This window comes from Anolis sagrei, chromosome 1 (assembly GCF_037176765.1).
Source record: "Anolis sagrei isolate rAnoSag1 chromosome 1, rAnoSag1.mat, whole genome shotgun sequence".
NCBI lineage: Eukaryota > Metazoa > Chordata > Lepidosauria > Squamata > Dactyloidae > Anolis > Anolis sagrei.
The window spans coordinates 205969073-206086849 of NC_090021.1; the positions used below are offsets into that span (position 1 = coordinate 205969073).

The 117777-nt window shown below is 40.2% G+C and overlaps 1 protein-coding gene across 6 annotated transcripts; it reads right to left on the minus strand.

Annotated features, from left to right (window-relative positions):
- Positions 1–26187: 26187 nt before the first annotated feature.
- On the minus strand, positions 26188–115865 carry LYPD6B (LY6/PLAUR domain containing 6B). 6 transcript variants are annotated; one of them, XM_060776487.2, is made up of 5 exons: positions 115685–115865; positions 43589–43735; positions 40339–40437; positions 33984–34114; positions 26188–29950 (listed from the first exon to the last, which is right to left on the minus strand). In XM_060776487.2, the coding sequence occupies exons 2-5, from the start codon at positions 43701–43703 to the stop codon at positions 29786–29788; spliced, it is 510 nt and encodes a 169-aa protein (XP_060632470.2). In that variant the 5' UTR covers positions 43704–43735; positions 115685–115865; the 3' UTR covers positions 26188–29785. The 6 variants fall into 6 exon arrangements, with proteins under 6 accessions (XP_060632470.2, XP_060632460.2, XP_060632511.2 ...); XM_060776477.2 differs by lacking the exon at positions 115685–115865 and adding an exon at positions 114075–114168; XM_060776528.2 differs by lacking the exon at positions 115685–115865 and adding an exon at positions 98488–98509.
- Between the last annotated feature and the right edge of the window lie 1912 nt (positions 115866–117777).

Genomic DNA, 117777 nt, shown 5'->3' on the forward strand with positions numbered 1-117777 from the left:
CCAAAACAGAAAAAGCTAAAACAGCTGAACATTGACCCTGCCTTTTGGAAAAACTGTGGCTCAATAATAATGACTTTTCTGTGGCAAACTACTAGGGTGGGGGGGGGGGGAGAGAGAAGTAGTACAGTTGAATGACTTGCAGGCCTATCTTTGAATCCGTAGACATATTTTATCAGAGGCTCTACAAGTGTGTTTTGAGGGAGGGATGTGGATTAACTGAAATATCCAGGGGTTCCCTGTGTTGTTCTCTAGAAGCGAGGAGCCTTTTCCATCTAGTGTGGTGCAATATAGCTTCAAGTTCTGCCCTTTCTAAATCTATCTTTCTTTCTTCAATCAATAATTCCTACAGGGGGGGAAATATTAATGTATTCCACAGACCTTTAGCTTTACTGGTATTTAGTTCTTGCTTCTCTCTCTCTCTCTCTCTCTTTGAAGAATTTATTATGCAGTGACTCCATCTTGCCATTTCCAGAAACTGTGATATTGATTTGAATTCAAATGAGTGTGTGTTCTATGCAACAGAATTGTGATGGTGCTTTTACCTTACTGACACTAGTGTGCATTGTTTTAAAAAGCTTTAAAGAGGATTTCAAGTATTATACTTCCCTAGTCCCTGCATTAGTTATGACCTGCACATGTAAACTCAGAGATACACAACAAAAGAAAACATTTTTTTTGTGCTGTGTGTTGTGCCTTGCCACTAAATGACCATGCCTGAGGTATAAGCCATAAGATTGACATGGTTTAAGACAACACACAGTTACATTGTATGCTGGTCGAAATACATTTGCATTGGTGCATCTAGCATCAGAAGAGTGCAATTATGTCTCATGCCACTTTTTCTTGTCACCAGCACAAACAAGGGGACTAGGTAATCTTCTGTGGTGAGAACAATCATGGTGCCCTACGATCTTATCAGACACAGTCTTCTCTGAGTCTTCTCCCCATTTTTCTATGCTGCCAAACTGGAGTCCCAAGAATCCATCACATGACACAAGTCAACTTCCTGTTCCTTTACACTTCCACAACAATAAATAAAACAGGGCATTAAAATTGTGCTAGTTTGTATGTGTGTGCATGCAAGCTATGAACTGATTATAATTTTCATTATGGGGAAGAGGCTAACCTATTTGCATGCTGACTGTCTTCTGTTTACTTGCCAATTTTTGGCAGACAATGTCAAGGTTCTAGTTCTTCAGTAAAGGATTGCTTCTTGTTTTGCTTTAAACTGGACTTGGACAATGCAACACTTTACAGGCTACCTTATCAGATGCTGCCTTCTCTGCATCGTCTCCCCGTTTCTCCATGTTGCCGCAACAGAGTCCCACAGAGTGCATCACATGACACAGCCCAATTTTGGCAGTGTAGGGAAATGGAACTCAGAGTGCCTTTTCAGGAGTTGGGTGTAATTCGGCTCCAAATGGCACAAAGCATGGAAATGCGAGGGAAAGGCTGATGAAAAGGGGGGGAAATGTGGGATGGCAGAAGATGGACCTTGATGGGAGGGAACAGAGTAAGAAGAGTATAATTATGTCTCATGTCACTTTTTTCTTGTCCCTGGCAAAAGCAAGGTTCCTTTCACTGTCCCTTGTTTTCCCTTCACTTATGTGTTGAGGTCCATCTGACCTAAGAGACTACCCACCAATCTGACCTCTTCCTTCCCCTCCTGCCCACCCACCAGTCAACCATGTTCGGGGTGGGGGGGTGGGGGTTAAGCCACACCAAAAAAAGTTATTTGAAAACAACAACAGAGGTAGTTACCTTAAAGCCATCAGATATCAAGAAAAAATGTTTCCACACCAGAATGAGAGGAACGTTGTATTTTCCAACAGGACTAGGATGCATTATTTAGCTTGTGTAGATTCAAACTATGCAATCAGAAAAGCCCAGAGCAAATCATATAGGAATGAGCATACTAAGAAGGCATGGAGAGAAGAGGATCAGCTGGAAAAAAATATATGGAGAAATAGAATGGATACTTTATTTGAATGGAATACTCTGGAAGAAAGCTCATATGAATGGCATGTAGAATAGGAACACTCCTGCTAGAAAGTGGAGACATCTGGCAACATAAAGTTTCCACTTGAAATACACAGGCCTTGAACCTGAACTCTTTGCATTTACTGGTGGAACATTTATGTTGGCTAATTCCTTGTGGATAAAATATGGGGAATTTTAGTCTCCAGAGCTGTCTAGACAAAACAATTCATTGGCAATAATTTCCTGAAGAAGGGTTTAGTTCAGATCAGAATATAATTAGTGTGTTCTTGATTTGGCACCTCTTTTGCTATTTCTATGGCAGCATTGCATCATTTTGCCTTTACATTGCCCTAATGTGGTTGTGTCAGATAGCCGAAGACAGAAAGCTGGCTCCTGTTCTGTGCTGGATGAAATCATTTCTCCTGTAAAAGACCTGATTACCTTTCTGAAGTCAAGAAGACCCGGGCCTCTTAGAGATAGAATGTGTTGAAAGGTGTTTAGTGTCTTGTCAAGAGATGAGGCGAGAGGTGAGGGGCCGCATCTGGGAATGGAAAAAGGTGGCTAGACCTAGTAGTGCTCAGAGATGCATCACAAATTAGGAACAATACCTTTAGATCATGGAGCATTTTTACTCTTCTCACAGTCAAATCAACAACCCAGGTAAGACTTCCTCCTGATGCCTTGGAGGTTTTATTGGTTGCAGCCACACAGAACAGTTTGGGAGAAGACAATTCTTAAGTAACATTTTTTTGTAAAGATGATGGTTGGCATAATTTGCTATCCTTGTTAGATGACTGAATTACAGCTAGGATGCTGCATGGTGGGCCATAAATCTTTATATTGGAGCTGTATAAATTTACATCTGAATGCTTCATTTTTAAAAATGAGTCATGAATGGAGCCCTGATCTCTCATCATCTTTAAGATCAGTGAATGGAACAGCATAATATCGTCTTTCAACAGCCAGAGGCAAAACTTCATGCAGTGCGCATCAAGTAAAGATTGATTTCAGAATTTCAAAGAAGGAAACTACTGGCTGAGATCTTGCATCACAGGTTGCAATGTGGGGAAATTTTTCTGGCCAGGAGCAGGACACCCATTGACTTTCCACTACCCTCCAGTGCCCCATGGCCAGAAAAATTCCCCCACATTGCACTCTGTAAGACAAGCTATCAGCCAGGAATTTCCTTCATCCTTTCTTGGTTAAGGGTCATAGACCCCTTCTCCTTGAATTCGTTATGCAAGAGCAGTCTGACCCACAAAATGCCATAGGTATGTGCATCATAACCATTGTACAACAGCTACATTCTTTGCTCATTGCACAAGAGCAGTCTGTTTCACAAAATGCAAAAGGCCACACTTATGTGCAACGATTGTACATCAATCACACACCTTGTTCCATCTCTACAATGGTATACCTGAGAATACAATACTTGGGCAACACTGTAATTCTCAGCTGCAAAATTTCTAGGTTGGTTTACTAGACTCGTGCATTTTGGCAGAACTTTGATTTGTTTCTGCTGGCCAGATACTGGTAGACCCCCATATCTGTTTTTGCGCGACTCCCAAAAATGGGTGGGTAGACGGATATCTGTTTTCTGTCTGTAGCTGAAAAATGCGGCTAGATCCTAGCAATTGGCAGCAGACGGGAACTTGTGAGATTCCTCTTTCATTCCTGGGAGCCTTTCCTTTTTTAATTCAAGACCTAGATGACAGCAACAGGGTTAAGACATCACCCTTCCTGGGAGCTTTTCCTTTTTTCCTTCAAAGGAGCCTGGGTGTCAGCAACTAGGTTAAGAAAGCACCCTATCTGGCCTATTATGGTGGGGGGGGGGGGCACTTCCCACAGGCTCCCCTTCCATATCCTTCATTAAGACCTGAATTAAAAGCATCTGAGTTAAGATACCACTCTCTCTGTGAGCCTTTCCCTTCTGTAGAAGCGCCTGGGTTTAATGCTACTTTAAAGCTGTTTCTACTCTAGAGGAGAGGAGCTACAGCCAGGCACACACTTTCTCTCCCTGCAGCACGTCACACAGCTTTCTAAGGCATTTTAAGGAGGCCCAGGGAAGTAAGAGTGATGACCTGGAGCTGTCCTTCCTGGGCTTCCTTTTAAAAACCCTCTTTTTTCTCTACTTCAGGCCCTACCTTGAGTGGGAACATTTCAGTCTTCTTTCTACTTTTTGCTTCAGATTCCTTAAAGCTGTTTCTATTTTCTACTCTAGAGGAGAAGTAACTAGGTTGTAGTTTTCTGAGAACGAGGCTTTTCTTTTTGTTTGCTGGGATTAATTATTAGAAGTATTTGAAGGAGAGGAAGGGAAGAAGAAAAAAGCTAAAAGGGTGATTCTCCCAAGCCACTCATCTACCCATTTCTGCACATCCCCAACTCCCAGTCATTCCCACTAAATAAAAAGAATCAAGAAAATAAAGAAAAATTAAGGAAAATCAAAAAGATTAAACTGTGATGCCTAATAGGGGAGGAGGAGCCAAGATCGCCTGCCACGTGGTCCTGTTTCAGATGGGAATCCATGACAGCTAGGCCTGAACAAATCAAAGAAGCTGGATTGGCCAAAGGAAATGGCTAAAAACAGATCTGCACCCAAGCCTATGGTTTACCATGCAGTGCATTCTGACAGCAGCCCCAAAGTCTAAAATCACTTCTTCAATATTGACTTTTGAATATATTCTCCTTCATATTTTTCTTTCTTTCTTTCTTTCTTTCTTTTTTTTGCAAAAGGCTTTGTAGCATAAAGTGTTTTCCTGTGGTTTTGAAACAATTAGAGAGTAAAAATCTCAAAACAACTGTGGGTATACACAAATGTCCCCCATTTGTGTATACCCACAATCTAAGGAGCAATGACATTTTCCCCGCTGCAGAACAAACTCTCTTTTTTTTCCACGCCTTTAATTACAATTATCCTTGGACCTTAATCCAGAATGTATTTCATCCTGTCCACAGTTCAGACAGGCTTTTGATTTTAAACATTGCAAATACTTGACCTGTTGGTCCTGAAGTGTTTATCTAGAGATGTTTAGTTTAAAAACATTTTAGTTTGATTTAAAAAAAAATGAGAGAGGCTGTGTGATTGCTGCAGTGACCAACCACTCAGATATCAGCACAGACAGCTAACAGGAATGGAGCAGGAAGACTGCTTCATGGTTGCTCATAGAGAACAGCCAGACAGAAGTGTCCACAGCAAATTTCTACAGTATATAAGAACCCAATCTCATTTCTTTGAGCCAATTGTGCATACATTTTAAAAGAGTTATTTTGATTCAGACTAATCTTTGTGTGCTCTATATTCATTGCCCAGCCCTATTCCATTGACTTTTTGATTTTAGTGACAAGTGAGCAGAAAACAAACAAAATTCCCTATAACCTATGGATTTCATTTATTTTAGCTCTCCACACCCTTAAACTTCCATTAACATGGTGGTGAGATGATGTGGGGGAGACTGGACTAGGGTCAGACATAAGGTGTTGGCATAAAATCAAGAAAACGTTTGACTAAGAGAGGGAAAGTCGACCCTCACTGCTACTACTTCAATTTGTAGATTCCCCTTATATATATTTTTAATATCCTCACCAGAGTCTTCCCTTTAATATAGGATATTTTCATAAGAATTACACATAGTAGTGAGAAATATGGTTGCTAAATTGGAAACTAGTAAACACAGTCCTTGTTTCTGGGACACAGATTCAACAGAGATTGAGTGGGGAAAGAGAAATGTTTGCACCAAAACCAAAATTATCCTAATATTTTACTAGTGTGATGTTACTAAAGCACTTTAGCACCTTGACTATAACTCCTGAATAATAATAAATAATAGAGAAGGATAGTGGCAATGAGTGAAAAATGGTTTCTTAAAACATACCACTGGCCCTCCTTTATCTACAGATTCTGTATTCATGGATTCAAACATCTACTACTGGAAAATACTTCAAAAATTCCCCAAATTTCCAAAAGCAAACCTTGATTTTGACATTTTATATAAGGGGTGCCATTTTATTAGGTAAAGGTAAAGGCTTCCCCTGACATTAAGTCTAGTTGTGTCCAACTCTAGGGGATGGTGCTCATCTCCATTTCTAAGCCGACGAACCAGCATTGTCCGTTCACACCTCCAAGGTCACGTGGCCAGCATGACTGCACAGAGTGCCGTTACCATCCCGCAGAAGTGGTATCTATTGATCTACTCACATTTCCATGTTTTCTAAGTGCTAGGTTGGCAGAAGCTGGGGCTTACAGCAGGAGCTCACCCCGCTTCCCGGATTTGAACTGGCAACCTTTTGGTCAGCAAGTTCAGCAGTTCAGCAGTTTAACCCGCTGCACTACCGGGTGAGGGAGGCATTTTATTATGCCATTGTAAATCTATGGATTTTGGTACCCACAGATGTGTGTGTGTGTGTGTGTCATGGATCCAAAACCCAGTGATTATTAAGGACCTACTGTACTTCCGAACACCTTTCCCCTTTTGGATAAACCCACCATTTCTTCTTTCCTATGAAAGGGAAAGATCCAGCCCCAAATCAAATTAGTTGGCCCCTAAATTGGTCTAACTCACATAAGCTGTTTCCAAAATGCTGAATTAGGATCTGAGACTGGCGATTCCAATCTAATGTGGAAGGTTATCTTGTTTTATTTGTCATAAATACCAGCTATTTCAAATCTATGTAGCAAGTCGTCAGCAAGAGAGGTTCTTCCACATTTTGAATGTGCTTTATCCTTCTTATGCTGACTGGGATCATGGCAATCTCAGCTTGTATCTTTGATTAGATTACATATGTGCTTCTGTCAGGTTATTTGTGGGTTATGAATATTTATTTCCCACCCTGCAGTGTTTTGCTTCACACTTCAAATTCTTTAATATGTGATGCAATGTCTAAGCAGAATTCTCCCGAGGATTCAGCACGGTTCCCATCACACTTCATTATCTAGAAGTCTTTGCTGGTTTTTCTTCAGGTGCATCAAGTGCAACAACATCCAGGCTGTACGTAAAGGCTAACTATGAATAAGTAATAAATAAGAAAAGTGAATGCAAGTTTAATGGTGTTCAACATGAGGGTTTAAATGCTTCTCAGAATTGCAAATGTGTTTCCTTTTTTTCCTTCCAGTGTTTCCCTACTCATAAAAGCAGGCAACTTGATCTTATGAGACCCAGAGTTCCTGGATGATCCCTAGTCTTAACTTATGCTGATGTAACACAGTCCCCTTATCTTTAAGAGGCTTTTTTTCAGTCCAGGAAACATGATTGAAATATGGACATTAATTGAGCTCGTATGATGATAAACTAAGTACTTACAAAAAATAGTATCAGATTTCTGTAAATCAAGACAAGAAGCCAATTTGACTGTCTTTTACTCAAATACGTGGAGTACTCCCAAAGAAAGACAAAGATGACAGAAAAACCACTTATTATTTATATATTATGAGGAGCCACAGACCTCTCAAGATAGGTGTGTGATTTTGAACAATTTTTCAATTTTCCTTCTTTTATTGTCTTTTTAAAATTTTTGGCTTTTAGTATTCTGCCAGGCTTGCTTTTACCAGAGATATCCAATATACAGGCAGTCCCCAAGTTATGAACAAGATAGGTTCTGTAGGTTTGTTCTTAAGTGTCTGTAAGTTGGAACAGGTACATTTTAAAGTATAACTCCAGCTTTGTGTGTGTGCAAAGCGCACGCACTTTGGATAGCCACAGGGAAGGGTGAACACCTCTGTGGTATTTGTTTTGCTGTCTGTGTCCCTGTTCAGAAGATTTCCTCTCACTTTCTGTCCGTGCGGTAATTGGATTTTGAAAAATTTGGCTTGTTGTAGAAACAAGGATTGGTGATGAAGCTTCAGCGGAGACACCTTTTCCCCATGATGCCTCTTCCAGGCGTGAATTTCCTTTCTGAGGGGTAGATTTCTCTTACTTCCTGTTTTCTCACCCCTGTTCTTAGCTATGAGTCATTTGCAAGTCAGATGTTTGTACTCAAAGACTGCCTACACTCGTTGGCCCTGTGTACAAGTTGAGGCCTCATGTACAAGTCTAGGACAGCTTTAGGGAAGGCAAAAGTGTGGATTTTAGTATGAACCATAGATAAAATATGGGTCCTTCCACTGAGAGGGAAAAGTACCAATGCCGACTCAGGGGACCAGTTGCCCCTGACCACCAATGCTGCCATTTCTCCACCCAGGCATTCAAAAGGACAGGAAGCAGCATTGTAGTCGGATTAATAAAGCAATTTGGTGCTTCTGTTAAGTTCTCCAAGGGTGGACTAAATTCTTGCCTTTTGCCACTCTGCTCAGAAAAGTGGATGGTTCCTATTTAGATTTAGAGTTAAGGTACTCTACTCACATTGACCTGTAGATAAGTTGATCAAGGGGTTTGGCGGGGGGGGGGGGGGGGGGGAGGGGTTGATTTTTCAAAACTAAAATTTCTAGACTTATAATGAGTTGATGATTCTCTAAATAACAAACTTAACCAGTTCATCCCAAATTACCCCCCCAAAAAAAGCCTATCTGTAGCCCATTTTCATTTTGTAATCTGGATCTAGGTCTGATCACAATGAACTAGTCAATTTAAGCAAGTCTAGCTCCAGATTCAGCCTTGTAGGCTTCTTACAGAAGCAACAAGGTGGTTAGTCCGACTGTGGAAAACGAATGGGGGCATTACTGCAACAAAGCAAAAGCAGAGGAATGTCATTCAATGGGTGAGAAGGTTTTGCAGAAAGCTCAATAGGATGTTGTTCAATATACCTGAAATTAAAACTGCAAATGAATCTTTACACTGTGGCTGGGGATGACCAATTTAAATCCTACCAACACTAGTGGACTCAGAGCATATCATCTGTATGTATTTTAACAACAGTATTGATTCTTTCAATATACCATTACCATTGTGATTTTTTTTTTAATGAATAGGTTTAATTCTCAGATCCCTTTGCAAATGCTCGATAACATACTGTGATTTTTAACATGTGTAAACAAAACAGATACTCTTGAGATAACATGCTTTTAGTAATTGAACAATGAATATATCTAAGAACATAGGTCCTCTCATTCAATACTCACCAATTTGCCACTGATTCAGTGGATCTTCTCTAGTTAGACTTAACGTTACAATAATATACACTGAGAGGAGAAAATCCCAGTGCTTATGATAAGGTTTACATTTGAGTAGACATTGGGTCATAGAATTGGAAGACTTCCCAAGGTTCATGTCCAACCCCTTGCTTCTTTGGGTCCAGTGCCAGGAGAAAGGGAGGATCTAAGTCAAATACATGCATGCGTATTTACGTATGTACACATATACACACAGGAACCCACAGCTTAACCCTGCTGAGAGATGACAACCTAAGCTCTCATATATGTAAATAGCAGTGCTAGATGTCACCCTTCAGACATCATATCCTCTAACTGTCTCAAATTGGCAGAGATAGTACTGATTCTCTGTTGCCCATTTTTTTCAGCTGCTTATAAATTTGTCCCAGTTTTTCTCTCTTCCTTCTGTTTTTCCCCTCTGTCCTTGGCTTACTTCCATTGCCACTAACAGAATCCAAATTGCAAAAGTACACAGCTCAGCAGGGAGCAGAGGACAGGAGCATAGAAATCCTTCCTTTCTTGGTAAGTTCAGGCAAAAACAAGATGCTGCACCCTCTCCTAGTTTGTACATTTTCCCCCTCATCCACAACTTATACCACCTTGACCACACTCTGATGTTGCTTGGCCACAAATGGTCCAGTTTTCAACTGTGAAATATTGGAGGATATGAAATGTGTCATTAAAATTTTTATTCAATACAACTTAATAACAATTAAGATAATTCTGAATGATCAAAAGAAATGTTGAAAACCAAGCATTCCCAAATTTGTTACAACATGTCCTTTTTTTCTTTTCTTTTCACAATCCACAAATTAAGGTTGTTTGTTATGCTTTATTATGAGTACAATGAGATGTTCAGTTGATGCACACTGTTGACAGTTTCATGAACATTTTTCTCCAGCACAATAGAAGCCATCCCAGGGGGGAAATACTCATTAGTAAAATATGTTTTTGATGAGAAATATTTTTATGAACTTGAGTTTTTGCCAGCATGAACTCATTAACCAAGTACACAAACTTTCCTCCTTGTGCCAAAATGATGGTAGCTGAATAAGGTACAGCCAAAATTTAATTATTACAGTTAATTTTCTGCTTCCAAGAATCAAGGAATAACCTTTTGTCCTGCTTACTTAGTATGGTTACCCTTGGATAACTGCTCAGGTTCTACCATTAGCTGACTTATCATGGAGCTAGACTGAATGAAACTTCTGTTTAAGAAACATCTTGTGGTATTCTTGAACTTTTAAATAATAGAAAGCTACAGATTAATTTCCTTAATGCTGTGACTAGCTATACACACACACACACACACACACATTTTAAAATAAGTAAATACAATGCATAAATGTGATTGTTTATCCATTGTGTCCCTAAAGCAAGGGTGTCAAACTCGAGACTCACAGGCCACATCCAACCCACCGTGTCATCCAGATGCTTGACTTCAACTCCTGTATTCCTCATCATTGGACATCATGGCTACAACTGATGGGAGTTGAGATACAATAACATCTGGAAGTCTGCAGTTTGTTCTGCTTAGTCAGGAGAGTGGGGTTTGAATTTAGATACAAGGCTTGTGAATATGCTGTCTGACTTTAAAATGTCCTTTAACCTTTCCCCAGCCTCAGAACCCCAGGTGCTGTTGGGCTCCAATTCCCATTATCCCCAGTCTGCTTGGTGGATAATCAAAAGTGATGGGAGTTGTAGTCTAATAACATGTGGAGACCCAGTCTGTGTAACAATACAAGAGCACTGAGCACTATGGAAAAAAAGAATAGTTGACCCTTTGTATCCACAGATTCTACATCCATGGATTCAATGGTCCTTTGAAGGTAGTTGTAAGGCTGATGAAAATGAGTCTGGAATCCCCACCTTAAAGGATATCAAGATTCAACAATTAAAACAAGTATTTCAATTATCACCACAAGTAATGAAGAGAGAAATTATAAATTGGCTCTAGTTCTAGGTTTTGAGGATTTTAATTTCAGGATTCAGAATTCTAGACATTCTCGAGCCAATATTCTTAGGTGCTTCCTTCACAGAGTAAATCACTAAAAATAGTTCACACCCAGAACATCTATTTGCTGTGCTTGCATATGCTACTTAACTGTGCCATGTCTTTTCCTTGGATGTTATTGTTGTGTGCCTTTAAGTCATTTGCAAGTTATGGTAATACTTTGATATGGTTTTCTAGGCAGCATTAGACTTTGCCATGAGTGTGACTTTGCCCAGTTGGGTTTCCATAGCCAACTGGGGATTCAAACCCTGGTCTCCACACCTATAGTCCAATGCTTAAACCAACATGTGGCACACTTTCACCAGCGTATGTTGGACTAAAGATGGTGGCCAATCCCAATGGTTCCAAAGGGCTGCTCTTGGGATTACCCTATCCAGATGTCTAAACTCTATTTCTACATGCTGAACAGATGCTTTAAATCATTATGATGTTAGATGTTTGAATACTAAAGGATTTTGTGGAGATGGGAAACAATTTTTGAGGGTTGCAGTGTTCTCATTTTACTCCCCTATATCTACATCTTGAAATAATCCCTTTATACTCCCCCCCAAACCTGTTGTTGAGATGCATCTTCTTTGAAAAGTATGCTTAATGACAGTCTGCAACTGGAAAACCAGTAGATCCATTCTTTCTTCTGCACCATTGCATACACGCACAAATGCATTTTTTGCAATTTGAAAACTGAATCTGCCTGCTCTGTAAAAGTTCCTAAAATTTTTTGGCATGAACAGAAAAAACCTTGTTGTAATGGATGGAAAGTCCTATTTCCAGAAAGATTCCTCCCTTTCATAAAGATCTCACAAATTCCGCTCACAGCTTTCAAATTTTTTTCTTGGAAGCAATCTTGAAAAAATGGCAATGCATTCATGAACTGCACTGGTTTTTTGGTTTTTTTAAATGTTGCAGCTTTGAAATCAATTTTGGAAATGGAAACCTTTTGGAATGCATCCAGAAGTTTGTACCACCTTGTCCTGCAAAAAACCAATATAGTACACCTTAAGAATAACACAAACTCATTTTGTCTCCTCTGAGAGAGATTAGTACTGTATATAGATTCCAGGCCTGCCTTGTTGCAGATGGATGAATGAGAACTTTTCTTTTCATTGATTATATCCAGAAATATATTTCCCTTGTTATGTTTTGCCCCAGTGTTTGTTAGTTTTTCACTAGTATTCACAGAGAGTAATAATACAAAAAACAAACAAACAAACAAACAAACCACCATATATAATCCAGTGTCCAATCATGACATCTTTAATAGTGCCCACTACATAGAATTATAGAATCATAGAGTTAGAAGAGACCTCATGGGGCATCCAGTCCAACCCCCTGTCAAGAAGCAGGAAAATTGCATTCAAAGCACTCCTGACAGATGGCCATCCAGCCTCTGTTTAAAAGCCTCCAAAGAAGGATCCTCCACCACACTCCGGGGCAGAGAGTTCCACTGCTGAACAGCTCTCACAGTCAGGAAGTTCTTCCTCATGTTCAGGTGGAAGCTTCTTTCTTGTAGTTTGAAGCCATTGTTCCACGTCCTAGTCTCCAGGGCAGCAGAAAACAAGCTTGCTCCCTCCTCCTTTAACAATAAGCCTTTTCATGGGCTTTATAACAGGACTGGACCATAAGGAAGGCTAAGCGAAGGAAGATAGACACTTTTGAACTGTGGTGCTGGAGGAAAATTCTGGGAGTGCCTTGGACCGCAAGAAGATCAAACCAGAAAATAAAGCCAGACTGCTCACTGAAGGGAAGGATATTAGAGGCAAGGATGAAGTACTTTGGCCACATCATGAGAAGACAGGAAAGCTTGGAGAAGACATTGATGCTGAGGGAAATGGAAGGAAAAAGGAAGAGGGGCCAACCAAGGGCAAGATGGATGGATGGTATCCTTGAAGTGACTGGCTTGACTTTGAAGGAGCTGGGGTGGCCACGGCCAACACGGAGCTCTGGTGTGGGCAGGTCCATGAGGTTACAAAGAGTTGGAAGCAACTGAATGAATAAACAACAACAATAACTGGACTTTTTTAAAAATTCAAAATATCTCTCAAATAAACACACCCAGCCATGTCTATATGCAACTGCTCATTTTATGAATCAAATGCATTGGGAAAATTTATATGAAAATACAATTACATTCCATGACACTTAATTTAACTCAATGTAAACATAATCTGAATTAACTCTTTTAGTAGAAGAGAATGTAGATCGTAACTGTGAACTCGTAGAGAACTACACAGATAATTGACTGGCTGCCACTGAGATCACCTCATGCATAATTCTTTTTTATTTTTTGGAAATTTTATAGTTTGGGAAACAGCATTTCACATGTCGACATGGACATAATTTCCATTGAGGTTAATAAGAATAACGCATACAGATGCCTGGGGGAAGGAAAGAGGCTGCTAAAGAATTAATACACCCTTTATGCAAAACAGTGTTACTTCTGTCTTCTCTTTTATATGCAAGCATGGTTTTCATTGCAGTAACACAGACAAGCCCTGCTGAAAAAAATCCTGAATTTCTATACTATATTCAGTCAACAGGGTTTTTTCTTTCTTTTAAAAAGGTGATACATGGAATAGAAAAAAGTTTTAAAAATAGAAATAGGAAAATACCTACTGGGATCACTTCATTGTATAAATCAGGGTGGGAGAAGAATATGTTCTCCTTTCAGAAGTTATTGCAGTTACATCCTGTAGGCACAAAGGTGGAAGAATACTCTTCTAGCTACTCAACCTTGGAGGCTTCTATAGCAGGCATGGGAAAACTTCGGCCCTCCATGTGTTTTGGACTTCAACTCCCACAATTCCTAACTGCCTATCAGCTATTGTATAGCGTTGGATAAGCAAAGACTACCTAAGGAAAGAAAACAACGGTGCGTGGACAAATGTATTTACAACTAATTCTTATAGAAGGAACCTAAAGAATGGGGTGTTTTATTAATCATGTTAGCCAGAGGATACCTTGTACTAGTATTAATATTTCAATAGTAACTCAACTTTTATATATCCACATAAAGGACATTCTTCAGTAGTAGGAAGGAGATGTGGCAAAGTGTGAGCTGGTGGGGAGGGTTCATCTTCACCCTCATTCTATTCCTCCAAAAGCTGCCATGGTCAGCTTTTCCCATCAGATCTCTTGATGCAAAGGAAAGGCTACTCATGAATGGACTGTGATAGGTAGGAGATGACCATGACTGGCAGAGTCACAAAGTAATGTAGAAGGAAAGAGCTTTGTGTCTCTTCTATACCAGTGAGAGGGAAGAGAGAGTGGGTTAGGTACATAGTACTTGTGGATGGCACCCAAAAGCAGATAGATATTCTAAATGTGTGATAAAATATTTGAAGATGTCAAAGAAGACCAATCACTGGGAATTTCTGAAAAAGGAATAAGGTTTCCTGCCCACAGAGAGAGGTGAAGTTACTATTATTCTCAACTATTTTTTTCTTTAAACATTGAATAGCACCTTGCATGAGGGCTTTGGAGGAGATGGCAGGAAGTAGCATTTTCACTGGGGATTTGGAATAGATGGCACGGACTGGTATTTCCATATGGGATTTGTAGTAGATGGAAAGGGAAAAAATGCTAGAAATGGGTATTCACATGTGGACTTGTGGAAAATAGTAGGGAATGGTATTTCCACCTGGACTTTGGAGAACATGTTAAGTACTGGTATTTGCATCTGGTTCTTGAAGAAGGTGGTAAGGACTAGTATTTATATCAGGGCCTTGAAGGAGATGTTAAGGACCAGTATTTTTATCTGAGCTTTGCGGAAAGTGGTAGGGATTAGTATTTCTACCAGGGCTTTGAAAGAAATAGCAGGGATTAGTATGTGCATCTGGAACTTGTAGAAGATGGTAGGGACTAGTATTTGTACCAGGGCCTTGAAGGAGGCATTGGAGATTCGTATTTGCATCTGAGTCTTGGAGGAAGATGATAAAATGAATTATAGGTGGTGATATTAGACTGAATCATGACCACCTTCGTTTTCTCAGGAGATAATATACTGTAGAGGAATGTGCAGTATGTTGAATTCCAGGTGGCCATTTAGGGGAATATATTCTACAAACAATTGAAAGGGAAGTTACTGGGTTTCTTGAATGAAACAAGGTTGGAGAACTTGTCACCTTCCAGATATTTTTGAAGATCAACCTCCATTTGGTGAGGCAGCAGGCCTAAAAGTCAGGAATGATGGGAACTGTTGCTCAACAACACCTGGAGGGTCCCCAATTTCCCGCACTGTAGCCTAGGTTGAATGTTCAATAAGAAGGAAATGGTTAAGCATTCCTAGGAGAAGAGGACATACATAAAGCATTTAGTGCAATACAAACTAATTTGCACCAAAGGAGAAAGCTTAATTAAAGTTCCATTGCCTTGAGGTCAATAGCAACTGTAGATATGTGTCACAGAATGCAAAATAGTGGACAACAGCTGTGCATTTCATCAACAAACAATTTGTTTAATGAAAAACAAAAAAAATTAACTATAGATTTATAAACTTTAGCTGTTAAGAGTCAGAAGAAAACTTTAAAGCCAGCCTTTTAGGAGATCGCTTTTTCATCCTCTCAATTTGAACAGGAAACAGAACGTGTTTATTATATTAAGGTCACATAGCTCTGGCTTAATTTTAACCATGAAATAACACTTCTATCCTCAAGAAGCTGGAGACCACTTAAACGCAATGTGATAATCCCATTCTATAAAGCATAATGCAAACATCATGCTAAAAAAAAGCTCAGATCCAATTCAAGCAGGTCCCCCACTACATCTTCTTCACCTTCAAATTTAGATGTCGAAAAGAACTAAGAACGTGTTACTGTCCCCATAAATCATGTTCATGTTTAGTCTCCGGTGTGCATTAACACTTAATGCCATAGCTCATAAATTTCCACTCGGAGAACTCCCACACTGCATGATGTCATCTCCAATGACCTTTTGTAGCAACCTTTTGCTGATAGCAGACTTGAAGATCAAACTGCAGCAAAAATGTTTGTAAAACCCAAACTCTTGTAAAAGCTCATCACTTATTCTTTGTCATGGAGACACTACTTTTCCATGTCTTTCAACTAGGCAGCTTTGTTTACATGGAGCTAACCCATCTTCCTCACCTTTGCAGACATGTTTTCAGCTCCTGGGCATGTTCCAACAGCTGCAGATGATACTACAAAATAAACCATAAAGCAAAATACATCCACACACCATAGCTGATCTTGTGCAGTGCCTAAACATTTGAGTGACAAATTAGGAGTCTCTGTTTCAAATTTTCCCGGAGCTATCAATTTTCTAAGTCACCTTAGACAAGTTTAGGCTTAGTTTAATTTCTTTGACCCTTCAAAATAACCTGAGAAATAATAATAATACTGATTTATCTAACAGGGTAGTTGTAGAGTCCCCTTGGGGAAATTGGGCAGCCTATAAATAAAGTATTATTATTTGAAACACAACAAGATAAGTCCACAGCAAACAAGATCACTTGGCTGGCTGTTGTATTGGATCATATGTCGGACACGTCCCAAGTGTCTAGGACTATGTGATGTATCAGCGAATAATGCATGCAGATCCCAGTAGGGTGGCCTTTTGCAGCTGGCAGATGGTAATTTTGTCAGTGCCGATTGTGTTTAAGTGCAGGTCAAGGTCTTCAGGCACTGCACTCAGTGTGCCAATCACCACTAGGACTACCTTTACTGGCTTGTGCCAGAATCTTTTCAGTTCGATCTTTAAATCCTCATATTATGTCAGCTTTTCCAGTTGTTTTTCTTCAATCCTGCTGTTGCCTGGGATTGCAACATTGACAGTCCATACTTGGTTTTTGAACGCAATCGTGAGGTTAGGAGTATTGTGCTCCAAAACCTTGTTAGTCTGAATTTGGAAGTCTGACGTGTTCATTTTCTGTAACTTTTTCATTTATTATTATTATTATTATTATTATTATTATTATTATTATTTATAATAATAAAAATATTATTATTATTTTACTGACACAAAAACACAGTATGTCACAGCAAATGAGATATATATACTGGATCTCGTATCACAAAATCACAATTTGAACACTTCCCAAGTGTCTAGGACTGCGTGATGTAATAATAATAATAATAATAATAATAACAATGTGTAAAGATTAGAAGTACACAACACATGGGAGGAATTTTGAACACTTTTGTAGTTTAATATAATGAATTAAGATTGAAAACTGTTTGTGGGTTATTTAAAACTCATTCAGAAAGAAGAAGAAGAGAAAGAGAGATAGTACTATTTGTGTATCAGAAATGTGAATTATGTATGTTAATCCAATAATACTACTCCCTCTGAATAAATAAAAGACTCAATTTGAACCCAATCCTTTAGCATTCTAGAAAACTTGGATAACGTGAGTAGAGAAAAATATGGATATTAAATTTCTTCCTCATCTGGTAACATTTTGAAAAACCATCATGGGCTTATTAAATACACCATCAATATTAGATACAATATTCAATATCTAGTATCTCTGATACTTGAGGGAAGGATTCAACAACTGTCCCACATAATCTCATCTACATTTTTCTCATTGCCATCTCTACCAGATGAGATCAGTACAGGTTCACCATCCCTTATCTGTTCCATTATCCAGGTGACTAGGGCTGATAGAGAGAGAAGAATAGTCCATTTTATGGGGGTGGAGGATGGGATGAAGGAGGAAAACGTTTTCCTCCTGTTTTCCTGTTATTCCCTCCACCCACATCCCCATTGTGGAAACAGCCCTCATTTATGATATGAGAAGTGGGGAGGAGGAATAACTAGCAAAAATGGGGGAAATTGTTTTCCTATTTCAGCTCCTCCCCCATAAAATGGGCTATCCTTTTCTCTCTAGTGCCCCCAATGGCCTCTGCCCGTGTAATGGAACATTACCAAAAGTAAAATATAATGTAAAGCAAACTAATCAAAATATACAAGTGTGTAAAGCAATATAAAACTAAAACTCCAAAGGTTTTGGAAAACAAGGGAGTTTTTAATTGAGATATAAAACACAATAAGGGAAGGAACAGTTTGCAAATGTCTGGGAGGCAATTCCAAGAATGTGAAGCAGCAAGTAAGGATCAGCAAAACTGAGTCACAGAAGAGGAAACCTTTGGTTGGATGAAAAGTCTAAAGTTACTGAAAGCAGATCTAGAGCACCCTTTTCAAAAGGTTGTGTTGGGCGCTGAACATCCAAACAAGAAGCTTGTACTCAATCCTGGAAGAAATGGGTAACCAATAGAGAGATACCAAGAGTGCCGTAACATGATCAAAATGATGGGTCTTGCATTAAGGCCACTGAGAAATACAGTTGGGTGGTTGCTTTAAAGTTGCATTCCTGTCTTCCTTCTCTTCTGTTTATGGTGGAACAAAAATAAAGGGCGGTGTTCTGAAATATCAGCGATAAGCACAAAAAAGAGTGAGGCAGTGAGACACAAAGGAACGCTGTGATGCGACCTTTTAAACTGCATCCTGTAATAACAGAGATTATATCCTTTACACAAATATGGCCCAATGTTCACAACACTGGCAGGCATCAGTAAGTTGCTCTCTTGCTGGTAACCAGGAGGTGGTGTTTTTTAAAAATGAAAGAAATACTTCCTGCTGACACTTAAGTTTCAGCCAGTTTGATGTGAAAATGTAGGATACATGGATAGTACACCCATAGGCCGATGGCCAGGAGACCACCGCCTTTTCTGCTAATAAACAGAAAGGAAAAGACACAGTTGCCTTTCAAAAGTACAACATCATTCTAATGACTTTCAGTGTGCATATGTCACAAGCCTTGAGTATGGAGGATTCTGGTTTATCTTCTGAGACATTTCTTAAGTTTTTAAGAAAAAGTGCTTACTCTTACACAGGGCATAGTCTAATGTCTGCTTGCTTTACCTATAGGTAAAGGTAAAGGTTTTCCCCTGACATTAAGTCTAGTCGTGACTGACTCTGGGGGGTGGTGCTCATCTCCATTTCTAAGCCAAAGAGATTGCGTTGTCTCTAGACACCTCCAAGGTCATGTGGCCGGCATGACTGCATGGAGCACAGTTACCTTCCTGCCGGAGTGGTACCTATTGATCTACTCACATTTGCATATTTTCGAACTGCTAGGTTGGCAGAAGCTGGGGCTAACAGCGGGAGCTCATGCTACTCCCTGGATTCGAACCTGCGACCTGTCAATCAGCAAGTTCAGCAGGTCAGTGGGTTAACCCACTGTGCCACTGGGGGCTCCACTGCTTTACCTATTAGGTTTTGAATATGTCTCCTGGAAAAATATTAGGTCCACAAGGATTCTGAATTGTTAGCATTGTTATAAATATCCTATTTATGGTCTTGACAAATAAAATCATACTTATCTTGTAACTGCTGCAATCCAAACACACAATATTCTTAATTAGTTGTTGGAATGTGTGAGTGTGTGTGTATTTTACACCCAAGGGCTTTAATCAAATGCAAAAAACCCTTGCCTTTTACGCCACAGTTTCCTGGAAAATGTAAGGTTTTGTTTTTTGTTGGGTTTTTTTTGCCATGGAGTGCAGGGAGCAAGCTGATTTTTATCCTATAGGAATGCATGTGCATGGGACAAGAAGAGTGTCTGCTCACACTTAAAACAGAAATATGTTTAGTTGCCTGCATGACGGGGGACAAATGGAGTTACTACGTTCATGTTACCAAAAATGATACAAATGAAAGAGTGGCGATGTAACACTGCCTGCATATACAGAAGTGAATCTGCCAGAGGAAAATCTGTAACTAGTTATGCCAATCTCACCATGATATATGTGATGTTTATGGGGTCATTGCAGACCTTGAAAAATGTGATGCAAAATATGTATTTTTTTCATTAGTACTGTAAACAAACCCTATATTAACCTACTACATTGTGAGCTACAAGTATATTGAATATTTACAGATTATTAAACATGATGAACAAATCATTTTATTTTGGTCACAGATCAAAAATAAAAATTAGATTCAAATAACAAAATTGACACCTTATTTGCTACACACTCACAGCATGTTTAAAACATGGTATAATGGTTTAAATGTTGGACTAGGACCTGAAGATAAGAGAGTTCAAATCCCCACTCAGCCATGAGTGACTTGGACAAGTTGTATACAAAGAGGTTCAGAGGAAGGAAAAAACAATCTTCCTCTGAAAAAACATCTATCGATATAAAAGTCAAAGTATGTATGTATGTATGGTTGGTTGGTTGGTTGGTTTGTATTACAAACTATTCTACATGGCTTGATGGATCTGGACCAAACCTGGCACACATACCCTTCATTATCTGGCTTAAAAACACTGAGGGGGTTTTCAGGCCAGAACAGAGAGAAAGAAAGGGTACAAAGAAGATTGGCTATGGTAAGGTGAAGGATTGGCTGTTGCTAGGTGAAGTGGTCCTCTGTGATGTCAGTGGAAAAGAAGGGAAATGAAACGACTTGGCTGCTACTAAGTTACATGTGTGTAAAGAGAAGGGAGGGAGGGAAAGGAGGAATGAGACAGAGGGAGGAAAGGAAAGAAAGAGATAAAGAAAGGAAATAAAGAAGGGAAGAGGAAAGAAGGAAGGAAAGGAGAGAAGGGAGGGAGGAGATGTATGACGGAAAGGAGGAAAGAAAGAGACATAAACAGAACCTGCCCAGCATTGGCAGTTCTGCCATGAAGACATTGTGAAGTAGGTCTTCTCGGAGCTGGAGAAGGGAGAAAGTAGGCAGGTAGCCAACCCAGTAACACCCACACAACACCGGGTATTTACACTAGTTGCCAATAAATCCCTGTGATGGGGCTGTTGGAGTAGGACTTTGGGAAACTATTGTTGAATGCCCCTCAACCAGTAAACGACCTTGGTTAAGTCATGCTCTCAACCTCAAAGAAAGTCAATATGAACCCCCCCCCCCCCCGATAAATTTGTCCTAAGCTCACCATATGCCACAAAAGACTTAAAGGCACACAAGAAGCTCATCATCAATGTGTATAATCCAAATCTTTGACTTTTTAATCTCCTTAAGGGTTCACTTATGCTGCTCATCAAAACATGGGGTGACAAGGAAAAGAGAGGGCACCAGAGGGAACATGAACAATTTAGTGGCCATGTATCTTTCCAAAGTCTAATCCTTTTAAATGAGCTAGAGACACATAATATGAGCCCTGTGAATCCAACTTAGAGGTCATGTACCTGGAGCACAGAGGTGCTCCTCTGTTTCATACTGCCCTCTGGGCCCATGACATAGGAGGTCAAAGTCCAGAATTGCATGAAGGTGCTTCTCTATATTCCAATGTTTGTGGAACCCCAAGGGGAAATAACATATTGCATATCCAAAAGAAACACGTGGTCCTCAGGCACCTTCAAGGTGAGTCTAGCAAATTAATAATGACATAAGCAAAGCAAAGTTCATAGAAGCCGATCTCTTAGTCTTGAAAGTGGATGTTACTCTGTTGTTTTGGCTGCAAGGGACTGACATGGATGACATGATGCAGGTGGGTTTTCCTTGTTGACCCCCCCCCCCAATCTCCATATGAGAAAATTTGCATGGGAAAATCATTGGTCCATCATTGAATCTGAATGCTTTTCCAGCATGAGCATAGGTCTTATTGCATTCTGCATTAAATTATGTGCCCAATGCATGTATTACTTCAATTTCCATGTAAATCCAGACTAACCAATCTCTCTTATTCTAAAACTTTCCCTTCAGAATACGCAAAGCAGAAGATCAAAGTTGATCTCAGGACATAGTCATGCCTTCTCACATACTCCTCAGCCAATGCTTTTTTCCTCTATACGTCTTCAGGTTTTAGTCCTGCTAGAGCAACTATACAAAATATTTCCAATTTCCCCCAAACAATACCATGGAAATAAATTGGTACTTTCACCAGGCATCATCCATCACTATTAAAGAAGCACAAGGAGCAATTAGGATCATTGTGCGGTGTAAGAAAATTTGTTTGGTGTCAATGCATCATTCACTGTGGGTGAAAGCACTCTGGTTTAAACATGCCTCGGATGTCGTTACAAAGAATACTAAACTATCTTGGGCTGCATTGTCTCCCTGCAATTCAGATTTATTAGGCCCTGCCTGGAGGTTGCTGATGCAGAATAAAGTGGTCTCATTTTGCACTCAAGGTGAGATGGCTGACTTTGGCTGATGGAAGTTTCTTCTGAAATGTGTGAACCTAAAATCAGGGTGTTTTCAAAAATCTTTATCCTGAACAGCTGGATGGTTAATAGACTTCACTTTCTTTTCTGTTCTGATGTGAAAACAGTTTGAACATTGCACTCTAGGGAAAATTAAAACATATTTCTGGGACCATTACAGTTGTAAAGTTAAATTGTGAAAGGATGCAGCTACACAGTAGAATGAATGCGGCTTGCTACCAGTTTCACTGCCGTGGTTCAATGGCACAGGATTGTGAGAGTTGTCACCAGACTACAAATCCCATGATTCCACAGCATTGAGCCATGGCAGTTGAAATGGTATCAAACTGCATTAATTCTAAAGTGTAAAGGCATCTGAAATCATGGACGGAGAAAATCAATTCTATTCAATGAGGCAAATTGGTGGCAAGAGTGATTTCAGTCGCCTTCCATCTATCAATCTTCAAAGATTTGTCAGTTTTGGAATAACACTGAAGTAGTGATGTGAGTTTGCTGAATCTTTGATGAATTAGGAGAAATGGCAGTATTCACTTGGAAAAAGTTATCAGCCTAGAGTAGCAGAAATAAAACTATTAGTAGTTAGTCTTCAAAATGATGACTCACATCCTGTTCAGTAGTTATGAGATTGTAAATTGGATGTACAATCTTATAACAGCTGTGGATTCACATTTACAGTTGTTAATGACTGAGAGTTACTCTACTCCGAACTCAAGAATGGGAAACGTAATGTTGGTGGTCAGGAAAAGAGATTTAAAGATGGGCTTAAAGCCAACCTCAAAAACTGTGGCATAGACACCAAGAACTGGGAAGCCCTGGCCCGTGAGCGCTCTAACTGGAGGTCAGCTGTGACCAGCAGTGCTGCAGATTTTGAATAAGCATGAATGAATCTAAATAGAAATGAGGACATTTTATTTACATACATCACCACAGCAGCATGCATAACTTATGCTAAACATTAGAAAGTGGAGCAGATCCCACAAACAGAACAATGGCTTGACAAACTTTCAGAGATAAAAGATATGGATAAATTAACCTTCTTTCTGCGACAATGTACGGGAAGACCAATGAAATGTACAGATTGGACAGTGTTGGAAGAATATAGCGGAAAATAAATAAGCAACTTAAGACAATTAAGAAAAGAAGTAAGAGAGATAATAAATATCTGAAAGAGAGCGGGATAAAGATACATGGAATAACTGTAACAAATAATGGGAGAAAAATAGTTATAGTATAAGAGCTACCTGAAGTAAGAATGGAAGTCAACAATTTTTGTTTTATTTATTTATTTATTTAACTACTATTTTTTCCTTTTTCTTTTTTTTTCTTTTTTCTTTCTTTTTCCCCTCCACGGCCACACCATACCTCAGTTGTCCAAGTTCTGGGTTTTGAACTACATCCTCATCCCCTCCCCCTTTCTCCCTTCTTTTTCCCATTTCCCTCTTTATACTTCCTCAAACCTTTCGTTTAAAACATTGTATTTGAAAATGTCAATAAATATTTTTTTTAAAAAAGAATAGGGCTCTACAGCTACCTCTGGACCCACCGCCAAGACACGACATCTGGAAGACAATCATCCTCGAGCTATGAGGGATCACCTAAGTAAGTAAAGTATCACCACAAAATGCTACCTTTTCAGCATGGTAGTCCCTTACTTAACCAAAGCATTTTCAGGATACTGCACACCAAGATGAACCATAAACAGAGGAGACCTTATTTCTCAGCACTCCAGTCTAAATGGGATGATGCTAGGCTGAAAAGGTAGGGTTTTTTTATTGTAAAGGGGGGAGAGATAGCATCTCAGGATCTGAGCTGATGTATTTTTAAAATCAAATTCAAGTCATGACTTTAAAAAAAATCAGGTCATTCCATGAAAGTTACCTTGGTGGAAGAGTTGCTCTCTTCTTACCTGAGTGAATCAATGAAATTCCTCATAGAGAAAGAAAGATAATGTGGTCATCTGAATGAGCTTATGAACAAGTGTTTCAGTCTGTCACCTTCACAAGGTCTTGATCCTTCTCTACCAAAGAGTGCTGATGCCTCACCAAACTACAAATCCCAGAATTCTATAGCATCCAGACATGGCAAGTAAAGTGGTATCAAACTGTGTGTAAATGCATCCTCAAAACATGTACCACCACACTTTTCACCTTAAGAACAGACAAGCATCCCGAGCTCTGAGGATTACCTGGGAAGGAATACCACTGGAGCATTGCAGCACACCCAAATACCTGGGAGTTATTCTGGACCGTGCCCTGACCTACAAGAAGCACTGCCTGAATATCAAGCAAAAAGTGGGCGCTAGAAACAATATCATACGAAAGCTGACTGGCACAACCTGGGGATCAACCAGACTCAGTGAAGACATCCGCTCTTGCGCTTTGCTACTCTGCTGCTGAGTACGCATGTCCAGTGTGGAACACATCTCACCACACTAAAACAGTAGATGTGGCTCTTAATGAGACATGCTGGATTATCACGGGAGCCTTACACCACTGGAGAAATTACACTGTTTAGCCGGCATTGCACCACCTGACATCCGTTGGGAAGTAGCAGCCAATAGTTAAAGGACCAAGGCAGTGACATCTCCAGCTCATCCCCTGTTTGGGTATCAGCCAGCACGTCAACGACTTAAATCAAGAAATAGTTTTCTAAGATCTACAGAGACACTCGCTGGAACACCTCAGCAAGCGAGAGTCCAAAAGTGGAAGGCTCAAACCCAGAACCTCAATCAATGGTTGATACCAAATGAGAGACTCCCCCCTGGGCACACAGAAAACTGGGTGACTTGGAAGGCGCTGAACAGACTGCGCTCTGGCACCACGAGATGCAGAGCCAACCTTAAGAAATGGGGCTACAAAGTGGAATCCACGACATGCAAGTGTGGAGAAGAGCAATGCTGCGATGCAACCTGAGCCCTGCTACATGCACAATGGAGGATCTTCTTATAGTAACACCAGAGGCACTCCAAGTGGCCAGCTACTGGTCAAAGGAAATTTAATCAACTACCAAACTTGCAAACTTTGTGTTTTGTTTGTTTGTTTGTTAAAAATGCAATACAACTGTTTGGCTTGCTCCTGACACAATAAATAAATAAACCACCATGCTATCACTTTTCTGGAGGGGTCCATGGCATTAATTTAAAATTCCATGTGTGCATTCAAGCCCCTAAAGGTTGGGGGCATTTGGACAATTTCCAATTTACTTATAGTACAAGCAAATCCAAGCCAAAATGTCTGCTTGTATTTACAGCTTATCTCTGGCATCTTTAAAATCAGGAGCTAACACCATTAATTGCAAACAAGGCACCGAGTAATTCGAAAGTACTCATGAAAGAACCCAGGCTTAACCGTCTCATAAAATTGAGCAGAGACAGATCTTCTGGCTTCCGTGTAATTCAAATTACAGTTAACTAAGACTGCAGAGCCCAAGAATGGAAAATCTTGACTCAAAAGTGGAGAGGTTTAAGACACCCACGAGCGAGACAGAACAACAGAGCAACAATTAAAATGAGATCTGCAATTTTAACCACAGATGTTGCTCTTCACAGAAGAAACATAACAATAAAAATTTTATTATGTTGCCTAAGCAGCCATTTTACCTAGACAAGATCTGTTCTGTCTGAAATGTTTTGTCACAATGCATTTGATCCCCTGGAGCAAGGGAGGAGTACCTGTGAATCTCCAGATGTTGTTGGATTATGAGTCCCACCTTATCTGGCAACTGGAGAAGCTGCCTGAAGTTGTTAGGGGTCGAATACCCTACAGAAGGCCATTACTTCCTACTCTTGTCTTAAAGAAGTGATCCTATGGGAACACAATGCCACATGAATACATACTATGAGGTGATATGCTACTCGCAGACATACTCCACTGTGGCTTGTGGAACTAGAGGTGCTTCACCCTTCTATTTTGTTGTGATTCCACCATCCAGACAACAGGACACCCTACTGAACATAAATGGATTCATCCAACTAAGGTACTTCTTAGGTATTTTATTTTTTTCCATCCTCACAACAGCCCTGTGAGGTAAGTCCCATTGAGTAAAGAAAGAAGGATAATGCATACACACTGACCTGCCTGCAGGTCAATAAGCCAGGCTTACCTGAAGCTAGGGGTGCAACTACGTAAGTGGTTCTAAATCTTCCTAATGCCATGAACCCTTAATACAGTTCCTCATGTTGTGGTGACCCCCAACCATAATTTTTTTTGTTGCTACTTCATAACTGTAATTTTGCTACTGTCATGAATTGTAATGTACCGTAAATATCTGATATGCAGAATGTATTTTCATACACTGGGCCAAATTTGGCACAAATACTCAATATGCCCAAATATGAATACTGGTGGGGTTGGGGAGGATTGATTTTATCATTTGGGAGTTGTAGTTGCTGAGATTTATAATTAACCTACAATCAGGGAGCACTGTGAACGCCACCAACAATAGCACTGGGGCAAACTCCCAGAAATATGTGTTTTCTGATGGTCTCTGGTGACCCCTCTGAAATCCCCTCATGACTCCCCTCAGGGGTCCTGACCCCCAGGTTGAGAAACACTTATCTACATGGTAGAATGAATGCCATTTGCCACCACTTGAACTGCAATGGATCACTTCAATGGAAGTATGGTATTTGTAGTTTGGTGAAGCACCAGTACTGTTTAGCTGAGAAGGCTCAAGACCTTGTCAAGCTACCAATCTCAGGATTCCATAGCATTGAGTTACATGTCAGCTAAAGTGGTGGGAAATGGCATTCACTGCACAAATGCATCCCAGATTTCCCAATATTAACACTTGGAACTATGGATATTGAACATCCTTTTTAAAAAAAACCTTCAACATGCACAAGGTGATTAAATAAAACCACTCTCGTGAAGGGTTGCCTGCAATGTTTACAACAGGAAACAATTTTGCACTGATGAGGAATGACCTTCTTGACCTGCTTCATTTCCTTTGTTTCCACATTATAATCTTGCTAATGTTTTATTCTTACACATACTGCAAAACAATTTAAAAAGAACAGCATAAGATACTCTGTATACACTTCAAAATCTCAAGTGGACCAAAGTCTTTTTCAGCAACTTTATGGCTTTCAACAACTCCTTAGTTCACAGATGCTGTTCTCAATATCCAGTGGTTTCCTTGGACACGTGCAAATGGTAGCACAACAGTGTTTTATGTACAAGAACTTTCCATATTTCCCTTTCTCTCTCTTTTGTGCCTAGAGTTTCATGTAGCTAAGAAAATGCTGCTTCCAAAGGCTTTGAGTTAAGGGTTCTAGATGGCCATGCTTTTGCTCCAAGCACTATTTGAATTGCCAAAGACAAAGAGACTGGCCTGAAGTCCGCTTATGGGTTGAAAAATAGACATGTTTTGTGTTGAACAGTGTTGAGGTATGTGGTAAGTATACTGTGACTTCTTTCAAAGATGGATGGCTGTTGCTAGAGGCCTCTGGGAGTGGAAATTCACCTTGTCTTGGCCAGAAAACCCCTAGAGAAATCTAGAGGCATCTTGGCAGGCCAGGAACCACAACAACAGGCTTAGATCTTTCTCTTCAAGAGAGGACATCTCTTACCATGCTAGTTTACTTCAAACAGGACTGGAAACTATGGCTTTAAAAGCTGTTCTACAATAGTAAAATAAAAACTTCATGGTATAGGTCTGCTAGTGTATTATGGCTTAAATATAACTGCATATCAAGGTTTTCTTAAACCAAAATGCATTAGCAAGTATATCTAAGTGATATCTAAATTGACTGAATATAATTGTGTAGGGAAACGGGAAGGTGCCTTATACTGCAGTAGGCCATTGCTCCGTCTGATTTTGTATAATGATGGGCAGGGAAACCCCAGTAGTTTCAGACAGGAGACTTTACCAGTTTTCCTGGCAATAAACACAAAACCTGTAAATTAGATGGTCTATCACTGAGGTGCAGCCCTTTCCCGCATGCTTCTCTGGAACAGGGGCAGAAAGCATTGGGCTTCTCAGATAATTTGGACCAGCGCCCATAATCTCTTAAAATTAGCCAAAGGTCAGAGAGCCAATGGGAAAGGACATCCAAAACATCTGAAAAGTCAAAAACTGAAGTTCAGCAAAGAACACATTCCCTGCAGATATGGACATCTGATTATACTGTGTGTACTGTGCTTTTTATGTACATGTGTTCTCCAACTAATTTGCCTTTACACCATTTACAACTAGTTTAGGAAAAGAAATACAGTGCAATTCCTGTCTGTATTGCTTGAAACTGAAAATTTCATCAACAGGACATTTTATACCATGCCATCCTATTTTGCGTGTTTTGAAGACAAATCATAATGCAGGGTACTTAGGGCCTTCGTACACTTAAAACCCAGGATGAAACAAGTTTAAAAACCTGCTTCGTCCCAAGTTTCAGTCCCCACTCCCTCCCATCCCACAACCACAGACTTTGATTCAGGATAGGATCCAGCCACCCCTCCCGCCAGTCCCTCATTTCCCCCAAAAAACTTACTGGAGGGACCTGCCAGCAGCACAGACCCCTCTGCAGAGTCTTCCTGATGTGAGAAAATGATGTGTCAGAAGGGGAAAGGAGGGAAATCCCTCCTCCCCCTCCCCACCTCCTCATGCACCATTTTGTCATGGTGCACTGCCAGCAGGTGGTGCCCCTGGTAAGTTTTGGGAGGGAAATGAAATGTGGGGGGAGGGGCGGATGGACTCCAGGAGCCCGAAGAACCAGGAAGGCAGTGAGGATTAACTTCTAGGAATGCAGAAGCAGTCCCAGGAGTCAATCCCCACAGGCCTGGAACCTGCAAATATCTGGACCTTAGCTTAAGGCCCAGATATTTGCAGGTGTCAAATTAATGTTAAGTAAGCTGGGAAAACCGTTTACTTTTCATTAAACCAGGTTTACCTGAGGCGTCATTTGGATGCCTCAGGTAAACCCGTTACCTATCATGGGCTTTAGGGTCTGTGTAGAAGGTCTTCACATATAAGGCTGACACTGGAGAAGGCTGTGATTCAGCCATTCTCTCCTTTAGTCCTGGGTCTCATGTGATCATTATCAAACCTACTGGGACTCCTGCTGTCTCCCACTCAAACCTTGTTCTGTGGGGGGTGGCTATCATGGCAGCAGTAGCACCATCATTTGAGAAATGAAGATGATGGAAGCTGTAGTGTGGCAGCCCACCAAAGAGAGGCACCACACTGAGGGACTGCTGATGTTTGCTTGGACCCCAAGCATAAGAACAATGTTGGCACACAAAAATCGGTTATATCAGAAGACAATGGAACTATGATACATAGCGAGGAAAAATGCAACAATATTTTCCAATTGTCTAGTAAGCTCCAACAGCATAGATTCTTCCATCACTCAAATTGAGATTTCATTTATATAATCAAATTGACAAAATTGTCTATTCCATTTGATTTTCTGAAGAATCTGCAGGTCCAGAATTGTAGATCCAGCACCATAATCCATGTTGTTCTTCTGCATGCAACAGGTTTCTAAGGACTCTCTCTTCTTTGTTGCCATCCAAGATAGTCTTCATATAGCTCCAGCTGACAAATGACTCCCAACTGATAAGAAGAGTCATGTCATGTTATAAAAATGACAGTGACCGAGGCTAGCAACAGGGTACTAATGGTCTGCCTGCTGCCGCCTGATGTCCTCCGCGTATGCACAACTGCAAACACAGCATTGGTCTGGTTTGTTGGAATGTCGACATTACAGATCATCCCTTCACAGCAGGAGATGCATTCCTGTTGGTTTTCATAAGACAGTATTATTGTTGGGAAGAGGGCTGCCACCCAATGGGAAAAATAAAATATTAGCAGAATAATCACCAGTTTTAATCCACCATGGAATGAGTTATATCTCCACATTTGCATGTGAAGAACATAACCATTCTGGAAACAACTGTTCTGCCAAAAAGATAGCATGCATACAGAGAGAGTCACAAGTAACAGAACAAAGATTTCCTCTTCTTCGATACAATTGCTCACCTGTCATCATTCAAATATACCTGTGTTAGAAATAGAGCTGAGAGGCATTGTGTTTTTTGGATTACAAATCCCAAATATGCCCAGTGGACAGATTGGAGGGAAGATTCTGGAAAATATTGTCCAGAAAAGTAATTTTCCCAGGTGTTGATTAAAAATAACCAAGAACATATTCAATATGTGCTACTTAATTCCCCGGAAAACCCCTGTTTTAAAATAAATCAGTCGAAGAGGTTTTAATCTATGAATCTAGGAGTAATCAATTACATCTACTTTAGGGATCATTATTACTGCTGAGGCATCATTTTTTCATCTTTAGACAGAAGTGGGATTAAAACAGTTCTACACCACACCAAATATAGCAGTAGCTTATCTAGCTATGCCTTAATCTTCATGGGCCAAAAAGGAAGTCTGTGTTTCAAGCACTTCTTCCTCCTCGTTCTACTAAAAGAAACTGATTGACAAAATGGTCATCCATCACCACCCCTCAGCCTCATTGAATGGAAAGAAACAAAAGGGCCAGGAGTTACAGTGAGGAAGTGTGTACTAAAATGCAAAGTAAAACTGAAGGTCATCAATAACACTATGTAACAATATTTGAAAAAATGTTCCTGGTTTGAAAGTGTAAAGGTTTCCCTTTGACATTAAGTCCAGTCATATCATCTCCATTTCTATGCTGAAAAGCTGGTATTGTCCATAGACATCTCCAAGGTCATGTGGTTGGCATGACTGCATGGAGTGCTATTACCTTCCCGCCAGAGTGGCACCTATTGATCTACTCACATTCCCATGTTTGCAAACTGCTAGGTTGGCAGAAGCTGGGGCTAACAGAGGGAGCTCACCCCACTCCCCAAATTCGAACCGTCAACCTTTCGATCAGCAAGTTCAGCAATTTTACCCGCTGTGCCTCCAGGGTCTCCAATTCTGTGGTACTTACTTTTAAAGTAAATGTTATATTCCAGAAACTTCATTTTTGTGACTGCCACAAACTATGTTGAATTGACTCGAAATATTCATGGAAAAACTATAGCAAAATGTGCTATAGGATTTTCCGCAAAAAAAGTTTTTGCAGTTGAATAAACTTTTTCCATGTTTTTATGATAGAATCGATTAGGAAATGATATTTATAACCCAGGAAAAAAATTGTGCTACATAGTGTAATCTTTTGCTTGGCCATACAGCACGTGACGCAACTGTAGTTTTATTTGAGTGGAGGGGTAAGATTGTTACAAAGTGAGGCCGGAGGAAAACTTGGGAAGATAACACAGAAGCTACTGAAATATGAAAAATTCGCAAGGACACTGCCTGGATATTCTCTTCTGGTTGCTTTCGGCTCCATAGCTCCCTACTTCCTATGGTATGTATGTCAGCACTATAAGAGAAATACTCAACATTCTCATGATGTGATTAGGAATGGTCCTATTCCTCTATTTTATCCCCACCAACAAGGATAAATAATTTCCAAATTAATATTTCTGCACAGTTCTTACCCAATATTCACACTTTTAGTAATGCTTCATTTGGATTAAATGGCCTTGGCTTGAGTTAACCCAGCTCCAAAATGTCCCCCCTTTGGGGGGGGGGATGGGTCAATATAGGCATGCCCTGAGCTAATGTTTAGATCACACTGTGATTCCTAATACTGTCTGAAAATGCCTGGTGGTCTCCCAGTAAATATATATATCCCAGTAAATATATATATATATATATATATATATATATATATATATAAATAAAAAATATGTTAATTTAAATATAACTTACTCGCTTCATCTGGATCAAAACAAATTAATCCCATATCTTGGAATTAATTCATTAAAGGGCAATTTGCTATACTATCATTAGTTGTCATTTACTATAATTACAACTAATTGTAATTTGCTATAATTAGTTATAATTTCAAAGAAAAAATCTAAAGTCATTATTTTAATTACTATGGTATCGACTATTTAAGTAACATTGAACACTCTATACTACTTTAAGAGGTAATCAGGACAATTTGGGGTAAGCTGGGCATTTTTAGTAATTTTAATTTTGGTTTTGAATTCAGAAGCAACATATTCTAAGTGATTAGCATATGAAATTGATCTTTTAAAACATCGTGAAAACTATTAAAATTAAGAAATGAATGTTCACATTAGTTAACTTTTACATTGCATTAAGACACCTATGAACTGACCAGAACATTAAGATCGTCTGGGGAGGCCCTGCTCTCGATCCCGCCTGCGTCACAGGCGCGCTTGGCGGGGACGAGAGACAGGGCCTTCTCAGTGGTGGCCCCTCAGCTATGGAATGCCCTACCGGCAGACATCAGACAGGCACCTTCGCTGCTGACGTTTCGGAGAATGGTTAAGACCTGGCTTTATGAACAAGTGTTTGGTTAAGCAGTGCAACCAATCATAGGAAGACGGTAAATGGAACATAGGAATGGCACAAGGATTATGAGAACGGATCTGATTTCAACTGAGGCGTTATGTTATGTTTGTTTTGTTGATCTGTCTTGTTGATTGTTAATTGTTGTGGATTGATGCTGTTGATCCTGTTGTTGCATTGTTATGTTTTAATTGCACTAACACTGTTTGATAATTGTACCATGTAAACCGCATTGAGTCGCCTGTTAAGGGCTGAAAAATGCGGTATAGAAATAAAGCAAATAATAATAATAATAATAATAATAATAATAATAATAATAATAACTGCTAGTTAAACCACATGCAAATATTCTCTAAGCAGCCTAATGAGATGTGTGGCATCATAGGCCTGGACTACCAAATACAAAAGATCAAGAACCTTTATAGCCTAGACTATGTAAACTTTCTTCTTTAAAATATGTGTACAATCATGTCTCCATATTTACGGTTTTGATTTTTACATATATGATTATTCAATGATCTGATGAAAATCTTATCTCTAGGAATCTCTAGGTCTTCCAGTGAAATCCTGTAATCAGCTTCCAGTGAAAGATGACCATAAGGTCATGCCAGAACCTAGACATTCCTGGAGGAGTTAAAAAAAACAATTTATTTATTTGCTTTTCACTTTCACGGGGGTCCTGTGCCCCCACTAAATTCTCATCCACTACAAACTACAGCAAGTGTACTTTCTGCCATTACTCACACACAAATCCATGGACAAAGGCCTAAGAAAATGGTATTTCAAGGGAGTGAGGACTAACTAAAAGTGCTAATATGTTAATCCAATTTTCACATCAGCATTGAGTTTGCATGAACATACACAATCTTGCTTTTTTGTTCTGGTGGAACAGTAAGAAGCTCTTGTTTGCAACCCAGGAGCAGATTTTGTCAGGTTAAAGATTTGCCCAGTGACACGGGTTTATGGCCATAGCAGATCATCCTTGCGTACTGTATTTGATATTATGAATGTATAAGGGAATTTTAAGAAGATGACCGCTGTTCTAATTTAATGTATTAGAAGGTAATCCACAGCTCCTAGCCTGGAGCTGTATTCTGGCCTATAAAAACTGGCAGGATTGCTGTTAGTTAAGCAGTAAGAGAATCCGACTTTGGTTACAACTTGTACAGGGATTCAGTGTTGCTTTATATTGTTCCATGATGTTGTTTTATAAATTTTACTATGTTATATTTTAAACTATTTTTTTCAGGCTTGTCCCCATGTAAGCCACCCTGAGTCCCTTTGGGGAGATGGTGGTGGGATACAAAAGTAAACTTGTTGTTGTTCCAAGCTTCCTTTGGAAAGCTGGGTATAAAGGGGGTACTGAAGAAATACAAACACACCCTTGAAAGAGTGCTTTCTTTGGCATATGACTGCTTACCGTATGACTGGTTTCCTTGCGATGACGACAGCCAACAAAATGGCATTCTTCTCTGGTAGCACATTTTTTTGTGACGGAGGTGCTCCTTCCATGGCTGGTGAAGTGATGGACTGTTAAACAGTACTGTGTGTCTAAAGAATAAAAAATTACACCAAGAAGAGGACTGCATTAGTACCTTTGCATCATTCAAAAACACAAGCACAACCTCCTGATCAAAAATCAAGTTCTTATTCATGGCCAAGGACCTAAAATGGAATTATTGATATATAATACATAATTCTTCTTCCACTGTCCAACCCAGCACAGGCTTCCCACCCAGTTGTGGAACAATCTTTGGTTTCCTGCTTGGGAACATTTTAAATTGTTCTTCGTTCCTTGTTATCTCCTCTAAAATTAAGGCATTCAGTTTCTGGTCCTGTTACTCCTATCTGCATATTCACAAGCACAGAGTATGACATTTCAAAAAAGAACTACGTATTTTACACATCGCTCCATGATTACTCAAGAGGTCATTACTGTCCGGCCAGATTCTTCCCTCACTGCTCTTTTTATGTTAAAATAGACTAACACTATCACTTTGAAAAGGGTTACTGTTACTGTTAATGCAGTCAGAAAATAAGTTCTGCATTAGTTGTTACTAATGAGTTATTTGTGCAAGTGAGAAATATGAGAAATAAAGAAAATGCTGCCTGGTTCTGCCAGGTATCCAATTCATATTTTGAAATATTTGAGACAAATGCAAAAGTGATTACAAAGCAATTCTTTCATACCACACTCTTCTCTGCAGGTTACAATCCTTGCAAATATAACACTTGGAGCAGAGGTTTTCATCTTTCTAAAATATGCAACTGCTGCCGCACATTTTCAGAGTTCCTATCATTTTGAACAGTCTGGTATTTTGTGTAGCCAACCTGGCAAACCACTCTCTTCCACCCTCTTCCTCCCAACACTCACACTTAATCTTTGTCTTCCTGGCAACAGTATCAGTTTCTCCCATTTGGGCATAAGGGAGAATGCACCCCCCCCCCCCGCCCTCCAAAAACCCAAAACAGGCTGATATTGTTTTTGAGATGGAAACATTCTGAATAACCTGAGTCTCAAGTTCTGGCAGAAAACTATGTTCCCTGGAAACATAGTGAATTATAGCCTTGGCTATTTCAGGCAAACTTTTGCTTGCTGTTTCAGAAAGAAACTACTTGCCAAAATATTAAAATGTAGAAATTACTTACTTCTTAGTCCCATTTCTTAGGGCCCTTCCACACAGCCATACAACCCAGAATCTCAAGGCAGAATAAACCACAATATCTGCTTTGAACTGGTGGCAAATCCACAGCGTGGAAAGCGTGCAAGCTCCTGCGTTTTTGCAAGGGGCGTTCAAATGATGCCCCATGCAAAAACGAATTAATTCAGGAAAACTCTGCTTTGTCCCAAATTAATTTGATAATGGGTTCGATGCATGCCTTCTTGAAAGGTGTGGGTTGAACCCAATATTTCTGCTGTCTGGACTGCTCCCTCAAAATTTCTGGACTTCTGAGGGAGCAGTCCAGACAGAAGTTCTGCTTTTTCCTAGGGTAAATTTGCTGAGAAAACGGTGAGGGCACCTCCCCAAACCCCAAACCAAAACTGGGAAGAGGAAAATTGCTCCTGCTCCCCCTTCTCCTGGTGCGTCATTCCTCCTGCCCCCCTCCCTTGCATGTCATTCCTACGCATGAGGAGAGCTCCTGCACCATGCTAATGGCGGCCAGGTAAGTTCTTTTATTTTTAAAAGAGTTTTAGGTGGAGGGGGGTTGAGGAGAAGGGGTTGTTTCCCTGTTCTCCTGGTGGGTACCAGGAAGACATGTAGACAATGCCCGTGGAAAGCGTGGGCTTTTTAGGCAGTGTGCAGACTACAGTCTGCCCCATCCTGGGCATTTTAAACCTGGGTCAAAGCAGACTTTACCCCTGTCTGGAACCACCCTAGGTTATCTGAGTTCACACTACCATATATCCAGGTTCAAAGCAGATATTGTAGGATTTCATTCAGATGTGTGGAAGGGTCCTAAGATAGTGGGAAAGGTGCTGTGATCACCGGTGTAAGCCATTCCTTTTCTACATAGAAGAGTCAGTTGGATAATCTGATATATTTGCTGCAATATTGTGGTCTGGCCTGGTGCATGGGGGTGATATCATGAGTTACCATACAGGTGGCACCAAAGCTAGCGGAGCCACTATTGTTGCTAATGTTGTGCATACAGTCTCTACAAGGTGGGCTCCAATCATGTGATTCATTAAAGAGCATCACATAGTTGGAGCCCATCTTGGAGATCCTTCCTGCATAATCATTGAGAAGCTGAGACAATCAGTAACTAGGTGGGAATTACATTTTATATCTGAGAAGGGAATCTTTGGCTCTCCAGATATATTGAACTATTGCTCCCATGTTTCCTTGACATTGTCCAAGCTGGATGAGACTTTGGGGAGTTGAAATCTGAAGCACCTGGAGGATCAAGGTTTCCCTACCTTTTTAGCAAGGACATAAACTGAAGCTACTGATCAGCAACACCTTTAGCATTCATATCACATATGAAGGACACATAAACTATAAATGTCAGTTTTGATCAGCATGGCAACATGAAGAAAGAGATGCACTCAGAGGAGGAGCAGGCTGAGGGCACTGCCTGCTCACTGCTCTTCCTATGAAATACTCTTCCAGTCCCCAAATTTCTAGAAATGTGCAGAGGTACTGAAAATTGTTCACAACCAGATCTCCTGCATTTGCTGTGTTCACATACAGGGGCGGCCCGTCCATTACGCCAAGTAAGCTGTTGCGGAACACTTTTTTTCCCAGGGGCGCAGAGGCACCTCTGTAAATGCCCCTCCAGACATTCCGGAAAACCTACAACTCCCCGGTTGTTGTTCTTATGGCTGAACACCAGCTGGGCCCACACGGGGAGGAGGGAGCCTACAAGGGTTCGGAGGACTCTGGGGGGGGGGGGGGGAGAGAGAGGCCTCACCGCTGTTGCCTGCTTCTGGGCCTGAGGGGAAGGGCAAGGAGGAGGACAACAAAGCCGCTTCCCCTTTAAACATGCAAATGAGCTCCACGGGGCGCCTGGGTGCTAATCCCGCCCCCGCGTGCCAGCCAGCCAGTCAGAGTCCCCGCAGCTTCCCAGGGAGGGAGGAAGAGGGGGTGATGCCACGCGGTCCCTGCCCCCTTTGCAGCCGCTGCCATTTTGAGTGGAAGAGACGGGAGCAGCGGTGGAGGCTCCCTTCGTGGCCTTACGGGGAGAACGAGCACTTGTCCGCCTAAGAGGAGGACGAGGAGGAGGAGGAACCCCGGCTCGGCCTGAGGAGAAAGAAGGGGAGGGGGAGGGTCAACAGACACGGACAGCCCCCTCCCTTCCCCCCTCCAAAGGGCAGGTCACCCTGGGATGCCTGTCGCTAGGTTCCGGGTGCCATGGCCTCCCCGCGGGGTCTGTCAGGATCTCATGGAAATGCAGGATGGAACCGCTTTTCACGCCACAGCCAAGTTCCCTTCGTTTCTTCCTAAAACTCGGGAGGGAGGGGGCAGATCTCATTCTGCAAATGATTCTGAGGCATAGAGGCCAATATTCTGGGGGGGGGGGGGGGTCCAGGTTAGAAATGACCCTTGTTTATTATTATCGTATGCAAATTATCATGGTGCACAAACGTAAGTGTTCTCAGGAAAAATAAATCCAGGTTCCAAAGCCAATAAACACTATATTTAAAAAAAGAAAGAAAGAAATGATTGGAACTCTATTGAAGAGAAGAATAAATAGAAATAAAAGGCAGGATGGAAAGAAGGAGCTGCTTGGAATTTTAGAGGAAGGAAATAATAATAAATAATAAAACTTTATTTATACCCTACTACCATCTCCCCAAGGGACTCACTACCTCTGAGTGTTTGCCATAGATGCAGGCAAAACGTCAGGAGAGAATGCCTCTACAACATGGCCATGTTGCCCAAAAAAACCTACAACAACCCAAGGAAGGGATAGATCAATTGAGTGGGAAGGAAGGAAGGAAGTAGGAGGAAAGATGAGTATAAGGAAGAGATAAAAAAGGTAGGACAAAAGGAAGGGAAGGGACAGATTAAAATAGATTAATGTTGAAAAAACACTGGTTCTGGTTATTGAGCTTTGCTCTGAATCCTTTTAATGAGGTTTTGGTATTCTACTGTTTTTAATTGTTGATTAATTAGATTGTTGATTGTTATGTTTTGAATGTGTTTTTACCTGTTTTACTCTGTAGTTACTGGCTTGGTCCCACTACTGGCTTGGTCCCACTTGCCAGCTGCCCCGAGTCCCTTCGGGGAGATTTTTATTTATTTATCGTGTCAGGAGAAACCAAACAATCGTATTGCAGTTTTAACAAATAAACAAAACACAAAGTTTGCGAGATTGGTAGTTGATTAAATTTCCTTTGACCAGTAGCTGGCCACTTGGGAGTGCCTCTGGTGTTACTACAAGAAGGTCCTCCATTGTGCATGTGGCAGGGCTTAGGTTGCATTGCAGCAGGTGATCTGTGGTTTGCTCTTCTCCACCCTCGCATGTCGTGGATTCCATTTTGTGGCTCCATTTCTGAAGGTTGGCTCTGAATCTCATGGTGCCAGAGTGCAGTCTGTTCAGCGTCTTCCAAGTCGCCCTGTTTTTTGTGTGTCCAGGAGGGAGTCTCTCATTTGGTATCAGCCATTGATTGAGGTTCTGGGTTTGAGCCTGCCACTTTTGGACTCTGGCTTGATGGGATATTCCAGCAAGTGTCTCTGTAGATCTTAGAAAACTATTTTTTGATTTAAGTCGTTGGCATGCTGGTTGATACCGAAACAGGGGATGAGCTGGAGATGGTCCTATTGGCTGCTACTTCTCGGCGGATGTCAGGTGGTGCAATACCAGCTAAACAGTGTAATTTCTCCAGTGGTGTAGGGTGCAGGCACCCTGTGATGATGCGGCATGTCTCATTAAGAGCCACATCCACTGTTTTAGTGTGGTGAGATGTGTTCCACACTGGGCATGCGTACTCAGCAGCAGAGTAGCATAGCGCAAGGGCAGATGTCTTCGCTGTATCTGGTTGTGATCACCAGGTTGTGAGAGAAGGACATGAGAGAAGCCTCCTCACAGGATTGCAAGACATCTGGGCATCCCCTGGGCAACGTCTTCGTAGACAGCTGATTCTCTCACTCCAGAAGCAACCAGAAACTCCACCAATGATGGAATTGAACCAAATATGGCACACAGAACTCCCACGGTGAACAGAAAATACTGGAAGGGTTTGGTGGGCATTGACCTTGAGTTTTGGAGTTGTAGTTCACCTACACCCAGAGTGCACTGTGGACTCAAACAATTAAGGATTTAGTCCAAACTTGACACAAATACTCCATGTGCCCAAATATGAACACAGATGGAGTTTGGGAAAATAGACCTTGACATTTGGGAGTTGTAGTTACTGGGATTTATAGTTCACTTACAATCAAAGAAGATTGGCCCAACAATAGAATTGGGCCAAACTTCCCACAAAGAATCCTTTTTTTCACACATGCATCAAGAAATTACATATATTAGAAACCAACTTTCTCATTACTTTCTTTTCAAGATCACCAGACTGGATCACAGCTACGCATGGCAGGGGACAGCTTGTGTGTGTGTGTGTGTTTGTATGTATGTGTGTGTGTGTGTGTGTGTGTGTGTGTGTGTGTGTGTATATATATATATATATATATATACACACACATACATATATATATATGGCATAGTCCAACTTCGGCCCTCCATGTGTTTTGGACTTCAACTCCCACAATTCCAAACAGCCAATAGGAAGTCCAAAATACCTGGAGGGCCAAAATTTGTCCATGCCCATATATATATATATATATGAATGAGATTGGTTGGGGGGGGGGGGCGCCAAAATACTGTTTGCTTACCATTGAAAATTACCTAGGGCCGCCTCTGTTCATATATTATAGGTAATTTACTTTCCCCCTTTCCTTTAGACACCTAAACTGCATTGCTAAAGGTTCCGGTTAAGTTTGAAATTGTAATGCTAGAAATGTGGGGACTGAAGGAAAATTTCATGGAAGGGGAGGGCTTATTATTCCTATTTAGGAAGACAACCTTCTTATGTTTCCTCCCAGTAGCTACCCTACTATGGAGAATTAAAGTTAGGCTGCTTCTTTTTGAGTTGATTTCCTGGACTAGTTCATGTGAATTCCTAAAAAGGAATTCAGGCAAACAGCTGCATGTATCCTGAAAGCATCTGACTAAACGTTAAATTCTACTTAACCACTTGATGCTGAGATGATGGGGTTGGTTGGAAAAGCCCAAGCAAATGCATTTTACTATCTTACTGTTCTCCACACACTTACTCTGAGGACACCATTTATCTTCAGCCCATCTGTTGCAGTTGTAATTATCTACAACATTGTCACACGTGAAACACTTGAAGCTGCTTGGATACGGAGTAGCTTTAAAATCAAAAGGAGACAAAGAAAACAGTTAATAGTTTACCATCTTGAATCCAAATTCCCCTCCCTCCCAATTAAGTCATAGAATGAAGGAAAACGGATAGGAATAAATGTTAAATTCCAAATTTATCTCCTTTTACTATGCTCCTAAGCATATTTATTCAAATGTAAGCCCTTCTGAGTTCAATGGGCCTTAGTTCCCTGGTAAGCAGGTTTACTAATTCAGTCTTATTTGTTGTGTTTTATTATTCACAACCTGCCTTCTTTAATCAACTGGAGGTGAAGCTACACTGTTGAATTTATGCAGTTTGACGCTACTTTAATTGCCATGGTTCAATGCTATGCAATCCTGGGAATTGTAGTTTGGTGAGATTTTAGCATTTTTTTTCAGTGAAAACTGAAGACCTTGTAAAACTACAGCTTCCAAGATTCATTAGCATTGCCCCGTGGCAGTTTAAGTGGGGTCAAACTACATTAATTGTACAGTGTTTGGGAAGCTGAAAACAGTTCACAGACACCAAGGGGTGGTGGTGATAAAACAATTCAAAGATCTACAAGATAAGATACCATATTTACTCGAGTCTTAACGTACCATCGAATCTAGTGCACACCTCAATTTGCAAAACCCTGAAACCTAAAAAAGTATTTATGATATTATGTGAATCTAATGCGCACCCTAATTTTGGGAAAGTAATTTAGTCAAAAAAGATGAGCAGTAGATTCAGATAAATACGATACTTCCCTAAATGAAATATATAAACAGCATATATTTGAATAGACAAATTGAAACATATTGGGCCTTGAGACAATCTTCCAAGCAATATCACCTTCCTGGTAAGAAACATAGGCATTGAAGGTTGACCAGAGGATTTCCTTTCACTACATTCAAACCATATACTGTTTGCCAAGCTCTTGGTGATCAGGATAGGTTCAGCATTCTAGAATTCCTAAATTTGAAATATTTCAAAATCTAAAATAGTTCATATGGGTGGCTGAGGTAATGGCACAGACTTTGTTTCATGTACAACATTATTTGAAATATTGTATAAAATTACCTTCAGGCTATGTGTATATCACAAATCTCATGTGCAAGGTAATTTAGCCAAAAAAGGCTAGTATTAGACTCAAGTAAATACAGTATTTGTGACATGTTGTAATTAATGTTATACTTGAGTATATATACGTCAATCACATATTTAAGCCAACAGCAGCTTTATAGGCCAAAATGATAAATTTTGATATGGCCTGCGAATAAGTCGAGGGTCATTCTGCACAGAGAAGAAAGCACCAATGTTGACACAAGGAGCCAGTCACCACTAGCTACTACTGCCACCATTTCCCCATCCAGCCATTCAAAAAAGCCAGAAGTAGTACCACAGTGGAAAAGGTAAGGGGAGTGGGGGTCAGTGCTTCTTTAGGTTGTCCCTAGGTGGGTGAAACCCTTGCCTTTCACCAATTTACTCAGAGAAGGAGAGGGTTCCTGTTTGAGAAGAGTTTAGGAAGAGTATTTACATTGATGTGCACATAAATTAACCCAGGTTTTTTGGGTTGATTTTTAATTAAATTTTCTAGACTTATACATGAGTGTATAGGGTATTAAAATTATGTATTATGGTTAAATTCAGGCAATATAAATATAAAACAGTATTTTGTATTTGATTAACATGTTTGGAAGCTCAATTATGGGAGGATTCAAGATACATTTGAATTTAAAATAGGAGATATTTTGGATGCCCAAATGGCATCAAAGATTATAGTTTGGAACAGGAAAGGGCAATAACTACATAGCACCGTGGGAGATAATCAGCCACACTGCGCACTATGTTATAAGCAAGGTGATATCATGTTATCCTATTACAGCAGAGGTGTCAAACACATTTTCATCGAGGGCCACATGACCTTTACTGCGTCCATTTGTAATTGTAACACTGTATAAATGTAACTAAGTTGCCCTGGCATTGACAGCCTTGTGGACCACAACAAATGATGTTGTGGGCTGGATTTGGCCTGCTGGCCTTACGTTTCATACTTGTGCATTAGAGAAACTAAGGTGGCTCCTTGAGACTGAAAATATGGGTTGTCAAAAATGCATAATGAATGGGTCATTATTTATTTTGTCCTTTTTCTGCCAGGGTTGGGGAAAGAGGGTTATAAATTTTTTAGTTCACTTCCACAAACATCTTTGTTGGTCTTGGTTAAGGTAAAGGTAAAGGTTTCCCTTGACATTAAGTCTAGTCGTAACCAACTCTTGAGGGTGGTGATCATCTCCATTTCTAAGCTGAAGAGCTGGCATTGTCCGTCAATGCCTCCAAGGTCATGTGGCTGGCATGACTGCATGGAGTGCCGTAACGTTCCTGTCAGAGAGGTACCTATTGATCTACTCACATTTGCATGTTTTCGAACTGCTAGGTTAGCAGAAGCCGGGGCTAACAGCAGGAGCTCACTCCACTCCCCGGATTCAAACCGCCGACCTTTCGGTCAGCAAGTTCAGTAGCTCAGTGGTTTAACCTGCTGTGACACCAGGAGGCCCTTGGGTACTATGCAACTTAACTTGGGGATGTGTTAGATGCCATTTGTTCTTCTACTGAGGGCACCACTATGCCTTAAACTTGCTTGGAAAGAAAGGTGGCACAATGTTTCGTATGCCAAAATACAACTTTACACTTCTACTAGTGTTATCAAAAAAAACCCTAAACAGACCTATGGTCTATTACAGTTGCCTTGAATCATGAGAAACCACAGTAAGGTCATGTGGATGTGACATATCTATCCTCCAGCTTCTTCTACGGCTGCATCTAAACAACAAAGCAACTAATGAAGATCTCCAGTGCACACTTAATGATACACAGAACCTCTAATGTTGTGTACACAGCAAGACCATGTGGGAAGCATAGCAAAGTCAATTAAAAGGTGCGACAACTTAATCAGATGAACATGCAGGTGTGCATGCCAAGCCCTTCATCAAGGACTCCACCTAATAATTAACAACCACTGAAGACAGACAAATTAATGTTTTGCTTTCAGACGTATACAGAGCTGTATTACACATTCATTAAAAAATAATCATCCTAGGGATTTAAAATAGAAAATGCTGACTGAGCTCAAACAGTATTTACTGGCATTCCCTAAAGCACTGTAGCCGGCTACTTACGGTCAACTGGAAGTCTCACATTGTGGAAGTTGATGTTCTTGGCTAGGATCCAGTTGCCCGAGACAATGAAGATCTCAATGAAAGCGACAGCCAACATATGACAAAGTAGTGTCATGCTCTTACCAAACACAGAACAGCTTCTTACATCTGAATAAAAGGTGGGAGGAGAACACAGGCCATTTAAAATACATGAAAAGTGAGAAAATGGTTCTGTTTGGCATTCTCTCTACAATATCTTATTCGCAAATGTACTATCACCACTGCCAACACTCTTGATGCCAGCAATGACCGCACATAAAGATGACTTTTGTGATACAAATCTAAGCTGCTACTGCCTTCTACTGGCCTGCGTTTGATGCACATTACAGCACTATTTTGCTGTGCTCTAAAGCAAAAGTCCTAAAATGTGGTGGTTGTAGCCAGCCAGAAAAGCATAAGAAATAATTCCATAAGATGAAATGCTTTAGAAGTAAGGAGTTGTGCAGACTTCAATGATTAACTCCCATAAACTGTCCATGTCATATTATGATATTATATAAATATTAGTGTCACCTCAAAATATAGGCACAACATGCTATCTTTATCCCAGTTTTTACTTATTCCAAAGCAAATACAATAGTGTAGCTTCAGTAAAAGAAGCCGAGTCAATTCCCACATGCAAACATACATATCCATGATTTTTTTTCAAAAGCAAAGATACTTAAATATTAGCAAAAAAATACTGTATTAGCACCAAGTAATAATGGCCTAATTTCAAACTTAAAATCACAAGATACAGTATTTTAAGACAGGAAAAGAGATCCTCAAGCTATGAGGGAGCTCTTAAGTAAGTACAGATGGGCTTAAAGCCAACCTTAAAAACTGTGGCATAGACACTGAGAACTGGGAAGCCCTGGCCTTCAAGTGCTCTAACTGGAGGTCAGCTGTGACCAGCAGTGCTGCAGAAGTTGAAGGGGCACAAATGGAGGGCAAAAGGGAGAAATGTGCCAAGAGGAAGGCACATCAAGCCAACCCTGACCAGGACCACCTCCCACCTGGAAACCGATGTCCTCACTGCAGGAGAACATGCGGATCAAGAATAGGACTCTACAGGCACCTAAGAACCCACCATCAAAACACTACACTTGGAGGGCCATCATCCTCAAGCTATGAGGGATCTCTTAAGTAAGTATAGTATTTTAATATCCTGCATTGTTGTAAGAATATATCAAACAATTTAGTCAACCCATTAATTCTTCATTTTCAATAAATACAGGTGTCCATAAACAGTATGAAAGAAACCTAGAATCCACAGGTACTAATGGGCAGAAAACTCTCCTAGGAGGGCCATTAAAGACCTTTCTCCAAGAATCACAAGTTCTTACTTATAAAATGGCTAGTGGGATTTAATGGCAACAGTACCATGTATTGTGAGAGAGGATCTTTTGCAAAAACTGCATTCATTTCTTCAGAGAGTAATTTGAACCAAATATCAATCAAAGGTTTTGCAAAATAAAATAAATATAGAGCACAGGAAGACAAGGAAGGCATCAAAAGTCAAACCATTGATCTGTTTCACTTATTACTGCATTGCTTGCCAATATATTTTCATACTTTTAGACAACAATCTTTCTAAACATAGCAGGAGTTTCTGAGAAACATACAGGTAATTCTGAGCTACAACCTTTGCCAGAAATGACACAAATGTATATTGTTCAGGAATGTCAACAGATAATACAATTTAAAAAATTGTTTCGGTTTAGTTTTAAAGCCCCCAGTGGCGCAATGGCTTGAACTCTTCTACCAGCAGTACTGCTGCCTGAAAGGTCAGTGGTTTGAATCTAGGGAGCAGGGTGAGCTCCCATCTGTCAGCTCCAGCTTCTCATGTGGGGACATAAGAGAAGCCTCCCACAGGAGTTATTTATTTATTCATTTATTATTCCATTTATATACTGCTTTTCTCACCCCCGGTGGAACTCAATGCAGTTCACAGCAAAATAAATGGCAAAATTCAATGCCTCACAAAATATAAATACATCACATAACTAAAATAGTATATAACAATAGATTAAAATCAGTAAACTATAAAACATAAAACACTGGGCATAGACAAACATAAAACATTAGCACCAATCCCAATGTTATCTTGACTACTTGATCTCACTCCCCCATGCTTGCTCACACCTGGTATCACCTGAGCAACATTATTATTATTATTATTATTATTAACTTTATTTGTACCCCGCTAACATCTCCCGAAGGACTCAATGAGGCTTACAAAGGCCAAGGCCTCAATAAAACAACAATACAACAATAAACATAAACCATAAAGCAAATCAAAACATTAAAGCAATAACAGTAACAGTTAAAACAGTACACCATAGCACAATAAAACTAAGGCCGGGCCAAGTGTAAATGGGTACAGATTAAAAGTGCTGAGTATGACAGTTGAAATATAAGGATTTTGGGTAAGTACAATTTTGGGTAAGTACAACATCCTTGCAATCGGCCAATTCTCTCACACCAGAAGCAACTTGCAGATTCTTAAGTAGCTCCTGACTTGAAAAAAAGTTTTAAAGCATAGAACGGTTACCATATCTGCATTGGATAATGTAGATAATAGCAAACCTTATATTTTGATTATACAATGGCCAGAAGTATACCATCCAATGGCACTGGAGGACTTAAAAGGGGCCCACAAACACTTTCAGGAGATAATATATTTGGAGTGTGGTTAAGTGAAACTGTGAATATCGAGTGCACACACTACATAATGATACTTTGACACTACACTATACAATATTGTTTATGGTCAAAAGCAATGTTACAAGCATAGAAATAATACAACTTAAAAAAAAACCTGTCATAGCCTAGGATCTAAAAGTAGAATCGATCTTGTAATAAAGTAAGTTGTCAGTGATGATTCAATCTTGGTTGATCTGTCTTTTTCTCTCCTTACGGGAATGTCTCAAGCTTACTGATTTATTGCTTTCCACTACAGTGTTCATTTTTCTAAACATCATGTTGATAATGGTGTCACTAGACATTACTGGGCCCCATTTTTCTAAAATCTTTTGTGGCCCTACATTTTAAGGATTATCATTTTGAGGATATATGCAAAAAAAAAACAACAACCATGTTTCTACAAACGGAGTATTTTTGTCATGTTCATGTAGAGTTTTTCATAGTGTGTGATAGTCCAAGTACATTTAAATTATGTTTGTACATTTAAATATAATGGTGTACCCTAATCTATTAATGGTTTTGTCATGCTACTATTGTATCAAGAGCACTACACTGTTCACATTGTGTGCATTGAGTCACCTTGGTTCTCACTCTGGGGAAAAATTGCATACAAAGAAATAAATACTATTTGTTATTGTTGTGTGCCTTCATACTATTTACAGTTTTTGGCAATCCTAAAGTGAACCTATGGTGGGAGATTTATTTATTTTTTTTGCAAGAATTGTTCACAGGAGTTTTGCCACTGCCTTCCTCTGAGGTTGAGAGTGTGTGGCTTGCCCAGTTTCCCACTGGGATCATGGATTCAAACCCTAATCTTCAGAGTCATATGCCAACACACATACCATCACACCACACTGGCTTTCACTGTATGTATACAAGAATATTGTTAGCACAGTTAAATACAGGTATTTCACCAACAAAATTTGACATATAGCAACTGGAACTTTTAGGGACACAGTTTGGTATCACCACTAGATGGCACAGGCTAAGGTCAGAGCTACAGTTCCTAAACTATTTTTGTACCTGATGATCTGAAATTTATCCATTTGTGATGCTGAGAACCAGCCTGTGCGCCATCTCTCACTCAATAAGCCAATAAAAGAATCAAGTTAAGTCAAGTTTTATTAGGTAACAATCATTAGCCATTACAAATACAGGATGGTGATGGGATGCAGCATTAAAGCTAGTATTATATGTATTACAGATTATCTCCATGCACAACACATTTGAGAAGAGAAGTCTTGATTCTTTATAGTAAATCCATGACAATCTTGAACATCAAATGCTTATTCCCATCTATATTTCAAACAAATTACAAAGGACTCTAGTAACATGCAACATTCACATTTTAGACTCATCTATACCAACATGATAGCATGGGGCCTGAAAAGGTTACATATTTGGAATAAAAATCCACACATGGCGCATGGAATTGGCATGAAAATGTGACTTTTAAGCTGTGATTCAACAGGACACATGAGCACAGAAACATTATTTGCTGCTGATCTCAGTAAACAGGGCTGAACTTGTTAAGGCAATTACTGTATTGCCACCCCACCCAGAACAAATCCAGATACATACAAGCATCTTGCAACAATATTTTTAGGGATAAAAATAAACAAAAGGAAAGAAAAGGAAGATGTGTGCCTAACATCTGCCTGCCCCACACAGGAAAATCAGATTGTTTCTTCCTCCTGAGTAGAGGTTTGGGGGATTACTGAGGTCTTTCACACTGACCCCTGAGAGTGTGGGTCAACATCTCATTTTCATTAGCTGGTAGCTTCCATGTCAATTGGGTGATGAATGCATTCCAGATTTTAGGCTGAATTTCAAAGGATCTAGCTAAGGTACTGAAACTATTTTAGGAACAGAGCTTTTCCTCCAGGATAAGGTAAATGTAAAGGTTTCCCCTGTCATTTAGTCTAGTTATGTCCGACTCTGGGGATTGGTGCTCATCTCCATTTCTAAGCTGAAGAGCCAGCACTGTCCATAGATGCCACCAAAGTCATGTGGCTGGCATGACTGGCATGGAGCATTGTTACCTTCCCACAGAAGCAGTACCTATTGATCTACTCACATTTGCATGTTTTGAACTGCTAAACTGGCAGAAGCTGGGGCTAACAGCGGCAGCTCACTCCACTCCCCGGATTCAAACTGCCAATCTTTTGGTCAACAAGTTCAGCGGCTCAGCGGTTTAACCCGTTGTGCCACCAGGGGGCCCTTATCATCTAGGATAGTCTCTTTAAAATTTGAATTAAAATTCACATTCACTACATCTCTCTACCATGGGTTCACCAGCAGCCACTGCCTCTCATTGTTGGAAAAGGACAGAACTTAGTGAGTAGAGCAGTGGTTCTCAACCTGTGGGTCCCCAGGTGTTTTGGCCTAAAACTCCCAGAAATCCCAGCTAGTTTACCAGCTGTTAGGATTTCTGGGAGTTGAAGGCCAAAACATCTGGGGACCCACAGCTTGTGAACCACTGAAGAAGAGGAAGGAAACAAAAGCTTTAAAATAAACTGTTTTCTCAGGAATAGGGAACCCTCTGCCTTCCAGATATTTGACCTATGATTTTATGGCAAGGAGAAATGTAAGGTACTATACTTAAGCAGAAAGAAATGAAATGCACAATATGGAATAGGTGACACTTGGTTCAAGGACAAGAGTCTTAGTAGACCACAAGTCGAACATGAGTCAACAATGTGATGCAACAGCTGATAAAGCCAATGTGATTCTAGGCTGCATCAATAGTGTCAAGATCGAAGGAAGTCACTCTATTCTGTTTTCGTCAGGCCTCACCTGAAATAACACTGTGTCCAGTTCTGGGCACCACAAAAGGATATTGACAAGCTGAAAGGTGTCCAGAGAAGTGCAATCAAAATGGAAACCAAGCCTTAGGTGGAGCAGGGAGCTGGGCATGTTTGGCTTGGGGAAAAGAAGGCTGAGATGACCACGTTTAAATATTTGAAAGGATTTTACATTGCAGGAGGATGTTTTCTACTGCTCTGGAGACTATGACACGGAGTAGTTACAGAAAAAGATTCCATCTCAAACATTAGGAAGAACTTCCTGTTGATAAGGCCTATTCAACAGTGGAATGTGCTGGACTATGGAGAAGTCTCATTCTCTGGACGCTTACAAGCAGAGGCTGGATTGCCATCTGACAGGAAGGCTTTGATTGTGTATAGCTGCATGGAAGAATGGGGTGGGACTGGGTGGTCCAGAGGTATCTCTTCCAACTCCATCCACCATGACCACTGGTTAAAGAATTGTGGAACTTATAGCCCAACAACCACAACAAGGGGATACTCCAGTATTATGTGCTAGAAATGACTGTGGGGCTTAAGATTTCCCTTAGGCACTCAGCTGGTCAAATAGTGCACAGAAGACTATTTGTATAACATCAGAAGATTCACAGCGCTGCAAGTGGAAGTCTCTGTATATAGCATTCTAAACATGTTTGCCTAGTTGCTTTTGCATCCTATTCCACATGTGAGCCTATGTAAGGGATTTTCTCACTGGAGTTCTGGTTTTATTATGATGGTTAAAACTAATTTGTTCCCTGCTGCAGATGATTGATTTGAGAATAAAAGCATCCACATAGTAATTTTTCCCCCTACAAGGACCTGTATGCTTCCCTTCCATTTGAATTCACAACTGTTTTGGCCTTATGCTCCTGTGAAGCAACACAGGAAGGGTAAACTTACCTCTCAAATATTTTAAAGCTCTGTAGAGCTTTAACTGTACAATGTTGCAGCACAGAGACTTTTATTTTACCTAACTCATGAAGCTGTGTTTCATGTTCGAACGTCAAATGACTTCTTCTGTACTCTTCAAGCACCATTCAAGTTGAAGAATCGGGGATCTGGAGATATTTACAAATGCCAGGCCAGCAGCTCCTTTTATGTTTGCTCTCTGCAGGTTGAGCACCAGTAACTGTTCAACAGGGCTAATCTTCCACAGGAAAGAAATTGCCTTTTCTACAAATAACGTGTGCAGTAGTGCCCTTGACAGCCAACATGCACAGTTGGAACAAAACTCAAATCTGCACCTGCATCATTCAGCAAATGTTTTACTCTCAGTCTTGTTGCTTTAGCAGGAAGTGCTTCAGGCAAAGCAAATGAGATACGGAGAAGGAATACCAAGTGGAACTCCAGCCTTGGGAACTAGCAGTTATACAAAAATGGGGCTGTATAGTCAACCTAGTCATCATGTGATCCCTTTCTTTATTTCGTGTCAAAAGCATTGCATAAATAAGTATAAAACTGATAAAATAGAGGGAGCACAAGCAACTAAATAATTTTTGGCCAAAAACAGGCAACAGCAACTGCATTGTCTGTGGCTTTAAACAATTTTTCTTCTGTGCGTGAGGCAGGGCATTGTGGGCAAGCATACAGAGTTGTTTGTTCTGTTCCACAGTCACTCAAGATGGAGGAAGTGCCATTTTGCCAGGTTGTCAGTTGCCCATTCTTGATTTGCCCCTGGAAAAAGACCCTTGTGGGGGGTCATCCAGTTGGAATTTCCTGGTTTGCTGCCCAAAGAGATCCCTGACAGGCTGGGATTCCCCCTGAAAAGTGTCAAACCTTTTCATGGGCCAGAGTAACAGAAGACACTCCAGGTCATGTGCAAAGATTACACGTTAGGGCTGCTCTTTGAGGGCAGAATTACACTCATTTCTGGAGGGATGAGTAAAGGCTTTTCATCTTCATTTTAACAACAGGAGAAGGAACAGCACTGCTGCAATTCCAGAGGTTGTCAGGACTGAAGGGGCAGACACCTGGAAGCAAATTTCTGCTGTAAAGTGAACTTGGCTTTCCCCAACACGTTCCTTCAACATCATATGTAGCCTGTGGGTGGATCCTGGCCATTTCTTCCTGCTTGGCCTCTCACAGAATCATACAGTTCAAAAGACACCCCAAGGTTCATTCAGTCCAATCCCATTCTGCCACAGAGAAATACACAATTAAATTACCCAAAACAGATGGCCATCCAGCCCCTATGAAAAACATCCAGAGAAAGAGATTCCATCACTCTCCGAAGCAGCACATTCCATTGTTGAATTGCTTCAAAAACTTCTTCCTAATGTTTAGGTGGAATCTATTTCTCAGTTTTGGGCTTAACGTTTTCTTGTTACTTCTTCTCCCCTTTCTTTCACTGCCATGCATATATATATATATATATAATTACATTTATACTTGCTATTGTAAACACCAAGTGATAAACCCATCATGTTCAAATTTGTTCCTGCTCACAAGCTGACTGCCTCTCGATTTACCAGGATGATCCAAACAACCAACAGCGCAATACTAAACATCTTTACTATGGAGATGTAGAAGTAAGGCTCTCCATTCCACCATTAGAAAGAACAGGGTACCTCTAATGGCAAAAGCTGGAATGGTGGCAGTGGGTTCCCCCAATATCTTTCTGATTTTGAGGACTGAGCTATGGGGAACACACAACCTCTCCTGACCCCCTTCCAAAAGCTTTCCTGCTGTCCAAGATGTGGTTTGTTAGTTTATATTGAAATTACACAGCAGTCTTCCCAGCTCCAGATCCCAAATTGAATTACACAGAGTATAATAGGAAAAAATGTCTTTACTCTGGAGTAATTGACACATGCAGCTTTATAAAGAAAAATACAGCAGCATTGAAAACAAATTGTCCATCATTGTCCATCGCAGAAGGAAAAACAAACTTACAAAACAATGCATTAATCTGCTTCTTTCCAGCAAACCTTGTAGTGTAGTTCCATCTCTGATTACTTCATTTCACCCACTACTTGCATCAAGAAAACCTTCACCTGATATACATTCACCTTAACTTGATTGCTACATTGTCCATGTGTTCTTCCTCAACACACATATAAGCAAGAGATGATTCTTGTCAAGACTTACAAAATCATATACTGTAACACTCCTCCTTGTGTGTAGAGGAAAACACAATACATAATACAATTACATGGTACACTCAAAAATTCCCAAATCATTCAAAACATTCTGATGTTTCTGTACACTCAGTGGCTTAGTTAGTACATCAGCTAGATTTAGATTTGTATTACAATATACTATATCAATTTCACCATTTTTCGCTGCATCCCTTACACAACTGTACTTAATATCTACATGCTTGCTTCTTTGTTTTACTCTGGCCTGTGTTGCCATTGTGATGCATGTCTGATTATCCTCATATATTGTTGTTGGATCTTCAACAGGTATTTGCAAGTCTTTAAGCAGTTGTTTGATTACACAAATCTCTGTATATGCTAAGCTAAGTGCACCAAACTCAGCCTCACTGGAACTTAAAGCTACATAACTCTGCTTCTTCGACTTCCAGTCAATTACAGCATTAGAAAACTTAACTAAAACTCCTGTTGTCGATTTTCTATCAGTACAGTTGCCGAAATCACTGTCTGTATATACCTGCAAAGATAGTGAATCATCTGGACTTAATGCCAAACAAAAATCTTGTGTTTGCTTTAAATATCTTGCCACCCTCTTAAGTCCATTCCATGCAGCAATGGTTGGGTTGCTTGCATACCTGCTTAGAAAATTCACAGCAAATGCAATGTCTGCTCTGGTGTAATTACATATGTACAATAACTGACCAATAATGCTCTTGTATAAAGCTTTCTCTTTAAATATTTCAGCATTTTCCACTTCGTTTTGAAAACCTAAAATCATGGGTGATTTAACTCCTTTACACTCTTTCATGTTTAGTTTTTCCAAAATCTGCATTATCTTCCCTTTTTGGCTTAACACAAAACCTTGTTCAGTTTTCATAATTTGTACACCAAGAAAATATTGAATTGGACCAAGGTTTCTTAACTTAAAATGTTTTCCTAACTCTTCTGCAAATTTGTCAATTTCTGCTTGAGTTTCAGCCAAAAATGATACATCATCAACATACACAAACAATACTTGATAATCATGTTGTACATTTCTTACATACACGCATGGATCTGCTCTGCTTCTCTGGAAACCCATTTTGGTCAAAGCATCATTTAAACAATCATTCCAGACAAGTCCGGCCTGTTTCAAACCGTATAAGGCGCGGTTCAACTTAAAATACGTATTGGTATCTCTGTACTTTGAACCTGGTGGAGGTACAATATATATATTCTCCTTCAGAGTAGCATTCAGATATGCTGTACTTATGTCAAAATGATATACCTTTAAATTCAAACATGCTGCAAGAGTTAAAATCAATCTTACAGAATTAGGACTAACAGTGGGCGAATACACCTCTGTGTAATCTATGTCCTTAATCTGTGTAAACCCTCTAGCAACAAGACGCGCTTTGTACCTAACTTGACCATTAGCATCAATCTTTTGCTTAAAAATCCATTTTGTGTCAATAGGATTACTCCCTCTTGGTAAATCTGCAGGTTCATACACATTTAACCTTTCCATGCTTTTCATCTCTTCATCTATAGCCTCTAACCATTTTTCTTTCTCTTCTTGTGGCAAACTTTCTATTTCCTCAAAACTTTGAGGCTCATAATTAACTAAACATACTCTTACATTTTGTATTGTGAACCTGTCAGGTTTCTTTCTGGTTCTCTCACTTCTTCTGAGTAAAATTTCCTGACTAGTTCCCTCTCCAGGATCTTCATTCACCTCATCATCCTCATCTGAGGGCCTAGGCCTCTTAAATCTTCTAATTATAGGCTTACTTATGAGTTGAGGTGTAGCAGCACTTTCTTGCTTTGTGTTTTGTCTACCTTGCTAATGAGTTTCCTCTTTTGAAATAGGAAAGAAAACTTCCTGATTAGCATGAATCTTATCCCAATTCTGGCTACAGGCAAAGTTAGCAGATCTTGATATAACAATGTTTCCTTCATTATCTAAAAATCTCCAAGCTTTGGCTCCCTGTGCATAGCCAACCATTGTTAATCTCCTGGCTTTATCTTGGCCTTTCCTTCTCAATGGTTTGGGTATGAACACCCATGCCTGTGTCCCAAAATTCCTTAAATGCCCTAATGGAGGCTTCTTGCCATATAACATAAAATAAGGAGTGTTCTGAATAGGCTCACACCAGAGTCTATTAATTAAATAACATGCAGTCATTACTGCTTCTCCCCATAGATTTTGGGATAATCCAGAATCTTCTAACAAAGAATCTTTCACTGTTTGAACTTTTCTTACTAGTCTTTCTATCTTTCCATTTTCTGCACTTTGATAAGCACATGTGAGTCTGTGCTTTATCCCCTTTTTTCAGAAAATTTTCTAAACTATGTGAGGTAAATTCTCCTCCTCTGTCAGTTTGGAGAGCCTTTACTCCTACTCCAAATTGTCTCTTCACATATGCCACCCAATTCTTAATAATCTCAAAAACTTCACTCTTTTGTTTCAACAAAAAACACCAAGAAAAACAAGAATAGTCATCTAATATACACAGTATATAACAGGCTCCACCCTTACTCGGTTGAAACGGTCCGATTAAATCAGCATGTACTAACTGAAACTTTTCCTCTGAGTTTCTTAAACTTTTCTTACTAATTGGGGCTGACTGTGCTTTAGTTTTCTTACATACATTGCAATCTAGAAACTTCGTGCAATGTTTTAATTTTATGCCTTCACTAAACTCTGGAATTTTATACAACATTTTGAAACTTGGGTGACCTAATGTTCTATGTAAATCATGAATGCATCCCTGGTGTAATGGAGCATTCTTACTTACTACATTTACATCACTTGTGTTACCTCCTGAAGTTAACACATACAAATCCCCTTGTAATACACCAGTTCCACATAACTTATTCCCTTTCAAAATCCTGACTTTTCCTCCAGAAAAATTAACTTCATAACCTTCTTTATCCAGTTTTCCGGCTGATAATAAATTATAATCAATCTCTGGAACTAAAAATACATTCCTTAATGTTTTACCCAAACGCTTAACATAAACTTCCCCTTGTCCCTGTACTTTATACTGTTTTCCATCTGCAAGGGTAACATTTGAACATTTAGGATTTACAGGATTACAAATCAAACTTTTGTTCTTCACTATATGCTGTGAACATCCAGAGTCCACGTAAAATATGTCTTCATCTGTTGGACTCCCTTGGGACTTCACAATGCTGACATGCGAGGAACTCCTCCTCTGGTTCACCCTCTTCCATCCTTGCTTCTTCTGCTGCTGCTTAGGACAATTCCTCTTTAAATGTTTTGGAGACCCACAATTAAAGCACCTTCTCACCACACAAACTTTCTCTGTCTCCTCCTCGAGTGCAACTCCGGCTGACTGCTTTCCTTGAGAACGCCCTGCTGTATTTGCAGTCTCCAGACAACGATCTCTTCGCCTTTCGCAATCAGCAAGAATTCTAGCACAAATATATTGGAGGTTTAATTGTGCTTGTGGGAGTGATTCCAAGGAATTTACTATCCCGTCAAACGAATCATCCAAGGATGACAGGACAATGAAACATTTGTTTGGCTCTGTGAGATGAAAGTCTCTCTCCTCCAATTGCAAAAACAAACTCTGCAATATCTGCAAATGGTCTTTCAGACTTTCATTCTTCTCCAATCTCTTCCTGTAAAGTCGTCTTGCCAGTACAGCCACTGTTGCTGCCGAACTGGAAGCATGTACTTCTCTGAGTCTCACCCAAATTGCGTTGGGAGTTGGCAGGCTGCTTATATGAACCAATTGTTCATCGTCAACTCCTAACATCAGAGTAGACCTTGCTCTTTCCAGAGCTCTCAGCTGCTCTGCTGTAGCTGGCTGCTGCACTGGGTTCTCTGTGCATTCCCACAGGATTCTCTCCTCAAATAACTTTCCATTCTGACTTTCCAAATGGAATAGTTATTGCCATTTAACCTGGCCATAGGGAAAGCAAAATTCATTCCAGTATCCATCTTCTTGTTTTGCCAATAAAACACACAATGCAAAACCAAAAATGTCTTCAAAACTGGAACTGGAGAAAAAAAATATCCAACTGGGCAATCTGGTCAGACTGGGCAAGTTGGGCAGACTGGGCCCATAACCTGTTGCGGTTTGTTAGTTTATATTGAAATTACACAGCAGTCTTCCCAGCTCCAGATCCCAAATTGAATTACACAGAGTATAATAGGAAAAAATGTCTTTACTCTGGAGTAATTGACACATGCAGCTTTATAAAGAAAAATACAGCAGCATTGAAAACAAATTGTCCATCATTGTCCATCGCAGAAGGAAAAACAAACTTACAAAACAATGCATTAATCTGCTTCTTTCCAGCAAACCTTGTAGTGTAGTTCCATCTCTGATTACTTCATTTCACCCACTACTTGCATCAAGAAAACCTTCACCTGATATACATTCACCTTAACTTGATTGCTACATTGTCCATGTGTTCTTCCTCAACACACATATAAGCAAGAGATGATTCTTGTCAAGACTTACAAAATCATATACTGTAACAGGGAGGTGCTGTTATATCTGCCTTTCCACACATAGTAGCAGGTAGCACCTTTTTATTCCTTGCTTCCAAAATATCTCTCATTATATTACAGCTGCAATGCAAAATGAGGTTATAAATCATTGGAAATAATTGCCGCTTGCAACCTGCTGCTTCTTAGTTCTGATGAGCACTTATTCAACTTGCCAATTCAAGTTCTTGGTTCCGTTTCAATCCACCTTTGCTGACTTTTTAATCAATCAGCTCATGCCAAGCCAATTGTATGCTATCACTGCTACGTATTGACTTCTAACTGCATTGGTCTTTGAAAATACTAAAAATCTACCTTGTTGGCAGAAGTTACCAAAAGCTGGTCTGACAACAGCTTGTGATGAAGGCTTCTCAAAATCTCCGCCTTTACAGGGAAAACTGACAACTGTCACTGTTACAAGCCCTGAAGACACAAAACTAGTAATATTGGAGCCTTAATTCAGGTAAGTCAGAGTTGCCACATACTCCCAGACCTAAAAGATGAGTGTGCCAATCCAGGACTTCATCCAGCCTCAAATAGGCCCGTTACATTACTATGCAGACCTTGTGTGGGAGATGAGAAGAGTTTTGGAAAATCAGGGAGAAGGGGGGAAAGAGAAAAAATACAGAATGTAACCCATTACAAAATCTTTCTGCACAATTTTTAAATTGCCCAAAGCATGGCAAAATAAAAAGGCAATGGTTGAATATCCCTGACCCAAAATGCCTAGTACCGAAGTATTCTAAATTTTGGATTTTTTAAAAAATTGGAATATCTATATTTATAAATACTAACATAATGAGGTCTTGGAGAAGGGACTCAAGTATAAACAAAAAATGAATGTCTGTTTCATATACACATTATACACATGGCTTGAAGGTAATTTTATATAACATTTTATCACCCATTTCATTACCCAATGGTAATATCAGTCACAGTGGTGCAATGGGTTAAACCCTTGTGCTGGCTGAACCGCTGACCTGAAGGTCGGTGGTTTGAATCTGTAAGATGGGGTGAGATCCTGTCTGTCAGCCCCAGCTTCCCATGCAGGGACATGAGAGAAGCCTCCCACAGGATGGTAACACATCCAAGTGTGCCCTGGGCAACGTCTCTGCAGATGGCCAATTCTCTCACACCAGAAACAATTTGCAGTTCCTCAAGTTGCTTCTGGCACTGTGTGTGTATATATGTGTGTGTGTACGCGCACGTCCACTATTATGCTTTGTGGCTGTGCTCATGTCTCTCTCCAGCCTCCATGTCTCGCTCACTCAGTACTTTCGTATGAGGTGTGAGTCTGGAGAGAAACCGAGAATCTCCGAAATGGTAGAAATCTAAACATAGTGCTCAGCCTGAATCCATGTTTTTTATCATCTCACAGATCCTTACATTTTTTTTCCCCCTGAGTACAGTAAAGCCATGACCACACTTTTTAGTTGACTCTGCAGAGCTTTCAGACTCACATTTGAGCACTTGAGTTAGCTGCTTCTTAAAATAAATTTTAAATTAAATTAAAAATTATGCACAGAAAGCTGTTATGTATTTCAGGCTTCAGCTGGATATGTTTCTGTGTGTGGGGATATGAATACACATGTACACACCAAGCCAGGTAGTATTGTAACTGTGAACCAGAACAACTTTTAGAAGTTGGAAAGCTTTTCTTCCGCAGCCTATATATGTAAATACACACAGCTACTTACCCAATACACACACAGTTCTTAATCTAAAACCTCCCAAAAACAGGTTACATATTAAAAACCAGCTGAGTTAATAAATCCTCTGATCAAATAGTCTCTGCATCTCAAACATTTACCCTTCCAATACCCTAAAGGGAACCAGTCTGGACGGTTCCAGGGGCTTTTACTCACCATCCATGGCTTCATTAATCAAACTGTTTTTGCAAGACAAATGGTGTGCAGCAGCCTGTGAAAGTATCTGCAACTACAGTGACAACTGAACAAATGCACGATTAAATTTTTGCCAGTTGTTCCTGGAAGCTATCATTTTGCGCAACTGAATTTTTTTAACAATTCTCACCGTTTCAGCTGCTACTTGTAATTAAAAAGCTAAATCGAGTCACTGACTGTGAAAGGAGCAGTCTTGTTTAAGTCTAATAAAAGACTGGCCGTGCACCTCTACACAAAGGACATACAATGGAAAGAAGAATAATTAATCTGCTGCAATACAGTCTTTCAAAGTGTCATAGAGCAAATTTTCTTTTCAGTTTGTTGCACATGAGCCTTATTTTTATTATGTAATCTAAAATACTGAATATATCAGTGTGTAAGTTGACTTCATACTCCAAGTCGATTCTGGATGTGGCTCTTAATGAGACATGCTGCATGATCACAGGATGTCACCCAACACTGCTGGAGTAATTATACTGTTTAGCTGGTTTTGCACCACCTGACATCCGCCTGGAAGTAGCAACCAGCAATGAAAGGACCAAAGCATAGACATCTCCGGTCCATCCTCTGTTCGGATATCGGCCAGCATGCCAACAACTTAAATCAAGAAACAGTTTCCTAAGATCTACAGAGATACTCGCAGGAGCACCCCAGCAAGCAAGAGTCCAAAAGTGGCAAGTTAAAACCTGGAACCTCAATCAGAGGCTGATACCAGATGAGAAACTCCCTCCTAGGCACACAGAAGACTGAGCAACTTGGAAGGCGCTGAACAGACTGCAGTCTGGAACCACGAGATGCTGAGCCAGCCTTAAGAAATGGGGCTACAAAGTGGAGTCCACGACATGCGAGTGTGGAGAAGAACAATCCACTGACTACTTATTACAATGCAGTCTGAGCCCTGCCACATGCACAATGGAGGAGCTTCTCACAGCAACACCACAGGCACTTCAAGTGGCCAGCTTCTGATCAAAGGAAATTTAGCATAATATCAAGTTTTTAACGTTGTTTGTGGGTTTTTAATACATTATAACTGTATTCTCAAATTGCTCCTGACATGATAAATAAATAGTTGATTTCATATATAAGTTAAGGGCAGGTTTGTGAACAAAAATGCTTGATTTTGAGATGACCTGTGGATAAGTTCTGTGGTCATCTCTTAAGAGAGGGGAGAGCAGAAACGCCACCTCAAAGGGCCAAGCTGCTCCTGGATGCTGCAAGTATTTCCTATACATCCAAAAACTATTCTCTACTCAGAGAAGAGGATAGTTCATTTTTGATAAAAGTTAAGGTATAGTATTAACTGTTATCCAAAAATAAACCATTTCCTTCTCTCAGTTGAACGACAAAAGATGACATTGCCTAAGTTTTTATGAACAAAATTGTGGTCCATCAAACAATAGATTCAAATGAATGTATTGTGATTACCAGAGAGTAAATCTTCCCCGTGCAGGCTTAGTTTCTATATCCAGTTCCAACATTAAAACGTTTACAGTTCAATGCATGAACTCTATGGCTAAAGAATGGTGGTTATTTTCTATACAAAATAAATTAAGAAAGACTCGGGAACCTGGAAGTTTTATGGTGCAACAGTAGCAGGGGCTGCACCAAATTATGTTTATTAACAATTCATTTGGACATAACATTACACTCTGATTTTATGTTTGTAGTAAGTTTGCTTGGGAAAACTGTCTGCTAATGAATTTAATATGGAAAAATGTTTGTTTTCACCCCTCCCCCCCCCCCCCCCCCCCGAATCTAGTGGTTGTCGATTGAGTTGTTTCTCCAAATACTGGTGCTGATCTTTTAGTATCTCTGAGATTAAGGTATTCTGGAGGGGGGGGGGTTGCTCTCGGTCTCACTTCTTCACAGGCATGACCGATGGGGATGAGAGACAGAGCCTTCTCAGTGGTGACCCCTCAGCTATGGAACTCCCTCCCCGGTGATAGCAGAACAGCCCTCTCCCTCCTGACCTTCAGAAAGAGAGTGGAGACATGGCTTTCGGATCAAACCTTTGGAGAATAATTGCAGCGGATAGAGAATTATGTGCAATGACTACTGGAATGGATTGTGGATGGCATAGTTTTAATAGTGAATGTAATGTTTTTAAAATGTTTTAATGTGTTTTAATTTTAATGTTTATTTTAATTGTATATTGTTTTAAGGCATCAAATAGTTGCCTATGTGCAAAGCTACCTTGAGTCCCTTTCAGGGTTGAGAAGGGCGGGGTATAAATATGGTAAATAATAGTACAATAGAGTCTCACTTATCCAACCTTCGCTCATCCAACTTTCTATATTATCCAATAGAGTCTGCCTTCTGCCCGGATCCACAGCTGTTTCAACACATTGTGACGTTTTGGTGCTAAATTTGAATATACAGTAATTACTACATAACGTTACTGTATATTGAACTGCTTTTTCTGTCAATTTGTTGTAAAACATGATACTTTGGTGCTTAATTTGTAAAATCATAATATAATTTGACATTTAATAGGCTTTTCCTTAATCCTTCCTTATTAGCCAACATTTTTGCTTATCCAACATTTTGCCAGCCTATTTATGATGGATAAGCAAGACTATACTGTGCTGGTATGGCTGTACCAGGAGCTCCAACTTTATTTTCTTTCTGTTATCTGTTTGCAGTCATAGGGCAGGCCACCTGTCCATCATAATTAAGCTTTGGTTCCGCCCCTTGTTCAGGGCTCTGGGAGGGAAAGGTGCCACCTTTTGGGCAGTCTCACATAAGGAAGCTAAACTATAGGAATTAGACCAGCTCGTCCCGTAGAAAAGCTTCTTTTCTCAAGAACATCCGGGGAAACAGAAACAAAAATTCCAGGGGAAAGGTCCCAAGGTTCTGGCTGAGAGCTCACAGCCTCTCAGCCTCACAGCAATCAGAGGGAAAACAGCCCTGAAGTTTTCAAAGAATTCTCGGAGAGAGGACCACATAACAGATCCACTGAACTCCAGCTGAAATATCTACAAGCCTCAGCTGGTAGGTCTACTCAATACCCAGACGCATTTGGAATCGGTAGTAGGACCCACACCGATGAGGCATAGATAGTAAACAGCCTGGGAGAGGTTAAAAAGGGTTTTTTTCTTACAGAGAAAGTACAGTTAATCAAAGTCAGGTACCAGTCCATTGAGGATTAGATTAAGAAAGCCTTCACAACAGGAGCGGTCACTCCTGACACGACAAAAAAAAACCATTGAAGATTTGTTGTTTGTTCCATAATAAAGATTTTGTTGTATCATTAAAGACTCTAAAGACCATCACTTCAGAAAAATCCCTGAGAATCTCTCTTTGAGGCCCCCTGGCTTCCCACTGGGCTTAAAGTATACGTCCTATAGAAAAGACAGCTGTTACAGGCCCAGCGCGCAACAGAACATCTACTGTATCTGAATTCCCATATTGGGCTACACACCTAATGCAATGAGACCTAATGTCCTAAAATGGTTTGTACCATTTGAGCTTTCATTTAATGCATTCTGTAACAAAGATGGAGGGACAAACGACAAGGTCTGGCCCAAGGCGAGGCAATGAGGGGACCAGAGCACACACACACACCCTCACACACAAGACCAGACAGTGGGAAGCCACCACTCTATTATTAAATATTTTCCTTTGCTGTCACCAAATATTTATTAAGGTTTCTTTTACTATCACCAATTTATTATTTCATAGGCCACCTCCTTCAATAGAATGTTTAAGAAGCCACACAAACTCTTCAGGTAAAATAAAACAAGAATATGTTGTTTATTTTGTTTCTTGAATGGTACATAAGCGTAGAGGTTTCAATAAAATGTCAGGCTTAATTTCACAGAGAATGTTATTTTAACTTAAGTTCCTTAAAAGCAATTTTCCACACACAGGAATACAAACAGGTTATCTTGAACCTTTTAAATCTTCCTTCTACGCCAGCACTCTAATCACTATAGAGGCCTAACTATTTTCCTCAAAGAGGCATCTTTTAACAAGCGTTCCCAAAACTCTTCCTTCCTTCCCCTTCAAAACTCCTAACCACTCTTTTAATTCCTAACTCCCAACTCCACTAAAATGACTGCCATAGCCCAGCATATCTCCTTTTACGTTCCGCCTCGGAGTTTAAGATCTTCTGGGGAGGCCCTGCTCTCGGCCCCACCTCTATCACAAGTGAGGTTGGTGGGGACGAGGAGCAGGGCCTTCTCGGTGATGGCCCGTCACCTGTGGAATTCACTCCCCGGGGAAATTAGGTCATCGACATCCCTCCTCTCCTTTAGAAGGAAATTAAAAACATGGATTTGGGACCAGGCCTTTGGGTAATCTGGCAGACAGATAAAGGACAAGCGACGACTAGAACTGATGGACTTGACAATGTGGAATTGAATTTACAGACTCTGAGCTGGCAAACGTTGAGCATTAGATTGGTTTTATGGATTTTGATGTATGATGCATAATGGATTGTTTTAATTGTTTTAATTACTGTTTATATGTTTTATTTTTATGTTATTGTTGTGCTGGCATCGAATTGTGCCTTTTGTAAGCCGCCCTGAGTTCCCCCTCGGGGGTTGAAAAGGGCGGGGTAGAAGTGCGAGAAATAAATAAATAAAAATAAATGCTCTTTCCCTCTGGCTCCACCCATCTCCAGTTGCTATGTGTATCCCTCCAATTTCATCAGCCTATCAGACTGCACCTCTGGCTATGAGGCTGCCTGATTGCTCCATCCCTCAGCTCTCCTTAGCTTTGCCAAGCCAGGTCTGTCTACTGCCGTTTACAAAAACCATTTAAGATAGGCCAATCCATTACACATTCCTATATTTAAAAATAACTACCTACATTGATAAACTAGCACAGAGGGCAAGCCTTCTACCTACAGTGCTAATTGTTTACCTGCAAAAGAGAATTTAACTTTAGGAAGCATTAAAATGTATCCTCTGTTTGCAGTCAGAAAAAAATACATTTTATGTTCCAAATTTCAGGCTCCATCACTTGATTTCTCTTGCATGTGATTTCTCATCCTATATAATCCCGGCATAACTGCATGCAATTGGCCAATTGAGAATGAAACAGAGCATGAATAAATCTTGGTCCAACCACTATTTGATAGTTTGCATTAATAGTTTAGTTATGTGAAGCATGTGTTCATACTAAAGATCTGTTTTAAGATGTGTTTTCTTAATCTCAATAAAATCACCCAATGTGCAAATACCTAGCGAAGAATTGTTCTTGCTTGCTTTTCCATTTTAAGGGACACACCTGGGTTTCAGAAAGGGTCCTTTGTTCACGCTCATTCCTTTGCTGTTCCCTCTTTTTAGCATTTCTTTCTTCAAGTTGTTCCTCTTTTTAAAAAAAAACCCACCTGAGATTAGTCTTTTCTTAACTACTAAACAAACATCCCTGGGGGCCTACATAGCTTTTCAACAATAATAGTTATAAATCATACTGATTTGTCCTTTCTATAACCAACATGCCAGACATCTCAGAATTGAACTGAACCCTGGCATTTCATGAACAGAGATTAGGAAACACTTGCTATTCACTTTTTCTATGCCTCCTCTCACTGTCTTAGCAGATAGAATTCAATTGCACCTCTTTACTCTCTCTTTTCTTTTTAATGAACTACATAGTACAGTCTCACTGTGGCTAAGCATATTTGACTTTCTGCTTAAACCAGAGTTGGCCTGACTATCACCATACCCCTCCGGCTTCAAAAAGGGCAAGGGCAAGAGAAGAAGCAACTTTTGCTAAAAGTGGCCCCCACAGAGTATTGCAATTACCGTATATTCTTGAGTATAAGCCGGGATTTCCAGCCTTTTTATCACTGAAAAAGCTCCCCTTGGTTTATACTTGAGTCAAGGTTATTTATTAATTTACTCTGTTATTATTATTGTTATTGTTACTATCATTACATTTATTATTTTTCTCTATTTGTTATAGTTATTGTTACATTTATTATTTTACTCTATTATTACATTTATCATTTTACTCTATTACTGTTAGTACATTTCCATTATTTTACTCTATTATTACTACATTTATTATTTTACTCTATTATTACTGGAAAAATATGTAAACTCATTTACATTGAAGTGGGTTAGAATAATGGTTTAATCGGATTGGACAATCTTATCTTAAATTAAAGTTTTATGTAAATATTCAAAAACATTTAACCTACTGATGTTACAATTAATATAATTTTAATGGTATCTATATTTATTTTGAAATTTACCAGTAGCTGCTGCATTTTCTACTCTCAGTTTATACTCGAGTCAATGCATTTTCCCGTGGGTTTTTTTTTTGTGATAAAAAGGCAATGTGGTGCTGCATCTATGCAGATGGTCCATGCCTTGTCCAACTCCTTGCCATTTTGAGAGCCAAGCCAGTCATCTGCTCCCTACTATGTGGCATTGATGGCTATAAATATTTTTAAAGGAATGTTAACATCATAAGATAAGTTCTAATTATATAGAAAAACTGGAAGTGATGTGCTGTGTTCTAGATGGTTTTAATTATATTTATTTCTGTTTAAAGTATTTTAACTATCTACTTTTATTACTACTGTTATTTATTTTATTTTGTATAATACCATGGGCTCTTCATATTTGCTGGGGTTTGGTTCCTGAACACCACGTGAAAACCAAAATCCGAGGATGTTTATGGACCGTTATATACAATGACATAGTAAAATGGTGTTCCTTATATAAAATGACGAAACCAAGGTTTGCTTTTGGGAGCTTTGGTGGGGGGGGGGGGGTATTTTCAAGTCATGGATAGTGAAATCTATGGATACAGAAAGCCACGTGTATCACATTTAACTAAATTTTTGTAAGCCCCCTTTGGTCCCATGGTAAGAGAAATGATATAAATGACCAAATAATATAGGAAACACTCCGGACTTTATCAGAATCCTGAGGGCAGTGTCTTCCACTTCCTGAATGACAGCATTGTTTGGTGGTTTCCTAACGTTTGCCTTCATAATATAGTCCTGGAGAATGTCTCTGAATTTGACTCTCAGGCTGAACAAGATTCCTCATTCTCGGCTGATACAATACAGAAATCACAAATATGGGTGATTATACAGTTTTCCTAAAATAAGGAGTGGTTTTGGTGCCCAGTTTTTGTTGTTGTTTTTGCCAATCCATTTAAAAATCACAAGAATTATTTAATTACAATACAATCTCCTAATCCACATGATTTCGCTTACATTCCAAAAATATTCCTTCCTGGAAGTGTTCATAGGCCTCCTAAGTCCCCCTAGTCATTTTGGAGGTAATATCTGCAAGAGACATAATGGTTACTGAGATTGTGTCTTGTGGGTCTGGCAGCATTCATTATAGTGTTTGTTTTGTTTCTTGAAATACCTCTGATGTTTTTGTTATTTTTAATGAAATCCTGAGCTTTTCTTGACAACCTGGTATGCGTTGAATTATGTATCAGTGGCTTTTGATGGAATGATCAGTTCATGTGAATACCCTTTGTCAATATACAATATACAAACTTTTTTTAAACTTTCCGTTTCAATCTAAGGGCCTGCCCACAGGGAGGTTGCATCTGAAGGTGCATTTACAGTGTAGAATTAATTCAGGTTGACACCACTCTAACTGCCATGATTCAAAGCTATGGAATCCTGTGATTTGTAGTTTGGTGGGGCACCAGGACTCTTTCGCTAACTTTTAAATAAAAAAAAGGATTTCCAAACGAATGTATCCTAGAATGTATCTCTTTACAGAATTCCATGAGATCAATTGCACTCCCTCTCCAAATATAAAAAAGTAATTTAAAAATTTGATCTGGTTGGCTTTTTGAACCGACTTCCAGGACAGTTAATTTAACTTTTAAACCTTTCCACACATACATTGGCTGCCATAGGAAAGTATTTGTCTCTTTCGTAAGTGTTAAGATACTTCTGTTTCAAGGGAAGCTCTGTGGTGCTTCCTATCTAGTATATCCATTTCCCCAGAGCTTCCTATCTAGTATATGTGACTAAAGAGTGACACAAATCAGACATAGTCTGGAGGTACTTGCCTCACTGTCTTGGAAGGAAGAAGAACAGCATCAGGCCAGCCACAGTCTCAATGGGTGGACTCCTAGCATCTAGTACATGAGATCATTTTGCTGTTTATCAAATGCTCAGAGTTTAGTACAATTGGCATCTACTCTCAACAATACAAGAGACATAGGATTTGGGACACCCCATACCACTCCAATACAGGGCTGGACTTCAAGCCCCAAATAGAAATGAAATATTTAGAAACCCTACTGTTGTGTCTCCCTTTTCACCAATATCTCACAAAATGGGAACAATGGAGGCAGGTGAGGCAGCGTGTTAAGGATTTCTTCTGCAGACCGTATATTAGCATATCCAGGTCTGACCACACCGAAGGCTTTAAAAGGTAATGTTTTCTACCTTACCAATTCATATGCAGATCCAGATAAAGCATTTGTGCATGTCCTTTCAAGTCGGCAGTCAGCTTATGGCAACCCCATGCATTTCATGGTGTTTTCTTAGGCAAGGAAAACTCAGAGATGTTTTAACTATGCCCTCCATCTGAAATATAGCCTACAGCACCTGGCATTGGTTGATACCGTGTTTCCTCAAAAATAAAGACACCGACTTATATTTATTTTTCCTCAAGAAGGCACACTATGGCTTGCTTTCAGAGGATGTCTTATTTTTATTAAGTATGGTACAACAATCTGCATTTATGGGATGATCTCTCTGGGCTCAGTAGCAGACTGCTTGCTGAAGCTTTTCCCCTATCCCCTGGTGTTTGTGTGGGGTGAGAGAGACTCACAGACTGTTACTGGTTGTTGCTGGAGGAGAGAGACCCACAATGCTGAGTAAAACGGCAGCCACAGCTTTACTTCTTCCCCCTGAGGACACACAATACCTAAAGCAAAGCATCCTGCTCCTCATTTCACTGAGGAGACTTTCACTTTCTATATCTCTGTGAAGTTTTAGTTCTGCCTTCTTCTCTCCTCTGCTTCAGTTCCCTCTGTTTATAGGCTTTCCCAATATTGTAGAGACCTTCCTGTGTATTAGTTTTTTGGGTGGAGCTTAAAACATCCCTCAGAGGCCTGCCTTAGTTGGTTTATTCCATTTCCCCAGAGCTCTTTGCTGGACTTTTCCTTTTTTCTGCAGTAGAGTCTTAGAGGCCTGGGCACTGTCTGGAATCTTAGGCCTAGCGATCCAAATAGGGGTTCTTAGCACTTTCTTCTTCTGCTGTACTTAGCAGTATTTTATACCACCAGTCCAAAGGACAACAGAAGCTTTTGGTCAGCCTAAGCTTCACAGGAAAGAAGATTAAGGCAAATTATAACTATCACTTTGCACCAGAGGCAAATGAGACTTTCAAAGACCCCAGAAAGATGCCTGCAACCAGGAAGTTTTCCTTTTGTAATGTATTGTTTTAGGTTACCTTATGATAGTCCCGGGTGACATTAACCCTTTATTCTTCTTGTTTCAGTAAACTCATTTGGTTTTCTTTTCACCTTGCCTCAAAGTGCCTCTGTCTGCTAAGGGTCTTAATCTTAACAGAAGGTATAGGATAACCCCTGAATAAAGCCAGACATGATAGTTTCCCCAAAGACTCGGGCGTGCCACCACAATCTCCCTCTATGCCTCAGTTGTAGCATGCTCAGAACGACCAAGACCTGACGTGGGAACCGACCTTGGGTGCTGCATAGCCACGCCTATCACCATATGTTATTTTCAGGGTATAGCTTATATTGTGCAAATGCTTAGACATCCTGCTACAGCTTATTTTATGTGTTATTTTAGGGGGAACGGGGTAGTCTCCCACCCAACTGTTACCATGACTGACTCTGCTTAGCATCTAAGAACAGATGGACTCTTGTTCTTTGAGGGTATTTAGAAATGATGCAGAGTATACTGGTAATTAAATAATGGATACACATCTCTAATCTGTATCCATGCTTTTACTCACTCTCTTTGGTTTTTTTCAGCTTTGGCTCCAACACTCTTTAACTACGCTGCCTTATCCAAGTTTACTTTCTCCAGAATCTTTACAACATGAAATTAAGTTTATGAGACTAAAACAAATAAAGAAAACCAGTAGGGGCAAATTAATAACAGAAGGGGAATAAGAACTGCCTCGGACTGAGTTTTATGTCTGAAAATAACCAGTTTTATTGCTGGTTTTGTGTCTGAAATTTGCTGGTTTTATGTCTAAAAATAAGAAGATAAAATAGAAATGTCTGAGAGTAAATTGTATGTACATATAAATAAACGTTTTCTCCAATATGCTGTTTACTTATATGGATAAAATTTATCAAGAGTTTTATCCAGCTTCACTCAGATATAAGTCTGGAGAATTAGAAAATCAAAATGGGAGAGAACACTGTTGTGTCTGTATACAATAACATTTCAGTTGTACGTATGTTGATCTGCAGTATTTAAAGTTGAAGATTAATTGCTATCTTCAACACAACACCAATGTCTGACTGAGACGCTTGGATTAAGTTAATGGCTAAGACTAATTGCATGATAGATGACAATAATTAGACACAATCTTGATTGGCCCACCTTGTGTGTAGTCTAAGAATGTCTGAGTTTATTTTCAGTCATTTGACGTATGCTTATTCTTAGCACTTTGGTTGTGACCTATGACCAATATGAAAATTTTTTAAAAAAACTAGATAAGATAATTATGGCAATACATCAAAGTGATGTGTCAAGTTGTACTGCTCATAAACCTAAGATGCCAAAAATTTCTGCAAAGCTAAGATTTTCTTGGCATTCTGTACAGTAAATGGAATAAATGCCTTGCGGCTTGAATGCATCACAGCAAATACTCCCAAAAGTAGGAGTGATATTTCAGACACCCAGCAATACACTGAATGTTCCATGTTGCTTTCTAATCCTTTCCAGTCTCATCTATTGAAGGCAGTTATAATTCTAAAACAGCAGAATTCAACCATAAACTAATGACCTGCTGTATACCTATACTTCCTGGGCTTTATACCCATCTATTTACATTATCTGTGAGAAATCTAAATTCATTCCAGAGTATATAATACATATGTATCACAGCAAATGAGAAAGATATCTATAAACTTAGTAAGAGTCATTTCACATGGGCTAGTGATTTGATTGTTGGACTAGTGATTTGAGCTAATTTGACTGTTGGACTAGGACTTTGAGATTCGAATACCTGCTCAGGAATTTGAATACCTGCTCAGTCATAGAAATTCACTAGGTCACCTTGGGCAAGTCATACTCTCTCGGCCTCAAAGGGAAGGCAATGGTAAATCTTGCTTGAATAAGGACTTTATAAGGACTGATTTTCCTGCTTCTTGGCAAGGGGTTAGACTGGATGGCCCATGAGGTTTCTTCCAACTCTATGCTTTTATGATCTGACGGGCAGGTGTAATGTAGAGGTTAGCAAAGGAAACTGTGGGGCAGCAGAGGGAAACATCACACTCTGTTCCCTCCCATTGGGGTCCATCTTCCACCTTCCCACACAGTTTCCCCATCTGTCCCTGCTTTCTCTTCAGCTCCTCTTCTATTCTTCAATGCTGCCATAACAAAGACCCATGGAATCCTACTGGAAATAGCCCTGTGTCATGTGATGGGCTCTATGGGACTCTGCCGGCAGAGGAAAAAAGTGAGGAGAATACACTTCTCTTGCTGCATCTGATGAGGTCCTTAATCTTGCCAAGAAAACACTATGATAGAGTTGCCATAAGATGGAAATGACTTGGTGGTACATAACAAAGGATGTGCATATATCTATCTTGTCAAAATAAATATATACACATCCGTAACACAAATTACACCTCCAGGTTGCATATAATAAGCTGTTTCAGTAAACAGTTGTGTTTTTCTACTCATATGTAATCAAGTAATCACAAGTATAAGTAGGATCATGACTTAAACACAATCATGTGCTAATTTTACCAGTTAGTCCAAATCCTTTTTACTACCTATTACTTTACCTTTACTACCTACTGCAGGGTAAAGTTGAAGGCCATAGGGAAATCAAAGACCACATTACAATGAACTGACTCAAGGAAGGAAGCCATGGCTCTGAATCTGCAAGTCCCAATCAAGCTGTTAATGACCAGAACTCTTGGACCTCTGTCATTCATAGGGTCACCCTAAGTCAAAGGAGACTTGCAAGCAACAACAAGAAGTCATAAAACAGGAGTTGGAATGTTGGAGTGCAAATTTTGTAAGCAATGATGAGGGATAATAGGAGCTGCAATACAACAACATCTGGAAAGATACACCATCACTTTTCAAAAATTCATTCTTTCACCTGGGTAAAATCTAACCCACAACCATGAGCTTTGCAATGTTGACTATCCTCAAATACGTTCTCTGCAGAAATTGGGATGAGTTGGATTTATACGAAAGATGACACAGCAGCTGTCTCCAAACAAACTATAATCATTCACAAAAATTCCTCTGCACTAAAATCTTTTGTGCCAAGTGTCAGCCTGGAGCAATTTTTAAAAGAGTGAGTTATAGCACTCACTCTAAAAATGGGAGGGGTATGTAATGGATTTACTGACAAACCATCTTAATTACTACTTCTTTGAAAAATGTAAGTTAGAAAGAAAGTCATAAAAATCAACCCCAAAGAGAAGAAATCAGTAAGAATTCCTTTGGCATGAACTATATAATTCAAACACACAAAGGGAAGTCTCCTTTCTGGCCATAAATCAGGTGATGTCTTTGATTTTTGTGTAACCTGAAGAATTCAGTGGTCCTCCTAGTTTACAAACCAGGTGGTGGAAGGCAATTATCTGCTGGCAAGTAAGCACAAATAAGGCTTTATTACAGTCCAAAGCATTTACAACATACTTTGGAAATGAGAACACAGATTGCTTTTCTGCACTCCAGACATTGATAATAAACAGAATAATGTTCTCCATTTAGCAGATTCGATCTCTGTATTTATTATAATGAGACTCTAATTTAGGTCCTCCCATGTATACAAGTTTTGTGGTACTATTAATAATCTACACATTTATATTTGGAAAATGTCAAATTTACACATTTAGAGACCTCCTGTCAAGGACAGAATGCTGGATCAGAGCAAAATGCATTGGTTCACTTCTTTGTTTTTAATATGTAAGCACCTCTTTCAAATATTGTGCATGATGCAACCACAAATATGATATTCCTTCTACATCAATAGGGGAATTAAATGCAAAGAATGACCTTTCCCAAAATAACATTTTATGGATGATGGAAACATCAACATTTGGCAAGAGTCTGCCCCCAAATCTTTTGTACCAAGTCTGAGTACGCCTTAAAATTGGAGGACAATTGCACCACCCCAACAAAACCCCTGCCATACTAAATCCCTGCTGGCTTGTACAAAAGAGGAGAGTAAAATGACTAACATTTCGCACTTTAATTCTCCGTTATTAGTCACATGTAATTTCCTGCAATTTAGACACTGCTACTAGTTGTCTCTTTGATGTTCCCTAGTTTTAAGGCTGGAAAAGGACCACCACTAGCAACGCTACCTCAAAATAAAAAAGGGGCTCCTTGTTCTTCCATTTGTAGTTGTTTGCTCACAATTCTGGGGGGAAGGAAATCCCTTTTCTTGGCACTTTAAAATTGTTCTTGAGTGTGCAGTTAGTAAAGCTTATTGTAACGAATCAGTGGCCACCCACATCCAATAACCCCCTGGGACAAGTAGTAATCTTATAGCTACAGGCATCTATTTGCTGATATCAAGCAAGAACAGTTAGCTAACATTGTACTATGTAAGTGCTGTTCAAGGATGGCTTATATCAGGGCTGCAGATCACACACACCTCCAGATGCTATTGACCTGCAACTCCCACCATTCCTCACCATTGGCAATTCAACCATATCTGGAAAGCCACATGATTCCCACCATTGTTCTAACTTCATAAACTGTCCTGAACATGTTACCGGGTCCAACCTAACTAAAGTTAGCTTCACTGAACACAAGAACATTTCAGGAGGTGCCAACTAATATAAGTACCTATGGCTTACCTATATCTCAGTGTAACGAAATTGAGATAGTTGGCTTTTGTTGTTTGTTTTTGGGGTTTTTTTGAGAACTGCTCATATTTGGAAGATAATAGTATACTTCTGAGACTTATGGCTTTGTTTGAAACCTTAAATGTCCATGCTTTTTGTGGTACGAAAACAGGAAAACAAATACACATGCTTAGAATGACCTTTCAAAAAATTCCAGCTTGATTATTATTTATTATTTACTTCAAGAAAGGCACAGTAGGCTGAAAGGTACATTGAGCACTGGTAATGTTTCTTGTTTCAATTCTTGTTCCTATTGAGTATTTTATGTCAATTTTTGTGTGTTTTAGTCTCCTCTATGTGTGTGTGTGTGTGTGTGTGTGAATGTGTACACACACACACACACACACACACCATTTCTTTCAAAGTTAGATGCCCAGCATTATTAAAAAAAAACATAAATTATGTTGGGCACAAAAGGGCTGTGGCTATGAATATGGCTATGAATGGCTATCAAGGTTAGCAATTCAGTAGTTTTTTGAACACAGAACTGGGGTTGGTGAGAAACGTTCACTTAAGAAGCAGTCCTGATTAACATTAAACATTACTAGTATGGCAATGTAGATTAAGGCTAGTTGGGCAAGGGACCAAAAAATCAGGGGGAGAAGCGTAGTGGCATTTTAGAGTCCATGCCTCCATTGGAAACAGTTTTCAGGTTCAATCCATAGTGTTTCCTAATAGAGTTGGGGATGCCACTTTTCTGGAGCCATCATGAGCCACTTTCAGTCAGTACACTAATGGAAGGTGATCAGGGCTAAACAGGCTGACTGTGGACCTCATCAGATAGAGGTCCTCAAGCTGGGGAACGGAAGAGGGAACCATGGGGAAGTAGGGCAAATCTGGTGGGCAGCGGGGGAAACCATCGCCCCATGTCCCGCATCACTCACATCATCATCCCATGGGGAAAGGCGTTGCTGCCCAGCTTCCCCACCCCCTCCCAATGATAACACGAGAAGCCTCCCATGTTCTCAGGGCTCCATCCTAGGACATTTCCAGGATGGAGCCACACCAGAAGTAGTCCTGCATTATTTGATGGGCTCTGGCAAACTACGTCCTGGCAGGGTCCTAGGATGGAGCTGAAGATCAATGTGATGAGGTCCTGTGTGAGGCAGCTTCTTAAATTCCAATATCAGCAACAACCATGCACATCAGTGTCAATAATCCTGAATAGATATTATTCACAATCCATATCTTGACTGAGTTCCATAAAATGTGCAACAAAAAGATCAATGAATTTTACTTATCCCTTTGTAATGCATAAATACCAGTAAGTGCTTCCAATGTTTTGCAATCCCATTGTAAATGCAGAAAGTAAGAATTTAAACACCTAAATTAGGTAGATTCAGATGAAGAGCAAACCATTGTTTCAGGATGATTTAACAACTAGATCCCATCAAATTTTGGAAACTAAGCAAGGCCAGCTTTGTTTAATATTTGGATGGGATATTGTCAATGGATCCCATTTGCTGTAGGCTATATTTCAGAGAAAATAACTCGCAAAATTACCTCTGAATATTTCTTGCCTAAAGAAACCCTATACAAATGCATGGGTTCTATTACCAACTTGAACCCCCCCCCCTCCTCAACACACACACACACAAACACACTTTGTTACTGAATTCCTTTAGACTCTTTATATTTGCTTGCTACTAAGCAGACCAGCAGACAAATGATAACAAGAGATAAGGACAGAGCTGAGAACCTAGTATCCCACAGATAAGAGTCCTCTTGAAACAATCTCAGCAACTAATGGCTGCTGACAAACAAATTAATGTGATGAAGAAAATGCAAACATAAAATGACAAGAGTGTATGTTGTGTTGCTGATTTTATAACATGCACTTGAAACCTAGAAGCACCTATGATGTCAGATAATAGTTGAGTATATGGATTAAAACAGTGTTTAATGATCGAGCATTTGCAAGTGGCGATGCTAGCTCAGAAGGTCAAAGGAAGAAATTAGGTGAACAACATTTCAGAAATAGCAAGGGTTAAGTGCATTTTAAATTGTAATATAACCAACTAACATAAATCCATATACCAATCATCCCTCTACCTCTGCTGAGTGGTTATATGCTTTGCTTGAAATTCAAAACTTGCTGAAATTTACTGCCACACTGGAAATATCACCACTATCAATATCCCTGTTGCAGACAGAAATGTTGAAAAATATAGCTTCAATCAAAACGTTCTCTAAAAACAATGCAAACAGACTCCATTCTGCCTCCCTTCCTTGTCAAAGCTATTTCCGTCTTCTTCAGTCCCATAACAATAGAAGCTAAGTTTCTCAGTTCCCTCACAAAAATAATTTGATCAAATCACTTCCTACACAGTTCTGTTTCTTATTGCCAAATGACTTTGAAACTATAGGCTTTTTGACAGTGTCATATTTATAAACAAGTGGTTATAGTAAGCCAGGAAGGGAAGGGGACTAAAGGGTGTTTGATTCAAAGGTGAATGTCTGCTAAATTCCTCTCCTGATTCACAACCGAGAGATTTTGATCCATTCTATCCAAAAATGCCTTCTGCCTCCTGTACAGATACCAAATCGTCAGCAAACCTTTGCTGTTTTAACCATTAGTTCCCGAGGATAACACAGAAAAGAGTGGCCAAGTACAGGTGATAAGACAAGCCCATCAACCTCAAATGAAGGAAACAAGACACATGCCCCAGGCCTGAGATCATCGGGTCCTTCTGGGAACCCAAGTGATAAAACGCATCCCACCCTCTCATTAGGGAGCAGAGATTCCCATCCTTGGATTACAATGTGGACAGCTCCAGGGCACTAAAGGTGCCAGGAACAGGAAATTCCAAAAGACCACAACGGAATGATTTATGTCATGTTGTTAACTCAGGTTGTTCCATCTGGCTGAGCAAAGGTGAGTTCCCAAGGCTCATAAGGCACACGGAGAGAAATTAATAATAAATTATTTAATATATCAGATTTTTTTTTACTTTGGCTTCTCATGACAAGCAATATAAATATATGCACTTGGGTTTTTTAAATTTTCTTCTTGTCAGTCCCCAAAGATGATACATCAGTGGGAAAGGAATGGGAGATGAGGGGCACATCTACACGAACCACTTAGGTCAGTTTCAAATTAGTATTGAAGGAAAAGGTTTCAATGTGCAGATGAAATCCTGGAACCAGTTTGCAGCCCAGATGGTGGTTACACACAGTTCAAAGTCCTTATATCATATGCGGTGTACTTTGTGGCATACATGATCTAGCCACTGCATTTTGTAGTTAGCTTGAATCTGCACTAAATGGTCAAGGGAAAACACTTCCAAAGTTTCTGTAGAACAAAGTTTCTTAACGGTGAAGTTTTATTGAATTTAAACTTGGACCCTCCGTGTCTCAATAGTGATCCATGTGCCCTGCTATTATATATGTTTCCTGCTCCAAAACTATGGCCCTAAGGGGATTTCCTCTTCTCACAGTTGAATGTGTACACTTTTGCCTGCATCTCTGTTTGAGAAAGTGAAGAGTAAAATCCCAAGGTGGGAACGTTTTACCGGTTCAAAGAAACTATCATGCAAAATTAGTAAATGGAACATAATTTGTATATAAAGGTGCAATACAGCAAACTTTACTGTTTTAAGCAGAACATGAGCACCAGTATACCTTCAAATAATTTTCTGTATCAGACTTCACTTCAGGTAGAACTGCCAGCCCGAGCCACACAATGTTTAGCTGGGTCCAAAATTCTGAAGAATACAAAATAAAATCATTGCAATTTCACTGAAGTCTTTGAAGAACAAATCAACATGAACAAAGACAGTGAAATCCAGTAGCAAGTATTTTAAAAATATATTTTGGTTTTACTAAAAGCAGAATACAGAAAAGAATTGCAGTCAATTTGATTAATTCCTTTTGAGAATTTGATTATTCACCCATCTGATTAAAAATATTATCGCTAGAAATCTCTAGGTTTTCCAGTGAGACACTGTGTCCAACATCTCCAGTGGAAGCTGACCATACTGGAAGTCAGGCTGGAAGATCTAGAAATTCATAGAGAGGTGTTTTCTTGGGTAAAAATTTAGCAGTTTCTTTATTTGTCATTTTTCACTTTCATGGGGATCCTGTGCTCCTAATCTCTTCAAATGTGGTGGTTGACTATTGCAACTATTCATGTTGCTCATATACAGTACTTATTAGAAAGATTCAGATAATATCTTAAATACTTTGAGACCAATTCACTTATTTCAATAACAATATATGATGTATTTCTTCAGTTTTGTCATATTTATTTACTGTATTGTTATATGCGCCTTATTTTAACTTACTACATAGAGTGAAGTCAAGTCTTATCAAATCTTGTGGTTTGGTATTATAATATGGCGTAAGGGCTTATCAATAAATCATATTAATTTGGTGTGAACAGGCTAATTTTTTTTTGTTTTTCTTCTTTCACTTGGAGGCTGACTGGTAAACTTAGCCATCACTTCATGTTCAGACATCTTTGCTTGTCAGTGAGAAAAAGAAATTATGATGATCAAGCACTTCTGGCAAATAAAGTTTTGCAGAGTCACATTACCTAGATAACTGTGAGGAACTAAACAGTGGAAAACATCCTCATACTGTCACATTATCCTGCCAACACTTTGGGGCACTTATTTCACTCTGCAATCTTTATACCACATCTGTTTAATTTCATATGAGAAGAAGGGAAATCATGTGCGCAAAAGGAATGCCTGTTAACAAGCATTATCAATTCTATGCAAGTTAGGAAGAGGATGGAAATGCCAGAGCAGCAATTTTCTCAGCACATCAGGAAGCACCCCAGAACAGATAAGGAGTGCAAATCACAAAATGCTGTAGTGGTGAAATCTCCATTCATTTAAGTGGGATCCGCAATGTGTAAACTGATGGTGGGAAGACATCTAGCCTTTAGGAGCTACTTTGTTTTTTAAGAGAATCTGATGATCCACAAAGTGAAGAAATCAAAACAGTTAAAAGGATTCTGAGTCAAATAATCTATTTTGAGGACCAGAACTGAATGGAGATCATGCAATGCAAAAATGTTTTCAAGGGAGAGGGAGGTTTCACACTATGCAATTATACCACTATATTTTCCATTTTAACTGTCATGCTTGCACCCTATCTGAGGTATTAGGTGTATGATGGATCTACACTATAGACTTAATACAGTTTGACATCACTTTAACTGCCATGGCTCAATGCGATGGAATCATAGAAGTTTAAGTTTTTTAAGATATTGAAGATATTGACTTTTGGGAGATCCACTCCGTCCACCTGGATGGTACCAGTTTCCTGCTCGTTGGTTGTCAAGTACTCCATATTTTTGACATTGAGGTGAAGACTGAATTGCTCCAACCAATCACACCATGCTTGCACTTGACATTCAAGTTCTTCCTTGTTCTCAGAAGCAAGCATTACATCGTCAGCATACGGCAAAGTTCAAGGTGTCGGTTTCTGCAGATCTCTAGTAACTGCATCCATTACAACAGTGAAAAGGAGGGGAGAGAGGGCAGAGCCCTTATGTACACCAGCAGTGATGGGGAACTCTGACAATGTGCCAGCAGCAGCCTGCACCCTGCGTTTTGGATCGCTATACAGAATACAGACCCAGTTGACCAGTTCTTCAGGAACAGTGTGTTGTTGTAATGCGTACCAAATAACTTCATGAGGGATACATTTGAATGGTTTCTCCAAACTGAGGAACACGACATGAAGTGGCTTTCATTTCTCACGGTGTTTCTTGAATAAGAGTCAAGTGGTGTGAATTGAATCTATGATACCGCAACTGGAAACGAAACTGCATGAGTTGGTAGTAAGATGGAAAATTTTGCGAATTATGTGGTCAATGACACATTCAAAGTTTGACAGCACTGGTTTAAACAATTTTCAGAAATAAGCCAGAGACAAGCTGACTTTTGAAAACGTCCCTCCTTGTAAATGATTCTGTGCTCTCGCATTACAAGGCATGGGTCATTGGTAATTCAAATATACTTCTAGTCTAGATTACATAGTCTACTCCATCTCTTTGGCTAGTCACTCATAGACATCCACAATTATTAATTTGTTTGATTGATATCCTGGCCTTTATCTTGGTGCAAGATTTAAAGTGACTCACAACTACTTAAAACTAAGTATAATATTTTTTAAAATATATGAAAACAAAAGTTAAAAGGAAATGCATGGTATACTCAGTACAAAAAGTAGATGTTGTTGTTGTTCGTTTGTTCGTTCAGTCATTTCCGACTCTTCATGACCTCATGGACCAGTCCACACCAGAGCTCCCTGTCGGCTGTCCCCGCCCCCAGCTCCTTCAAGGCCAATCCAATCACTTCAAGGATGCCATCCATTCATCTTGCCCTTGGTCGGCCCCTCTTCCTTTTTCCTTCCATTTTTCCCCAGCATCATTGTCTTCTCTAAGCTTTCCTGTCTTCTCATGATGTGGCCAAAGTACTTCATTTTGGCCTCTACTATCCTTCCCTCCAATGAGCATTCAGGCTTTATTTCCTGAAGTATGGACTGGTTGGATCTTCTTGTGGTCCAAGGCACTCTTAGAATTTTCCTCCAACACCACAGTTCAAAAGCATCTATCTTCCTGCGCTCAGCCTTCCTTATGGTCCAGCTCTCACACCATAGGTTACTCCGGGGAATACCCTTGCTTTAACTATGCGGATCTTCATTGCCAGTGTAATGTCTCTACTCTTCAGAAACAAGATATATCTGGGGGAAAACAACATGCATAGGCCATGTGTAGACCCTAGCTCACATTTTAAAAGCCCTGTGTGCTATAAATAGAGAAATCCCCTACTAGATTTATGTATAATGTAAAGAACAAGACTTTACAAAAAATCAAATCCCTAAGGCTGGATCTACACTGCCCTATATCCCAGGATCTCATCCCAGATTATCGGACAGTATAGACTCACATAATCCAGTTCAAATCAGATAATCTGAGATCAGATCCTGGGATACAGGGCAGTGTAGATCCAGACTGAGAGGGAACTTGACATAGCTTTCTTTTAGAACATGAATGAGCACATACGAGCATATGGGTACATATTTGTTATGCGAATAGACACTTAGATTCCACTTAGATTCCCTAGAGTTTATATGCCAAACACAAGACATGGATCACATCAATGTAGAGAATGAAATAATCCAGGAAATAAGACATTCACGATTCAGATATTCCCACACACATTTAGAAGACAGCCATCCTCTCAGTTGAAAAGTGAGCATTAAAGCACAAACTCAAGATGACAGATAGGTTTTTGCATTTAATGTAAAAATTATTATAATTTTGAAAACATGGGCAGTGAATTGGAAGGAAATCCTGCTTTGGTACCACATACAAGGAATCTCTGGCAAAGGAATGGCTGCCTGTGGTCAGTGACAGAGACATTTGAAGAGGAAGCATTCTCGCTCCTCTTGTGTTTTTATAGTCATTTTCTTCATACATTCTCCTATTTCCAACATACAAGCAGTGAACCCGGAGAAATATAAATTGATATGTCCATCATATGCATCACAAAGAAAGACTGGTAACTTCAGTAACTCCTTTAAAAACAAATAGCTGGATGGTTGCCTGGTATCTTAATTTTTCACTGTTATGCGCAAGAGTAATCCTTTTAATTATAATTGCTTTTCATTTCCAAGCACTCCATAACAGTACTTCTTCTGATTTCTTCTCTCCAGTCACTGTTTCCAAGTTTACTTAGCAGGGAGTATTGCGAAAGCCCACACAGCATTTTAGGGTTTGGCAGATAATAGAAAACTCAATACAATGTATGCTTAAGTCATATCTTTATTGACAAGAGGCATGCCTGTTGGCAGGGCTGTCCACTTAAAACACAGTTCTTGGCTCCAAAAAAAAAATGCTAAACACAAGTTTCAAGGGCTTTGCTATCTTGACAAATTCCACAGCTGCTAGGAAACAGCCATGGAGCAACTGGAACACAATTCCTCATTATGCTGTTGACTGGCCCACCTCTCCCCTCCTCTGAGCGACAGCCCTAAAGCATGATTATTCTTTCATATCTGCAAGGGATCCTTCCCAATTTGGCACCAAACTCACCCACTCATCGCTTGTTACTGTTATACTTTAACCCAACAATTAAAGAATCCCAAGGGCAGTGTTCTTTCTCTTGTGTTGCTCGCTGTGTTCTTTTTAAGAGAAGCCTTCACTTCAACCTAAGACGTGTGGAAGGGCATTATATTATTGTTTCCAAATTATGGAGACCCTAAGGCAATATATTTTCTTGGCCAGAAGAAGGGGGTTGTCTTTGCCTTTTTCAAAACCTGAGTGTGACTTACTCATGTTCACCCAATAGATTTCCATGGTCAAAGTAAAGGTAAAGGCTTTCCCTGGCATTAAGTCCAATCGTGTCCAACTCTGGGGGTGATGCTCATCTCCATTTCTAAGCCGAAGAATCGGTGTTGTCCATAGACACCTCCAAGGTGATAACTGCATGGAGTGCTGTTACCTTCCCACCTGAGAGGTACCTACTGATCTACTCACATTTGCATGTTTTTGAACTGCTAGGTTGGCAGAAGCTGAGGCTAACAACGGGAGCTCACGCCACTCCATGGATTCGAACCAGCGACCATTCGGAAACCAAGTTCTGCAGCTCAGTGATTTAACTCACTGCACCACCAGAGGCTCCATGGTCAAGCAGGGATTCAAATCCTGGTCTCCAGAGTCCTACTCCAACACTCAAGCCACTACACCACAGTGGCTGTTATGGGGTTGTTAGGGATATTGTGTTGAATGGTTAAGATTAATGAGGGAAAAAACCCTGAATATGTTGAAAAATTGCCCTTCTTCATTATTTATTTGGTATGCTCAAGGATCAATTGTGGAATTGAACACAGCTCCCTGGTAAAGTTAGGACATGACAGTGGTCCCCATTCACATTTCACTTTTCCATATATATGTATCTATATTGCTTACACCAGGAGGAGATAACATGGAGCTCAGGAGGACCAAAAGCTTCCCCAGATACCCTTCCATGGCCCCTGAAGCATCTCACCTCTCCCACAAAAAAATTCTCTGCCCCCCTCCCAAATTTTCCCCCTCAAACAATGCACAAACATGTGAAAACATGCAAGAATGCCCTACCAGCTGTTCAGATGATATACAGAATAATCAGTCCAGAAAACGAAAGCACTTTCAATAGTCACAACTTAAACCAACGGTATTTTTAATTTGCTCTCTTTATTCCATACAGCAACTGCTAAAGCAGATGTTCCTCAAGGAATCGGGCAAGACACAAAATTGAATGTCGGAGCAAACATGGTAATAGCAGGCGATGGATTTCACAGCATTTCTACCTCTCACCTGGTTACACTTTGGTAACAAGGTAAATGTATCCTGACCATCCACAGAAGGCTCATATACTCATGCTGGAGAGCATGATGCACAACTGAGCAGAAGAAAGAGAGACCACCGGTATTTCTTGATATGTGTTGTCGAAAGCTTTCATGGCTGGAATCACTGGGTTGCTGTGAGTTTTTTGGGCTGTATGGCCATATTCCAGTAATATTTATAGTATGACCCCTGTTTCTGCAATAACTGGTACTCATAACTTCATTTTCCTGCATCTAATGAAATATTCTCCAGGAACTTCCTTGGTCCTCCAGGTGATTCTATGGTATGTTTCCATCAGAAGTTGAACAAAGAGTTATAATTTAGGGATGTGTGAATCCGTTCTGTTTTCGTTTCGAATTTCAGGTGCCCCCTTCACATTCTGTTTTTGGGAAGGTTTCGAGAGATTGGGGGGGGGGGGGGTTCGGATCCATAATTCAGAACTCTGAGTACTATTTTGGGAAGAAAACAGAATTGGGGAGGGGAAAGGCACCCAACATTCGGGGGAAAAACAGAACAAAAACAGAATGGATTCTGTGCTATTTCGCAGACCCATAATTGGAGATCCTAGTGATGTTTAGAGAGGTGTCCTCTGTACACATGCCCTATGCCCTCTAGCACAACTCTGTGGGATGCTTTCGCAATAAGTCATTCTTTCAATAGGGTTTGCCATTAACTGCAGTTCTGCACATCCATCCGAAGTCCTAGAATGTTAATCCCGAATTTATACCTCACCATTTTCCTGGAGTTGGATCCAAGTTTGCTTGAGTGCCTTCAAGCCATTTCTCACTTATGGCAATGCTAAGGTGAAATATCGTGGCATTTTCTTAGCAAGATTTGTTCAATGAAGAATTTGCCTTTGCCTTCCTTAGAGGCTTATCCAAGGTCAGACAGTGAGTTTTGATGGCTGAGCAGGGATTCAAACCTTGGTCTCCAGAGTCGTAATCCAATTCTCAAACCACGACACCACTCTGGCTCTTGACTTACAGTAATTTAAAACAAGACTAACTGAACACCACATACCATTGTCATTCTCCTGCCTTCAGCAGAAAAAAATGGCCCCCAAAGTCAACAGAATCTCTAAGTGCTAGAGTTGGCTTTATTCCATTTCCATCGTGGCATAAACAGCTTACTCTGAAATACTACATTAATTGACTCGTAAAAGTGTGAGATGGAGGGGAAGAATGTTCATGCCAATACATGCAAAATGCAACGGCACCTGTCACCACTTAACCTGGAGTTCTCTTGACAACACTTTAAGAGTGTGTTTGCATAAAATCGCTAAACACTTCTGTAACATTATTACAAGGAAAGGTAGGAACTGGGTCAGCCTTAATGAGATGGCAGATTTCTTGCTCTGGCCTCTGAAAGGTAGCACAACCGGGCCAGGTTTCTTGCTTAGCCCTCTGACAACAGACAGCCTTTGTGCACACCTGACAGAAACCGAGACGCTGGCATTTGAGTGTTAATAGGCCCAACAGAAATGATAAAGGTATCGGAGCTTGCATTCCCTGAGAAAACCTGGGCTTTGTTAACTCACTGTGGCAGCCATCCAGAGGGACTGTGACGGCTACACTGTTCTCTTGTCATTTCTAAACAGCCTTGAATACAGAAAGTCTGAAACGTTTCCTAGACTGCAGAAGGAAGAAAACAAAGTGCTATTAATAAAGGGGGCATGGAGTAAATTAAATGGGGAGCTATTAATAAAGGGGCCATAGAGCAAATTAAACTTGGAATGCTTAAAGTGGGACAAATTATAGAAATTTTGCAGGTTTGCTGCTACAACTCCTCACCAAATGCTTTTTGTTGAAATAATTACGTCTTCAAATAGCAAAGCTCGATAAAATCTCCATGATATTTAAAATATAGCCATGTCTTATAACAGATATCCTGCATTCCTTCCCTGGTCTTTTGTGTTAAATATGGTATAGGCTTGCTACATACAACATCTGCCCCCATTTTTCCACAGTCCCTTGAGGGAAAGATAGAGCCAAGAGTGGTGAGGGAAAGAGGAGCACAAAGCAATTTTCTGCTGGAGGGTTGGGATCATTTTCTAAGTCTTCAAGCCGCATTTGTTTCACCTGTCTCAGCTGCTAAATGCCAACAACACTGCTGGATTTTGGCACAAGCTTGAGGGCTCAAATATTGAGGGGCCTCAACTTTTTTTTAAATGTCAGTTTGACTACATGGTACTATATAATGTTTTGATACTGCTATGACTTTTAGACATAACATAGTTTAGGGTTTTGACATGTGTTAATCCACCTCTGATTGCTGTTTCTAGCAGAATCATGCAAAGTGAGCTAATAGGGCAATCCTGTGCATGCTTGCCTACCCCAAAGAAAATCCAGGTAAATATCTACAAGACTGTAGAATCAGCAAATAAATACAAGCAGAAATGTATGCAAGGGTGCATCTAGAAGTAATGCAGTTTGACACCTCTTTCACTGCAATGGCTCAATACTGTGGAATCATTGGAGTTACAGTTTGGAGAGGCAACGGTCCTCTTTGACAGAGTAAGCTAAAAACCTTATAAAACAAAGATTCCCACAATTCCATAACAATGATTTGTTAGTTATGGTGGTGTCAAACTGCATTAATTTTATAGTGTAGATCAGGTATAGGCACACCCAGGATCGGGGGCTGAATACGGCCCTTTGGCTCTTTTCTCTGGACCTCCTCTCTCTCAACATCTTATCCTTCTTTCTCTCTTTCTTTCCTTCCTCCTTCCCTCTCTCTTTCTTCTTCCCTCCCTCCCTTCCTTCTTTTTTCTCCCTCCCTCATTCCTTCCCTTCCACTGTTTCATTTTTCCTTCCTTCATTTTCTCCCTCCTTCTCCTTGCTTCCTTGTCTTTCCTTCATCCTTCCAAACCCTTCCTTCCTTCCATCCATCCTTCCACCATGTTATCCTTCCCTCCCTTTTGTCTTTCCTTCTTTCTCTGTTTCCTTCATCCTTACCTCCCTCTTCCTCCTTCCTTCCTTCCTTCCTTCCTTCCTTCCTTCCTTCCTTTTCTTTTGACTTTCCTTCTTTCCCTTTCCTCCCTCCTTTCCTCTCACCCTCTTTCTAACACACTCAATTCCCCTCCACCCTTCCTTCCTCCCTTTTTCTTTCCTTCCTTCCCTCTTTCTTTTCTCCATCCCTCTCTCCCTCTTTTTCCTTCCATCCTTTCCTTCCTCCCTTTTGTCCTTCCTTTTCTCTTTCATTCCTTCTTCCCTTCCTTCCTTCTTTCACTGGGCAGCCAGTCCTCCTAGCAGGGAGTGCTAGCATGAAGCCCCCAAGGTAGAAAGTTTGCCCATGCCTGGTGTAGATGCACCCCTTAAGGAGGAAGACTGAAAAAAGAGCAAGAGATACCATGCTCAGGGGAAATCCATTGTTCACAAAGAAAATAATTACATTTATATTCAATTTAAATATTTATAAGCTGCCCTTATAGGCAATATTTTCCTATTCTTGAATAAACAAAATACAGGTAAAAATATAAATATTTTCATTGTGGGGGGGGGGGGGGAAACAAATCTCACATCAAACCAAATAAATTGTAGGGAGAAAATTCTCCACCGAAATTCTCCCAAAGGCTAACTAGCCATGCAGTGCAGAGTATCTATAAAGAAGGGAGGAAAACTAAAAACAATAACTAACAGCATTTTATATGTTTACAATTTCCCCCTGAGGATTAACAGGTATAGCTTTGCAATTTCCGTTTTTTAATTAGAAACATAAAAGCTTGAAAACCAAATTATAGCATAAAAATATATACAGCTGTGCATCGTTTTGAAATTGTGTTCCAATGGTTTCCAAATAAAATAGAATATCCAAGATACTTCTTTTATGATCTACCTATTTTATCTTTACAACAAATCATCTTAACACCATGTGCTCTTTGGAGGATTCCCCAGCCCTAACAGATGGCAGAAAACAATGACAACTATTGAAACAAAAACATACCTAAGCATTTAGAGAAACACATTAACCACTGTTGATAAAAGACAAAACAAATGTTTATTCTAATGTGTTTTTACTCAGCCAAAACACCCACAAAGCAAATGTGAACTGCTGACAGGAGGAGTGAAAACAAGTAGGTTAAAAGGGTACAAGCTGCTTTAAAAACAAAACTGCCTTTTAAGCTATGGGAGTTTTACAATTCATACTCCAAACATGTTCTAAGGAGCTGAGTGCTGCATCCCAATTATGGATGAATTATTAATTAATAGGAGATGCTCTGCTAGAAGGTGAATGAGATCATTCGCAACCATAGGCACATGTTTTTGGGATGGAGTTAGCGCCGAAAACATGCTCACACAGCATACATTGATCCGTAATCCAGTGACGGAGGCACAACAAAGCAAAGAAATTTAGAACCAAAGCTTATGTTGAGAAACTTGGGTTGAAAGCCTTCAAACAATAAGCAGCTTCTCCAAAGATCTTACATACCTATTGCCACATGTTAACAGACACAGGACATGATCCAGCTTCTTCTTAATCACAATGAGTACTCTATGTTTTCTTAAGCTAAATTAAATGCATAACATGCTGTTTGGTGTCCTCGCTGGGATCTGCTACTTACACGTGTATGTGCCTTCAAGTTGATTGCTGATACGTGGTGTCCCCAAGAGTTTCCTTAAGCAAGGAATATTCAAAGGTGGTTTTGCTAGCTCCTTCCAACAAAATATAGCCTACAGCAACTAGGGTTTGTTGATATTCACCCATCAAGTACTAACCAGGTGTTGATCCAGCTAAATTTTCAAGATCAGATAGGATCTAGTGCCTTTGGGATATTTAGGCTGCTACGTACATACCTTCTCCTTATTCTACATCCATAGGACTTTCTCTACTACCTCTTGCTGCTTGTGGCAGAATCCCTTACCCATCGACTGGTCCTTCTTGTCGGCATCTTTCTGCTACCTATTCACATGAAGACGTTGGGTAACTTTCAATGGAAAGTAAATAAATGCTGCAGCAATGGAAGGCAGAGCTACAGGAACATAACATTCTCCCTAGATAAGGGAGGCAGAAAGAGCTAAATGGCTATTCACAATTCAGTCGAGGTCGTGAGGAATTTGGTAACGAGAAGCTTCTCTCATCAAAGCAGCAGTTGAGCAGCAGGCAGAATAAAGACCCCAGAGGGCAGGATTCAGTTACAGAAAATCAAGCTACAAAAGGCAGCAACAAAAACAGTATTCACTTTTTCTTTGGGAAAAAAAAATCACAGTGGAGCAGTATTTGTAGACTGGAGAGCATATCAATACAGTGAAGGATGTGCGAAGTGGAACGTTTGTTTATTTAGGAAGGTAGCAAAATGTTTGGTCCAAACTGAAATATGAACATATGTATAGAAGCAGAACTGGAAGTTTATTCCATGCTAAAAAAAACCCCAAAAAACCAAAACACCATCCTGCACTCGTGACAAAAGCTGTGCATAGTCAACACTGTCCAAATAGTGTACACAAATGAGTTTGCACTGCCAAGACAAGGTGGAGTGATAAGATAAAGGACCTCTAGCTGAGTGTCATGAACCTTTATGAAAACATATTTCCTGTGCAAATACACAAGAACCATGTTGGTAAGATTCAGGTCCTCTAAAATAATTCTCAACAGGTAAACATTCAGCAAATGCCAACTTGGAAAGTATTTGGATTTTGGAGAAATATGAAGGGGTCATGTATTTGACTGGTACTTGTTTACAAGGGGGATTGGAATAGAACAAAATAGATAACAGAAGTGGGGATAGCTGTTAAGAGATGTTCCCTTAAATTCTTTTTTATTAATTTCTTTAGTAATCCACTTAAGAGTTTATTCTGTAAAGACAAGTTGTATGTGTGTACGTGACTTCCAGGTTATGGATTTCATACAATTTCTTTGGGCATAGAGCACTGAGAGGTGGTTTTCTCAGTTTCTTCCTCTGAAATATAGTCTACAGAACTCGGTATGCATTGGGAATCTCCCATCCAAGGACTAACCATGGTAGATATCTCTTAACTCTCAAAATCACATGAAATCTGGTACCTTAAGGCCCAAGTGATACATACATTTTAAAAATGTATCATGACATTGGGACATTCTGAGTAAGAAAGATCTCTGATCTCCAGATTCATAGGAGGTCTATGAAATCTGTTTATTATTATTATTATTATTTTACATTTCTAGTACCATTTTAATGGTTGGATTTTAAAGTGCATTCCATAGATAGCCTTAGTTTTTAGGCAAAGTACAAGATGTTAGTTCTTACCTTTCAAGCCCTACATGGTTTAGGTCAAGGTTACCTACAGGATCGCCTTTTCCCATACAATCTTCCCCACACACTTAGGTCCTCTGCAAGGGCAGTTACTCCAACTAGCCAAAACACGAATGACAACTACCACCCAGAGGAGCTTTTCATTGGTCGCTCCACAACTGTGAAACAACCTGCTGGTAGAGCTCCAACAGTTGGGTCAGCTATCAGAATTTAAGATTGACATATTTTATGGAGGTATTTTTTTAACATGTGTAGTTTACAGAGTGTTTTAAAATGATTATGTGTTTGTTTATGTTTTAGTAATGCTATAACCCACCTTGGGCCATGAGGAGGCGGGCAAGAAATTAAATTATGGTATTATTATCATCATCATCATCATCAAATGTAGAGCATATCTTTTCTCTCTTTCCCTCCCTCCACCAGTCACTCATTCGTCACTTATGAAAAAAACTTATGAAGTCTATGTTTCAATGTTGCCAAGTGAGCTAAACAATTACCTGAAGTCCTACTTTCTTTTATACTACCAGCATACAGTCACTGGATTTTATCAATATTCAATAAAATGCCATAAATATATATGTAGCCTTTTCAAATAACATTGTATAAAGCAATAATATATCCTAATGGCCTCAGTAAGGATCAAAGCAATGCAATATCTAGATGAAAAGCCCACACAGAGGAATTATATTATGTGATATAATACTTCAAATAGTGGTTATGTGCCTTCATGTTAATACTTATGGTGATTTTTGCCAACATTTATATAGAGGAGATTTGGCATTGCCTTTCTCCGAGGTGGAGAGAATTTGATTTGAAGTGAGGCAAAGTGAGTCCAACGTCAACATTGCTATCCCATGTTGGCGATTCCACCTCAAATAGTATTATAAGCCAGAATGTCTTAAACTGACTTTTTTTTAAAAGCCCCATATCAGTGTTATAAAAAGTAAAGCTTTCCCCTGACATTAAGTCTAGTTGTGTCCAACTCTGGGGGGGGGGGGGTGTTCATCTCAATTTCTAAGCCAAAGAGCTGGTGTTGTCAGTAGGTGCCTCCTAGATCATGTGGCCAGCATGACTGCATGGGGTGCCATTACCTTCCCGCAGAAGCCATGCCTTTTGATCTACACACAACTGCATGTTTTCGAACTGCAAGGTTAGCAGAAGTTGGGGCTAGCAGTGGGAGTTCACCATGTTCCCTGGATTTGAATCACTGATCTTTCAGTCAGCAAGTTCAGCAGTTTAACCCACTGTGCATTATAGATGTTCTGAAATTGATTGTGCTTTTACTCATTTTGATCATAACTGTAGAGAGACAAATATAGCACTTTAGGTCAAGGTATACAAATACAAAAAATAATGATTAGGGCCATTCAGCAATATTCATAAACCCAATTAGGGGATCATGTAAACCAGTTAGAAACTGCATGCAAAAGTTGCACTGACACCAGCTACCATTCCTCTGTCATCCTCATAGGTAACCAGTCCATGGGACTAACTTACTCTAGGCTCCAATTTTCTTCCTGCTTCAAGGGAGATAGATACTGAATACATTTTTTCTTCAGTCATGACCTCAAATGCTGAGAGACCAAATAAGATCTTTTCATCCCTTAAGAACTATGCTCTAACATTTCTGGGACCCTTTACTTATCTGAACTGCCCAAACTCAATGATAAACTAGAGTTGACCTTTCTCATCTATTTAATTGCTGCATTCTCATAAACCAGATTAGATGGAGGCACCTGGATTTCTTTATCTTCACCTGTTTGTATATTGACCCACATAAAGTTGAAAAACAACAAGAAGCAGTCATCTCACCTGCCTGATCTTTAAATCACCATGACCCTGCCGTTTTATAATTCTCCCTTCTGTGAGTAAGATGATGGTGATGACAGAAGAGTGATAAGATAATGAACATTCATCTAGCTTTTGTTTAATTAAAGTGGAGGTTTCAGCTCCTAGCCTGGGCTGGTGGAAGAGAGCCAAAACCTTTGCAGTAAAGCTAGTGGTATATCTTTCATTCTGAAGGTTAGTCAATGAGGTAAGTGCAATGACAATGAGCAAGGAGAGAGAAGCCACCGAAAGACAGTACGGCAAGGTTCACGACATTGTAATCTGTTACAGGTTGATGATTCCTTGTCTGGAATTCTGAAATCCTAAATACTCCCAAATCCAAAATTGTTCACATGGGTAACACCTTGGTTTCTTGATGGCTCAATCTGAACAATCTTTGTTTCTTTCAGAAAACTGGGCATAAAATTAAATTCAGGTCATGTGCAGAAGATATATATCAATATAAAACAATTCCATGTTTAGATTTGGGTCACATCTTCTAGGTATTATGTTCATATACGCAAATACAGGTATTCAAAATTCGAAATCTGACAAGCTGGAATGTGTCCAGAGGAGGGCAACTAAAATTATCAAAGGTCTGGAGAACAAGCCCTATGAGGAGCAGCTTAAAGAGCAGGGCATGTTTAGCCTAGAGAAGGAGAAGGCTGAGAGGAAACAACATAGCCATGTATAAATATGTGAGGGGAAGTCATAGGGAGGAAGGAGCAGGTATGTTTTCTGTTGCCCTGGAGACTAGGACATGGAACAATGGCTTCAAATGACAGGAAAGGAGATTCCACCTGAAAATTAAGAAGAACTTCCTAACTGTGAGAACTGTTCAGCAGTGGAACTCTCTGCCCCGGAGTGTGGTGGAGGCTCCTTCTTTGGAAGCTTTTAAACATAGGCTGGATAGCCATCTGTTGGGAGTGCTTTGAATGCGATTTTCCTGCTTCTTGGCAGGAGGCTGGACTGGATGACCCATGAGGTCTCTTCCAACTTTATGATTCTATGAAATCCCAAACATTTCTGGTGCCAAGCATTTGAAATAAAGGCTACTCAATCTGTACTACTGTGACACTCTAAAAGCAAACTGGAATTGAATTAATTTGGAAAATGTTTATGGCTAATGGTTTAAATAATGATATTCAATTATTTCTAATTTGCATACATATTTACATTTAAATATTATTTAACATAACAAGGAGTTCTGAGGCACATTAAAAAATAACAAATGCATTATGGTATGAGTCCTTATGGCTTATAGCCCAATTTATCAGATGCAACAAGTGCTGCTGGTAAATCTGAAAATAGTGAGGTCAGAAGAAAATCAAATACAGAAATTACAGTCACTGTTCATTACATTAACTGCATGGGTTATTCACAATATTGCTAATTCAATTACTCTTTTGGAAATTTTAATTGAAACTGCAATTTTGAATATTTCTTCCTATCAAAATAGGCATTTCTATGCCTATTTTGATACATTTTACCAAAACACACATTATAAAATTCAAAGATGTGCTAATCTGATTGGTAATTGTCTGCTGGGCCTTATCTATTTGTAAAGTACTAATTTTAAATTTACAACGTCATCACATTGATGAGGTCCAGCATTCTGATTCACCAGCTTCCATGGCAAATTGGGAAGGGGGGGCAGCAGGGCAATCCTGGCACCTTGCATCATGTCTTACCATCAGCTGATGCTTCCCCATCACACGTGGGGAAGCGTTGCCATGCGACTTCCCTCCATGCTAAACCCGTTGTTCGAAATGGAACACAGGAAGGATCCCGTGTTGGCAGCACAGCATGCTAGGATGCTTCTGTCCCAGTTGACCCACAGAGCCCCACCAGAATTGAGGCTATGTCATGTGATGGGTGAGGTGGGGCTCTGCAAGTCAACTGGGGCAGAAACGTCCTAGTACACTGAATTTCCATCGAGTGATGACATCCTGAGACAGGTTAAGCTATATTGGATCCTTCACGGGAACCAGTGAAAATTGCAGTTCTGGGGGTGGGGAACAAGGAAGGAATGTGTATTGTAAATTATTACTCTATGGCTATAGGTCACATAGTTACTAACTTGTTTGAATACACAAATTATAAGTGGATGACTGGAAACTAAGGAAACAGAAACCAGAGAAACAAGCATGGAATAGCATGAAACATGATCAACTGATTTACTTTTGTTTGAGTTGTTCCATGCTGAGTAGATCAAAATGCTGAGAAACCACATTAATACGTGGTGGGGCACATCCATCTCAGGCAAAGATTTATTTGCTTTTTGGAAGTGTTTAGAATACCATTATAACTGCAGCCTCAGGGAACTGTCCTTGCATGTCAGATACATAGCTGGCCTCTGTGCTGCAGGAAATGAATACTCTGAAGGAAATGAATGCACTGCCAAAGCCACTTCTGTCAAACCTATTCAGGAAGGCCAGAGAAATCTCTAAACTAGTGATCATAGTAGCATGACGGGTCAAGCCAATCAGTGTAATTGGTCTGGGTGAATCACAGTGGGGCAAAATATGGGAATGAAGTCATGGGCAACATTAAAGCAGTGTTCTAATATAAGGCAGTGACATAATAATCACTCAAACATTTCATAGCCTGTGTGTGAGAGCACACTTCATTGCTGTGTCCATCATCCATTCTACTAAGCAATGATCTATTAAGCACAAGAGAGTCATTTTGCAAGAATAAGCCCCATCCACAAAGTGCTTCTCATGAAGCAGCAAGGTCTTCAAAAGGAGACAATATGATTTTCCTTTCATACAAAGTGCATAATTACGGAGTGCCTTGTTTTAACACAAAATGTAGTGGTTTTTAACCCCATGGAGTGCAGTGAGGCTGGAGAGATGATGAGGGCTACATAACCCCTGGGGGGGGGGGTGAGTCAGGTGACCCACAAGTCATGGGTTTCTTACATCTGCCAGTTTTTGTACTGGTTTGCATATAGTTCTAATGGTTTTAACTGCAAATTGTTTCTTTATACGTTTATGTTTTTGTATAAGTTTTAACCTGTAGTGTTTTCAAAGTGGGTGGGTGGGTGGGTGGGTGGGAGGGAAGGAGGGAAGGAAGGAAGGAAGGAAGGAAGGAAGGAAGGAAGGAAGGAAGGAAGGAAGGAAGGAAGGAAGGGGTTCAAAGTCCTGCTAGAGTCATGCTGGAAAGGCAGAAACAGGGATAATATTGTAAAGTATGTACAGGCTTTCCCCTTTCTTGTTACACCACTTTCTTTTCCTCTTCAAAGTTTTCTTCACATTGTTCCAAGGAATGATTGCCAGATGTCTTATATGGTAAGAGATGACCCTCACTTACCCCACATGAGCATTGAATGGCAGATCAAAATAACATATATTGGGGCAAATACACAGCACTAAAATTGTATCCCAAAACTTGTAGGGGAGGTACTTTGTGAACTGGCATACATATTCATTGTGATGAACTTAAAATATTGGATGTGTTTGGGAAATTGACAGAGGATGATGGGAATCATAGTTCACCCATATCCTGAGAGCCACATCATGATCACTCATGATGGATCTGGGCCAAACTTGGAAACACACCCGTCACTACCAACTTGAAATAATGGCAGGTTTTCAGGGGGAATGACAGTGGATGTAGCCCAGCTACATCCAGAGAACTGTGTAAAATCCACCAACAATTGGACCTGAACTAAACTTAGCACACATTCCCATCATTACCCACTTAAAATACTGGCAGTGTTGGAGAGAGATTGACAGAGGATGATGCGAGTTGTAGACCACTAGAGAGCCATGTGCATTTCTAATGAGAACATTCATAACATCCAAAGCCAAATAATGACTATTTCCAATATTTATAATTACAAAAAAAAACTAACCCGGGCAATGCTAGTTAAATATATACATAGGTGTAACATCTGGCTAATAGCTGTTTTAGAGTCAACTGCACTAAAGCTGCACATAATACATGTTGAATATTCCTTATCCAAAATGCTTGAGATCAGAAGTGTTTGGAATATTTTCAAATTTTGGAATACCTGTATTTGCATTGATATCATAACATATTTGGGAGATGGGACCCAAGTCTAAACATGGAATATATTTATGTTCCATATTCACATTGTATATACAACCTAAAGGTAATTTTATAGAAATATTTAATAAGTTGGGACATAAAGGACAGTTTGTAAACATTGAGCCATCAGAAAGCCACCCATGTAGACAATTTTAGATCTTGGGGTATTTCTGAATTACAGATAAAGGATGTACGACCTATATTGATGACGATAGTAAACACTTGACCCATGCACAGACATTCTTGTCAGATGCTCTGATTCATCAAAGTTACTATCATCACTACCCTGAAGGCCAAACTATCACAGCAGATAGACTTGCAAGGATGTTTCTTGTGGCATTATGCTTATTCCACTCCATAGCATAGTGCTATAAAACTCCTTGAGATCAATCCCACAAGGCACTGGCATCATATCATGAAATAATGTACATTTCCACAAAGGATGGGGGAAAACCCAGTACAATAGTATACTAATAACTGCTTCACTGCATGCTAAGGATAATAAACTGTCTCGAGCCTTCTATATGGCTGGTAGCTTTTAGATGTCACCCTTGGAACACAAACATGCATCGACATGGATAGATGAATGTATTGTGCATTCATGCTGAAAGAGAACAGAAGCAATGCAAATAAAAGTTCAAAGCATCCATAATTTCAATGGTTGACTTGCTCAGCAGTTCAGGCGGTGGTGAAAATCCATATCTAGAGAGATCTCTGTCAAACAGCAGAAAATGTGGGGTTGAGTGGGGATTTCCAGGAGAGATCCAAAAGGTAAGAGAGTATAGAAAGATTTGCTACTCTCCTGAAAAGACCTCATATTCCTTTTTCTTAGGCTTTTTTTGCTTCTACCTATCATCCTCTGAGCCTAACACAGAACTTTATTATGATTCCAGACATGTAGATTGGGAGGTGACATAACATCATTAAATATCCTAAGGGATTTCATGCAGATAAGGGTGCAGACTTGTTTTCTGCTGCTCCGGGGACTAGAACACAAACTGATGGATTCAGATGGTAAGAAAGGAGATTCTACCTAAACATTGGGAAGGATGTGAGAAATGTTCAACAGTGGGACAGACTGCCATGGAGGTTGGTAGACTCTCTGTCTTTGGAAGTTTTTTAAACGAGTTATGGGAATCTTTCAGGGTGCCTTAGCTGTGTCTTCTTGTCTAGTAAATAGTTGAACAAGATGATCTTTATGATCTCTTCCAACATATGCCTTTTCCTACATTTTTCCAGAAACAATGCAGCAAGAGTGCTTTAAAGAGATGAATGCCAGTAAGCAAATGGCATGTTTATAAAGGGCAGGATTTAGTACATGGTATATGAGTTGGTACAGAACTCACCAAAGGTATACAGTATGGAAAATAGAAAGATATAGGAAGAAGTTGTAATCAAGCCAAACAAAGAAAAGAAACACGATGTAATTATAATGGAGTTGAGATCTTATCCAGAAGGTGATAAATGACACTTGTTCAGGATATGGATGAATCTAGGATTTAAAATCAGATCTCAAATACAGCCATTTCTGAAGTTTTCAAAAGAATGCTGAATTGAGGAATTGTTGTCATTTTTTAAACCAGTGTTTCTCAACCTGAGGAACAGAACCCCTGGGGGGGGAGGGTCACAAGGGTGTGTCAGAAGGGTCAGACCATCAGAAAACACAGTGTATGGGAAGTTTGGCCCAATTTTATCGTTGGTGGGTTTCAAAATGCTTGATTGTAGGCAGGCATGTAGCCTGAAGCCCCCCAAGCCCCCCCCCCCCAAATTCTCATGGTGGTCTTCAAAAAGGCCTTACTGGTACATTATTTAAACTGCTATGCTTATACTGCTATGTTTATTCATATCATGATCTGATCACCATGTTCAATATATCTCATATGCATGGGGGTATTGGGGTAATGATACAAAAGGTTTGCTAGGGTAGACCCTCTTTCACTCAGACTCAGCCCCCCCCCCCCCCCCGAATCAAAATCCTGGCTACGGGCCTGATTGTAGGTGAACTATAAATCCCAGCAACTACAACTCTCAAATGTCAAGGTCTATTTCCCCCAAACTCCACCAGTGTTCACATTTGGGCATATTGAGGAGTCTTGGCAAGTTTGGTCCAGATCTAGCATTGTTTGAGTCCAACATGCTCTCTGGATGTAGGTGAACTACAACTCCAAAACTCAAGGTTGATGCCCACCAAAACCTTCCAGTATTTTTCTTTTTGGTCATGGGAGTTCTGTGTGCTAAATTTGGTTCAATTCCATCATTGGCAGAGTTCAGAATGCTCTTTGATTGTAGGTTAACTATAAATCCCAGCAACTACAACTCCCAAATGACAAAATCAAACACCAGTATTCAAATGCGGGCTTATTGGGTAATTGTGCCAAATTTGGTCCACTGAATGAAAATACATCCTGCATATCAGATATTTACATTACGATTCATAACAGTAGCAAAATTACAGCAATTAAGTAGCAATAAAAATAATTTCATGATTGGGGGTCACCACAACATGAGGAACTGCATTAAGGGGTCACAGCATTAGCCGCATCGAGTCCTTCGGGAGATGCTCGCGGGGTACAAATAAAGTTAATAATAATAATAATAATTAGGAAGGTTGAGAAACACTGTTTTAAACTGAAGCCTCCCAAAATGTCTTGGCTAGTATGGCCAGTAGCTAATATTTGTGGCGAATTCTGGAAAGAAAGAAAAAATAAAGTTCCATGCTCTGCCAGAAAGTGAAATAATAGCTCTGCAAAGGCTGAAAGTGGTTATGAGCCATTGCCTCTCCCATTCGGATCAGATGTTCAATCCCTTATGGCTGTTATCTAAGTAAAATGCCGCACACAATCACTATACAATCTTGGCTCTCCTAGCAATTTGTCTAATTTTGCTTTTAGTGGTTGCATTCTGATACCCTTTCACTTCTGCATTACTGTTTGCGCTTTGGGGACTGTAACTATGGTGATAATGGGCTTTGCTTTAAAATGGCTTATCACAAATGCGAAGAGTCTTTTACCTCGGAAGAATTAATAATCAGGCATGAGATCACAGGACCTGACAAAACGCTACAGGGCAACCTTCATGTGGCCTGATCAAATTTCTCTGGCAAATGCATGCCCAATTTTTGCTAATCAGTCACGTCTCAATTCCACATATCACCCCTTTTGTATCGTCAGGCTAATGAAGTAGAAAACCTAGCTCATTTGACACTTCCTCCGGGTTATCTTGTTGTACAGTAATTATTAGCCACCTAACTTGGTTCATTCATAAAGAGACGGCAAGGTTGCCTCAAGTTCACCTCAATGGACTCGAGTTCAAGCCTCTGTCGTTTCACATTCCCAAGCAACTGAACAAATGAATTTATTGTTGCTGGTGTTTCTTATGCACTAATGGTGAAGGTAAATTGAAGTGTAAACATTTTCCATCTTACTCTTTTGGGGGAAACAGTATTATTTGCTTATTTTACTTCAAATATACATATATGCTGCCTTTCAAGACAAAATGTGCCTTCCCAGAATAGGAAATCTCCAATACCAAGTCCCATGAGCACTTTATTAAAACTAAGATTGCTGCACACCGCACTCTGCACTTGCCCTATAAGCCTTATATACCACCTGTCACATCAGCACTTTTAATCCTGTACCCATTACTCTGGCCCGGCCCAGTTTTATTGTGTGTTAGTGTATTGTTTATTGTTTGTTGCTTATATTGCTTTAATTGTTTTAATTTGCCTTAGCCTTGGCCTTTGTAAGCCGCATCGAGTCCTTCGGGAGATGCTAGCGGGGTACAAATAAAGTTTAATAATAATAATATAATAATAATAAAAACTCTTTCTAATGGGAATTATATCAAACCACGATTACATTAGATATCAATAACAACTCAAATTTATGCAGTAGTTAACATGATAAATAAACAGTACCTTTAGAAAGCACTTGGAAATAATTGGATTTTCAGAGTCCATTGAAGAGAAAGCCATACCTACTACACTCCACAAGAAAGCATCTTCCCTCTTCTCTGTTATTTCCAGTAGAGAATAGGATACACTCTGCTACTGAGACTGTTTCCTCCCTCTGTGGCTAATATTATCTCTAAGCAGTTGGACTGAAGGCCCTGCAGCATGTTGCAGGAGAAAAGTGAGATCCTCTCCTCCTTTATGACCCAATCCAAATCAAAATCCTATCAGGAGATTTTTTTAAAAAGCATATTGGGATGTCCAATGCAAGACTTCTAATTCCAAGAAGATATGCCTAGGACCAAGATGCTAAATCAGGACCCAATATTCTGTATGCTATGTATCCTACAGTCAAGGAAAACCTGTCTAGGACCAGTCAGGGCTCCTATATTCAAGGAGTCTTTCCCTGTGCCACCTAAATAGTAATTAATCTAAATATACACACCATGGAATGCTGCTGAGCCAAGTTTTCCTTAATCCAGTGGGTGGAGAATTGAAAAGGAGACCCAGCTGAACTACCTGGGAGTCTTTTGGCTGCCTGCTCCCTCCCCATTGAAGGCATTGCCAAAAAATGAAAGGAATTCCCCCGCAGGCAGACTGTGCACCATCCATTCCAAAAAAGAAGCTGTGTCTTTCTTCAGTGTACAAGAGAGCACTGCCATAAAGCAAAAACCCATCCCTCATGTTGCCTGAAGCTACTCTACTCTCATACTTATCTCAACGGTTTTCTAGTTGTAAACATAATAGTCATGAAGTCTTTAGCATTGCTTTTGATGGGAACTTACTATGTCACTTTCAAGGCTAAGGATCAATTAAGGAAAAGGACATAGCTGAGTTGTCCAAGTTTAAGGCCAATGGCAGGCAACCTGTGGCCCTCCAGATCTCTCTGGATTACAACCCTCTATCACCACTGGTGATACACTAACTGCCTTTGATACAAAGCAGATTCATATTATTTATCTCAGATTTCAGCTGCGAACAATGAATTTCAAAATAGGTTGTTTTTAAGTAAGCTTCCATTCTTTCCAGTGCATCATGCCTTACAAATATTCCCATGGAAGCCCTTCTCCAGCAGTAATTTTTGATCTAGCTCAGATAGTTTTGCCTTTCACTAGCAGGGAAATTTAGATGTCTTTCAGGAAAGTTTATACTTCACATCCAATCAGGAGATGAAATCTGATCACACTGTTTCTCCAAAGCATGGTTCTTCATTCAGTGTTGGAGTGCTCTGCCCTTGTCATTCATCCTCCATCACAACAGGCATCTGCTTTTGGTTTCTCTCCTACAATTTTACTTAGGTAACCTACTTTGGATTTGATTTGTATGTTCATTCATATATAGTTCTGTAGTTAACAAGCATAACAGCAGACCCATGCCTGTTTTGTAATATCGAGTATGCATAATTTGCATTTGTTAGAAAACTCTTTGCCATATACTCTTCCTATGGACAGGACTGTAACTTCTATCACTCCTACCACCTCATCACACAAGGAGTTTTTGGCCCCTTGCTTATCTTTGGCCACAGAACCTGCCGTGCAGCATTATATAATGCAAGCTGTGGCCTTGCCCCATTGATGGCTGAAGTGGCGAGGAAGCAGTGCACGACACTTCCTCACCAACAATAGTAGGTTGAGGGACAGGAAAAGAAATTTAAAGATGGGCTCAAAGCCAACTCTGGCATAGACACTGAGAACTAAGAAGCCCTGGCCCTTGAGTGCTCCAGCTGGAGGTCAGCTGTGACCAGCAGTGCTGTAGAATTTGAAGGGGCACAAATGGAGGGCAAAAGAGAGAAACGTGCCAAGAGGAAGGCAACCCCGACCAGAACCTCCTTCTGTCTGGAAACCAATGCCTTCACTGCGGGAGAACATGTGGGTCAAGAATAGGGCTCCACAGTCACCTACGTACCCACCACCAGGACACTGCACTTGGAGGACAATTTTACTCAGACAACGCGGGATCGCCTAAGTAAGTAGGTACATTGAGCCTTTCCCCCCGTCTGATGGGGGAAGCAGCAACATGGCAATGTGGTAACACATGTTGCCAGTTTTCCCTGTCTGATGGAGGAAGGGACAGGGTAGCAACACACCTTGTGATGGAGGAAGGAGGGATGGTGAGAGGGTCACCACAAGACACCACACACCCCTTCCTTTTCACCAGTGATTGCTGGCAAAATGGAACAAAACGGGGGGGGGGGGGGAGCATCAATATGATGAGGTCCCAAACCTGCATGATTATCTCCATTGCTCATGCTTATTTCCATTGCTGGAAATAATAAAAACTGGTAAGGCTGTGTTAAAGGACACCAAACACTGGTTCTCAGAGCAATGAAAAGTTATTTTTATTCACAATGATGAATCAATAATGACATTATGCATTATTCTGTTAGATCCACCACATGGAAACAGAACTAACTAGACTGGTAATGCAACTTGTTGAGATTGACAGTTGAGTTTAAAAGAGTATTTTTAAAATGACAAGCTGTCTAACTCATACCGAATCTTTCTCAAATAGCATAAATTTTAAGATTTATTAGGTATTTTGATGGGGGAATGGAAAAAGGAAATTGTGGAAATCTAACATCAGCTTCTGAACTACAAATATTGAGACAACGGAATATCTCCAAGTGTGTGCAAAATACTTTGTAAAACTCAGAACTAAAAACGGAAGCAGCTAACGTTGCTTTAATAAAAAGAATGTGTGGAATAAGCCATAACAGCACTTTAGACTTGGATTTCTGGAATCACTACTCAGAAGGTTTGGAATCTGGTAAATATGCTCTTTGTGACTGTTCAGGACATATTTTAATGCTCAAATGAAGCAAATATCCATACTTATCATATTGGCATAAGTTGATTGGTTCTAGAATCAACAGCCCACTCCAGAACCTTGTCCATTAGCTATTTACAAAGCAAGATTTGGGGTGCAAAACCTTTAGCATGGTGTGGTCAGTAATGGACTTTTAAGTTGCAGTTGCCTAACATGATAGTTGAACTAGGGCTCCTAATGGCACCAGCTAGCAGGGTTGGCACTGCTTACTACTTGGATGAGAGACTGCCAACCAATAGCAGGTACTTCTAGGCTATATTTCAGAGGAAGGAACTGGAAAAACCACAGGAAATAGAAGACCAAAGGAAATAGACAGGGTTACCATACGTCAACAGACAACTTGAACACTGTATATACACAATGTGATAGCTCTCTGTGGTTACATCCATATGGAGAATCAAAAAGGTCTAGCAGAAATCATGCTAATGAACAGTTAAAATTCATGAGTAAACCTAGTTTGTTTCATTCCCATCATTTTTAGGTCTTCTGCCAAGTTTCTTCCTCATATGATTACTGTATAGGGGAAGTAAACCCTGAGTGAGGTGTGAGAAAATGCCATTGCTCCTGTTAACCATGATGTTCCAGCATTACAGTGTTGCTACCTTTGTCTACATTCTTCTTCTGGATGAAAATGGGCAAGAATTCCAAAACATTTCTTGAATAAACTTTAGTTATTTGCTTCCAAATGAAGCTTTCAGTGAGGAAACATAAAAGGCAAGAGGTACAATTATTATTCTTGGCATGATAATACCAAACGATTCCAAGCTCACCTGATGTCAATCACCATTAATCCACCACAAAAGAATAACATTCATTCTAATTGAGAGAAGTACTTTCTATAATGATTTTATGATAAGCTTACCAATTACAGTAATTATAAACAAACCATTACATTTAAAACCTGGATAAAACAGAGATGTATACTGCTTTTATCATGGGTACGGGTGACAGTCCACCCTCTCCAAGGTTCAGCCTATCACAGAGCTCTGAATGTGATTGGGGGGTTAATTACTTTCAGGCTTTGTGCATAAGATGTACATGAAACATAAATGAATTTCATGTTTAGATTTGGATCCCATCTCTAAGACATCTCATTATATGCATGTATTCCAAAATCTGGGGGGGGGGGGGGGAATCCAAAATACTTTTTGTCCCAAGCATTTTGGCTATGGGATTCACAACCTGTATTATAATCCAACCAATATTGGGTAGAGAGAAGATGGGGGGAATCACTGAAAGAGCAAGATTTGTTCAGGCATTGTGCAAAAGACAAAAGTCCCAAGGCTACAAAAGGAGGATGGTTTTTCTTAGTATATAGAGAGCCCCAGGGTGCCACAGTGGTGCCACTTATAAGACTGCCTTTAGAAGGAAGCAATAACAGCTATACAGCCTTACAACATCTGGTTCTCAATGTTGTGATCGAAATAATCTGAAACATTCCAAGGATCAACACACTAGGAAGAGCTCATCTGACATAAGCTGATCAGTGGATTTCCCCCACTCTAATTCTTGACATGATACAGATATGACAAAATACACAGCCATTATTAGGACTAAATCTCTAGCAAAGTTGCACTAATTAATACCATCTGGGAATCCTCTTTTGCCATAACCATGCCAAGAAGGAGGTTGCCCAAGACTGGAATAGCAAGCAGAAAAGAGAAGCCAAGAATTGTGATGTGTGGAAATATTAGGACAATTAAAGACACTCATCATGAAAATCAGTGATAAAAGTGAAAATATTCCTGTGGCAGTGGCTGTGGATACTCCCTGCAGGGATGAATAACTGAGATGCTCTGTCCCTAGAGACTTATGAGATCTGAAATATTCCTGAAAGTCCCTTGAAATTTTCTGGCTGATTGGGCCGACGATTTGGTGGAAGCTTTGGCCTCGCTATGGAATTGTAAGGTAGAAAAGGTCATCAATACAATCCTTCACATAAACTGTAGCCCAAAACTGCAGAGTCCAAAGCCTCTTTATATTTTACTCAGGATCAATAGGCACAGACGCTGGCTGGTGCCTAAAAAGTAGGTGATACAGATCATGGAGCAAATATCAGAATTGTTTAGGACTCCAAAGCACTAATAAGGTTGTCAAAAGGCTTTTTGTGCTACAAGGACTGCATTCTCAACATGCCATCCAGCAGATTTATTTCAAGTGGTGAAATGTCTTTGAGAACGGATCCCAAAGAAATAAGGAATAGGACCCTGGGCTACCTGGTATGAAAAAATTGCTTGCCACTTTGGAAAATAAAGTTGTTTCTGTTCATTCAGGTCTTGATGCCACACTGTCAGAGTCTGGGGAAGCCTCTGGTGCACTGTCTGGTCAGATTTTTTCCAGCAACAGTTTCACTTACTGTGACCTGATGACATAGGCATGATATCTGAATCAGTCTCATTACATGTAAGCTTGAATCTTGGCAATTTTGACTATTAATATCTAGTACCGCAGAACTGATTGGGAATGGCAAATATTTTATCTATCATGAGGAAATCAGAAAGTTGTAGTGCACCAACACCTGAAAAATACATTTATTGAGAATTGTTACTCTATTGTGATTATCACCTTTCTGGGCTAAGTGCTTGAGTGTGTGGTAGCTGGGCAAGTTCAAGCATTCTTGTAAAGAACAGATAACACGAATCAATTTTAGTTTGGTCTCAGGCTAGGGCATAGTACACAAATGGCCTTAGTTGACTTGACAACCTTTCTGGAGGAAGTTGGGGATGTTCTTACCCTGTTGATCTTCCTATATCTCTCGGTAGTTTTGACATCATAGACTGTCTTATCCAACTGGACATTATCTATTTGATTTTCAGGACCAACTTGTGAACAGCAAGTTGATTTTGGTGAGAGATAATTGGCCATCCGCAAGGACATTGCCTAGGGGACGCCCAGATGTTTTACCATCCTATTGGAGGCTTCTCTCATGTTCCCGCATGAAAAGCTGGAGCTGACAGATGGGAGCTCACCCCGCTCCCTGGATTTGAGCCACTGACCTTTCGGTCAGCAGTCCTGCCAGCACAAAAGTTTAACTCATTGAGCCACCAGGGGCTCCTATCTGTTCAGTGGAAATGGGAGGCACTGTACTACAGTGGTTCCATTCGTGTCTACAAGGCTAGTTCACAGAATGACACCAAAAGACTCCCGTTCACCTCAATGGCCATGAAGTTATGGAATGCCATAGGGTTCTGTTTAGTGTCCCATGCTGTTCAGAATCTATATGAAGCCACTGGGAGGATTTGTTGGAGATTTGTATACGATCGGCTGCTTGAACCAGTTTTACATTTTTTTTAAATGTGCTAAACAATAGTGTAGTCGTTTGAGTGCTGGAACTATGACTTTGGGAACCGGGATTAAAATCTCCACTTGGCCATGGAAAACCACTAGGTGACAATGGGTAAGTCATATTCTCTTAGCTTCAGGAGAAGGTAAAGGCATATCACCTCAGAACAAATCTTGCCAAGAAAACCCATGCTAGGTTTGCCTTAGGCCCCTTCCACACAGCTGAATTAAATTCCACCGTAATCTGCTTTGAACTGGAATATATGGCAGTGTGGACTCAGATAACCCAGTTCAAAGCCAATATGGTGGGATTTTTTTGCCTTGATATTCTGGGATATAGGGCTGTGTGGAGGGGCCTTTGGAGACACACAGCAGCAGCAACCTGCCATTACACCTGGAAGCAATTGCCTTCCTAGACCTAGTGACCCATTTCCCTTTTCAGATATAAATGCTAATACTGCCTATGTGGATTGAGAGCAAACTAGGAGAATTCTCCCTTTATGTTTTGTCAGTCGGCAACTACTTAAATATTTGCTTCTACCTACCATGCAGGACCTTTAAGAACAACAAAAAAACTTTCACAGAAAAGTAAGTCAATAACACATTTTGACCAAGCCTGACATCTGACAAGGAAACAGCCATCCGTATGCACAAGTGGGGCTGCTTTCTCTTACAGTGTAAACAAGGCAAGATTTTACAAGCCTGGAAAGCATTATGTGAACTAGCAGCAGTGAGATGAAGACTGGGGAAATGGCTTGGGGGGAAGGGGGGGAGACATCTTTGTATGTGAATAGATGAAATTCCTCAGACGTTTATATGTATATATGTGTGTAGATGTGTGCATTAATTGTGTATTACACAGCTAGGACAGTGAAAGGAAATGCAATTTTCTCCAGCTTGGAGACTTAGGGTCTTTCCAGACAACCATATAATCCAAAATATCATGGTAGAAAATCCCACATAATCTGAGTGTGGATTTAGATAACCCAGTTCAAAGCAGATATTGTGGGATTTTTTGCCTTGATATTCTGGGATATAGGGCTGTGTGGAAGGGCCCATGGTTATCTGAGTCCACACTGCTATATATCCCAGTTCAAAGCAGATAATGTGAGATTCTATTCGGCTACATGGATGGGGCCTAAGTCCATGGTTGAACTCAATGTGATTTGCTCCCTTTGTGTAGGATCTTCCTGTTGAAGGATTATTATGAATAAGGAAATGGAAAGGAAAGGTAAAGACAGATGAGACTGACAAAGAATGTAAACTGAAGATGATGTACTGGTTGAGATGGGCTGGAGGGATAGTCACACACATCCCTCTTGCCTTGTGCAGAGCAGTTATCCTAATATGCCACTTGAATCAATATTAATTCACACATACAAGTAGATGTGATTGCACCTGCACATTCAAAACTTGCAAAAATGTTTCATTGAACAAAGCATTATCTAGACAGAAGTCCTGGTTAGATAGGGGGGGGGGGGAGCATAGCATTATTTCTATTATGAATGGCATACAGATAAATGTCCTTCTGGTAAGCAGATGCTTAAAATGTTTCACCCCAAATGTAGATGTTTCGAAAGAGCCCGTCCAGACAGTACCTTTATTGCGGTATCTTCCGCAATAAAGGAGGGGCTGTCCAGACAACATTCTGGACAGTCCTGAATTAATTCGTCACAAACCAGGAAAACCCTGGTTTGTGATTAATTAATTAGATAGTGGATTTATTCCATGCCTTCTTGGAAGGCGTGGGATAAATCCACTACTTCTGGTGTCTGGACTGCAGCCCAGACACCATTCCCACAGTTTACTGGGCTAAATAAGCCTGATAAACTGTGGGAATACCTACCCCCTCCCCCAAAGCCCCCAGGCCCCCCTCCCGCTCTCCTGGCACGTCATTTCTATGTGCCAGGAGAGCTACTCGAAGCCTGCAATGGAGGCCGGGTAAGTTTTCATTACTTTACTAAGGGGTCTGGGGGCTTTGGGGGAGGGCCTCCATATGTTCTCCCAGGCTAGTCCTGGGAGAATGACTGGACACCCACCCCAGAAATCATGGACTTTCTGGGTTGAATGTGGACAGGCCCCCAGGAAAATCCATGTTTTTAAACACAGTCTCTCCTGGGAGAAAGACCTGCCTGGATCCACCCTCAGCTATCATATTTGATATATAGATGACTGCCGGAAGACAGAATGTTTTAAAATACAATGGTTCTGTTAACTATAACAAGTCACTGAAGAAATACAGATAAGGCACTCTTTCCTACAAGTTTAAACTCACTAGGGGCTCTTCCACACAGCCCTATTTCCCAGATTATCAAGGCAGGAAAATATCTGTTTTGAACTGAGTTATCTGTGTCTACACTCAGATAGGGTGGGATTTCCTGCCTTGATATTCTGGGATATAGGGCTGTGTGGAAAGGCCCTTGGTTAGATTCTTGATTTTAGGCATTCAGTCCAAATACCTGGGGAAGCTCTCTTCCCATCCAGGTCTTTTCTCTCTCTCTCCTAAAAGGAATGTTAACATTTCCTTTTCATTAACCAAGATTTACATCTAATCCATCACTTTGAAGTAACTCCTGCCTCAATTTATGCATAACAGATGCTGCTATTGAAACCTTTAAAATACTACACTATAGACAAGAGACTAATGGATGGGCATCTGTAAAGAAGATTATGCCACAAATACAGATGCCTTTAATAAACACATTGAAGAAAATGAGGCCAGAAGCCAATTGACTCCATGAATTCCAAGAGTCAAGGCTCACAACACATCTGCATATTTCTCCATATTGTATCTCTTGCTCCAATAAAAATCAACACATGACGGATGAAAGGATTATAGTCACTGAAGGATCAACTTAGTACAGTCTGTCTCAGCATGGTGCCCTCCAGATGTTGGGCACCACAAGGCTGTAGTCCATGATCTCACCATGGTCTCTTGAGCAGAGCTTCTTAAACCTTTTCACTCATGACCCCTTTCCACCTGACATTTTTACCCAATCCCAGGTATATATGTATGTAAAATAGATACAAATATCTAATATTTATTAATAATGAATCAGCATTTACAAGGCTTGCTAAACAAGCTTTTATGAAGTACAGCTGAAGCCACTTCTGCAGAACTACACCTTTACTTTACTTTACTTTACTTTAGCAACTACACCTTGTTGCTAGCAGATTTGTGTAAACATCTAGATGGCATTCAGAAACCTTTTACTATTGCCAAAGTGTTTATGACCCCAACATTGAGACCACACTTGGAGTCAGGGCCCACAGATTAAGAAGAATTGCTCTAGAGCAGGAGTTCTCAAACTTTTTCTGCCACAGAGCCCTTTTTGAAGCAAAAGTTTCTCGTGGAGCCCCGAGAAATGTTTATGTATTATATTATGTATTATAGTATATATTCTATTTTGTGTGTGTGTGTGTGTACATATGTAATAGAAGCAACCCCAAGGGCCATCCAGTCCAACTTTTCCTGCATAGCATTGTGCTATGCAGGAAAAGAACAATAAAAGTACCTCCAACAGATGACCACCCAGCCTTTGTAATAACAATAATAATAATAGGAGCAACCCCAGGTGGCATCCAGTTCAACTCCCTTCCACCGGTTTTCTTTTTTTAAATGTAATTTATTGAATTTTGCAATATTGTTTGCTTCAGCATACAGAGGACAGGGGAGGGGAGCAACCTTAAGATTAATTGGTTTATTTTGGTATGGGTTTTCATGCATTTTAGTTCATTTCCCCAGATGCAATGATACAGTCAATAAGCTTTCACTGTGTGTTCCTGTATGGTTACCATGGCCTTTTCCAATACTAGGATTCTATGATTTTAAAGCCACAGATATATTTTCAGTTTTCACCTCTTGAGTATTCCTTCCATAAGAAAACTCATGGGGTCACAATAAATCAGCAGGTGGCTTGAAGAACACAATTCGTGACTCTGATAGTAAACTTTCAAAGAGTTGCATGAGGTGATATGGGTCCGTCAAATGGCTGGTCTTGAGTATGGTATTAATGTGTTGTACTTATTAAAAGTCAATTTCTTTGTAATAAGAACTTTTCAGAGAACAATGAATTTATTACATGTGCAGTTGTGAGGTCTAGGATACCTCAATACTGTATATCCTCAGCATAGAGTAACCTACATCTCCTCGGCATAGCATGATATACATTTCCTCAGTACACATGGACCAATGGACCACAGGACCATCTACCCTACCCCAAACTTACTCAAAAATCCTTGAAGGTGCCCACATTCCCAGGTGAGGAGGAAGGCTTGAAGAAACATCTGGCTACAAACCCACAGCCAGACACACAAGGATCACAGCTGTACTGAAACACTGATGAAACCCAATGAATCTCTGTAATGCTGTCATTATTTTGTATCTAGCTATGGAGTTGTAGGTAGGTATTTCTTTGAGTCTGTCTGCCTATCAATGATGCATGGAATGGGAATGTGGGATAGCTTCAAGGACTTTACAGTAAGCTCAGGTGGAGAAGCTTTGGGTCTGCAGACAGAGAAAAGGAACACCGATGACTCTAAGAATTCCAACTATAGTATGCCAAGAAACCATGATAGTGGGAGATGCTGATAACAACAGCCCAAGTGAGCAGATTTTTCAGGCCATGAGTGATTTTGTACATCATATCACAACTGTGCAAGGTCTCCAGGATCTGCTTGTGCTCTAAGAATAAAAAGGGGTATCATTTCTTTGTCACCTTTGTGCACTACAGTAAAGAGTGGAGCAAGTCTGTGTCAAGATTACTGAGAATACTAGAATACCTTGAATGTTGAAAGCTTATCATAACTAAGGGTACATCTACACTAGAATGAATGCAGCTCAACACCACTTTAACTTCCATGGCTCCATACTAGGAAATGCTGGGAGCTGAAGTTTTATCAGGCATCAGTATCCTTTGGCAGAGAAGCCCAAAGATGTTATCAGACTACAACTCCAATAATACCAGGGCAGTTAGGGTGGTATCAAACTGCATTAATTCTACAGTGTAGATCAGGGGTTCCTAATCTATGGTCCGTGGACCACCAATGGTCTCCAAGGACTAAAATATGGTCCACACTCATCGTTACTACACCGTTGCAACGAGAGCGACTGGTCTTGCGAAACCCTCTTATAGTGCCGAGGCAACGGGGATGTCGGGAGGGGAGAGACTGACTACCCACGAAATGAGCGACAACAAGCGTCCTGACTGCTGGTTCTCCTCCCTCACCCTGAGCGGAGCCATTCCATGTGATGCCTGGAAGCAGAGACACCCTGGTGTCTTCATTTTTAGGCCTGTTCCTGGGGTTATTTGGGATATTGATTCAGAAAATTGCACTGAATAGACCACATCAGCTTTAGATTATTAAATATGGTTTTCTGTGGGTGAGCAGATGGCAACTACTGGATGGCATATGTTTTGTATCAGAAACTAGAATGGACGTAGACTATCCAATGCAGTTTGCTGAATCAGCACCCCAAATAACCAAACTGAAACTAAAGTTGACCAAAACCCGATTTGTTACCCTTTTGGTACTCATGTTGTAGAGTGGTCCCTGGTTAAAGTGGTCCCCGGTCAAGTGATCCCAGGTAAAAAAAAAAATATGTTGAGAACCACTGCTGTAGATGCACCCCAAGTTCCAAACATGGCAGAGGCAAAAACAAGCCTTCACCAAAAAATAGAAATGAACTTAGAAAGCAAACCCAAAGCAGCAACTGTTTTATATAAGAACTCAAAGTAACAATTGCTTTATACAATTGCACATTACAGGATGCACAGGGAATTCTCCAACTCTGCATGGATCTCATAAAAGAAAATCACCTGTTTAGTTTCTTTCTTCCAGAGAATACAAGCCAAAGAAAAACCAACTGTGAACTGAATACTGAGATGCACTGTTGATATTTACTGGTCTGCACTCTCAACCAAAGGCACCAAAACTGTCTGACCAGCGAATTTTACAAGAGTCCAAAACAGTAACCTACTAATTATAAAGGAAACTCACGGCTCCACGGAAAACATGTGAAAGGGAGAGAAGAGGGAGGCAGCAAGAAAGGAAAACAAAATTCACAACAAGTCTTTAAACAAACAGAACTCAGTACTTTTGTGAATCAGAGTTCACTTTACTTGCTCAAAAATACCCCAAGATTTGAATTTACAGCCTCAGTTGTAATTAAGTCTGATGTGTGTTACTGAAACAGAACAGTGTGATTTATGTATATTCCTATGAATTCAGTTTATTCCCGTTCATGCACCCAAATATAACTGATTTAAATTCCAAGTATATTTTGATTTGGCAGCTTTGCTGATGAATGTACTGATAAGGAGAATTAGTTATGTCTAACATCACTTAACTCACATATATTTTGGCATAAGAGAACAAACACAGAGCATATTACTGCCTCACAACTGACATATTTCTCTGTTCTTGTCCCATTATCTATGCCCTTAGCAATGAACATGAAACACTCAGATGCAAACAGGTGTACTGAAACCTTTGTTTGACTAGCAAAGACTTGTAGTCCAGACTTTCCCATATTTAAATTGATCTCTGTGTGTATTCATAAGCTAATATAACTTCAGTATCTCAAAATGCTTGGGACCAAAAGTGTTCTGGATTTATTTAATTTTTTTTAATTTTGCAAATATAAAGCTTGGAGATGGGACCCAAGTCTAACCATAAAATTCAATTATGCTTTATATACACCTTATACATATAACCTGAAGGTAATTTAAACAATATTTTAGATAATTTTGAGCATGAAACATTGTGTGTGTATTCTAAACCATTAGAAAGCAAAGATGTCGCTTTAATCAGCTACCTATGTGGACAATTTTGGAGGGTTTTAGGAACTGGTGGTGGTGCTGACTGATGTGTGCGTGTTGTGTAGTCGCAACTTAAATTTACACTTGTCAAATGAGCAAAAATGGCCAGTTCTGTGCCCACATCATGCAACACTTGCGTGTCTTTTAAATCACTGAAGAAGGGCCAGCAAACTTCAGCAACTTTGTCATTTCTACAATGATTTCTGTGCTCCACCTTGAATTTGAATCTTAGCTTCCTAGGACTGTCGAATTAATGCAGTTTGATACTTCTTCAAGGACTCAATGCTATGGACTCCTGGGATTTAATGTTTGATGAGGCAGCAGCACTGTCTGACAGAGAAGGCTAAAGGTCTTCCCTCCAAAGGGAAATTTCCTCATGAAAGAGTCATCATGGGAGAGAGAGGTCTCCATTGAAGCTTTGTTCACCAACCCTTGTTTCCACAACAAGCCAAATTTGTCAAAATCCAATTAACACAGGGACAGAAAGTGACATGAAAACTTCTGAACAGGGGCAAAGACAGGAAAACAATGGCTGGAGTTACACTTTGAAAATATACCTATTCCAACTTGCATGCAAATTCAACTTAAGGACAAACCTACAGAACCTATCTTGTTTGTAACTTGGGGACTGGCTGTACATGCTTTCCTATGCTCTGCTACGATAGCTGTCTGCACAGTTGAGTGTCTGCTGGGTCATGTAGTGCACTTCTGACTGATGTCTCCTGTAGGTGTAATGCTCCATAGGAATCCTAGTAGTCCAGCTTCACCTGCTCCCTATGGAGGGAAGGATTCCCAGCCCCAACCGAACTAAATTTGGGGGATGAGAGAGATCTCAAGGACGTAACCCAGCAGCACACCCCCCCCCCCCCCCGCATCAGGTATATAACCTGTGAGGTACGCCAGCAAGGTGGTTTGAGTCAATGGACTATAGTTGTCTGTACACTTGAGAATGAATGCAGTTGAGTACCACTTTGACTGTCATGGGCCAATTTTATGGAATACTGGAAGTTGTAGTTTTACAATCCTCCTCTGTCAAAGAGTGCTACCATAGTACTTTAAGTAAGTAAAGGTAAAGGTTTCCCTTGACATTACGTCTAGTCGTGTCTGACTCTGGAGGTTGGTGCTCGCCTCCATTTGAGCCAAAGAGCCAGTGTTATCCATAGATGCCTCCGAAGTCATGTGGCCGAAATGACTGATGGAGCACTATTACCTTCCTGCAGAAGCGGCACCTATTGATCTACTCACATTTGCATGTTTTTGAACTGCTAGGTTGGCAGAAGCTGGGGCTAACAGCAGGAGCTCACTCCACTCCCTGGATTCAAACTGCCAACCTTTCAGTCAGCGAGTTCAGCAGCTCAGCGGTTTAACCCACTGTGCCACCAGGTACTTTAGCAAAGTACAACTCCCATTATCCCATAGCATTGAGAAATCACAATTAGAGTGATGTCAAACTACCTTAATAAGTAATACATTCATTATTATGATGACTATTAGTATTAATTCTACAGTGTAGATGCACTCTAGGACTCTTGGGATCAGAGTTCAAAAGGCTGGTTGACTATGTAAGAATTACACTCTCTCAGCTATGGAAGACAGCAAAGGCAAATCCTTTCTGAACAAATCTTGCTAAGGTCAGGTTCGTTTTAGGGTTGCCATAAGTGGGAGGGAAACGTGAAGGCACACAACAACAACAACAACAACAACAACAATAACAACAGCTGGGCTTTATATGTTTCTGGGTTGTTGTAGGTTTTTCGGGCTGTATGGCTATGTTCTAGAAGCATTCTCTCCTGATGTTTTGCCTACATATGTGGCAAGCATTCTCAGAGGTTGTGAGATTTTCTTGTCTTATTATTTAATTTTTATTATATGTTATGTTTTTAATTGGTATTTATGAATTGTAAGCATTGAATTTTGCCCTGTTAACCGCCTTGAGTTGCCTACGGGCTGAGAATGGTGGTATAAAAATACAGTAAATAAATAAATAAATATTTTTTAATCTCAGAATTTATATTTGAATGGCTCTCTTGTTTCATTCATTATCTTCCCACTGATTTTGCAATACAATATTTCAAGAAAGTCTGCAACGAAAAGAAACGTTCTTCGATACTGTGGCTCGTTTTAATGTATTTTGGGGGGCTCAGGAGGCGGAAAAAATCATGAAAAATATCCTGTTCCATATCATATATAGTTCATTAATACTAATTACACACACACACACAATCATATCTTACAACCTGGGTGGAAACATCAAAGCAAATTGTAGACGGAGGGGTAAAATAGATTGTGATTCAAATTGAGGGTTCTTTTGAGGACACCAAACTAAAACCAACATAAGTAAAGGTTTTCTCCTGACATTAAGTCTAGTCAAGTCCGACTCTGGAGGTTGGTGCTCATCTCCATTTCTAGGCCGAAGAGCCGGCGTTATCCATAGACACCTCCAAGGTCATGTGGCCAGCCTGACTGCAAAGAGCGCCGTTATCAACATAGAGTTATTTTAAAAGTTTCGACAGGCCTGTATTATTTTTGCAGATCTACACTAGGCATGGGCCAATTTGGGTCCTCCCTCCCGGTGTTTTGGACTCCAACTCCCACCATTCCTCACGCTTAAGCGGCTGAGGCGGAAAAGGAAGGGGCCTGAGGCTGTGAGGAATGATGGGACTTGGAGTCCAAGACCCCCGGAGGGAAGGCCCAAGTTGGCCCATGCCTGCCCTACACTGAATGAATGCATTTGGCACCCCTTGAACTCCCCTTGAACTGCCCTGGCTCAGTGGAGCCAAGGGGAGATATAGTTTTGCAAGCTCTTGAGCCTTCTCTCTCTGCCAAAGAGGGCTGGTGCCTAATCCTAACCCATTCCACCCCATAGCACTGAGCCAAAAAGCAGTTCTACAAACCCCAGAAGTCTGTAGGAGGCAGAAACCGGATTTTAAGTGGATTTTTCTCTCTCTCTAGTGTGAAGAGGCCCCAAGTGATGCCGCCAAACTGCATTCGTTCTACAGCGGAGAGGCTCTTTGGAGTGATGTGAGCGAGAGCGCCGGCCCCTACTCTTCCTCCTCCCCCGCTCCGATCGCGCGATAAAGAGGTCCACACTTGCTCCACTCACCCGCTCAGTCGGTAGGAACCTTGGCGGCTTCAGGCCGGCCGAAGCCCGAGAGGGAGAAGCGCCGGCGGAGCGGAGGAGGCGTCCCAAGAGGCAGGCCCCTCCCCAGTCCACGCCCCAGACCCACGCAGGTAGGGTCCCTTCCTTCTCCTAGCGAGCCCATAGGGATGCGGCTTGCCTGGCACTGCTTCCTCAATGTCACACAACCCCGGGAGTCTGGAGAGGCAACAGCCTGCTCAGGCAGAGAGCAGTCCACAGCTTGTAAAACTACAAGTCCCACACTTCCCTAGCATTGAGCGGCGAAAGTGGGGCCAGGTTGCCTTCTTTCTACCTAGGACCCTTCCACGCATCCCCATAGTCCCAAAATATCCAGGGAAGTCATGCTACCCATGCTCTATTCTGCTTTGGTTAGACCACATCTGGAATATTGTGTCCAATTCTGGGCACCACAATTCAAGAGAGATATTGACAAGCTGGAATGTGTCCAGAGGAGGGCGACTAAAATGATCAAGGGTCTGGAGAACAAGCCCTGTGAGGAGCGGCTTTAAGAGCTGGGCATGTTTAGCCTGAAGAAGAGAAGGCTGAGAGGAGACATGATAGCCATGCATAAATATGTGAGAGGAAGTCACAGGGAGGAGGGAGCAAGCTTGTTTTCTGCTGCCCTGGAGACCAGGACGTGGAACAATGGCTTCAAACTATAAGAAAGGAGATTCCATCTGAACATTAAGAAGAACTTCCTGACTGTGAGAGCCGTTCAGCAGTGGAACTCTCTGCCCCAAAGTGTGGTGGAGGCTTCTTCTTTGGAGGCTTTTAAACATAGGCTGGATGGCCATTTGTTGGGAGTGCTTTGATTGTGATTTTCCTGCTTTTTGGCAGGAGGCTGGACTGGATGACCCATGAGGTCTCTTCCAACTTTATGATTCTATGAAATCCCAAACATTTCTGGTGCCAAGCATTTGAAATAAAGGCTACTCAACCTGTACTACTGTGACACTCTAAAAGCAAACAGGAATTTGTATGTAAGTTGGAACAGGTAGATTTTTAAATTTAACTCCTGCCGTGTGTGTGTGTGTATGTATATATGTAACATACAGAACCTATCTTGTGTGTGTGTGTGTGTGTAACAGAGTCTCGCTTATCCAACTTAAATGGGCCGGCAGAATGTTGGATAAGTGAAAATGTTGGATAATAAGGAGGGATTAAGGAAAAACCTATTAAATGTCAAACAATGTTTTTACAAATTAAGCACCAAAACATCATGTTTTACAATAAATCAACAGAAAAAAACCATTCAATACTTGGTAATGTTATGTAGTAATGACTGTATTTATGAATTTAGCACCAAAACATTGCAATGTGCTGAAACAGCTGTGGATCCAGACAGGAGGCAGACTGTGTTGGATAATACAGAATGTTGGATGAGCAAAGGTTGGATAAGCGAGACTCTACTATATATCCCCATTTCCCCCCAAAACTGAGACAAGGCAGTTCAAAATGGGAACTGGAAAGGCACAGATAAAAACATTTGAAAGTTACACTTAAACCAATTATTTTTAAAAGTGGTTGAATTAAAAGAAATGTCAAAACATCACTACAAGAAGGACAGTACCCACCTGTTTAGCACTGCTCCGTCACCAAAAGCTCATAGCAAAGTGTTGAGTTGCTTAGGGACATCTCAAGCTGTGCTCTGAATCTCGAAAGTGCAATGGGATTTCTTTATATCTTTACATTCTGAAGCAGACTAACAGGGCTCAGTCTCAGAATATACCGCAAGCTATTTTTAGTGCGACTGGCGTCTATATACAGTATGTACATGTCATCTGCAGGACTGTAATCCTGTTTCTGGGCGGAGTTAAGCAATCTGAAACAAACTGAACTGGATCCCAAATTTACATGAAGGTTAGGATGGTTGCTAAAGAGGTCTTTGATCCTTTCCTACCTCTGGCCAAGAAGTTTTTTTCAAGTATCCAAAAATACTTAGCTTTTCCAGGGTGTGTTCACATCTTAATGAAGAAAATTGAAACACAGAGGAATAGAAAGGCTGATAAAGCAAAGAGGAAGCCAGCAAACCCAGATCTGGAGTAAACCTATGTGAACAGAGTCCAGAGCTTCAACCATTCCTCTTCCAGCTTGGAGACAGTTCGGAAATGTAATTTTGCACCACTGCTATGTGGATTACACACACACACACACACACACACACATGCAACTAAAGTTCAATATGTTTTATTTCACTGTACAACTATAACTGCCAGGATCCCATAACATTGAGCCTAGGCAGTTAAATCTATATCAAGTCTATGGTGTAGATGCACCCTGGGCAATATATGACTGTGCCATGCTACTGATTTGCTAATCTCACTGGATTCATTTTGGCTTAGCATCTGGAGGACTGTTGGTCCAGACCAAGCATGGGGCACCCCTTTCACCCCAAGGGCTGAATTTAGCTTCAAAGCTGTTTTTCAGTGATGGCTGGGCAAATGGTGAGACCAAAATTACCAGTTGGTTTTAAGTCAAGACTTTTTCTGCCAGTCATTCAGCCCTAACAGAAGCACCTCAACCTTTTGGAAGTGCAACGGGAACTTCATATAAAGGTTCAGAAAGCACCAAATAATATTTTTGTATGGTATTGGGTATTTATATATCATGTCAGAAACGTATTGACAGTACAGTTATAATGCATTTAAAAACACAAACAAGGTTTAAAACTTGCTATTATGCTAAATGTCCTTTGACCGGAAGCTGGCTACTTGGAGTGCCTCTGGTCTCACTGTAAAACGGTCCTCCATTGTGCATGTGGAAGGTCAGACTGCATTGTAGTAAGTGGTCTGTGGTTTGCTCTTCTCCGCGCTTGCATGTCATGGACTCCACTTTGTAGTCGCATTTCTTAAGGTTGGATCTTCATCTCATGGTTCTAGAGCTCGGTCTCTTCAGCACCTTCCATTGAGTTTCCGGGTTTGAGGCTGCCACTTTTGATCTCTTGCTTGCTGAGGTGTTTCTGCAAGTATCTCTATAGATCTTAGGAAGCTATTTCATGATTTAAGGGGTTGGCATGCTGGCTAATATCCAAACAGAGGATGGGCCAGAGATGTCACTGCCTTGGTCCTTTCATTGTTGGCTGCTACTTCCCGGCAGATGTCAGGTGGTGCAATACCAGCTAAGCAGTATAATTTCTCCAGTGCCCCCCCCCCCCTCTATTAAAATGGTACTCCTTGTATGTGTATCAAGAATTTGATTACATGATAGCATATCAATAAAAATCTAAAAAATTAATGGGGAAACTTTCAGATGAGATTCCACTAAGAATATGAAAGGACGGTACATCTCTTCAGAAAGAGTAAAGTGCATATAAAACCTCAGGAAAAAAATCTCTGTGGCAGAGTAAAGTTACTGAGCACATGCAATTACATATAAGTTAAAGTTATTTGAGTATATGCAAATAAATAAAAGGGTAAAGTTGTCTATGTATATCCAAGTAGATATAAATAAAATGGATGCAGGAAATTTCACCCAAAACACCTGTGGAACTATACTATGCTTTGAGTTGCTATGAATTTTCTGGCCTATATGGCCATGTACCAGATGCATTCTCGCCTGACATTTCGCCCACATCTATGGCAGGCATCCTCACAGGTTGTGAGGTCTGTTGGAAACTTGGCAAATGAGGTTTATATATCTGTGGAAGGTCCAGGCTAGGAGAAAGAAC

Bases quoted from the DNA above. Each gene is read 5' to 3' on its own strand.
- LYPD6B (XM_060776467.2), bottom strand. The intron at 40,438-43,588 runs GTAAGTAGCCGG...TTGATTTTAAAG, and splicing joins TGTGAGACTTCCAGTTGACC to CTACTCCGTATCCAAGCAGC. The intron at 34,115-40,338 runs GTAAGTGTGTGG...TTTATTCTTTAG, and splicing joins AGATAAATGGTGTCCTCAGA to ACACACAGTACTGTTTAACA.